Source organism: Ranitomeya variabilis, chromosome 1, assembly GCF_051348905.1.
Source record: "Ranitomeya variabilis isolate aRanVar5 chromosome 1, aRanVar5.hap1, whole genome shotgun sequence".
NCBI lineage: Eukaryota > Metazoa > Chordata > Amphibia > Anura > Dendrobatidae > Ranitomeya > Ranitomeya variabilis.
The window spans coordinates 901,734,483-901,878,661 of record NC_135232.1 but is presented as its reverse complement, the minus strand read 5'-3'; the positions used below and the strand labels follow the sequence as shown (position 1 = coordinate 901,878,661).

The 144,179-nt window shown below is 43.6% G+C and overlaps 1 protein-coding gene across 1 annotated transcript; it reads left to right on the top strand.

The window, feature by feature from the left end:
• Positions 1 to 38,275: 38,275 nt before the first annotated feature.
• Positions 38,276 to 126,225, top strand: CFI (complement factor I). The gene is made up of 13 exons (XM_077278940.1): positions 38,276 to 38,481; positions 68,204 to 68,462; positions 70,223 to 70,385; positions 71,812 to 71,987; positions 78,017 to 78,127; positions 78,244 to 78,351; positions 101,445 to 101,501; positions 103,111 to 103,146; positions 103,934 to 104,037; positions 104,796 to 104,899; positions 105,112 to 105,395; positions 106,961 to 107,062; positions 125,917 to 126,225. The coding sequence occupies exons 1-13, from the start codon at positions 38,422 to 38,424 to the stop codon at positions 126,129 to 126,131; spliced, it is 1,779 nt and encodes a 592-aa protein (XP_077135055.1). The 5' UTR covers positions 38,276 to 38,421; the 3' UTR covers positions 126,132 to 126,225.
• The last annotated feature ends 17,954 nt before the right edge of the window (positions 126,226 to 144,179 follow it).

The following is a 144,179-nucleotide window of genomic DNA, read 5'->3' as shown; positions in this document are numbered from 1 at the left end:
TAGGGATCTCCTTGTTTCACCACCAACTAAACGGCCTCTGGTTGCATCAGTTGCTCTGGCATACCCAGTACTTGCGCCACTTCTCTCTTGGGTGGGAGCGTGAGATCGTCTTCCTGTAGGTTGACACACCGCACCACTACATTACCGTCGTGGACGGTGGCTAATGTCCGAGCAATGAGGAGCCATGAAGGCAGTTGTTCCATTAGGGCTGGCTCTATCTGAACTTCCACACCTTCGAGGGGTGTACAATCTCGTACGGGCAGTGTGAGCACCGTCTGACCAGGCGATAAGACGAGTTTGGCAGCGGCCAGAACGACCACCTTCCCCAAGACTTTTCCTTCTCTCGATGTTTTTTGAGCCTGGGCTACCCGTATCAGTTGTTGGAACACCTTCCTTTGGGGGGTGTGGGGGCTCCATCGATTGAGAAAAGCATCTGGTGATTCACTGACCATGGTCCCAAGTTCCTTCAGCACATTCATCCCTAACGTTACTGTGGGGCCATTGTCAGGGTCTCCGGCGGTCAACACTACTCCTTTCCGGCCCACATCTTTGCTGCAGATGGTAATCTGCATCCAGACCACCCCTGCGACCGGGATGGGCAACTGGTTGGCCACGGTCAACTTGATCAATGGGCCCTATTCAGGCTACATCGTCTCAGAAAAATGACGTCTGAAATAAGTTTCTGGCATGGTGGTCACTTGGGAGCTGGTATCAACTAGATGACGAATGGCCCGTCTATCCATTTCCATTTCGGCCCATATGAGGGGGCTCAAGGAAACTAAACTTGTGGGACTTCCTTCTCTACTTCTTGGTGGCTCAGGCTCCAGGTGGCGTCCCCCAGCCACGGAGCCTACTAATTTAACGGCCGACAGGTCTGTGGCCTACCCCATCTTGCGCATCCTCAGGCATAATGTCCAGTGCCCGCACCTAAAACAAATCGGAGGTCTCGCTCCTCAGTATTGCCCCATTTCTTGACGGGGCTCGGGGCTAGTTCTGCCTCCGGAAGAGTTCGGAAACCTCAAGGGGGGGTTTTCTTAAACCGGACCACTCTTCTCGCATGTCCTGGATTTCTTTCCGGATTTCTCTAACCCAACCTGGTTCAGCTGTGGGCGGAAGAGATACCTCCCCGCTCCGGACCTTCCCTGTCAAGGCTGCCATCCCCTGCTCTTGCTCGTGCTTCCGCCACGATTTCCAGAAAAGACATGCGTGGATTGACCCGCAAGCGCTCCCGCAAAGCCTGTTTAATCAGCGCATCCCTGAGGCCTGACACTAGTTGGTCTCTCAAAATTACATCAGTAGGCCCCACGCCCACATCATCCCGCTTAGTGATCGTGGCGTGGATCTCCTGCAGCACGTTCATGTATTGAGTCACAGACTCCCACTCCCTTTGGAAACGGCCAAACAAGCGCATCCGCAATTCGCTGATATCCGTGGGGTCCCCATGCATCTCTTCCAAGATCTGCAACACCCTGGTGAAAGTGTTCCGTTCGTGTGGGGGCAAGAACATGACAGAACATCAAGCTTCCCTGTCCAGGGCCATCACAGCAATATCTGCCTGCATATTGGGGGTCATGGGGTGCATTCTTAGCATGCCTTTAACCTGCTCGGACCAATCCCATAACAGTGATTTGCTCCCTGTAAGCTTTTGGAGATTGCTGAGCATGGCCCCCAGTGGCAAGCTGGCCCTTGGGACACTCCCGGCCGCTCGGTCTGCCACCTCTGTGTTTGTAGACTACATCCTGCCGACTACGCCAAGTGTAAGCAGGTGTAATGCCCACAGGGTGTGACAAGGTAAAGTGGACTCACTAGACCACTGATGGTGTAGTGGCGGCTGTATACCCGATACTCAAAAGACAGGAGAGTGGATCTCATAAACCAAAAGATATTTATTAACAAAGTAAAAAACAAAAAGGAAAGAGGTGTCATAGGAAAGAACCTCTGGATCACAACACTGTACCACGTAGTGGAGCACCGGGCAAGGTGTACCCCTATACAGGGATTCCCCCGTCACAACACCAGGTGGCCTGAATGCTACGAATCCAGGACCAGAGGACGACCCGTACTGACAAACTAGCAACACAGTAGAATACTTGGGCCTGCTGGTGGAGAGAATCCCAGAAGCTCCATGAAATCCAGCAAGGTTGATCCCACTGGTAGCAGGGTCTGGAGGATTTTGTGAGGAGAAGCAAGACAACTTGGAGTAGGAACCGGAGAGACCAGAGGAGTCCAGAATGGGATTCGCCAGAAGAGGACTCTGTGAAAATAGAGATATAAGTAAAGTGCAGAGCACAGCAGAGCGTGGCCTGAAGCAGAGGCAACAATCCAAAGAATGAACACATTGCCCAGGCACCTGCCTTAAGGGGAGGGTACTTTTTATGCACAGAGCATCATAACACAGACAGCCCTAATAGCGAACAGGTGTCCTGCTCTTTCAAGTATGTGCAGGAAGCGGGGCGCGGCTCCTAAGAGCATTTCCAGGAGACCTGCCAAGAGGATGCAGGTTCTTAGCAGAGAAATATAAGCCAGCTGGGTAAGTAATCCAAAAAAAGAGATATACAACAGCTATAGCGGTTGGATACTAATAAAACTTAGCCTTTAATAAATCGCAATAAAATAGACTAATAATACACAACTACAAAAAAAGGGGAGAAAAAGGACCAGTGATTAATTGTGCCCTAAGCCCAACAGAGAGGGGAAGACTGATAAACATGAATACACAATGTTTAAAAATTAACTGCACTATTAGTCTCAGGGTCATATGACCAACCGTGACTAAAAAAGTAGCAAATGATTCAAGAACAGGGGGGTCTCACTGTACATTCATATACCTCAATGGTTTATTTCTGCGATAATGTGGTGTCCCATAAACATCATTAGGGTCAATAAATCCACATACACACTGTGCAGAAAAATAGAGGATGTAGGCTATTCGTACCTGTTATTATATAGATATTCCTCACAAGATCTCCAATGGACGCTGTCCATTGTCACGGCTTCATTATACTATCTCACCACACGGAGGGTTTCTATCATGGCAGAGCAAATCTTCAGATTCTGGTGACATCCACCCACGGCAGTGGGCTGCATTTGTTGCGCATATTCCATACATCAGTGCTTTGAGGGAGCACTTATTGTGTGTGCTTTTTCGATAAATGTAAGAATAATCTATATACTAACCACAAATGGAACGCTCATGAGTATTTAAATGAGGAAGCAGGTGTTCCCTCACGTATGTGGTTTAGTGTATTATGCGCTGTTGTTTTCTTTGCACATTGAAGCCTTAGTGACGTGCTGCTAATATTCATTGACTGACACTATAACCCGGTGCATTCGAAAAAACCGTTGGTGGTGTTCATGGTTTTCGTAGCAATATCTATATAATAACAGGTACGAATAGCCTACATCCTCTATTTTTCTGCACAGTGTGTATGTGGATTCATTGACCCTAATGATGTTTATGGGACACCACATTATCGCAGAAATAAACCATTGAGGTATATGTATTGTAGCGTGGCTAAAGGGTGTCTAATCGACGGGAGATATGTGTCGCATAGATGGCTTGCCGCTGTGATGTAGCCATAGCTACCTATATGTCTGTCAGGACCTGTGGTGATGTCACAACCACATGCCTGATCATGTGATGGGTTCTGGGTGTGGCTAGACCTATAAAAGAAAGCCTAATACTTAACACAGTGGATATGTGTGGAGCTGCTAGGCTCCTGTGTGTGTTAAAGTTCCAGGTCTGAGCCTGGTGGACTGGACACTTTGTTTTACCTTTTCCTGAACTAAAGGGTATTTGTTTGCTGTTATTTTGCCACATGGTTTATGATGTAATAAACCTATGAACTTTTTAAAGGAACGTGCCTCCTGAAGTGTCAGCCATCGCACCCGAGTGAGTGAAACCCCTACAATTGGTGGAGAATGCGGGCAGCGTTCCCAGCGGAGACGAAAAGTCTGTTATTGAATGTCCTGGGTCAAGTCTGTTGTAAGCCAGCCGGGGAAAATGGAGGAACTGCTGAAACACTTGGTCCAGTTGCAGTCACAGCAGGAGCAACAGCAGCAGGCACAGCAAGAGACCAACAGGCTGTTGCAGTCACAGCAGCAAGAGACCAACAGGCTGTTGATGCAGCAGATACAACAGGGCCAGCAGGAGCAACGGCAGCAGATGCAGCTTCTGGCAACCGCCATCCAGGGCAAGACGAGCGCCCCAACCCCAGGTTTGGCTGATGACACCCACGTCCGGAAGACGGTAAGACGCGCATTACAGAAAATGACTCCCGGGGATGATGTTGAGGCCTTCCTGACGGTGTTTGAGAGGGTCGCTGAGAGGGAAAAACTTCCGCCAGAGCAGTGGGCAGAGGTGTTGGGACCTTACCTGACGGGGGAACCTCAGAAGGCATACTATGATTTGACCTTGCAGGATGCCAAGGAGTATGACAAATTGAAAGCCGAGGTTCTCGCATGTTTGGGGGTGACACTGACTGTTAGGGCACAGCGAGTTCACTCCTGGGCTTATCACCGGGACAAACCGCCTCGCTCCCAAATGTTTGACCTGTTGCACCTGGTCCAGAAATGGCTGCAGCCAGAGTCCTCTACGCCTGCACAGATGGTAGAACGAGTAATGATGGATCGGTTTGTGCATTCCCTCCCGAGGTCCATACAGACTTGGGTGGCCCAGGGTGATCCCCAGAATGCCGACGAACTGATCGGACTGGTCGAGAGATACCAAGGGTTGGAAGGCTCCTCCGGGAGACAACCCATGCCGTACTGGGGGTCCCAGAAAGCTGCTGAGTCCCAAAAAGGGGTGGCGCGACCAAGGTCACAAAGGGCAGGGGAGGTGGTGCCCAAGGTCCCTACGGGTGATATTTGTTGGAGGTGCCACGGGCCAGGACATATAGCTGCCCGTTGTTCCCAGACCACTGAGCAGATGGACTGCAGCATGGGACGCCGTTGTTCATACTATGCGTATCCAGCCTGCAGTGTGAACTCTCCGCCCAACGAGGGACCTCAAGCGTGTCCCGTAAAGGTGAACGGTCGAGCAGTAACGGCACTGTTAGACTCGGGGAGCCTAGTGACCCTGGTGAGGGCCACTTTTCCTCTCCACCTACTCCCGGGAAAGAAGGTCGGAGTGCGGTGCATCCATGGTGATGCAAAGGACTACCCTGTGGCTAGGGTGGACATTGAAACGGCATGTGCCACTGAGTCCCACATAGTCAGCGTCATGCAGGACTTGTTGCACCCTATAATTATTGGCCGGGATTTCTGTTTGTTTTGGGATTTGTGGGGAAAAGGTTCTGAGCTCCCTAGCAAGAGTAGGGAACCAGTGAACCCTGGAAGGGTGTCACCACACCCAGAGACAGACAGGTTTCCTTTTTGTGTGCTGGTTGGGGATGAGGAGGAAGTGTCCCCTGCATCTGACACTATGGAGTTAGAGGTAACCGGTGAAAATTTTGGGACTGCCCAACATAGGGACCCCACTCTGAGGGAAGCCTTTAATAATGTCACAGTTATTGACAGGGTGGTACAGGAGCCGGGGGCAGACACAAGGTTTCCCCATTTTCTGATGAGTGGGGAGTTGTTGTACCGGGTCACGAAAATAAGGGAGGAGTTGGTAGAGCAGTTGGTAGTACCAGGTCCATATAGACGGAAGGTGTTGGACATGGCCCATTCACACATCTTGGGTGGACACCTAGGGGTGGAAAAAATGCAGGAACGGGTTGTGCAGAGATTCTATTGGCCTGGGTGTCACCGAGAAATAGTGAACTATTGCAGGTCCTGCCCTACATGTCAGCTAACTGCTCCCACTCCTCATTTCCGGAACCCCCTTGTGCCACTGCCCATTATTGAGGTACCGTTCGAGAGAATTGCCATGGACTTGGTTGGTCCCTTAGTTAAATCAGCCCGGGGCCATCAGTATATATTAGTCATCCTGGACTATGCCACACGCTATCCTGAGGCAATTCCCTTGAGAAATTCTTCCTCGAAGAGTATAGCCCGCGAGTTGGTCCATGTCTTTTCCCGGACAGGTCTGCCGAAAGAGATCCTGACTGACCAGGGGACACCTTTCATGAGCAAGGTGATGAGGGAGTTATGCAAAGCCCTGAAAATCTCCCAGTTGAGGACCTCGGTGTACCATCCCCAGTCAGATGCTCTTGTTGAGAGATTTAACAAGACACTGAAGAGCATGCTGAGAAAGGCTATAGAGAAAGACGTTAGAGACTGGGATTGTCTTTTACCCTATCTGATGTTTTCCATTCGTGAAGTTCCACAGGCCTCCACAGGGTTCTCACCGTTTGAGCTTCTATATGGCCGACATCCGCGAGGACTCCTGGATGTAGCCAAGGAAACCTGGGAAGCCGAAGCCACGCCCCACAGAAGCGTCATTGAGCATGTGGCCCTGATGCAGCAGAGGATTGCAAAGGTGATGCCTATCGTGAAGGAACACCTCCTCCAGGCACAAGAAGCTCAGGCCAGAATCTACAATCGGTCTGCAAGAGTGAGGCAGTTCAATCCGGGAGACCGAGTTCTTGTGTTAGTTCCGACGGTGGAAAGCAAGTTCTTGGCCAAATGGCAAGGGCCATACGAGGTTGTCGAGAAACTTGGTGAAGTAAATTATAAAATTCACCAACCAGGAAGACGGAAACCATTCCAAGTATACCATGTCAACCTCATCAAGCCGTGGCAAGATAGAGAGCCGACAGTAACTCCATCATTGTTAAGCAACCCAGAAGGTGAGGTTGGAGCGTTTACTATTGCGGAGATGCTATCGAAGACCCAGAAACAACAGTGCCGGGAGTTACTCCAGAAAAACAGGGACCTGTTTTCAGAGTTGCCAGGACACACGAAGGTCATAGCGCATGAGGTCCTAACAGAGCCACATGTGCGGGTGAACGTGAAGCCCTATCGTATTCCTGAGGCTCGACGAGAAGTTATCACCAAGGAAGTGGAGCGTATGTTGAAGCTTGGAGTCATTGAGGAATCCAAGAGTGGTTGGTCGAGCCCAATTGTCCTGGTCCCAAAACCTGATGGAGAGTGGAGGTTTTGCAATGACTATCGGAAGTTGAATGAGGTCTCCAAGTTTGACGCTTATCCCATGCCCCGCGTTGATGAGCTCATCGAAAGGCTTGGACCTGCCAGGTACATAACCACCTTGGATTTGACGAAGGGGTATTGGCAGATCCCCATGGCACAGGAAGCCAAGGAGAAGACGGCGTTTTCTACACCAGATGGATGTTTCCAGTATGTCCGGATGCCGTTTGGCCTACAGGGAGCTCCGGCGACCTTCCAGAGGGCTATGGATAGAATCCTTGCACCCCATAAGGCATACGCTGCTGCGTACCTGGATGATATCGTCATCTTTAGCCCGGATTGGGAGAGTCATCTGGAAAAAGTCCAAGCGGTGTTTGATGCTATAAGAGAGGCCGGTTTTACAATAAACCCGAATAAGTGTGCCTTGGGTAAAGAAGAAGCTAAGTACCTTGGATACTTAGTGGGTCGTGGAGAAATAAAACCCCAAATCAGTAAAGTGGAGGCAATTCAAACATGGCCAAAACCAGTTTCCAAGAAGCAAGTTAAAGCCTTCCTGGGTATCGTGGGATATTACAGGAGGTTCATCCCAAACTTCGCCACGATGGCTGCGCCTCTGACTGACCTGCTAAAAGGGACAAAATCAGTAATGGTTAAGTGGTCCGAAGAAACAGAGTCAGCCTTCCAAGTAATGAAAGAGGCTTTGTGTAAGCAACCCGTTCTGATGGCCCCAAACTTCAAAAAAGAGTTTATTCTCCAGACAGATGCCTCAGATGTCGGGGTGGGAGCAGTCCTTTCCCAAGAGCTACATGGGGAGGAGCATCCTGTCCTCTATCTGAGTAGGAAGTTGTCCTCGTCTGAAAAGAACTACTCAGTCGTTGAGAAGGAGTGCTTTGCCATAAAATGGGCGGTGGACACATTACGGTATTATCTGCTGGGACGTAAATTTAGATTGATATCCGACCATGCCCCACTTAGGTGGATGAGGGAAACGAAGGGTAGAAATGCTAGGGTCACCCATTGGTTCTTAGCCCTGCAGGACTTCTGTTTCCATGTGGAACATAGGGCCGGAAAGCTGCACGGTAATGCTGATGTTGACATGCTCCAAATATGGACCAAACCAGTGGAGAAAGGATGATGACAGAGAATTTTTTAGTGTATATATCTTTTATTTTAGATGGTAAAACCAGAAAACCAAGAAATTATTAAAAAGAATAATATTAAAAGTGTATATGTATTAAACACGGTCACATATCAAAGAATATATATATATAGTTTTTCTTTTATAGTACAATATATCATTACAGTAGGCAGGTCTGAAAGATTTTACATAAATATACTGGATACCCCAATGATAAATATCATTAAAAGTCAAGAAAAGCAAAAAAAGCAAAATAGGTATCACGTGCAATATGCAGTAAAAGAAATATATATGTTTTTTTAAAAAAAAGGGGGTGAAAAACGTGTATAAAAATTATTATTATATGTTATATATATGCATATGTACATATACTAACGTGTTGCATAAAAGAATTCATAAGATTCAGAAAAGTGCAAAGTGTGCCAAAGAGTGCATATAAAATGTGCAAGTGGGCAATAGTATTTGCAAAAAGAGTGCTGCACGCATATATGGTCTTAGTTTACTTACTTATACCGCTGGGGGGAATATTTCCAGGACCGCCTAGTGTTTGATGATGTGCTCCCCGACACGTGTTTCGGACCCAAAGTTCCTTCGTCAGGGGGTATATTGTAGTGTGACCGAGGGGTTTATATATAATACAGCTAATTACCGATATCGGCGTCCATAGCATGTACGGCGCAGGCGCCGCTCAAGCAACCCGGAAGTCCAAGACCCGGCATCACGTGACCGGACGCACATGATAGTACATGGCGTTGCCAAGGACACTGTGATGCCGTGATCCCAACCACAGAGCGCTGGGCGCGCCTGCGCACTACCATCGACCCGACATGGGTAAAAGATGAAAGAGGGGGTGTTTACAATATGCGTTGTCCGCCAGGTATCCAGGGCATGACGCCGTACACCATAGGAACCATGGCAACAAAACGTCAGACTTCAGACAACATGGCGCCGAGTGCGCACGCGCATTATAAATCTGAGTTAGCATACCTACTAATGGAGGGCCATAGGGTACTGAGTGCGCTTGCGTACTACCACCGACCCGACCCAGGTAGAAAGTAAATAAAAATTAAAAAATGAATGAAATAAAAAGAAGAAGTGTGCGTGTGGACTACGTATGCGCTTATCCGAGCGCCAGGCGTCCAGGGCATAACACCATGCCACCATAGAAATGGTGACAAGATGCCGGACCCCAAACGACACGGCGCCGGACGCGCATGCTCACTATAAATGTTATAAAGTGGGGTCACCATACATATTAATAGAGGACAATATCTAGATGCCTAGGAAATAATATAATGTTGCCACAAGACAGCGTAAAACGCGCATGCGCATCATGATATATGGGCTACAATATTTCAAAATATAACACCAACAAATAAATAAACAAATGAATAAACAAGCTTCAATGTCAGAGTCCGCTGCGTATAGAGCGCCATGTAGCATCAAATCCGTCCAGGACATCACACGGCCGCAAAACGAAAGCCCATATGATGTCTATGGACAGACAGACGCCGGGCGCGCACACACAACCAACATGGCATGAGCTATTACACAGGGTACTATATAAATATAGAATTATACAGAAATGTTGAGAGCAAATACATTACTTTAGAAATATAGAATATATAGTATACTATTGATAAAAAATCGTGTATTTGTAAATCACACAGGTATTGAAGTGGAAGTCCATATGAAGGAAAGGTTCGATGTATCCAGATGGAAGTGAACCTGAGGTGAGTATCCACAGAAGTAAGTAATATATTTGCCTGGATTAAAAGAAAAAATAAAATGAATAAAACGTACCTATTTCGGTCTTAAAATATCATAAAATATACATATACACTATTTAAAAGGATAAATATATATATATATATATATATATATATATATATATATATATATATATATATATATATATATATATATATATATATATATATATATATAAATAGTAAAAGGGAACAGCACACTGGTATAACTTATCTCTGGGTGCAGAGCCTCCAGGCAACCCGTCCACTGGTCGTCCACATTCAATATAGATCAAAAAAAGAGGCAGCACTCCATTTTTCAAAAAGGTGCAGGATTTATTCAAATCCACATGTCAGTGCGACGTTTCAGCTCTATTGAGCTTTTCTCAAGCAGTGGATACAGGTTCCTTGGTACTTATATATAGTGTTCTAACAACCTTAATTACAGCCATTCGTGTTCAATTATATTTAAATACTTTAGATAAAGTGCATCTGTGCATTTGTGCGTTTATACATGTAGATATCATCAGCCATTCTTACCGCTGCCGGTGACAGTTGCACATGGAGGACGCCATTGTCTCTGTCGGCGTTCCTAGGTCTCAATTGCGCATGTCTATTATTTTACTAAGCTTGGTTGAACTGCAGAGCAGGTGAACAAACTCGGCGCATGCGCAGTAGCGCTAAATACCGCCATTTTCTTGTAGGCATAATCTCTAGAGCTCCAAGCATACAAGAACCAACGAAAAAAATGTATATGTGCTTCCAAGTCTATTAGAATTATGTAGGTGGACTTAATTAGGGCACCACTTATTATAATACCACAAAACTATTAGGTACCATATTTATTTTATGTTTACCAATGTCACATATGGACTAGGGTTCTTTATGATATATATTAATACCAAATGGACTTAATCCACATCACCCTAATCTTGCAAGTATAGCTTTGTGTAAGCCACATCCTGCAGATCAGATAGCTCTCGGCATGGGCCAGTCGGACCTTAGCGGCCAGACTGCCCATATCCCAAGCTGCTATATAGTGGTGGAGTGTCCTGGCGTATAAATGAATTCTAACACAAAAAACAGGTACCATAGCCTTATTATAGCACATTTTATTAACTTGGCCTCAGTTCAACAAAATATTTATATATATATAGATTCACAGAAAAAAAAATTTTCTTTGACGTAATGTACATGTCCTCCATGTTCAAACTGTCCCCTACCGCAGCAACCCGGCATGGATGACTTCTCATCTACATAAAAGATAAAACAAATAAAGTGCATTAGTATCTATATTAAAAACAAACTAGTAATAACATGGGACCATACAACTACACAACGGATTCAAATGATCGTATGCATCTTAAAATCGACATTAAGACCCCCAGGTTTTAGGGTATTGAGTTCGTATATCCACATAAGTTCTCTCTTTTTAAGCATTGATTCTCTGTCACCCCCTCTTCTCTGTATGGGGACAGTGTCAATAATTTTAAATCGTAGATCTTTTTCTGTATGTTTCTGTTCAGTGAAATGTTTGGGGACCGGGAGATCGGTTCTCTTTTTCCTTATGGTATATCTATGTTGGTTCATTCTAACTTTGAACTCACAGGTTGTTTCCCCAACATACCATAAGTTGCAAGGACATATCAGCACATAGATGACAAACTCTGAACTACAAGTCAGAAAATGCTTAATTTTATAGATTTTATCTGTCATTGGGTGTTTAAATGTAGATCCTTTAAGCATATGATTGCAGTTTATACAATTTAAACAGGGGAAACATCCACCTCTACCAGATCCAGTCAAGGACATTTGAGTACTTCTCCTCATAGGGCCCATATCCGACCTAATGAGCATGTCCTTGATATTCTTGCTTCTTTTATATGAGTATAGCGGAGGCATCTTAAATTCATGGATATTAGGAAGACATTTTCCCAACATTGTCCAGTGTTTTTTAATAATGTTAGCAATTTTGTCACTTTCCTCCGTGTATGTAGAGACAAAAGGAACTCTTTTAGATAATTTTTTCACATTAGACTTTTTATTGATAAGTTGTAATCTGTCCTCTTTCATAACCGTATTTTTTGTCTGCTCCAATAGCCTCTTAGGGTACCCCCTATCCAAAAAATTTTTGATCAATAGATCTATTGTTGGAATGGCTTTATCTTCCTCTCTCACAATTCGTCTGACCCTGAGTAATTGGCTCAAGGGAATGGATTTCTTTATAGGATTTGGGTGGTGGCTGTCATATAATAGTAAATTGTTTCTGTCGGTATTTTTCACAAATAAGGTTGTATCAAGCTGGCCATTTTTTTGTTCAATCAACACATCTAAGAATTGAATTTCAGTTTTAGATTTTACTAAAGTGAACTTAATTGTTTGATCTATTGTGTTGAGAAACGCATGGAACTCATTCAACTCTTTTTCTGTACCTGTCCAAAGGAGGAAGACGTCGTCTATGTATCGCCACCACACCAGCACATGCCGGAAGTGGTGGGACACATAGACAAGGTCCTCCTCCAGGACTTCCATGACCAGGTTCGCATATGAGGGGGCCATATTGGCCCCCATGGCTGTACCTTGTTTTTGAGCGTAAAACGCGTCACCAAAAAGAAAATAGTTATATTTAAGAATTATTTCCAACATTTTGAGGAGAAAAGCCCTACCCTCTATTGTATATTTTATTGGATCCAACATCTTACTCACAGCTCCTAAGCCTCGTACGTGATCAATGGAGGTATATAATGACACTACGTCAAAGGAGGCTAAAAACACCTCCTCCTTTAAATCCAGTGTCTCTAACTTCTTCAGGAAGTCTGTGGTATCTTTGATGTAAGACCTACTATTTTTTGTGATAGGGTTCAGTATTTTATCAAGGAAGATGCCCATTTTGTTAAACAAGGACCCAACCCAGGACACAATGGGTCGCCCCGGAGGGTCGACCAAACTTTTATGTATTTTTGGTGTCATATATAGCACCGGGGTACGTGGGTTCTCCTCCCATAAAAAATTATAGAGATCTTTATCTATTATAGATGCCTGCATGGCTTCTTTCAGGCATTTTTTAATTATTTCCTGAATACTGAATTTTGGGTCCCTATCTAATTTTTCATATACATTTCTGTCATTTAATTGTCTCATGACTTCTTTTATATAGGCTTGTTTGTCCATGACGACAACCGCTCCCCCCTTGTCAGCGGGTTTTATTATAATGTTGTCGTCATGGACAAGCTCCTGTAAGGCTTCAACCTCCTCCCCCCGAATGTTGGGGTGTCTATATTCGTTGGTACATCCAGTTCTCAACAGTTCAATATCTGTTTTTACAGCTTTTTCAAAAGCTTCAATAATGGCAGAATTAGTTGGTGGAATAAATTTACTTTTTTTCTTTAGCTCGACCATTTTTAAATCAAATTCACTTGTTTTACATGACCCGCCATCACTTTTATCATTAAACCATTCTCTCAATTTAATTTGTCTGAAAAAACTTTCTAGTTCAATTTGTAACTCGAACCAATTTACATGGGTACATGGACTAAAATTCAACCCCTTACTAAGTACAGATACTTGTGCATTAGTTAATACCTTGTGGGAAATATTCACCACTAATTCTGTTCTCTCTTTCTGAGGTTCAGAGTCCTTTGTGGCTTGGCTTTTTCTATTTTCTTTTTGCCGCCGATGTTGGCGCTTGCCTCCTCTTCTTTGCCTTCTTCTGGACCTTTGGCTGGATCTAAGGGATACAAACTCAGAGTTCAAGTGACAAGCATTATTAATATTAATCTCATGTCTATTCTGATGACCTCTTTTTCTCCAGGACATTTTAACATTTTCTGTTTGCCAGGAATACACGTGACCCGTCTCATAATCTGCAGTGTCTCTAATCCATTTTTTTCTTTTAGTTTCCTCCAATTCACCACGGAACTTGCTCATATCTTTGTCAACTTTATCCTTAAAAATAGTCCAATCATCCTTGCTCAGAATGTCCTGTAATTTGATTTCCACTTCCCCAATATTTGATTGTAGTTTTTTTACTTCCACTTGTAAATATTCAACATTCAGCAACATGTCTGGAAATTTTTGCACATTTGGACTTTTTGTATTATTTTTTCTTAACATCCTTAAGCCAGTTTTTGGTAACATGGAGGAGCACCCCATGGAACCTGGGACTTTTAATTATACAACGGAAGATGAGCAACGTATACTTAATAATATAGAAGGAGATGCAACTTTTCTAAAAATACCCTCACTAATTGAAACTAAATATAAATATACAAATGATGTGAAGCGACTTATAAGTTCCCAGTTGCACCTGACCACATTGGGACAATACCTTAAGGAACGTAAAATACCAAGGGGACTCAGGTCTAATATTAGACCAAATCTGTTCAGTGGCAACACTGCTTTCTGTAATAGGTTTACAATGATTTCTAACAAATATGCAATGGATGTAATGTTGCTGAATGTTGAATATTTACAAGTGGAAGTAAAAAAACTACAATCAAATATTGGGGAAGTGGAAATCAAATTACAGGACATTCTGAGCAAGGATGATTGGACTATTTTTAAGGATAAAGTTGACAAAGATATGAGCAAGTTCCGTGGTGAATTGGAGGAAACTAAAAGAAAAAAATGGATTAGAGACACTGCAGATTATGAGACGGGTCACGTGTATTCCTGGCAAACAGAAAATGTTAAAATGTCCTGGAGAAAAAGAGGTCATCAGAATAGACATGAGATTAATATTAATAATGCTTGTCACTTGAACTCTGAGTTTGTATCCCTTAGATCCAGCCAAAGGTCCAGAAGAAGGCAAAGAAGAGGAGGCAAGCGCCAACATCGGCGGCAAAAAGAAAATAGAAAAAGCCAAGCCACAAAGGACTCTGAACCTCAGAAAGAGAGACCAGAATTAGTGGTGAATATTTCCCACAAGGTATTAACTAATGCACAAGTATCTGTACTTAGTAAGGGGTTGAATTTTAGTCCATGTACCCATGTAAATTGGTTCGAGTTACAAATTGAACTAGAAAGTTTTTTCAGACAAATTAAATTGAGAGAATGGTTTAATGATAAAAGTGATGGCGGGTCATGTAAAACAAGTGAATTTGATTTAAAAATGGTCGAGCTAAAGAAAAAAAGTAAATTTATTCCACCAACTAATTCTGCCATTATTGAAGCTTTTGAAAAAGCTGTAAAAACAGATATTGAACTGTTGAGAACTGGATGTACCAACGAATATAGACACCCCAACATTCGGGGGGAGGAGGTTGAAGCCTTACAGGAGCTTGTCCATGACGACAACATTATAATAAAACCCGCTGACAAGGGGGGAGCGGTTGTCGTCATGGACAAACAAGCCTATATAAAAGAAGTCATGAGACAATTAAATGACAGAAATGTATATGAAAAATTAGATAGGGACCCAAAATTCAGTATTCAGGAAATAATTAAAAAATGCCTGAAAGAAGCCATGCAGGCATCTATAATAGATCAAGATCTCAATAATTTTTTATGGGAGGAGAACCCACGTACCCCGGTGCTATATATGACACCAAAAATACATAAAAGTTTGGTCGACCCTCCGGGGCGACCCATTGTGTCCTGGGTTGGGTCCTTGTTTAACAAAATGGGCATCTTCCTTGATAAAATACTGAACCCTATCACAAAAAATAGTAGGTCTTACATCAAAGATACCACAGACTTCCTGAAGAAGTTAGAGACACTGGATTTAAAGGAGGAGGTGTTTTTAGCCTCCTTTGACGTAGTGTCATTATATACCTCCATTGATCACGTACGAGGCTTAGGAGCTGTGAGTAAGATGTTGGATCCAATAAAATATACAATAGAGGGTAGGGCTTTTCTCCTCAAAATGTTGGAAATAATTCTTAAATATAACTATTTTCTTTTTGGTGACGCGTTTTACGCTCAAAAACAAGGTACAGCCATGGGGGCCAATATGGCCCCCTCATATGCGAACCTGGTCATGGAAGTCCTGGAGGAGGACCTTGTCTATGTGTCCCACCACTTCCGGCATGTGCTGGTGTGGTGGCGATACATAGACGACGTCTTCCTCCTTTGGACAGGTACAGAAAAAGAGTTGAATGAGTTCCATGCGTTTCTCAACACAATAGATCAAACAATTAAGTTCACTTTAGTAAAATCTAAAACTGAAATTCAATTCTTAGATGTGTTGATTGAACAAAAAAATGGCCAGCTTGATACAACCTTATTTGTGAAAAATACCGACAGAAACAATTTACTATTATATGACAGCCACCACCCAAATCCTATAAAGAAATCCATTCCCTTGAGCCAATTACTCAGGGTCAGACGAATTGTGAGAGAGGAAGATAAAGCCATTCCAACAATAGATCTATTGATCAAAAATTTTTTGGATAGGGGGTACCCTAAGAGGCTATTGGAGCAGACAAAAAATACGGTTATGAAAGAGGACAGATTACAACTTATCAATAAAAAGTCTAATGTGAAAAAATTATCTAAAAGAGTTCCTTTTGTCTCTACATACACGGAGGAAAGTGACAAAATTGCTAACATTATTAAAAAACACTGGACAATGTTGGGAAAATGTCTTCCTAATATCCATGAATTTAAGATGCCTCCGCTATACTCATATAAAAGAAGCAAGAATATCAAGGACATGCTCATTAGGTCGGATATGGGCCCTATGAGGAGAAGTACTCAAATGTCCTTGACTGGATCTGGTAGAGGTGGATGTTTCCCCTGTTTAAATTGTATAAACTGCAATCATATGCTTAAAGGATCTACATTTAAACACCCAATGACAGATAAAATCTATAAAATTAAGCATTTTCTGACTTGTAGTTCAGAGTTTGTCATCTATGTGCTGATATGTCCTTGCAACTTATGGTATGTTGGGGAAACAACCTGTGAGTTCAAAGTTAGAATGAACCAACATAGATATACCATAAGGAAAAAGAGAACCGATCTCCCGGTCCCCAAACATTTCACTGAACAGAAACATACAGAAAAAGATCTACGATTTAAAATTATTGACACTGTCCCCATACAGAGAAGAGGGGGTGACAGAGAATCAATGCTTAAAAAGAGAGAACTTATGTGGATATACGAACTCAATACCCTAAAACCTGGGGGTCTTAATGTCGATTTTAAGATGCATACGATCATTTGAATCCGTTGTGTAGTTGTATGGTCCCATGTTATTACTAGTTTGTTTTTAATATAGATACTAATGCACTTTATTTGTTTTATCTTTTATGTAGATGAGAAGTCATCCATGCCGGGTTGCTGCGGTAGGGGACAGTTTGAACATGGAGGACATGTACATTACGTCAAAGAAAATTTTTTTTTCTGTGAATCTATATATATATAAATATTTTGTTGAACTGAGGCCAAGTTAATAAAATGTGCTATAATAAGGCTATGGTACCTGTTTTTTGTGTTAGAATTCATTTATACGCCAGGACACTCCACCACTATATAGCAGCTTGGGATATGGGCAGTCTGGCCGCTAAGGTCCGACTGGCCCATGCCGAGAGCTATCTGATCTGCAGGATGTGGCTTACACAAAGCTATACTTGCAAGATTAGGGTGATGTGGATTAAGTCCATTTGGTATTAATATATATCATAAAGAACCCTAGTCCATATGTGACATTGGTAAACATAAAATAAATATGGTACCTAATAGTTTTGTGGTATTATAATAAGTGGTGCCCTAATTAAGTCCACCTACATAATTCTAATAGACTTGGAAGCACATATACATTTTTTTCGTTGGTTCTTGTATGCTTGGAGCTCTAGAGATTATGCCTACAAGAAAATGGCGGTATTTAGCGCTACTGCGCATGCGCCGAGTTTGTTCACCTGCTCTGCAGTTCAACCAAGCTTAGTAAAATAATAGACATGCGCAATTGAGACCTAGGAACGCCGACAGAGACAATGGCGTCCTCCATGTGCAACTGTCACCGGCAGCGGTAAGAATGGCTGATGATATCTACATGTATAAACGCACAAATGCACAGATGCACTTTATCTAAAGTATTTAAATATAATTGAACACGAATGGCTGTAATTAAGGTTGTTAGAACACTATATATAAGTACCAAGGAACCTGTATCCACTGCTTGAGAAAAGCTCAATAGAGCTGAAACGTCGCACTGACATGTGGATTTGAATAAATCCTGCACCTTTTTGAAAAATGGAGTGCTGCCTCTTTTTTTGATCTATATATATATATATATATATATATATATATATATATATATATATATATACAATAAAAGAGTCTTTAAAGGTAAAAAAAATTTTTTATATATATATATATATATATACACACATGTTAATATAAAAAGAGTATGCAAAAATAATATACATATGAATATATATATATACACACATATATATTACAAAAACGGAGCAAAACTCAAGTTTTCATTTTGACCATTTGGGGTAACTGTATCTAAAAGCCAGATCCATTTCGTTTCGAGATGTGCAAGAGGTATACTGATTTTTCCCCCCCTCTCATTGGGTTCAATTTTGTCTATCCCAAATACCCTTAGGAGGGAAGCGTCGCAGTTATGATATAGCTTAAAGTGCTTAGGTATAGTTTTCAACACTGTTATGTCCTCAGTCTCCTTTGCTGCCTGTATTCCATGTACATGTTCACGTGTACGAACTTTTAATTGACGGGTTGTCATTCCCACATAAATGAGAGAACAGGGACATATCGCATAATAAACTACGGCACAAGATGTGCATGTGATTGAATGTTTGATCTTATATGTCCTTGTTCCTTTGGCATTTTTGAAAGACTGGGATCTCATAATGTTGGGACAGGCCACACATTTCCCACATGGTTTGCAGCCCATCTGAGGTTTAGTCCTTGTTAAAAAGGTAAGGGGAGATGTTAGGTTACTTATGTAGTGGCTTTTTACAAGAGAGTCACCCAGATTACGTGAACGCCTAAATGTAAATTCTGGGCGATTACCAATATATTTAGACAGTATGGGATCACTTTGGAGGATTGGCCAAGATTTTGACAAATAATGGCGCATTAAATCTACCTGGCCATGGTATTGAGTGATATACCTAATGGGTTGTCTCTCAGATGTTTGTTTCGTAGTATATAATCCCTCATGTCTTGTAGTAAATTTTGCCCGGTTATATGCTTTCTTTACTGATCTACGGCTGTATCCTCGTTCTTTAGGATATCTGCTTGCTTTTCGAAATCCTCATCATTTGAACACAGCCTCCGAAGCCGTAAAAATTGACCAATTGGTATAGAGTTGATCATGGTCCTGGGGTGTGATGACGTCGCATGCAAGAATGAGTTTACCGCTGTTGGTTTTCGGTATAGATCAGTTTAAAAAAAAAAAAAACATATATATTTCTTTTACTGCATATTGCACGTGATACCTATTTTGCTTTTTTTGCTTTTCTTGACTTTTAATGATATTTATCATTGGGGTATCCAGTATATTTATGTAAAATCTTTCAGACCTGCCTACTGTAATGATATATTGTACTATAAAAGAAAAACTATATATATATATATTCTTTGATATGTGCCCGTGTTTAATACATATACACTTTTAATATTATTCTTTTTAATAATTTCTTGGTTTTCTGGTTTTACCATCTAAAATAAAAGATATATACACTAAAAAATTCTCTGTCATCATCCTTTCTCCACTGGTTTGGTCCATATTTGGTGCATGTTAACTTCTGCTTCCCTAGTGGTTTCACTAGATTGTTTTAACACAGGTGACTACCAGGCCTACTCTATCTATACTAACTAATGTGATATCTCTCTATATATTAGCTTATTATAAGTTGACTGGGTCTCTTTCCTGTGTCTATTTTTTGACGGTAATGCTGATGCCCTGTCAAGAATCCCTTGTCTAGTGGGGGAAAGTGCCAAGCCCCACGGCTTTAGGCAGAGGGGGGACGTATGTAGCGTGGCTAAAGGGTGTCTAATCGACGGGAGATATGTGTCGCATAGATGGCTTGCCGCTGTGATGTAGCCATAGCTACCTATATGTCTGTCAGGACCTGTGGTGATGTCACAACCACATGCCTGATCATGTGATGGGTTCTGGGTGTGGCTAGACCTATAAAAGAAAGCCTAAGGGTACCGTCACACAGTACCATTTTAATCGCTACGACGACACGATCCGTGACGTCGCAGCGATCGTATGATTATCGCTCCAGCGTCGTAGACTGCGGTCACACGTTGCAATCACGGCGCTGGAGCGATGCCGAAGTCCCCGGTAACCAGGGTAAACATCGGGTAACTAAGCGCAGGGCCGCGCTTAGTAACCCGATGTTTACCCTGGTTACCAGCGTAAACGTAAAAAAAACAAACAGTACATACTTACATTCCGGTGTCTGTCCCCGGCGTTCTGCTTCTCTCCACTGTGTAAGCGCCATAGCCGGAAAGCACAGCGGTGACGTCAGACGTCACCGCTGTGCTCGCTTTCCGGCCGGCAGGCGCTCACACAGTGCAGAGAAGCTGAGACGCCGGGGACAGACACCGGAATGTGAGTATGTACTGTTTGTTTTTTTTACGTTTACGCTGGTAACCACGGTAAACATCGGGTTACTAAGCGCGGCCCTGCGCTTAGTTACCCGATGTTTACCCTGGTTACAAGCGAACACATCGCTGGATCGTTGTCACACACAACGATCCAGCGATGTCAGCGGGTGATCAAGCGACGAAAGAAAGTTCCAAACGATCTGCTACGACGTACGATTCTCAGCAGGGTCCCTGATCGCTGCTGCGTGTCAGACACTGCGATATCGTAACGATATCGCTAGAACGTCACGAATCGTACCGTCGTAGCGATCAAAATGGTACTGTGTGACAGTACCCTAATACTTAACACAGTGGATATGTGTGGAGCTGCTAGGCTCCTGTGTGTGTTAAAGTTCCAGGTCTGAGCCTGGTGGACTGGACACTTTGTTTTTCCTTTTCCTGAACTAAAGGGTATTTGTTTGCTGTTATTTTGCCACATGGTTTATGATGTAATAAACCTATGAACTTTTTAAAGGAACGTGCCTCCTGAAGTGTCAGCCATCGCACCCGAGTGAGTGAAACCCCTACAGTATGTACAGTGAGACCCCCCTGGTCTTAGCAGAGAAAGAAGCAGCTGATCGTCTGGAGCCTCGGACAGGGTGAGTAAGGCTGTGTGATAGGCGCCGGTCTCCCTGCGCAGCGGAGACCGGACCTGCGGCTGAGGGCATGTCAGTACCCCCCCCCCCCCTTACGCCCCCCCTTCTTCAAACCTGTCAGGAACCTTCTAAGAAGAACTGGGGCATTAATGTTCTCCTCAGGCTCCCAGGATCTCTCTTCAGGACCGTATCACTTCCAGTCAACCAGAAAGAGTGACCTGCCCCCTCTTTTCTTCTTGGCCAGGATGTCCTTCACTTCATAAACATCCTCGGAACTGACAGGAGAAGGAAAATTACCTGGATCCTGGGTGAAGCGGCTGAGAACAACTGGTTTCAGCAGGGATACATGGAAGGAGTTATGGATCCGTAAGGAGGCAGGCAATTTCAAACGATAGCACACATCATTGATTCGGTGGAGTACTTCAAAAGGACCGATGAAACGAGGAGCCAGCTTATAAGAAGGGACTTTAAGTCGGATGTGCCTGGAAGACAGCCATACCTTATCTCCGGGATGGAAAGGTGGAGGATCCAGACGTCTCTTATCCGCATGTTCCTTGGTTCGAACCGATGGCTGCTCCAGCGAGGTCCTCGTCTCAGTCCAGACTTTTGTGAAGTCCTTGGCCAGGGACTCAGCTGCAGGATTGCCAGAAGCAAGAGGCAGTGGAGTTGGGATCTTAGGATGCTGTCCATAAACAATGAAAAATGGGAAGTTAGAGGAGGACTCACCGACATGATTATTGTAGGAAAACTCAGCCCATGGCAGCAGGTCAGCCCAGTCGCTGTGGTGACCATTCACGAAGTGTCGCAGATAGTTGGTGAGGACTTGATTCACTCTCTCCACTTGGCCATTAGATTGTGGGTGATAGGCCGAGGAGAAGTCCAGGGTGACATCCAACAGTTTACAGAGGGACCGCCAGAATCGGGAAATGAATTGTACTCCTCTGTCGGAAACAATGTGGAGTGGAAGTCCGTGAAGCCGAAGGACATGCTGAATGAAGAGCTCTGCAAGTTTAGGAGCGGAAGGAAGACCAGACAGAGGAGTGAAATGTCCCATCTTGGAGAACCGGTCTACAACAACCCAGATTACTGTACAACCGGATGATGCTGGCAGATCTGTGATGAAATCCATGGCAATGTGTTGCCAGGGAGCAGACGGAATCGGGAGAGGGAGGAGGTGACCGGCTGGCAGTTTCATGGGTGTTTTATTATGAGCACAGGAGGGACAGGTTGCAACAAAGTTCAGAACATCTTGGCGCAAGGTGGACCACCAGTATTGACGAGAAATTAGTTGTAATGTCTTCTTTTGACCAGCGTGTCCGGCAAGCTTAGAAGAATGACCCCAGTGTAGAACTCGCTTCTTGTCTCTTTCAGTTACAAGGGTCTTACCGGGAGGGAGCTGCGACAGCCTGACTGGAGCCACCATGATCATCTTGGACGGTTCAATGATATGCTGAAGCTCCTCTTCAAGGTCGTCTGACAAGAAGGACCTGGAAAGCGCATCGGCTTTGATATTCTTCTCTGCAGGACAGAAATGGAGAGAAAAATTGAACCGAGCAAAGAATAATGACCAACGAGCCTAGCGAGGATTGAGTCTTTGAGCAGACTGAAGATAGGACAGTGTTGTGAATTCCGTTCTCGGGCTCCCTCCTGTGGTCATGAGTGGTACTGTGTGAGTTCTGTTCTTGGGCTCCCTCTGGTGGCCTTTAGCGATATGGCTGGTCTGTAGCAGGGCTCAGCTGCCTCATTTCCTGCTAGGCTGGTTCCTATTTAACTCACCTGGACCTTTACTTTTTGCCTGCTGTCGTTGTATTCAGTACTGGTTCTGATTTCTCCTGGACCTCCCTTGTGACCTGTCTCCTCCTGGAGAAGCTAAGTCTTGCTTGTTCATTTTGCTCATTATTTCCTTGAAAATGTTTCTCAGTATATGATGAGTTCAGTCCAGCTTGCTATTATGTGATTTTTTCACTTGCTGGTAGTTCTGGGGTGCAGAGTGCGCCCCTCACATCATGAGTTGGTGTGGGGGTTCTTGTATTCTCTGCATGGATAGTTTTTGATAGCTTTTGTACTGACCGCACAGATCCCTTGCTATCTTCTGTCTATCTAGTGTTTAGCGGGCCTCATTTGCTAAACCTGTTTCATTTCTACGTTTGTATTTTCCCCTTAACTCACCGTTATTATTTGTGGGGGGCTGTCTAAACTTTGGGGTTATTTCTCTGAGGTAAGTGAGGTCTTTGCTTTCTCTCTAGGCGTAGCCAGTTTCTCAGGCTGTGAAGAGGCGTCTAGGTTTTCAGGTAACGCTCCACGGCTGCCTTTAGTGTGTTTGGATAGGATCAGGGTTGCGGTCAGTATAGCTCCCACATCCCCAGAGCTTGTCCTAATATTCTGGTTACCTGTCAGGTCAGTTTTATGATCCTACCACCGGATCATAACAGTACAGCAGGCCAATAAAGTGTTAATGCATCGCAGAAGAGGGATAAGAGAAGTCCTGAGGTCATTTTTTTTTTTCCTCTGCAGTGTGTCTAGCCTCTCTCCTCCCCTTAATCTCTGGGTGGTTCAGAATTCAGCTGCAGATATGGACATTCAGAGTCTGTCTCCTAGTGTGGATCATCTCACTGCAAGGGTACAAGGCATTCAGGATTATGTAGTTCGCAGTCCTATGTCAGAGCCTAAAATACCAATTCCTGAGCTGTTCTCCGGAGATAGATCTAGGTTTTTGAACTTTAAGAATAATGGCAAGTTATTCCTTTCTCTGAGACCTCGTTCCTCTGGTGACTCTGTTCAGCAAGTTAAAATTATTATTTCTTTGTTGTGTGGTGACCCTCAAGATTGGGCATTCTCTCTGGCGCCAGGAGATCCTGCATTGCTAAATGTAGATGCGTTTTTTCTGGCGCTTGGATTGCTTTATGAGGAACCTAATTCAGTAGACCAGGCAGAAAAGATTTTGCTGGCTCTCTCTCAGGGTCAGGATGAAGCAGAGGTTTATTGTCAGAAGTTTAGGAAATGGTCTGTGCTCACTCAATGGAATGAGTGCGCCCTGGCAGCGATCTTCAGAAAGGGTCTTTCTGAAGCCCTTAAGGATGTTATGGTGGGGTTCCCCACGCCTGCGGGTCTGAATGAGTCAATGTCTTTGGCCATTCAGATTGATCGGCGTTTGGGGGAGCGCAAACCTGTGCACCATCTGGCGGTATTTTCTGAGCAGAAACTTGAGTCTATGCAATGTGACAGGATTCTGACCAGAATTGAACGGCAAAATCACAGACGTCAGAATGGGTTGTGCTTTTACTGTGGTGATTCTGCTCATGTTATCTCAGAGTGTTCTAAGCGCACAAAAAGGTTCACTAAGTCTGTCACCATTGGTACTGTACAGCCTAAATTCATATTGTCTGTTACTTTGATTTGCTCTCTATCATCTTACTCAGTTATGGCTTTTGTGGATTCAGGTGCTGCCCTGAATTTGATGGATTTGTCATTTGCCAGGCGCTGTGGTTTTATCTTGGAGCCTTTACAGTTCCCTATTCCACTAAAGGGAATTGATGCTACGCCATTGGCCAAGAATAAACCTCAGTACTGGACTCAAGTGACCATGTGCATGACTCCTGCACATCAGGAGGTGATTCGCTTTCTTGTGCTGCATAATTTGCATGATGTTGTCGTGTTGGGTCTGCCATGGCTGCAGGCTCATAATCCAGTCCTGGATTGGAAAGCAATGTCTGTGTCAAGTTGGGGTTGCCAGGGAATTCATGGCGATGCTCCTTTGGTGTCAATTGCTTCTTCTACTCCTTCTGAAGTCCCTGAATTTTTGTCGGACTACCAGGATCTATTTGATGAGCCCAAATCCAGTGCCCTACCTCCTCATAGGGATTGTGATTGTGCTATAAATTTGATTCCTGGTAGTAAGTTCCCTAAGGGACGACTTTTTAATTTATCTGTACCAGAACATGCCGCTATGCGGAGTTATATAAAGGAGTCTTTGGAGAAGGGGCATATTCGCCCGTCCTCGTCCCCTTTGGGTGCGGGGTTCTTTTTTGTGGCCAAGAAGGATGGTTCTCTGAGACCCTGTATAGATTATCGCCTTCTAAATAAAATGACGGTCAAATTTCAGTACCCTTTGCCACTGTTGTCCGATCTGTTTGCTCGGATTAGGGGGGCCAGTTGGTTCACCAAGATAGATCTTCGGGGAGCGTATAATCTTGTGCGCATAAAGCAGGGCGATGATGGGAAAACAGCATTTAATACGCCCGAAGGCCATTTTGAGTACTTGGTGATGCCTTTTGGGCTTTCTAATGCCCCCTCTGTATTTCAGTCCTTCATGCACAACATCTTCCGAGAGTATCTGGATAGATTTATGATTGTGTACCTGGATGATATTTTGGTCTTTTCTGATGATTGGGAATCTCATGTGAAGCAGGTCAGGATGGTATTTCAGGTCCTGTGTGCCAATGCCTTGTTTGTGAAGGGCTCTAAATGTCTCTTCGGAGTCCAGAAGGTTTCCTTTTTGGGTTTTATTTTTTCTCCTTCTACTATTGAGATGGATCCAGTCAAGGTCCAGGCTATTTATGACTGGACTCAACCTACATCAGTGAAGAGTCTTCAGAAGTTCTTGGGTTTTGCTAATTTTTACCGCCGCTTCATCACTAATTCTTCTAGTGTGGTTAAGCCTTTGACGGATTTGACCAAGAAGGGTTCTGATGTGACGAATTGGTCTCCTGCGGCCGTGGAGGCCTTTCAGGAGCTGAAACGTCGGTTTTCTTCGGCTCCTGTCTTGCGCCAGCCGGATGTCTCTCTTCCCTTCCAGGTCGAGGTTGATGCTTCTGAGATTGGAGCAGGGGCTGTCTTGTCGCAGAAAAGCTCTGATGGCTCTGTGATGAGACCATGTGCTTTCTTTTCAAGAAAGTTTTCGCCTGCTGAGCGGAATTATGATGTAGGTAATCGGGAGTTGTTGGCAATGAAGTGGGCATTTGAGGAGTGGCGACATTGGCTTGAGGGAGCCAAGCATCGTGTGGTGGTCTTGACTGATCACAAGAATTTGACTTATCTCGAGTCTGCCAAACGGTTAAATCCTAGTCAGGCTCGATGGTCGCTGTTTTTCTCCCGTTTTGATTTCGTGGTTTCTTATCTTCCGGGTTCGAAAAACGTAAAGGCTGATGCCCTATCTAGGAGTTTTGTGCCTGACTCCCCGGGGGTTTCTGAACCGGTTGGTATCCTCAGAGAGGGGGTGATTTTGTCTGCCATCTCTCCTGATTTGCGACGGGTGCTGCAGGAATTTCAGACCAATAGACCTGACCGTTGTCCACCGGAGAGACTGTTTGTCCCGGATAGATGGACCAGTAGAGTCATTTCCGAGGTTCATTCTTCGGTGCTGGCGAGTCATCCTGGGATTTTTGGTACCAGGGATTTGGTGGCTAGGTCATTTTGGTGGCCTTCCTTGTCGCGGGATGTGCGTTCCTTTGTGCAGTCCTGTGGGATTTGTGCTCGGGCCAAGCCTTGCTGTTCTCGTGCCAGTGGTTTGCTTTTGCCTTTGCCTGTCCCGAAGAGGCCTTGGACGCATATTTCCATGGATTTTATTTCGGACCTTCCTGTCTCTCAGAGGATGTCTGTCATCTGGGTGGTTTGTGATCGTTTTTCGAAGATGGTCCATTTGGTGCCCCTGCCTAAGCTGCCTTCCTCCTCCGATTTGGTTCCACTGTTTTTTCAGAATGTGGTTCGTTTGCATGGTATTCCGGAGAACATTGTGTCTGACAGAGGATCCCAGTTTGTGTCCAGGTTTTGGCGGTCCTTTTGTGCTAAGATGGGCATTGAATTATCTTTTTCATCGGCCTTCCATCCTCAGACGAATGGCCAAACCGAACGAACTAATCAGACCTTGGAAAATTATCTGAGATGTTTTGTTTCTGCTGATCAGGATGATTGGGTGACTTTTTTGCCATTGGCTGAGTTCGCCCTAATCGGGCTAGTTCTGCTACTTTGGTTTCGCCTTTTTTTTGCAATTCTGGTTTTCATCCTCGTTTTTCCTCAGGTCAGGTTGAGCCTTCTGACTGTCCTGGGGTGGATTCTGTGGTGGATAGGTTGCAGCAGATTTGGAACCACGTGGTGGACAATTTGACGTTGTCACAGGAGAAGGCTCAGCGCTTTGCTAACCGCCGTCGCTGTGTGGGTCCCCAATTTCGTGTGGGGGATTTGGTATGGTTGTCTTCTCGTTACTTTCCTATGAAGGTTTCCTCTCCTAAGTTCAAGCCTCGTTTCATCGGTCCTTATAAGATTTTGGAAATCCTCAACCCTGTGTCATTTCGTTTGGACTTTCCAGCATCGTTTGCCATTCATAATGTGTTCCATAGGTCATTGTTGCGGAGATATGTGGTGCCTGTGGTCCCTTCTGTTGATCCTCCTGCTCCGGTCTTGGTCGAGGGGGAGTTGGAGTATGTGGTGGAGAAGATCTTGGATTCTCGTATTTCGAGACGGAAGCTCCAGTACTTGGTTAAATGGAAGGGCTATGGTCAGGAGGATAATTCCTGGGTTGTTGCCTCCGATGTCCATGCGGCCGATTTGGTTCGTGCCTTTCATTCGGCTCGTCCTGATCGGCCTGGGAGCTCTGGTGAGGGTTCGGTGACCCCTCCTCAAGGGGGGGGTACTGTTGTGAATTCCGTTCTCGGGCTCCCTCCTGTGGTCATGAGTGGTACTGTGTGAGTTCTGTTCTTGGGCTTCCTCTGGTGGCCTTTAGCGATATGGCTGGTCTGTAGCAGGGCTCAGCTGCCTCATTTCCTGCTAGGCTGGTTCCTATTTAACTCTCCTGGACCTTTACTTTTTGCCTGCTGTCGTTGTATTCAGTACTGGTTCTGATTTCTCCTGGACCTCCCTTGTGACCTGTCTCCTCCTGGAGAAGCTAAGTCTTGCTTGTTCATTTTGCTCATTATTTCCTTGAAAACGTTTCTCAGTATATGATGAGTTCAGTCCAGCTTGCTATTATGTGATTTTTTTCGCTTGCTGGTAGTTCTGGGGTGCAGAGTGCGCCCCTCACATCGTGAGTCGGTGTGGGGGTTCTTGTATTCTCTGCGTGGATAGTTTTTGATAGCTTTTGTACTGACAGCACAGATCCTTTGCTATCTTCTGTCTATCTAGTGTTTAGCGGGCCTCATTTGCTAAACCTGTTTCATTTCTACGTTTGTATTTTCCCCTTAACTCACCGTTATTATTTGTGTGGGGCTGTCTAAACTTTGGGGTTATTTCTCTGAGGCAAGTGAGGTCTTTGCTTTCTCTTTAGGGGTAGCCAGTTTCTCAGGCTGTGAAGAGGCGTCTAGGTTTTCAGGTAACGCTCCACGGCTGCCTTTAGTGTGTTTGGATAGGATCAGGGTTGCGGTCAGTATAGCTCCCACATCCCCAGAGCTTGTCCTAATATTCTGGTTACCTGTCAGGTCAGTTTTGTGATCCTACCACCGGATCATAACAGGACAGATACTTATGATCAGTGTAAATGATGACTGGATGAACTGCGCCTTCAAGCAGATATCACCATTCCTCTAAGGCTAGCTTAATTGCCAGTAACTCTCTATCACCAATTGAGTAGTTACATTCACAGGGTGAAAATGCCTTGGAGAAGAAACCACAGGTCACCATCTTACCGGTAGGCAGTTTTTGTGTGAGGACTGCTCCGGCTCCGGATGACGAAGCGTCCACTTCAAGGAAAAACTGTTTGTTGATCATAGGCCGATGAAGAGCTGGTGCGGTTGAGAAGGCTTGTTTGAGGGAGGCGAAAGCTGATTCGGCCTAAGGAGTCCAATCCTTAGGTTTGGCACCTTTACAAGTCAGGGCAGTGAGTGGTCTTACCAGAGAGGAGAATTGGGGAATGAATTGCCGATAGTAGTTGGCGAATCCTAGGAACCGCTGAATGGCCTTGATTCCCTCAGGTTTTGGCCACTTTAACATGGCAGAGACCTTCTCTGGATCCATCTCGAGACCTGTATCTGAAATAATATAGCCAAGAAAGGGTAAAGACATTTGTTCAAACAGACATTTCTCAAACTTTGCGTAGAGACGATTCTCCCTCAATCTTTGAAGAACGAGACGAACATTCCTCCTGTGAGTTGGTAAGTCGGGAGAAAACACCAGGATGTCATCCAGACACACCACCACACAAACATAGAGCAGGTCACGGAATACATCATTGACAAACTCCTGGAAGACGGCGGGTGCATTGCTTAACCCGAAAGGCATGACCAGATATTCGTAGTGACCATCTTGCGTGTTGAATGCGGTTTTCCACTCATCCCCGGATCGTATCCTGACGAGGTTATAAGCCCCACGGAGATCCAACTTGGTGAAAATCCTGGAACCTCGAAGCCGATCAAAGAGCTCAGGAATTAAGGGAAGAGGGTATCTGTTCTTTACCGTTATTAGGTTGAGACCACGGTAGTCGATGCATGGGCGAAGAGACCCATCTTTCTTCTTGACAAAGAAGAACCCAGCTCCAGCTGGGGAGGAGGACTTCTGGATAAACCCTCGAGCCAAATTCTAATTGATGTAATCGGACATGGCTTGAGTAGGAGAAAGAGGGTAGATCCTACCTCGAGGCGGAGTAGATCCAGGGATTAGATCGATGGGGCAATCGTAAGGCCTGTGCGGTGGAAGTGTCTCGGCTTCCCTCTTGTTGAATACATCTGCGAAGGACCAGTAGACAGACGGTAACCCGGGAAAAGCTGCCAGAGGCCGTGGGGTAGAACCAGGCCGTACTGGTTTGAGGCAGTGTTCGTGACAAGACTGACACCATCGAAGGACATCTCCAGACCGCCAATCCAGAACAGGTTCATGGAGGCGCAGCCACGGAAGACCTAGAAGGAATGGTGGAGAAAGATTCGGTAACACATAGAAGGTAATTTTCTCCCTGTGGAGTGCTCCGATTAGAAGCTCCACCTCTTCGATGATACCGATAATGGCATCTTTCAGGGGTCTACCATCTACAGAGGTGATGCGCCAGGACCGCTGCAGTGGAACAATTGGAATCCTGAACCGCCTGGCCACAGCTTGCTGGATGAAATTTCCACCAGATCCAGAGTCCAGATAGGCCGTCTCGGAGAACCGCACCTTCCCGAAGATCACCTGTATGGATATGGTTAGCGGGAGAGAAGAGTCATTCTCACCTAGGGAGGTCTCCTTACCTGTCCTAGGCGGAAGAGTTCTTCTGACCTCTCAGTTCCACTGCATTGACCGGAAGTGGAGCGTCCACCATAACGATATGGATTCCTAGTGGGAATCTCCTCCTGCTGATTCCTCTTCACCTTCATGTGGTCAAGCTCCATGGGCTCATCCTCAAAGACCGGAGCAGGACAAAGCGGAAACCGAGGTTTCGCTGAAGAAGACGCTGGATGAGGAAATTGCTTCTCGAGAAGCCTCTCTCTGGAGTGCTGCTGAAGACGCAGGTCAATCCGAATGGTGAGGGATATGAGATCATCCAGGGTCTTGGGTAGGTCCCTGCCTGCCAATTCATCCTTGACTCTTCCAGACAACCCTCGCCGGAAGACTCCGACCAGGGGCTCATTGGTCCACTGGAGCTCCGAAGCCAAGGTGCGGAAATGGATGGCATACTGACCAACAGAGAGAGAGCCCTGTTGCAAATCAAAGAGAGACTCCATGGCAGATGTGGCACGACCAGGCTCATCAAATATCTTACGGAACATGTCCAAGAATACCTGCAGATCAGACACAATGGGATCATTCCGCTCCATTAGGAGGTTGAACCAAGCTACAGCCTCTCCCTCCAGATGAGAGGCAAGGAAAGCTACCTTGGCCATGTCTGTCTGAAAATGCTGAGGCAAAAAATGAAAATGCAGCAAGCATAGGTTGAGAAATCCTCTGCACAACTTGGGGTCACCATAGTAACGAGGAGGCTTGCAGAGACGAGGAGGACAGGGTCTGATGGTGGGCTCAACCATCGGATGCTGTACCTTAGTTAACCGGTCATCCACAGAGGTCATGTAGCCCAACAAGCGGGTCTGCGTCTCATGTTGGCGATTGAATTCCAGACGGAGCTCTGCTAGCTGGGTCACGTTGGTGGACTCGGCAGCCTGTAGAGTAGATAAGCGGGTATCCAGAGTTTGCATGAAGGCAACTAGCTGATCCTGGCTTTGACAAAGCGCAGCTAGCTCTCTCTGGACTGAGAATCGGGTATCAGCGGAGTCCATGGCCTGGGCAAACTGTAACGCCCACAGGGTGTGACAAGGTAAAGTGGACTCACTAGACCACTGATGGTGCAGTGGCGGCTGTATACCCGATACTCAAAAGACAGGAGAGTGGATCTCATAAACCAAAAGATATTTATTAACAAAGTAAAAAACAAAAAGGAAACAGGTGTCAGAGGGAAAGAACCTCTGGATCACAACACTGTACCACTTATAGAACACAAAAACCCCAATAACATTAAATGCATGTCACAAGAACAGCAAGAGAATCAATTCTGCTCAAAAAATTAGAATTTATAATATAGGAGAGACCATGAGCAATCGAATATATTAAAAGTAGAAAATTTATTAACACAAGTAATATATTTTTTACACACATGAATTACAAAAACAAACAATGCAGGAGAAACATCAGAACGCCACAGTAGCTCCACATCCAGTCATTAATTGCTGAGTGCAAATAGTATGCCATAGAAAAAAGTGCAATGTGCAGCACCAGCATATATAGGCGGCATCACCATCAGCCCCAGGCTACAATATTACCGCAAGTATCAAATTACATGTTCCTGGGGATGTAATGCTCACCAAACACCGAGGTGCAGGAGTCCTGGACCGGGTATCGGTACCCGGTATCGGATGTGGAGCTACTGTGGCTTTCTGATGTTTCTCCTGCATTGTTTGTTTTTGTAATTCATGTGTGTAAAAAATATATTACTTGTGTTAATAAATTTTCTACTTTTAATATATTCGATTGCTCGTGGTCTCTCCTATATTATAAACACTGTACCACGTAGTGGAGCACCGGGCAAGGTGTACCCCTACACAGGGATTCCCCCGTCACTACACCAGGTGGCCTGCAACACAGTAGAATACTTGGGCCTGCTGGTGGAGAGAATCCCAAAAGCTCCATGAAACCCAGCAAGGTTGATCCCACTGGTAGCAGGGTCTGGAGGATTTCGTGAGGAGAAGCAAGACAACTTGGAGTAGGAACCGGAGAGACCAGAGGAGTCCAGAATGGGATTCGCCAGAAGAGGACTCTGTGAAAATAGAGATATAAGTAAAGTGCAGAGCACAGCAGAGCGTGGCCTGAAGCTGAGGCAACAATCCAAAGAATGAACACATTGCCCAGGCACCTCCCTTAAGGGGAGGGTGCTTTTTATGCACAGAGCATCATAACACAGACAGCCCTAATAGCGAACAGGTGTCCTGCTGTTTCAAGTATGTGCAGGAAGTGGGGCGCGGCTCCTAAGAGCATTTCCAGGAGACCTGCCAAGAGGATGCAGGTTCTTAGCAGAGAAAGAAGCTGCTGATCGTCTGGAGCCTCGGACAGGGTGAGTAAGGCTGTGTGATAGGCGCCGGCCTCCCTGCACAGCGGAGACCGGACCTGCGGCTGAGGGCATGACAGCAGGTTGCGAGATGCAGTGACAGACAAGAGGCAGAGCAAGGGTTAACAAACTTAACAATTTACTTAAACAGGGTATTAACTCCTCACAGGGAGATAAATGGTTAAAAAATAGGTAGAAGAAACAACAAGTACGAAACATTAGCAGTCCAGTTATTAAACTTATAGTGTCCTTAATACTCCTCCATTGCAGATGATCCCGCAGGGGTTGTAGCACCGACAGCAGCCGGGATGAGGTACAAAGAGGGGGTCCTTTGAACAATGATCCGTCTTCTGGCGTCAGCGGTCGGTCTCCGGGACCTTCCGCTGAGCCCCTAGTCCATCAACTAGTGCCGCCAGATCAAACCAAGCCGCAGAACTCTCGGGGTGGAATGTGGGTTGTCGTTCAGCAAATTGCAGAGTAGGCCGCAAACAAATGTCCGATACTCGGCCGTCTCTCATCTGTACGTGTGCAGTACTCACAGTTTCTAAGTGTGCGACACCTATCTCCTTCTCGGCCCTGCTGTTCGTGATGGGAGCCGTCAGCCGCTGCCTATCGCAGCGCCAGTGCTCAGTAGGCGGAGCACACTGCTCGCCCTGCTGCACGATGGCTGTTTGCGCCAAACTGCCTGCCGTTGCATGCTTTTTTTTCTTTTATAGTGCCCATCTTACCCAGGTCATGAGGTTGGTCCAGTCCCTCATTCCTTCCCACAGGCAACATGAGAGGCAGCCACAACAGTTCCGGACCCGGCTCGGTGCAGCCCGGTCTTCCTCCTTACACCACCTCCGTGCTTTACAGTAGGAATGGTGTTCCTTTCATCATAGGCCTTATTGTCCTCTCACCAAATGAAACGTTTATGCTTGTGTCCAAAAAGTTCAATTTTAGTGTCATCACTCCAAATTACCTTGTTCCAGAAGTTTTGAAGCTTGTCTCTGTGCTATTTTGTGTATTGTAGGTGAGATACTTTGTAGCATTTGCACAGTAATGGCTTTCTTCTGGCAACTTGACCATGCAGCCCATTTTTCTTCAAGTGCTTCCCTATTATACATCTTGAAACAGCCTCACCACTCGTTTTCAGAGAGTCCAGTAGTTCAGCTGATGGTATTTATGGGTTTTTCTTTGCATCCCGAACAATTTTTCTGGTGGTTGTGGACGACATTTTTGTTGGTCTACCTGACTATGGTTTTGTCTTTACAGATCCCCTGATTTTCCATTTGTTAATCACAGTTTGAACACAGGCTTTATCAATTCCTTGGATTTCTTTTTGTATCCCTTTCCTGTTTTATACAGATTTCCCCTAGATCCGTTGACAATTCTTTTGCTTTCCCCATGACTCACAATCCAAAAACGTCAGTGGCTGGATGAAAGATGCAAGAGTATGTCTGGATCTCAGAAACTCACTCAGCGTTTATGCGCACACACTGATTACAAGCAAACAGGTCACAGGTGAGGATGTTACCTTTAGTAGCCATTCAAACCCATTTGTGTCAACTTCTGTGCATGTTATCAGGCCAAAATCACCAGGGTATGTAAACTTTTGATCAGGGTCATTTGGATGTTTTGGGTTGTCAATACGATTTAAAAAGAGAAAACACAGTAGTTTGACAATAAATGTCTTCACGCAACCACTAACCATGAGTGGAGAAAATGTTTTGGTGTTATCATTCATATTCTCTGAAAAAAGGCCAGGAAAGCAAAAATGCTGCTGAGTTATGTAAACTCAGTTCACCATGGCAACGTTTGGTACCCCGCAATGACATTGCGGGGTCTCTGATCCAAGGGTCAGAGGGGCTGTCTTTCCTTTGCCCAACCGCTCGCTAAATGCTGCGATCGAGTTCAATCGCAGCAGTTAGGAAGTTAAAGTACCAGCAGCGGTGCAGGAACATTCCTGGAACTAAAAGCCGGGTTTCCGCTTTCATGATCAGCTGACACCTGGCGGCGATCGCTGGCGCACAGACCCCTTTGCGTGGGCGATTGCTATGACATACAGTACAGACTAAACGTTTGGACACACCTTCTCATTTAAAGATTTTTCTGTATTTTCATGTATTTTCATGACTATGAAAATTGTACATTCACACTGAAGGCATCAAAACTATGAATTAACACATGTGGAATTATATACAAAAAACTGAAAATATGTCTATATTCTAGGTAGGTATTCTAGGTAGGTCTTCAAAGTAGCCACCTTTTGCTTTAATGACTGCTTTGCACACTCTTGGCATTCTCTTGATGAGCTTCAAGAGGTAGTCACCGGGAATGGTCTTCCAACAATCTTGAAGGAGTTCCCAGAGATGCTTTGCCTTCACTCTGCGGTCCAGCTCACCCCAAACCATCTCGATTGGGTTCAGGTCTGGTGACTGTGGAGGCCATGTCATCTGGCGTAGCACCCCATCACTCTCCTTCTTGGTCAAATAGCCCTTACACAGCCTGGAGGTGTGTTTGGGGTCATTGTCCTGTTGAAAAATAAATGATGGTCCAACTAAACACAAATAGGATGGAATAGCATGCCACTGCAAGATGCTGTGGTAGCCATGCTGGTTCAGTATGCCTTCAATTTTGAATAAATCCTCAACAGTTTCACCAGAAGAGCACCCCCACACTATCACACCTCCTTCATCATGCTTCACGGTGGGAACCAGGCATGTAGAGTCCATCCGTTCATCTTTTCTGTGTCGCACAAAGACACGGTGGTTGGAACCAAAGATCTTAAATTTGGACTCATCAGACCAAAGCACAGATTTCCACTGGTCTAATGTCCATTCCTTGTGTTCTTTAGCCCAAACAAGTCTCTTCTGCTTGTTGCCTGTCCTTAGCAGTGGTTTCCTAACATCTATTTTACCATGAAGGCCGGCTGCACAAAGTCTCCTCTTAACAGTTGTTGTAGAGATGTGTCTGCTGTTAGAACTTTGTGTGGCATTGACCTGGTCTCTAATCTGAGCTGCTGTTAACATGCGATTTCTGAGGCTGGTGACTCGGATAAACTTATCCTCAGAAGCAGAGGTGACTCTTGGTCTTCCTTTCCTGGGGCGGTCCTCATGTGAGCCAGTTTCTTTGTAGCGCTTGATGGTTTTTGCCACTGCACTTGGGGAAACTTTCAAAGTTTGCCCAATTTTTTGGACTGACTGACCTTCATTTCTTATAGTAATGATGGCCACTCGTTTTTCTTTACTTAGCTGCTTTTTTCTTGCCATAATACAAATTTTAACAGTCTATTCAGTAGGACTATCAGCTGTGTATCCACCAGACTTCTGCACAACACAACTGATGGTCCCAACCCCATTTATAAGGCAAGAAATCCCACTTATTAAATCTGACAGGGCACACCTGTGAATTGAAAACCATTCCCGGTGACTACGTCTTGAAGCTCATCAAGAGAATGCCAAGAGTGTGCAAAGCAGTCTTCAAAGCAAAAGGTGGCTACTTTGAAGAACCTAGAATATAAGACATAATTTCAGTTGTTTCACACTTTTTTGTTAAGTATATAATTCCACATGTGTTAATTCATAGTTTTGATGCCTTCAGTGTGAATGTACAATTTTCATAGTCATGAAAATACAGAAAAATCTTTAAATGAGAAGGTGTGTCCAAACTTTTGGTCTGTACTGTACATGTACTGCATCGTTCGGGAAGTCCTTCCCGTTCATGACGTACATGTACTGCTAATGTCAAGAAGGGGTTAATTATTAAAAGATTATTTTTCTTTAAAAAAAATGGTGTGGGCTCTCGCGTAATTTTCTTAACCAGCAAAGGGAAAACCGACAGCTGGGGGCCGATGTTTATAGCCTGGAAAGGGGGTAATACCCATGGAGCTTCCCAGGCTATTAATATCAGTTTACAGATGTATATTTAGCCCTTACTGGCTATTAAAATGTCCCAAAAAAAGGCGTATAATTAATAACCAGCAAAGGCTAGGTAGACAGCTTCGGGCTGATATTAATAGCCTAGGAAGGGGCCATTGATATTGGCCCAACCAGGCTAAAAGCATCAGCTCTCAGCTGCCCCCAAAAAGGCACATCTATAAGTTGTGACAATTCTGGGACCCATCCTTGCTCTTCCCACTTGCCCTGATGCAGAGGCAAGTGGGGTGATAGTTGGGGGGGTTGATGTCAAATTTGTATTGTCAGGTGACATCAAGCCCAGAGGTTAGTAATGGAGTGGAGAAGCGTCTATAAGACGCCCCCATTACTATCCACATAGTCATATTACAGAAAAACACACACACCCAGAATAAAGTCCTTTAATTGACAGAATGACACAGATTCCTTTAATCAATCTTAATTAAACCAAACTTACAGCATCACCTATTCCAGTGAAGCCATTGTCCTCTGTAAGAGAATTAGAATAATAAACAGCAATATTCCTCACCTGTCCGCTGAGAAGATAATAATGCATTTGTCCCACTACGGGACTATCTCTGCTAGATCTAGATGGCAGGCTGCATGGTTGCATGATGCGACCATACAGCCTGCCATCCAGCAGAGACACTGAGCAGCGTCTGTTACCACTGCTCAGTGTCTTGCGGGGAATTCCTATAACCTGTCTGAGGTCACCGTGAGCGTGAGAAAGTTCTCACGCTTGTGATGCCGTCAGAAAGATCTTGGGACCAATGAACTCACTTCACCTAAGTGACGTCATGGCTGTTAGAAATTATCCCCGTTGATTTTCTGTTAATGGTCTCGTAAAGTTAACCTGTCAGCAGGATTCTGCTCAGTAAACTACAGACACTGTCAGGTTGGTGCTGTTATACTGATTAAAATGATACCTGGGTAGATGAAATCCGTCTTGTGGTTGTAGTTTAACTGTATTTGTATTTTTCAGTTAATGAGATTCTCTTGCTTTGGGGCGGCCTGAGGGGGGTCTTTATGTGGTGCTCTGCTTACATACTCATCTGTATGGGCTTATGACAGGCTCCTGACTGCCCCTTTTCTTATATAATGCATATAATAGTGTTGATATTACTGTTGATAATATTCTTGATATGTAATATTGTTGATAATACCTATAATAGTGTGGCTATTGTGAGGCTTAGAAAAAAATTACATCCAGAAAAATAACACCGGCTGCGGCTCCTGCGCAGTAGCATCTATCTCTTACCAATAGATGCTACTGAGCAAGCACTGTCGCCGGCATCATTTTGTTGAAGGAAAAAACATTGGCTGCAGCAAAGTGGTATAAAAACATAGCACAGGGACATCTGGCCTCTCCTACTGCCCCTTCAAGGTGCAGCTCTGGGGGGTTCCTGACAATCAAATCTTAGCCAGATAAAAGGGTCATCGATTGTCATCAGTGAGCTGTAGTTATTCAACTGGTGTTGAAATTCTCTATTCTCTGCTTTAAAGAGACTAGAACTGACTATAAATGCTATGGATTCGCTAACTGTGAATAATTTATTTTTGTATTGGATCATGAGGAAAAAAATACACACAATGCATATTTCTTTGTTATGTGGTTATCACCAGGATACTAAACAATGAGCAGCCACTCCTTGGTGAAATTAAGAAGAAAATAACAGATGAAGAAATACAGTACAATCACTGTCAAAACTTAAATGACTACAATCTTTGTTCACTCCCTTTGTGGACTGGATTATAGCTCTCTGAGTTGCATTGGTGATACTAATCTGTAGGGTTCAGATTCCAGTATTGTGCACATTCATAGTACTACAAATAAACCTCTTACACTTGTTAGATCAGTGGTTAAAGATTAAGCTTTGTAGATTTCTGCCCAAATTCCCTAGAAACTGATGGTTTTGGGAGAAATGACAGTAAGTTTGGAAGAAACATCAGGATGAAGACCTCAAGCTTAACATGGCTTATGTTGAGCCTTCTCTGTGTCTGCATTACAACGGTAGGAAACTACAATGGTAGTTAATTGATCTTTATTCTAATCTCCAGTAAACCCTTGTCCACGTTTAACTGGACCCTAATGATGGAAACTCATTGCAGATAGCTCTGTTGTATTGTCATGCTATGGTTATGCTCTTAATTGATATTGTGTATATACATGCAGAAAATATATACATAATCTACATGTGTAGTAAGCATTTTTGTCCATGTTTAACCTTTTCACCACCTTTTGATCTTCTGTTTTTTGCGCTTTCGTTTTTTGCTCCAATTCTTCTCAGAGCCATAACTTGTTTACTTTATTTTCAATATGGCCATATGAGGATTTATTTTTTTCCAGGATGAGTTGTAATTTTGAATGACACCATTAATTTTTACATAAAGCATATTGGAAAATGGGGAAAAAAAATCCAAATGCGGTAAAATTGCAAAAAAAAGTGCAATTCCACAAATGTTTTTTTATTTTTTTTATTTACCATGTTCACTAAAACTAAAACTGACCTGCCAATATGATTCAAGGGGTCAGTACAAGTACACAGATACCAAACATGTGTAGGTTCTTTTTTATTTAAGTGGTAAAAAAAAAATCTGAAATTTGTAAGAAAAAAAATGTTTGCTTATGTCGCCATTTTCTGATACCCCGTAGAGTCTCCATTTTTCATGATCTTGGGTTGGATGAGGGCTTATTTTTTGCACCCTGAGCTGATGTTTTTATTGATACCATTTTGGGGTAGATACAATGTTTTGATCGCCCCGTTATTGCTTTTCATTGCAATATTGTGGCTGCGAAAAAAACGTAATTCTGGCATTTCTATTTTTTTCGTGTTACGTCGTTTACCAGTCGGATTAGTTTGCTTTATATTTTGATAGATCAGACATTTCTGAACACAGTGATACCAAATATGTGTATTTTCATTGTTTTATTTTCAATGAGGCAAAAGGGGGATGATTTAAACTTTTTTTTTTCTTTTTTAATATATATATTTTTTTTTACTGGTTTCAATAGTCCCCTTAGGAGGCTTGAAGCTACGATCATCCAAATGCCTGTGCTACACAGAGCAGGGCATTAGCCCTACTATGTGTAGCAAAAAATCACAATCTATGAATTCAGGCCACGGATCGGCGTTCATAGAAGAGTCACAATGACAGGCACGAATGTTTTCTGCAGACTCCCGGCTGCATGACAACCCATCCGCGCCTCACGATCATGTGACAGAGGGGCCAATGAGCGGAACTTGTAACACGCTTCCGCCCAGCGTGTGTTAAATACAGCATTTAACTGGTTGACAGCCCCAGGTGGATCTCAGATCCACCCTTGGCTGTTAGGGGTACATGACAACTGATCAGATCAGCTGTCATGTGCGGGGAAAGATGGCTACATCAAACACAGGGACATGACCTTGGACGTGTTTATACCCAGGTAAAAGTGTTCGGAAAAAAAGGGAAATAAAACAAAAGGCTGTGATGATGGAGAAAGAATCATTTGCTTCAAAAGATGGAGGATGAAGGGTTTGTTTTATACCAACAACGCATTTCAATCAGAAAACCGGGAAAAAAAAGTCCAATAACACTGGTCAACGCAATTTTTCTGGCAAAAGGTTTTAAAACATATTTTTAGTCAATTTTGGCTGCTGATTACAAATATGAACTCCGTTTTTGGCTATCACATCAGGATTTCGAGATTTTCAATTTTTGATGAAAATTACTCCTATCTAATGTTTTATCATAAAAACACATGATTTTCGATACTACATTGTATATTTTTAATCAAGGAATAACAAAGATTACGAAGTCTATGTACAGCAAATCAAATATACTTACAGAATTAAACTACAAAATATAAAAACACATACAGTGCCTACAAGTAGTATTCAACCCCCTGCAGATTTAGCAGGTTTAATAAGATGCAAATAAGTTAGAGCCTTCAAACTTCAAACAAGAGCAGGATTTATTAACAGATGCATAAATCTTACAAACCAAAAAGTTTTGTTGCTCAGTTAAATTTTTATAAATTTTAAACATAAAAGTGTGGGTCAATTATTATTCAACCCCTAGGTTTAATATTTTGTGGAATAACCTTTGTTTGCAATTACAGCTAATAATCGTCTTTTATAAGACCTGATCAGGCCGGCACAGGTCTCTGGAGTTATCTTGGCCCACTCCTCCATGCAGATCTTCTACAAGTTATCTAGGTTCTTTGGGTGTCTCATGTGGACTTTAATCTTGAGCTCCTTCCACAAGTTTTCAATTGGGTTAAGGTCAGGAGACTGACTAGGCCACTGCAACACCTTGATTTTTTGCCTCTTGAACCAGGCCTTGGTTTTCTTGGCTGTGTGCTTTGGGTCGTTGTCTTGTTGGAAGATGAAATGACGACCCATCTTAAGATCCTTGATGGAGGAGCGGAGGTTCTTGGCCAAAATCTCCAGGTAGGCCGTGCTATCCATCTTCCCATGGATGCGGACCAGATGGCCAGGCCCCTTGGCTGAGAAACAGCCCCACAGCATGATGCTGCCACCACCATGCTTGACTGTAGGAATGGTATTCTTGGGGTCGTATGCAGTGCCATCCAGTCTCCAAACGTCACGTGTGTGGTTGGCACCAAAGATCTCGATCTTGGTCTCATCAGACCAGAGAACCTTGAACCAGTCAGTCTCAGAGTCCTCCAAGTGATCATGAGCAAACTGTAGACGAGCCTTGACATGACGCTTTGAAAGTAAAGGTACCTTACGGGCTCGTCTGGAACGGAGACCATTGCGGTGGAGTACGTTACTTATGGTATTGACTGAAACCAATGTCCCCACTGCCATGAGATATTCCCGGAGCTCCTTCCTTGTTGTCCTTGGGTTAGTCTTGACTCTTCGGACAAGCCTGGCCTCGGCACGGGAGGAAACTTTCAAAGGCTGTCCAGGCCGTGGAAGGCTAACAGTGGTTCCATAAGCATTCCACTTCCGGATGATGCTCCCAACAGTGGAGACAGGTAGGCCCAACTCCTTGGAAAGGGTTTTGTACCCCTTGCCAGCCTTGTGACCCTCCACGATCTTGTCTCTGATGGTCTTGGAATGCTCCTTTGTCTTTCCCATGTTGACCATGTATGAGTGCTGTTCACAAGTTTGGGGAGGGTCTTAAATAGTCAGAAAAGGCTGGAAAAAGAGATAATTAATCCAAGCATGTGAAGCTCATTGTTCTTTGTGCCTGAACTACTTCTTAATACTTTAGGGGAACCAAACAGAATTCTGGTGGGTTGAGGGGTTGAATAATAAATGACCCTCTGAAACAACTTTTCACAATTTAAAAAAAAAATAAACAAAGAAATAACATTCTTTTTTGCTGCAGTGCATTTCACACTTCCAGGCTGATCTACAGTCCAAATGTCACAATGCCAAGTTAATTCCAAATGTGTAAACCTGCTAAATCTGCAGGGGGTTGAATATTACTTGTAGGCACTGTATATATGGCACACAGATGAATGACAAATGTCAGTTATTTGAACTTTCTTTTCTTGGCTGATCTGTGATGTACAGCTTCTGGGTTGTCTCTCATCAGCTCCAGCAATAGTCAGCCATCATATGCGAGTCCCACCGGCCTTGATACCGTTCTTCCATTGTTTTAATGTCCTGATAAAAACGCTCCCCTTGTTCCTCGCTCACATCCCCAAGGTTCTCTAGAAAAAAGTCCAAATGGCTGTGTAAATAGTGAATCTTGATACTCATTCTACATCCAAGATTTTGCAGACTCATTAGTAGCTCTTCCACAATCTCTTCATAGTTGTCTGCTTTCTTATTCCCTAGAAAATTCTGCACCACATTACAAAATGCATTCCAAGCTCTTTCTTCTGACTCATTCATTGATGTGATAAAATTTGGGTCTCTCACAAGTGTTCTTATTTGAGGTCCATCAAATATTCCAGCTTTTTCTTCTCTTCACTAAGACCAGGAAAAGTTGAACATATATAGTTAAAGCATTCTCCACTGTGATTGAGAGCTTTGATGAACTGCTTCATCAATCCAAGTTTTATGTGTAAGGGAGGAAAGACAATGTTCTTCCTATCCACTAGAGGATCATGGATGTCATTCTTATCGCCAGATGCCAAACTCTGTTGCTGAAGCCATTCAGTTTTCACCCAATGCTCTGCTCTGCTGTAGCTCTACTGTCCCAGTAGCACAGAAAACAAGGGTGTTATCATAACAAATGGGAATTATGCATGTTCAAGGAAAACAAAGATATTCTCACATTTATTGGGAGACTAAATTAAAACTAAATTTACCTTAGTGAACCGTATAAACCAGCACTTTTCATACACTACTTATATTTATCATGGAATTCTTAAAAATGGGCTATATACCTGTAGCACAAAAACGTGATGTGATAGAGAAATTATAAGATCAGATTTGAATTCAGCACCCTCAAATTAGTCTAAAACTGTTCTTAAAGTCCATGCCAGAATTTATTTTTTTTTGTAGACCAGTGTAATTTGCTAAATAATAATATTTATTGAAGATATGAACAATATGGGGTAGAGGGGGAACAAAATACCATAGAAAGGACACTATGCCAGGGGACGACAAAGTTAATTACAAAATAATGTGGTAACACATGAGAATTGTATGAAATATTTGAGCAAATGGCAAATTCATATAGCCGAATAATTATTCACATATATTAATACCACAGCCAAAAATGGAATAATAATGTAACAGGTATATTCATGTGTAGAGGTAGATAGATAAATAAAGTGCTAGTGCAGACCTGCTAATGGCCAAAGCAGCCACTACATAACCAAACAGAGGTGGACACAATTGTGTGCTAGAGACTTATAATGAGTCCCAAATAATGCTGCAACATAATTACCTGTTACTAATGTGAGAGACGTCCCCTGGATGCGCCCAGCCCCGACGTGCGTTTTGGTATCTGCCTTCGTCAGGGGGGACCTGTTACATTATTATTCCATTTTTGGCTGTGGTATTAATATATGTGAATAATTATTCGGATATATAAATTTGCCATTTGATCAAATGTTTCATACAATACTCATGGGTTACCACATTATTTTGTAATTAACTTTGTCGTCCCCTGACATAGTGCCCTTTCTTTGGTATTTTGTTCCCCCTCTACCCCATGTTGTTCATACATTCAATAAATATTATTATTTAGCAAATTATTGGATTTTTTTTCGATTTTTGTTTTTTGCTTTTCTGCTTGTAATTGCCGAGTTGTCTGTTAGATTGTCCATTTGATATACATGGTGGTGATGGTTGAGAAATATTTCCACCCTTTTTAAAAAAAATTCTAAAAAAAAAATTCTGATTTATTTATATGTATACCTTGACTTGAGATTTGTGTCTTTAACGCATTTCAATGCCTGACAGGTCTCTTTAGCAAGTAAAAAAAAACAACAGAATCTCATCTGTCATATTTTCTAACTTAATAATTGTTATAAAAAGAACCTTAATCGTTCATCTTTGTAGCAAATTGTTCTTTCTTCTACACTCTTTTAAAGTTTTTTCCTTTTTTTGAACATCCTGGTGAAATCTGACATAAACATGTCTGCAATTATATGCATGTTCACAGAATTGTAGCATAGCCAGCCAGATGCATCCAAATGATCGAGCAAACAAGTTATTCATATGAAAAGAAATTGAAGCTATTTCCCGATACAAGGTCCAGTTATACGATTTCACAATGTTGCTAAACTGAAAATACATAAGAAAAATTCTAACAAGAAATATCCATCAGTAGCACAAAGTGTAGTGTCAGGTATCGAAATTAGGATCATGAGTCCTGACTAATGGATTTAGGACCAGTGTTAAAATCGCCCCTCTATTTGAATATACACAGTACACATGCCTGCATATTATGTGAACTAGTCTTGTTCACATCCAGCCATGACATAACAGTCCTGCAGAAAGCAATTTTTAACAATCCACTTCATTACTTCATAATTCTTGTTTTTTGATGGTATATACACTACCGTTCAAAAGTTTAGGGTCACTGAAACATTTCCTTATTTTTGAAAGAAAAGCACAGTTTTTCAAATGAAGCTAACATTAAATGATTCAGAAATATACTCTATACATTGGTAATGTGGTAAATTACTATTCTAGCTGCAAACATCTGGTTTGTAATGCAATATCTTCATAGGTGTATAGAGGCCCATTTCCAACAACCATCACTCCAGTGTTCTTATGGTACTTTGTGTTTGCTGACTGTGTAAGAAGGCTAAGGATGGTTAAAATACTCTTGAAAACCCTTGTGCAAGTATGTTAGCACAGCTGAAAACAGTTTGGCTGATTAGAGAACCTATAAACCTGACCTTCCTTTGAGCTAGTTGAGAATCTGGAGCATTACATTTGTTGGTTCCATTAAACTCTCAAAATGGTCAGAAAAAAAGAACTTTCATGTGAAACTCGACAGTCTATTCTTGTTCTTAGAAATGAAGGCTATTCTATGTGAGAAATTGCCAAGATACTGAAGATAAGACAAGACAAGTACATTAGAGTCTGTAGTTTGAGAAATCGACGCCTCACAGGTCCTCAACTGGAAGCTTCATTAAATAGTACATGCATAACAGCAGTGTCAACGGCTACAGTGAAGAGGTGACTCCGGGATGCTGGCCTTCAGGGCAGAGTGGCAAAGAAAAAGCCATATCTGAGACTGGCTAATAAAAGGAAAAGATTAATATGGGCAAAAGAACACAAACATCGGACAGAGGAAGTTTGAAAAAAAGTGTTATGGACAGACAGATCCAAGTTTGAGGTGTGTGGATCACACAGAAGAACATTTGTGAGACGCAGAACAACTGAAAAGATGCTGGAAGAGTGCCTGATGCCATCTGTCAAGCATGGTGGAGGTAATGTGATGGTCTGGGGTTGCTTTGGTGCTGGTAAAGTGAGATATTTGTACAAGGTAAAAGGGATTTTGAATAAGGAAGGCTATCACTCCATTTTGCAACGCCATGCCATAACCTGTGGACAGCGCTTGATTGGAGCCAATTTCATCCTACAACAGGACAAAGCACACCTCCAAATTATGCAAGAACTATTTAGGGAAGAAGCAGGCAGCTGGTATTCTATCTGTAATGGAGTGGCCAGTGCAGTCACCAGATCTCAACCCCATTGAGCTGTTGTGGGAGCAGCTTGATTGTATGGTACGCAAAAAGTGCCCATCAAGCCAAACCAACTTGTGGGAGGGGCTTCTGGAAGCATGGGGTGAAATTTCTCCAGATTACCTCAGCAAATTGACTTCTAGAATGCCAAAGGTCTGCAATGCTGTAATTGCTGCAAAGGGAGCATTCTTTGACGAAAGCAAAGTTTAAAGGAGAAAATTATTATTTAAAATAAAAATCTTTTTTTTCGAACCTTGTCAATGTCTGGACTAGATTTTCAATTCATTTGGCAACTCATTTGATTAATAAAAGTATAATTTTTCATGGAAAACACAAAATTGTCTGGGTGACCCTAAACTTTTGAACGGTAGTGTATGTAACAAGGCGGCCCGGGGAGGTAGTCCCAGCCTAGTCAAATAAGCCACAGTCAGTATACACCCCGGCACCTTGTATAGAAAAGGTCAGGACAAACGTAATCCCAGGCACAGCTGCAGTCCAACAGGGAAATGGTTTAATAACAGGATTGAAGATAGTGCAACATCAACTTCCTGCTCTCTCCCTAACGACGTCCACAATTATACACACAAAAGCCACGGTGACCGAAAGAGTAGGCAGTCCATACGCCGGAATCTGGATGCTTTAAGTGCTTTCGACGGGGCACCTCCGTAGTCTTCGTGCCCATTTCACTGCCCAAAGGTCTGGGACAGCTGTCTTTTCCCCTCCTGGGGTTTGGTCAGCTCCCCACAGGGGAGCACGTCCTGCCATAGGCAAGCCTGCCTCAGCTCCAGCTGAGGAGTAGGAACTTCCTGCTCCTTTTTGGGGCTGTTAACCCAACCCCCTGAGTTAATCCCTTCTGTACCTATCTCTAACATACATGCAATAACCATAGTGAACATTACCAGACATTACAAACACAGCACATACATTACATTACAAGTTAACACAGATCACAGCATAGGAATAAAAGGTTCATACATTAATACACAAGGCATAAGAAATACAGACATTGCTAAATGGGTACACTGTCCAGGTACCATATAAAATGCACGGACCCAGCACACAGGAGAGAGGGAGAGAAGCAATGAGGTTCTTCACCACCTCCTTACATATACACCACATAAAAAAGAACTCCCCTATAGTGTTCTCATCTATTAGCCAGCATGAGGTCAGGTTCAGGCATGGAAGTTCAATTTAGTAACATATAAGTGCTTCTCACAAAATTAGAATATCATCAAAAAGTTAATTTATTTCAGTTCTTCAATACAAAAAGTGAAACTCATATATTATATTTTATTAAAACCCAAAAGTCATTAACTCAGTAAATTGGAATAATTAACAAAAACTCCTGCAAAGGCTTCCTAAGCATTTAAAAAGGTCCCTTAGTCTGTTTCAGTAGGCTCCACAATCATGGGGAAGACTGCCGACTTGACAGATGTCCAGAAGGCAGTCACTGACACACTCCACAAGGAGGGGAAGCCACAAAAGGTCATTGCTAAAGAATCTGGCTGTTCACAGAGTGCTGTATCAAAGCATATTAATGGAAATTTGAGTGGAAGGAAAAAGTGTGGTAGAAAAAGGTGCACAAGCGACTGGGATAACCGCAGCCTTGAAAGGATTGTTAAGAAAAGGCCATTCAAAAAGTTTTGGGGAGATTCGCAAGAGTGGACTGCTGCTAGAGTCATTGCTTTAAGAGCCACCACACACAGACGTATCCAGGACATGGCCTACAAGTGTCACATTCGTTGTGTGAAGTCACTCATGACCAATAGACAATGCCAGAAGCCTCTTACCTGGGCCAAGGAGAAAAAGAACTGGACTGGTGCTCAGTGGCCCAATGTGTTGTTTTCAGATGAAAGTAAATTTTGAATTTCATTTGGAAATCAAGGTCCCAGAGTTTTGGGGAAGAGTGGAGAGGCACACAATCCAAGCTGCTTGAGGTCTACTGTGAAGTTTCCACAATCAGTGATGGTTTGGGGCGCCATGTCATCTGCTGGTGTAGGTCCACTGTGTTATATTAATACCAAAGTCAGCGCAGCCGTCTACCAGAAAACTTTAGAGCACTTCATGCTTCCCTCTGCCGACAAGCTTTTTGAAAATGGAAATTTCATTTTCCAGCAGGATTTGGCACCTGTCCACACTGCCAAAAGTAGCAATACCTGGTTTAAAAACAACAGTATCACTGTGCTTATTTGACCAGCAAACTCGGCTGACCTTAACCCCATTGAGAATCTGTGGGGTATTGTCAAGAGGAAGATGAGAGACACCAGACCCAACAATGCAGACGAGCTGAAGGCTGCTATCAAAGCAACCTGGGCTTCCATAACACCTCAGCAGTGTCACAGGCTGATCGCCTCCATGCTATGCCACATTGATGCAGTAATTGATGCTAAAGGAGCCCCGACCAAGTACTGAGTGCATTTACTGAACATACATTTCAGTAGGCCAACATTTCGGATTTTAAAATAATTTTTCAAGCTGGTGTTATAAAGTATTCTAAGTTACTGAGATAATGACTTTTGGGTTTTCATTGGCGGTAAGCCATAATCATCAACATTAACTGAAATAAACATTTGAAATAGATCACTCTGTTTGTAATGACTCTATGTAATATACGAGTTTCACTTTTTGTATTGAAGAACTGAAATAAATTAACTTTTTGATGATATTCTAATTTAGTGAGAAGCACTTGTATCATGCATTCCCATAATATTCGATTCCCTAAAAAATCTTTAGCAATAACGAGTAAGGTTAAGTTCACAAAACGTTTTGGACTAGGATTTTGAAGCAGATCCACTCCCCTAATACTGCTTAAAATACTATTTAAATATACTTTTCTTATTCATTAAAATAGAAAATCCACTTTGATATTCAAATGACAACATTTTTAGCTTTGTTCTCCTATATAATTTTTAGCACCTGGCCATAGAAAAAAGAAGTGGCATGTCACCTCATTGAAGTGGTTTCCTTGTGTAATCAGCTCCAAAGTTGACACTTCCAAGACAAAAGGCTGCAAAACAAAAAGTGGGAAAAAAGTGATTTAGATCTCTTCAAAACTGCTTCTGAAAATAAAAAAAATAAAAAAATCTAAGGCTAAATTCCCACGATGAGTATTGCACTATTTCTGCAGCTATTAAAGGGAACCTGTCACCCCCAAAATTGAAGGTGAGCTGCGGCCACCGGCATCAGGGGCTTATCTACAGCATTCTGTAATGCTGTAGATAAGCCCCCGATATATCCTGAAAGATGAGAAAAAGAGGTTAGATTATACTCACCCAGGGGCGGTCCCGGTTCTGTTCTGGTCCGATGGGCGTCGCGGTCCGGGGCCTCCCATCTTCTTCCGATGACGTCCTCTCCTTGCCTTTATGCTGAGGCTCCGGCGCAGGTGTACTTTGTCTGCCCTGGTGAGGGCAGAGCAAAGTACTGCAGTGCGCAGGCGCCAAGAAAGGTCAGAGAGACCCAGGGCCTGCGCACTGCAGTACTTTGCTCTGCCCTCAACAGGTCAGACAAAGTACACCTGCACCGGAGCCGCAGCGTGAAGACAAGAAGAGGACGTCATCGTAAGAAGATGGGAGGCCCTGGACCGGACCGCGACGCCCATCGGACCAGAACCGCAGCGGGACCGCCCCTGGGTGAGTATAATCTAACCTCTTTTTCTCATCTTTCAGGTTACATCTGGGGCTTATCTACAGCATTCCAGAATGCTGTAGATAAGCCCCTGATGACGGTGGGCTTAGCTGACCTTCGATTTTGGGAGTGACAGGTTCCCTTTAAGTGAATTATGGTACCGTACTTGCATTTTTTCATTGAGATTTTGAAAGCGTTTTCTTTACTTGCACTTTTATCGTTGATGCTGTGTTTTTTGTCTCTACTTGGTATGCCATGTTTTAAACAAAGCAGCTTTTTTTTATACTTCCTAGTATTTGATTTTGACAAAAATTTTCTGATACACTCATATGCGCACTAAAAAGACATGCGCAAAATGTGCAACATCCAAGGGAAAAATCTGTAAATAAAACTGTGTACCTGCAAGACAAATAGACATGTTGTGGATTTGAAACACACACCACAGGTTAGTTTCCAATCAGTACAAAACAAGCACAGTGGTAATGAGATTTCTGTAAATCCCATCCACGTTGCTGGAACCGTAAGACGTTGCGTTTTTGATACAGCGTAAATTGCAGCAACAGAAACTCATCAAAAGCTCATCATGGGCACCAGGGCCGGCATTAGCACCCAGTGCATCAGGGCAGGTGCCGGGGCCCTGAGCAAGCCAGGGGGCCCACTTGCTGTTGGGGACACTGGCATGCTATGGGGGCACGGTGCCAGTTCCCGGCATTTGCAGTACTTATCTCATACCGTTCCTCTGCTGCGGCAACTTCCCCGTCTTCTGATTGTGCCGTTCAGATCAGAGGGTGCGATGATGTCACTAGTGTGCACCCTCTGCCTGAACAGTTACAGTGCAGAGAGCTGGAAGACGCTGAGGAGTCCGGAGCAGAGCAGTGGCCAGGGAGGAGAGGTATTTCATTTCTTTTAATATATGGGGTCCATCATATAAGGACCATTATATATGGAGCATTATTTATGGCCCATCATACAGTGGATCATCATATATGGGGCGCATTATATGGCACCCATCATACACTGGAGCATCATATATGGGGCCCATTATATATGGGGCATTATATGGGGCCCATCATACAGTGGATCATCATATATGGGGCGCATTATATGGCACCCATCATACACTGGAGCATCATATATGGGGCCCATTATATATGAAGCATCATATGGAACCTATTATATATGGAACACTATATGGGGCCTGGTATATATGGAGCATCATATGGGGCCCATTATATATGGAGCATCATATGAGGCCCATTGTAAATGGAGCATCTTATGGGGCCCATTATGTATGGAGGATTACACGGGGCCCATTCTGTTGGGAGAAATATTAGGGAGCCATCATACACTGGATCATTATATGGAGCCTATCATATACTGTATGGCACATTATATGGAGCCCGTTATATATGGAGCAATATACAGGACTCATACTGTATGGGGCCCATCCTATACTGTATGGAACAATATATGGGGCCCATTATATATGGAGCAATATATGGGGCCCATCATACACTGGCTCCCATTCATTCTGTATGGAGCATTATATGGGGCCCATCATATATTGTATGGAAAATTAAATGGGGCCCATTATGTATGGAGCAATATATGGGGATCATTACACTGTATGGAGCACTACATTGGGCTCATTATACTGTATGGAGCAACGTATAGGGCTCATTATTCTTTATGGAGCATTATATGGGGCCCATTATACTGTATGGAGCAATATATGGGGTTCATTATATTGTATGGAGCAATATATTGGGCCTGTTATATACTGTATGGAGCAATATATGATGTTCATTATTCTGTATTGAGCAATATATGGGGCTAATTATACTATATGGAGCAATACATGTGGCTCATTATACTGTATGAAGCATTATATAGGGCTCATTATTCTGAATGGAGCACTATGTGGTGCCCATAATACTGTATGGAAAACTATATTGTTTCTGAGCTATTGTAGAATTTACAATAGATATCACTCATGTAATGTAAGAAGTAAGTGAAATCTTTTGGCATTGTACTATATCTATATTTCTCTGCTGTATCTGTGCATCATGAATTGTGGTATGTGTTAAAGGTGCCCACTCTTTCGCCCAGGGCCCGCGAAAACCTGCAGCCAGCCCTGGTGGGTACACAGCCTAAAAAGTACAGTTTCCTGAAGTGGATTCCTCTTTAAAAATTGATTTAACCCCTTAAACCCCGGAGGTATTTCATTTTGCCTTTTCGTTTTTTGCTCCCCTTCTTCCCAGAGCCATAACGTTTTTATTTTTGGGTCAAAATGGCCATGTGAGGGCTTGTTTTTTGTTGGACGAGTTGTACTTTTGAATTACATCATTGTTTTTACCATGTCATGTACAAGAAAACGGGAAAAAAATTCCAAGTGCGGTGAAATTGCAATAAAAGTGCAATTCCACAGTTGTTTTTTTTTTCTACCATGTTCACGAAATGCTAAAACTGACCTGCCATCATGACTCTCCAGGTCATCACAAGTTCATAGACACCAAACATGTCTAGGTTCTTTTGTATCTAAGTGGTTACAAAAAAATCCAAAGTTTGTTTTAAAAAAATTGCGCCATTTTCCGATACCCGTAACGTCTCCATTTTTTGTGATCTGAGGTTGGGTGAGGGCCTACTTTTTGCTTGCCTAGCTGGTGTTTTTACACCATGACACCATGTTGGTGCAGATACGATCTTTTTAAGGCCCGTTATTGCATTTTAATGCAATGTTGCAGCGACCAAAAAAAACATAATTCTGTCATTTTGATTTTTTTTCTCGTTACGCCGTTAAGCGATCAGGTGAATTTTTTTTTATTGATAGATCGGGCAATTCTGAACACGGCGATACCAAATATGTGTATTTTTTTTGTTTTTTAATTGTTTTATTTTGAATGGGGCAAAAGGGGGGTGATTTCCGGCGCGCTTCCCGGAAGCACAAGTTAAATACCGCTGTCAGAGATTGACAGCGGCATTTAATAGGCTAACAGTCATGGGTGGATCGCGAATACATCCGCGACTATTGCGGGCACATGTCAGCTGTATAGATCAGCTGACATGTGCCTGGAAAAGTGTGGGCTCAATGCCAGAGCCTGCACCATACAGGGTGAGTCCCGACAAAGGTGTTCTATTACTCCTGATGTCGGAAAGGGGTTCATTTTCCTGCCTCCAAATATCTCTATGTGGACCTAGCCCAACTTTGCTAAAAATCCTACAACAGTGGATCCCATTATTAGACAGTACAATACTGCACTTTTTCACACAAGGGTTTAACCCCTTCCCACTTAACCCTTTAACATCCAGTGACAGTCAGAGTCCGTCATTGGACGCCTCCCATTCAGCGCCGGAGCCCGCACCTTTTCTGGCACATGACAGCTGATTTGATCAGCTGACATGTTCCCTTAACAGCCGCGGGTGGAATTGCTATCTACCCGCAACCGTTAACATGTTAAATGCCGCTGTCAAACTCTGACAGCAGGATTTAACATGCACGCACAGGAAGCGCGTCATTACCTCCTCCCATCGGCGCCCGTGTCACATGACCGCGGGTCGCCGATGGGTTGACATGGCAACCCAGGGTCACCGATGGGTTGGCATGACAACTCGGGGTCAGCAAGAGACCCCTATGGTTGTCATAGCTAGATAGCTATGAGCGCCGACCGCATATCTGCTACATAGAGCAGGGCTGCATCCCTGCTCTATGTAGCACAAGCGATCGGATGATTGCAGCTTCTAGTCTCCCATGGGTACTATTGAAGCAAGTAAAAGTTAAAAACAAAATGTTTTTAAAAATATTTAAAAATTTAAGAAAAAAATTCAAAGTTCAAATCACCCTCCTTTCGCCCCATTCAAAATAAAACAATTAAAAAAACACAAATATACACATATTTGGTATTGCTGAGTTCATAATAGCCCAGTCTATCAATGTATAAAAATAATTAATCCAATCGGCAAGCGACGTAGCGAGAAAAAAACTCGAAACTCCTAGAATTACGTTTTTTTTTAATCAGCTGCAACATTGCAATAAAATGAAATAACGGGTGATCAAAAGATCATATACACACCAAAATAGTATCAATAAAAATGACAGATCGGCGTGCAAAAAATAAGCCCTCACCTGGCCACAGATCTAGAAAAATGGAGACGCTACTGGTCTCGGAATATGGCCACATTTTTTTTTTTTCACAAACTTTGGAATTTTTTTCATCATTTAAATAAAAAAGAACCTAGACATGTTTGGTGTCTATGAACTCGTAATGACCTGGAGAATCATAAGGGCAGGTCAGTTTTAGCATTAAGTGAACATAGGAAAAAAAATCAAAAAAACAATTGTGGAATTGCACTTTTTTTTTGCAATTTTACCGCTTTTGGAATTTTTTTCCCGTTTTCCAGTACAGGATATGGTAAAATCAATGATGCCATCTAAAAGTACAATTTGTTCCCCCCCAAAAAAAGGCCTCATATGGCCATATTGATGGAAAAATATGGTCCTTAAGGGTTAAGGCAAATTTCACCTTACTTACAAAGTCTGATTTTTTGAATCTGACGTGTCACCTTATGTAGTATTAGTTTTGAAATATTTCTCCAGATTTGAAGGATTATGACACTGTTTTTTCATGTCATCTTGTACTTTATGTTTGTGCTAAGTTTAGATCGATTTATGGTTATTTATGAAAATTTTTGAAGATGTAGAAAACTTAGCAATTTTCAAACTGAATTTTTATGCTCTTAAAACAAATGTTCACACCATGCAAAATGGTTAACAATTAACTTTTCCCATATGTCTACTGTACATCAGCATCAATTTTCAAATGTCCCGCTATTTTGTTAGAATGTTAGGATTACAATTTTTAATGGCAAATTTTCATATTTTTATCAACATTTACTTTACTTTAGGAACCACTTACCGTATTTTTCGGACTATAACATTTTGGAGGAAAATAGGGGGTGCGTCTTAGGCCAGTCTCACACGTCCAGATAATTCCGATACCGGAAAAATCGGTACCGGAGTTATCCGTGTCCGTGTGTCCGTGTGCTAACGTGGCACATCAGTGTGGCACACGTGCGGCAGCCGTGTGCCGCCCGTGTGCCGACTGAGGACCACATGGACCGTGTAGGAGACAGCGCTACAGTAAGCGCTGTCCCCAGCGTGTGGTGCTGAAGCCGGAATTAATTCCTTCTCTTCAGCAGCGTTCGCTGGAGAGAAGAAATTAAAAATCAATGTTTTGGGTTTTTTTTTGTGGTTAAAATAAAGTTCCTGGTTACATCCCGCCTCCCATCCCCTGTGCGCCCGCCCTCTTGCATTAAAATACTCACCTGGCTCCCTCGATGCTTCCTCTCAGCGTCGCAGCTTGTCCTGTATGAGCAGTCACGTGGTGCCGCTCATTACAGGGATGAATATGCAGCTCCACCCACAGGGGGTGGGAGGCGTTATGTAACCAGGAACTTTATTTTAACCATAAAAAAATAAAAAAACATTGATTTTTCATCCCTTCTCTCCAGCGAACGCTGCTCGAGTGAAGGAATGAATTCTGGCTTCAGCACCACACGCAGGGAGGACAGCGCTTAACTCTAGCGCTGTCTCCTGCAACGTCCGTGTGGTATTCAGTCGGCACACGGGCAGCACATGGACAGCATCCGTGTGCGGTACGTGTTTACACGGACCCATTGACTTTAATGGGTCCGTGTGATCCGTGCGCTCCCACGAACACTGACATGTCTCCGTGTTTTTCAAACGGACACACGGTCCGTGAAAACACGCTGACATGTGCAGAGACACATTTATTTTAATGTGTCTACGTGAGTCAGTGTCTCCGGTACGTGAGAAAACTGTCACCACTTGTACCGGAGCCACTGACGTGTGAAACAGGCCTTATAGTGCAAGCACAGGCTTACCGGGGGGTTGTGGCAGAGGTGTGGCGATGCTGCGGTGGTGGGCAGTGCAGAGTGCACCTGAGCAGTATCCCTTCTGTCGGTGGCAGAAATGTGGCGATGCTGCGACCCGGTGTCCACGGTGAGCAGAGCCGAGTGCATCACCGGTTTCCCTGTGGCCATCTTCCTGAAGCCATGGGCCGCCGGAGGCTTCAGGAAAATGACCGCCGGAGGCCGCGCTTGCACAGATTGAAATTTCGGCGGCACTCAGCTTCAGGAAAGTGGTTACCGAGATCTCAATCTGCGCACACCTTGGACACCAGGAAGCGTCGTCGTCACATTTCTGCCGCCGACATCCTGAAGAAGGGACCCTGCTCAATGATCCAGCATCACACCCCGGGACTGCAGCATTGCCCCACTTCTGCCGCTGCCGGCTTCCTGAGGAAGAGAATCTGCCTTTTGTGACCCCGCTGTACCACCGCCAGCCCTCAGGTAAGATACCTTAAATTTGGGCAAAAAGACAGACCCCGATCTTATAGAAATCTTTTTTTCTGCTAATTTCCACCCCAATGGAACCTTATGGTCTGGTGCGTCTTATAGTCCGAAAAATACGGTAACGTTTAAAGATTACACATCAGAAAATCACCAAAAAGATCCCTTTTTAAAAACTACACCTCCTCAAAGTATTCAAAACATTATAATCAAAACATTACAATCAAAATGTGATATTTAGCCCAAAATGGGATAAATAAATATGTTAGCTCAGCGCACAATAAATAAGCCATCGCACAGCTCTATCTACGGAAAAAATAAAAACGTTATGGGTCTCAGAAAACGACACACAATATATTTTTTTCTTTCTTACAAATGTCACAAAAAATTACCAATAAACTAATTTAAAAAAAAAAACTGGACAAGTTAGGTATCACCGTAATTGTATTGACCTGGATTATAATGTCGCAAGGTTAGTTTTACCACACAATGAATTTGCAAAAATAAAACCAAAAAAACAATGTCGGAGATGCGTTTTTTTTTCCTGGACTTTCCCTGGACTTTTTTTTTCCCAGTTTCCAGTACATTATGTGACAGGGTCACTGGCACAATGTATGAGGGGAGCTAAGTGTCACTGCACATAATGGCCTCAGTCAGGCTTGGACTGGCCCATAGGGTAACAGAGTAATCCCCCTGTGGGCCCCTGTGCAGGTCTGGGCCCCCAACCCCACTGTATGAGCAGTACTTGGCATAATTCAATTGATTCTGTATAGAAGAAAGCAGAATCTCTTCATTCATTAATCAAACTACCCAGTTTATTATTATAGAGAGATATAGGTACATTTGTGAATGAGGGTAGCGTAATATTTGTATGCAAGTGGGCCCCTAAAGTCAGTGTTACTAGTGGGCCCTTGGCACCCCAATCCGACACTGGCCTCAGTGATGTGAAACCAAGATATTTTCCTCCAGCACACTATGTGTTGAGAGGGTTAAGTTAAAGTTACATGGGCTTGTTTTTGGTGGACATTCATAGAGTAGGTGGGAGGATGTCCACCGTATCTCCACCTGCAAAGTCCTGACAAGACCTGTGATGATGTCACAGTCATGTGATCATTACATGGTCTAGGTTAAATAGCGAGACATGAGAGACAGTCTGTGTGTTGTTTTTGGAGAGGCAAGGCTCCAAACGGTTGCTCCTGGTGGAGCTGAAGACACATAGAGGTCTGAGCAGGCAAACCAGAAAAGCCCTGATTACTTTGCTGAACCCTGCCATGGTTTATGCTGTTCCACAATAAACCAGCAGGTGATTTACCACAAGAAGCATTCCTGTGTCTACCTTCGGAAGCAGCTGAGTATGTCAACCCCTCACAATTGTATGATAAAATGAATGGTATCATTCAAAACTACAACTCATCCTGCACTTAAAGCACTTTTGTGGCCACGTCGACTAACAAGCTATGGTTCTTGCAACATGGTAACAAAAAATTAAAGCACTAAAACAAATAATTCTTAGATCCATAAGGGGTTAAACAACATCCACTAAAGGTACCTTCACACGAAGCGACGCTGCAGCGATAGCGACAACGATGCCGATCGCTGCAGCGTCGCTGTTTGGTCGCTGGAGAGCTGTCACACAGACCGCTCTCCAGCGACCAACGATGCCGAGGTCCCCGGGTAACCAGGGTAAACATCGGGTTGCTAAGCGCAGGGCCGCGCTTAGTAACCCGATGTTTACCCTGGTTACCAGCGTAAAATGTAAAAAAAAAAAACAGTACATACTTACATGCGTCCCCCGGCGTCCGCTTCCTGGACTGTGTGAGCGCCGGCAGTAGCAGGGCACAGCGGTGACGTCACCGCTGTGCTGTGCTTTCACTTTCACTTTGCGGTGCTCAGTCAGTGTGGGAAGCGGACGCCGGGGGACGCATGTAAGTATGTACTGTTTGTTTTTTTTACATTTTACGCTGGTAACCAGGGTAAACATCGGGTTACTAAGCGCGGCCCTGCGCTTAGTAACCCGATGTTTACCCTGGTTACCAGTGTAAAATATCGCTGGTATCGTTGCTTTTGCTGTCAAACACAACGATACACGGCGATCGGACGACCAAATAAAGTTCTGAACTTTATTCAGCGACCAGCGACATCACAGCAGGATCCTGATCGCTGCTGCGTGTCAAACTAAACGATATCGCTAGCCAGGACGCTGCAACATCACGGATCGCTAGCGATATTGTTACAAAGTCGTTTCGTGTGAAGGTACCTTTAGTCCTGTGGAGCACATACCCCAAGTTAATTAGCATCTAGCATCATGGCAATCATGATCGTGTTGGATTTACAAACAGAGCCCAATTTTATTACCATGTAAGAGCATTGGTCATACTGAACCATGTGCAATAAAGAACAGAACATAAATAGCATTTTGCAGCAAATTAAAAGGAAAGCGACAGAATATGTTTCTTATGATCCACTTTGCTACGGTAATAGAAAAGGAGTACAGTCCATCATAAAGGCTTAGATCAGTCCGTCTTTGTCCTGTAAAAAGAAGACAGAAATATTTCAATCACTCTCATTATTTAAATGAACTTTCTGTACATAATGACTGTGCAAACCAAGTACAGGAGCTCGATGCATCATGATGGTCCAAACAACTGCACCGTCCCACCTGCTTGTTTCCCCCCCTCTATCTCCTCCCTTCTCTGAGTTTATGAAGTCAGAGCTGTCAATCAAAAGAGGGGGGCATGGATATAGAGGGAAAACAAGCAATTGGGAAGGTGCATTTTATTGATTGGCCCCACCATGATGAATCAAGCGCCTGTACTTGGGTTGAACAATCATTCTGTGCTCAATAAAAAAAGGGAGTCCAGCACTCCCAAAAATGAATGTAGGAAATTATTAATTATTTGGTCCACTGTGGTGTATAAATATGTTACGAAAACAAAGAAATATCCAGTTCCAAAGATCCAAATATAATAATCAATGGTTTTATTGAATAATCCACTAAAATTTTGAACACGACACAAAGTATACAAAAACCATATCTATAAATACCTTATTTCGGTCAATAACACCTTTTCCAAACATACACCCATAGGACATGACCACATCAATGGCTTGAAGAATGTTGCGCTATGAAAACGTCATCACTGAGAGAAAGGCGTGCTTATATCAGGTGTATGTTTAAAAAAGGTCTCACATATTTATACACCACAGTGGACCATATAATTAAAGAATTTGCCGAATTCTCTTTTTTATTGTGTTTGTACGGAGTTGGATCCCATGCGAGCATCCGGAAACCTTAGTAGTGCCGTATTTCCCTGTTATATTATCTAGTCTAGTGCTTACAGAGTCCCTATTAATATGTGGGGCTGATCAGCTCGGGCATCTACAGTTATTATAGATTTGTATTTTCAGATTTCCCATAATGACCCATAAAAATGCTGGGTAATGACCTAGTGTGTGATGGCAGCTGTGATTTTGTTATATTGCTGTGTCTGTGTACATGGCTTAAAGGACAAGTTGGGTACATAGATTTCAATTTATATGTGAGTTCTTGTATGGTAACACAGTTGCCTCCTTGCCTCCTCAATCATAGTCTTTGCAATCAGTTTTTGGAGTAAGCCTGTAAAATCTATACTATTATTTCAAGTGTTCTTGCACAATGTATTCAATAGTTTGCTTTCTGATGTTTATTCAATAGGCTTGTGTAACATATATATAGCTTCTAGGCCAAAAGCAAATATTTGTATAGTTAAATACACATTTATCAGGAAGAATTGTGAAATATCTTACTGTACTGCCAGCTAAAAATTTCTATTCTTTATAAACCATACTTAAACAACTTCTCCAGAATTAAAATAAACTCAACATGTACTAAAAAATAAAAATAATTAAAATATTTAAATGTTTAAAATAAATAAAATAACTAATCTTGTAAACTCCCCACAACTCCAGAGACACCACTGTTCTAAATGTGTCCTACTGTAATACATGCCATCCATGCTTCATCCATCCATCCATGCTTCAGTTGACCCAGCCTTGTATTTTGCACCTCCCCCCATTGGAGGTCCATTCCCGCCCTGTTTTCTTTATTGCTTTATTTTATTAGTATATTAATAAAGATTATTTCTTTTACTATTCCGCTGGAATCACTTTTGTATCTTCTGGCAGCATATTCACAGAAAAGATGAAGTTTCAGAGAAACTTGAAATATATCTCGCTGAAGGACAGAACAAACTTGAGAGAATGCAAAAAATTCTGCATGCAGATAATGGAACTGAATATACAAGTAATGAGACACAAAGTGTTTTAAGGAAAAATAGAGTTGCGTTTCAGAATGTACCATACAACCCTTAATAAAATGGTGTACCAGAAAGAAGGAACCAGACACTTTGTAAAAGTGGAAGTAGTATGCTATTTGATGCAGATTTGCCAACAACATATTGGGGCGAACCAATCATGACAGCTTGCTATCTTCAAAACAAACTGCCAGGTAAAGCTGCTGAGAAAACTCCATTTGAGCAATAGAACAGCAAGAAGGTTGAACTACAACACATAAGAATATTTAGAAGTAAAGTATTTGTACATATTCCCAAAGAAAAATGCACCAAGTGGGAATCTCATGCAAAAGATGGTATCCTGGTGGACTACAGTGAAACCCAAAAATGATATTGAATCCAACACCCAGAAACAAATGAAAGACACAATAAGCAGATATGTAATAATTGATGAGAATTTTGTGTCGTTCAAGTTTCATGACACCATACCAGTAGTCCAGCTGAAACAACAACCTCAGTCATAATTTCAAAATAACAAGAAAAAGAATGTAAAGGTTTGGTTAGGTTCTTCAACCACTGAAGAAGCAACAGGAAAATCAGGTGAACCTGAAGGCAGGAGACCGTTGAGATCAAACAAGGGTATACCAGCTACGGTAAACATCTACCCTACTTTGTAAAAACACTGCCTGAGTTAGAGCCGCAGTCACAGATGAGATGCACCAATTACCTGTCCATGAAAAGTGGATTAATGCTGCTAATGAGGCAAAGTCCCTTCATCAACTTCAAACTTGGATACTCACCAAACTACAATAAGACAAGAAAGCAATCAAATGTAGATGTATTTTTAAAACTTTGATGGCAATGTTCACAGATTTAAAGCAAGATTAGTCGCAAAAGAATATTCTTAGAAAATGGTGAAAATTACGATGTCATATTTTCTCCAGTTGCTGAGCAGACCACATTCAGGACTCTAATGGCTATAGCTGATGTACAAAAGAAATGTTTATCAGACATCAAAACTGCCTTTTTAAATAGTGTCATTGAAGAGGACTTGTACATGATGCAACCTGAGGGTTGTATCAAAGAGGGTGAAGAAAATCTCGTTTGCAAACTACAAAAATCTCTCTATGGTCTTAAGCAATCGACAGGAGCATAGAAGACCAAAATGAACAAACGCTTATTGGAAGGATTTAAAAGGGGTCAAGCAGATCCGTGTTTATACACAAGATGTACAGATGGAAAGTGGATATATATTCTCTTATATGTGGACGATGTGATTATATTTCATCAAAAAGAAAACAGAATTTGCAAAGCTAAACCAAAGTGCAAAATCAACTCAATCCTGGATCAGTTTAGAATGTCAGAAGCCAAAGGTACATCAACCCCAATGGAACCACCATGACTTAAAGTTGGAAGGAGAAGATGTTATGTTATTATTATGCTTATTATTATTATTTATTATTATAACGCCATTTATTCCATGGCTCTTTACATAGAGAAGGAGATCTTATGAGGATCGGAGATTGCGTGCAGGTAAGTACCGGGGAAGGGGGTCACAGAGGTATGGAGGAGACAGGTTGTGGATGGCTTTGTATGCCATGGTTAGGGTTTTGAACTGGCGTCTCTGGGTAATATTCCACCACCCCAACCACTCCATATACCAGACATCTGCCCTTCCCTAATAACCTCCCTCTCCAACATCACTGAAGGAGAGCTTACTCACCTCCTTTCCAATTCACACCTCACCACCTGTGCACTTGACCACATCCCTTCCCACCTGCTCCCCAACCTCACTAACACGCTCATTCCAGCCCTAACCCATCTCTTCAACCTATCGCTATCTTCTGGTACCTTCCCCTCTGCCTTCAAACATGCCAGCATCACACCCATCCTCAAAAAAACTAACCTTGACCGAACTGCTATGCCCAGCTATTGCCCCATATCACTGCTCCCATTTGCTTCAAAACTCCTTGAGCAGCATGTCCATGCTCAAGTTTCCTCCCACCTCTCATCTAACTCTCTCCTTGACAACCTCCAATCTGGCTTCTGCCCCTACCACTCCACCGAAACTGCCCTGACAAAAATTACTAATGACTTACTCACAGCCAAAGCTAACAGACAGTTCTGCATCCTCCTCCTTTTCGACCTGTCCTCTGCCTTCAACATGGTTGACCTTTGCCTACTGCTACAGATTCTTTCTTCCCTTGGCATCAAACACCTTCCCCTGTCCTGGATTGCCTCATACCTTTCCGACCGCACATTTAGCATTTCCCACTCCCACACTGCCTCCTCATCTCGCCCTCTCTCTGTTGGGAGTCCCTCAAGGCTCTGTCCTAGGGCCCCTTCTTTTTTCCATCTATACCCTTGGCCTAGGACAACTCATAAAGTCCCATGGCTCCCAGTACCACCTGTATGCGAACGACACTCAGATCTACCTCTCTGGCCCAGATGTCACCTCTCTGCTGTCCAGAATCCCGGAGTGTCTATCAGCCATATCCTCCTTCACCTCTCACTTCCTAAAACTCAATGTAGACAAAACCGAACTCATCATCTTTCCCCCATCTCATGTATCCCCCCTACCTGATCTATCTATTATGGTAAATGGCATCACGCTCTCTCCTGCACCTGAAATCTGCTGCCTCGGGGTAATTCTCGACTCAAAAATATTGCCAGAATCTGTCCCTTCCTCAGCCCACAATCTGCTAAAACTCTTGTGCATGCCCTTATTATCTCCCGCCTCGATTACTTCAACACCCTCTTCTGTGGCTTCCCTGCTCTCTTGCACTGCTCCAGTCTGTCCTCAACTCTGTTGCCCGGCTAATCCACCTCTCTCCTCGCTACTCCCCTGCTTCTCCCCTCTGCAAATCCTTCCACTGGATCCCAATTCCCCAACGAATCCAGTTCAAACTACTAACACTGATCTACAAAGTCATCCACAAACCTGTCCCTTCCCTATATCTCTGAACTAATCTCCCAATATCTTCCCTCACGTAATCTTCGATCCTCCCAGGACCTCCTACTCTCTTTCACACTTATTCGTTCCTCACACAACCGCCTCCAAGATTTCTCCTGAATTTCCCCATCCTCTGGAATTCCACGCCTCAACAAGTCCGATTATCCACCACCCTTGGATCCTTCAGACGGAACCTGAAAACCCATCTCTTCAGGAAAGCCTACAACCTGCAGTAACCATTCTGCCGCCTCACTACCACCTGAGCTGCCGTTTCACCACCATCCGAGCTGCCACGTCACACCACCCAAGCTTCCGCCTTGCCACCACCCGAGCTGCTGCGTCACCACCACCAGAGCTGCCGCCTCACCACCACCAGAGCTGTCGCATCCCCGACCTTCTGTCTCTTCCCCATTATCCCATGGAATGTAAGACCGCAAGGACAGGGTCCTCTCCCTTCTGTACCAATCTGTAATTGTAAATTTGTTTACTGTAAATGATATCTATAACTCTGTACGTAACCCCTTTCTCATGTACAGCACCATGGAATTATTGGTCCTATATAAATAAATAATAATAATAATAATGGGGAGCCAGTGAAGGGATTGACAGAGAGGAGAGGTCAGGGAATAGCGGGGGGACGGGTGGATTAGTCGGGCAGCAGAGTTTAGGATAGATTGTTGGGGCGCAAGAGTGTTAGAGGCCACAGAGCAGGAGGTTGCAGTAGTCAAGGTGGGAGATGATGAGGGCATCCACTAGAGTTTTTGCAGATTCTAGGATGAGGAATGTACGTATCCAGGAAACATTTTTGTGTTGAAGTCAGCAGGAAGTGGAAACGGCTTGGATATGTTTGAAAGAGAGATCAGAGTCAAGGATTACCCCGAGGCAGCAAGCTTGTGGGACTGGGGAGAGTGAGTAGCCATTTACTTTAATGGATAGGTCTGTTGGGGGGAGTCAAGTGAGATGGGGAAAGATGATGAATTCTGTTTTGTCCATGTTAACTTTTAGAAATCTAGTGGAGAAGAAGGATGAAATAGCAAACAGACATTGTGGGATTTTGGTTAATAGGGAGGTGATATCTGGTCTAGAGAGGAAGATCTGTGTGTCATCAGCATAGAGGTGATATTGCAAGACGTGAGATTCTATGAGCTGTTCCAGGCTGAAGGTGTAATTGGAGAAGAGCAGGGGCCCTAGGACTGAACCTTATGGGACTCCAACAGATAGGGGGCGAGGTGAGGAGATGGTGTGTGAGTGAAAGACACTGAATGACCGGTCTGTTGGGTATGACGTGATCCAAGATGAGTCAAGTCTCTGATGCCAAGAGATGAGAGGGTCTGTAGTAATAGGGAGTGGTCCACTTTGTGAAAGGCAGAGGACAGGTCCAGGAGGATAGAGTAGTGTCGCGCGGCTTTGGCAATCAGGAGGTAATTAGTGACTTTAGCTAGGGAAAATTCAGTGGAGTGATGCAGTCGGAAACCAAATAGCAAGCGGTCGGAGAGGGAGCAGGAAGAGAGGTGGAAGGACAGTTTGAAATGGACATGTTCCAGTAGTTTTGAGGCATAAGGGAGAAGTGATATGGGACAATAGCTAGATACAGAGGATGGGTCAAGAGAGGGCTTTTTGAGGATGGGTGTGATTGAGGCATGTTTTAAGCATGACGGGAAAATACCAGTTGTTAGTGATAGGTTGAAGAGATGGATTAGGGTTGGGGTGAGGACTGTGATGAGGTTTGGGATGAAGTGGAATGGGATCGGGTCAAGTGCACAGGTGGCGAGATGTGATCTCGAGCGTAGAACGGAAAGTTGGTCGTAGTTAGGAAGAGGGGTTGCAGGCCAAAGCTTTCTCTGATGTTATCAGTCTTCTGAGGCAAAGTCTTCAGCTGAGATGAGTGGAGAGGGAGGAGGTGCTGGGGGATGGAGGAGAGAATTGAAGGTGTTGAATAGCTGTTTAGGGTTGTTAGACAGGGAGGATATGAGAGATGAGATGTAGGTTTGTTTTGCTGTGGCGAGTGTGGCCTTGAAAGTAGTGAGAGACTGTTTGAATGCGATGAAGTGCTTGTTGGGGTGTGATCTTCCATCTCCACTCAGCAACTCTGGTAGCCCGCCTCAGTTCTTTGGTCAGGCTGGTGTGCCAGGGATGTCTATTGATTTTGCAAGCTTTGGTATGTGTGAGAGGGGCGACCGATTCAAGAGCTTCAGCTATTGTGGTGCTATATATAGCAGCAGTGGCATCTGTGTAGGAAACATGTCTGTAAGAGAGAGAAGGGATTCAGAGAGTGAGTGTAGATCAAGGTGTTTAAAATTTCTGCGAGGGTGTGCAAGTTTGTGGGGTGGGGATTGTGTACCTGGAGAGGAGAGGGAAGAGAATGTAAGCAGGTTGCGGTCAGAAAGAGTTAAAGGTGAGTTAGAAAGGTTAGATAGGAAGCAGAGGGTTGTGGATGAAGAAGCAGTTATCTGACAGGAGAAAACCAACTCCTCTGACATGCTTGCTGCTGGGGTAGGGGATGTGGGAAAGTTGGAATCCATCATACAAAAGTGCAGCTAGAGAGGCTGTGTCAGAGGGGGTGAGCCAGGTTTCGATGATAGCGAGGAAGGAAAGTTTGTTAGCAATTAAAAGATCATGGATCATGGATGTATGAAAGTTTGTTGCAGACAGAGAGAGTATTCCATAGAACTCCTGTTAGTGGGACTGGGGAAGTGGGGGCTGAGCAAATGAGTATAAGGTTAGAGAGGTTACTGAAATTTGTGATAGATTGTGGATAGGAGGTAGAAAAGACTGTGAGAATGTGTTAAGTAGGGCCAGGAATTGGAGAGATATCACTGGATATCAGGAGGAGCAAAGAAAGTGAGAGCAGGTGGGAGCAGGAGAGGGCATGAGTGAGCTGTCTGTGTTTGGAGACAGAGCATTGTATGTTGAGGAACAGTTCCGAGGAGGAGGTGAGATAGATGGGGAGGATGGAGGGAGAGATAACCAGAGATTATGGGGGTTAGCAGAAAGTTAAGGATTATAGGGGTGAGAGTGAAAACAAACAGAAACATTGTTTACAGTTACTGTCCAGTTACCTTCAGTTTCCTTCTGGTTCAATTCTGGATTAATTCTTTCATAGCTCCACACACTTCTATGATACATTTATATGATGCACTGGGAAGACTGACTATGTTACCTAGCAATGAGAAATACAGACAGGCAGTGAGGGTGGAGCGCCCCCCACACCGCCGCTGGGCCAAGGGGTACCTGGTACCGGGCCTCTGAGTCTCTGCTCTGGGGTTGTCACGGTGGCTAGACCCGGTCCGTGGCCCTGCCGGTCAGTGGGGGACGTCCGGTGCAATGAGTGATGATAGTGGTGCAGTTGTGGGGTGCAGGTCGCGGTAAATAACGAGGACACCAGGTTGCAGTCTCTTTACCTCTTTACTGAAGATCTCTGAGTCCTCAGTCCGGAATCCGGATCACCAGGCTGCGCAAGTCCGGCCGGTCCAATGGCACCTCCAGAGTTCACTTTGCAGGTGGAAATCTGTGCCTTCCTTCTAGCGCTATGTGTTGTAGTCCTTCCCTGCTGTGCTTACGGAAAGTACCCCACAACTGTTGTGTCTGTTTCTTAAGTTCCCTCACAACTCGATTAGATGATGTTCTGCTAATCCTCCGTCCCTCCCGATGTTCTGGTTAGGACGGCACCCGTATGACGGGTAGGCTCGGAGCTCTTCCGGGACCCTAGAGTCGCCCCTCTCCACAAGTTGCCCCCCAAGACTGCATAGGTGATTTAATGTGAGACAGCCCGCCTGAGACTGACTGTCCTGCCGTAGGTTTGAAGTATTGCTTGAAGCTAGATGTCTATATACTTCCTCGGCGTTCCGGCCACCGGTTACACGCCTCAGTAGGATGTTGCCTCGATCTTACGGCACGACTCCTACTGGTATTCTCCTATTTGCTTCGATCTCGTTTCTCACTCAGCACAATATATCTCTCTTCTATTCCTTTCTTAGGGCACCACCGCTATTCTGTGCAGGCACGGTCCCGTGACGTTCTTTCTTGTAGCCAGGTCTCCATCAGGGTCCCAAACCTGACAGAGGCCCTACCGAATCCTCTCCCGCAACACCCTCTGCCACAAGGTGTTGCCTGGTTCCTATCCAGTCAGCTTTCTCTGTAACTTCCTGCCTGACCCCCAGTTTTACCTGTGTGTGGAGAGTGGCCTAGTAAATAGAACCCTTAGCTCCCCCTGGAGGCCCGGCGGTGAAATGTATTGGTGTCTGTGATACCTGATCAGATGAACTCCTTCAGTGCCATCAGACGTACCATAGCTCCCCTTAGTGGCGGAGCCACAGTACTGCAACGACCAGGACTCTGGGGCGCTGCAAGGGCACTTCTACACATAGCAACAATTTGATTTCTCTGCAGATATGTGGAAAAATCACACCAAAAGGACTGGAATGCAATTAAGAGAGTGATTCAATATTTGAAAGAGACTCAAGAAATAAAATTAATGATATCTGTAACAAGAGATCTACAACTCACAGGCTATGTGGATGCAGACTGGTCTGGTGACTTAAGTGATTGCAAATCAACAAATGGCTAGTTGTTCATGCTTGGAGAAAGTTTAATTTCTTGGCCTAGAAGAAAACAGGTGTCTGTAGCCTTGTCATCTACAGAAGCAGAGTATGTGTCTGCAGCCCAGTGAGTCAAGAGATCATTTGGTTAAACCAATTGTTAGGTGATCTTGGTAAGCCATCAACTCAACTGATGGTGTTTTTTGAAGACAACCAAACTTGCATCCAGTGAGAAGATCAATGCGATAACCAAACACATTGATGTTAAACATCATTACCTGAGTGACTTGATAGAATGCAGCATAATTGAGTTTGTTTATTGCGAGACTGGCCAGATGATAGCTGATGTTTTGACAAAGCACCTTCCAAGAGCCAAGTTTGAAGACTTCAAAACCACTATGGGATTAACAGGATACGTAGTTGTTGAGTGGGGGTGTTGGAATAATGCTTATTATTGTATATATTGCATTAATTGCAATTTATTTACTACTGTTTAATAGTGCATGAGGTTCTGTCTTAAGCTATAGTGTTATATTGCCAATAATAAACTGTTTAAAAAAAAACAGGAAGGTCCTGTTCACTCACTGGGTGTGTAGCTGGGGCACACTTTCACTTTGCAAGCTGACAGACAAAAGATCCTAAGCTATAAACAAAATACCAGTTGTAAGCTATGTTATTTTTGTTCCTGAATAAATATATACACTGTTGAACGGCTGGATAGTACAGAGATTAATCCGCTGCTAACACATCCTTTTCACCTAGGATATCTACATACATAATGCAACTCTCCAATAAACATTTAAAGAAAGAGTTTAAAGACCATAATAAGATAATCTACTGAATTTTAGTTAACATCTTGTCTTTTACAGGGCACCACGTCAGAGAAGAAAGTGAAGACATGTTGGGATGAGAAGTACACTGTTAATTCATGTCATAAAGTGTTTTGTGCTCCCTGGCAGAGATGTGTGGATGGGAGGTGTATTTGTAAAATCGCTTACCAATGTCCTAAAAATAAGACCATAGGGGCTTGCAGTGAAACAAACAAATCATTTCTGACCTACTGTCAGTTGAAGGCTGCTGAATGCAACGACCAAAAATACAGGTTTAACTCCGAATCTCCATGCGCTGGTGAGGGCATTAGAATATCTGCTCTGTACTGTTTATGTTGGCCATGTATTTACAGACATCCGTGATTTTTCTCGTTCGTAAAAATACGGACCATTGTACATCAGTATTTTGGATTCGAATTTCATCAGTGTTTGGTAATTTGTTAGTTTTTACCATCAGTGGTTTTCACTGATTTAAAAAATAAATACATTGAAAAGCTTTTCTTATTCATTAGGGTTAATGTTAATCATGGACAGCACACAGTTTGTACACTGATGGCAATGTGTGCTGTCCGTGATTTACAGACTCATAGCCTTTTTTGGGGTAATTTTAATCCATGACTTAAATAAAAAATGGACATGTCTCCATGATTTTTTGAGGCCACAAGGTCCACAAAAAACACAGACTTGCGAACAGCTCTATAGACTATAATTGGAAGGTGTTCTATTTGTGAAAAACACTGATGGAATAACAGTCAGCAACTCATCTAAAAAAAAAAAAAGTTAGGACAGGGCAATGTCTACAAATGTGTAGCATCCTTTTTTTACAACAGTCTGTAAATGTTTGGTAAGTGAGGAGACCAATTGGTAGTAGTTTTGGAAGAGGAATGTTGTCTTTTGTAGGAGTCTATCTGCTCAATAGTCCTGGGTTGTTTTTGCCAAATTTTTCATTTCATACTGCGTCAAATGTTTTCTTTTAGTGAAAGATCTGAACTGCAGGTGGCTGGGCAATTCTTCACCCAACCTTTACTGTGAAGCTATGCTGTTGTGATGGATGCAATTTGTGGGTTTGCATTGTCCTGCTGAAATATTCAAGGACCTCACTGAAATAGACATTGTCTTGATGGGAGCATATGTTGTTTTAAGACCGCTATATAATGCTCATCATGGTGCCTTTCAAGATGTGCAAAATGCCATAGTCACTAATGCAACCCCATACCATCAGAGATATAGTCTATTGAACCGTCCACTGATAACAAGCTGGATGGCTCCCCTGATCTTCAGTCCACAGGACACAGCATTTTGACTCATTTTGACTCATTTTGATTAATCTGACCACAGAACACTTCCATTTTCCCTCATTTTATATAGACAGCAGCGTTTCTGGACTGTGTTGATATATGGCTACTTCTTTGCATGATAGAGTTTTCATTTTTATTTGTGAGCTGTATGGCAAACTGTTCTTAGATGCAGTTATTCACAGATTGGTGAACCTCTGACCATCTTTACGTCTGAGAGACTCTCCCTCTCTAACATGCTCTTTTTATACACAAATTACTTAGTTGGAATTCGACCCTCCAGCTGTTTTTCATTAGTACCACTTACTCTTCCAGCCTTTTGTTAACTCTGTCCCAATTTTTTTGAGATGTGTTGCTGCCATCAATTGTTATGAGTTTTTTTTTCGAATGAAATGGAAAAGTGTTTGTCAACTTCTGATTTGTGTTCTATGTTCTGATCAAATCATTACAATCTTGTTTTCTTTACATTTTCCACAGTGTCCAAACTTTTTGGGATTGGGATTGTATATAGTATTAAACTGGAACTGCTTTGTGCTTTAGTTCTGTAAACAGCTTTACAGAAACTATGAAAATATAGAGTTAAAATGGCCCAAGAAATAATTAAAAAATATGAAAAATTGTTGAAATGTCAACCATTTGAAAATTAGCATTGCAGCTTAAACATATTAGTATGTGTGTACTAATAATAGTATACAGATTAAAGCTGAATCAAGTGTTTTACATAATAACATACAATATTACATTTATTTTCTTCACGTTCCAGGCAAATTTCAAATATTCTTGAAAAACAGCAATGGAGAGTCAACAACCAAAAATGGTGTTGTAAAAATTAAATTACCTAAACATCATAGTGAATCATTTGTGTGTTCTGAAAAATGGACAATCACAGAATCCAATGTAGCCTGCCGACAACTTGATTTTCCCCAGTAAGTATTGATACAGTTGTCAATGTATGTTTCCTAGCTCAAGAATTGTGTTCTGAAAATAAGCAAATTATGCTGATCAACACTATTATATACTGTATGATTTGGCATAACAGTGTTGGAACTGTGTGCTTTAGTATCCCTGGTGTTTGGAAACTGCAGCACAACTCAATTATCTGCACAGCCCAGTGGCTCAGTGGTTAGCACTACAGCGTTGCAGCGCTGGAGTCCTGGGTTCTAATCCCACCAAGGACAACATCTGCACCTTGTATGTTCTCGCCATGTTTGTGTGGTTTTCCTTCAGGTACTCTGGTTTCCTCCCACATTCTAAAGACATACTGATAGAGAATCTAGATTGTGAACCCCAATGGGGACAGTGCTAATAATGTTTGTAAAGCGCTGCACAATAAGATAGCACTATAAACAAAGCATAATAAATAAATATTACCATATTTTTTGGACTATAAGACGCACTTTTTCTCCAAAAAATTTGGAAGGAAAATGGGGGGGGTGAATGCAGGCTTACCGGGAGGTCGCGGCAGTGGTCTAGCAGCGGAACCGGCGGCAGAGGTGCGGCGATGTCCTTAGGATGCTGGTGGCAGAGGTCTGGCGATGCTGCGGCAGTGGGAGGTGCGGAGTGCACCTGAGCAGGCTCCCTCCTGAAATGTGGCGACGCTGTGGCCCTGTGTCCACAGTGAGCAGAGCGGAGTGCATCACCTGTTTCCTTGTGGCCATCTTCCTGAAGCCGTGGGCAGCTGAAGGCTTCAGGAAAATGGCCACCGGAGGACGCACGTGCGTAGATTGAGATCTCGGCTGCCATTTTCCTGAAGCCTACGGAAGATGGCCGCAGGGAAACCGGTGATGCACTTGGCTCTGCTCACCATGGACACCGGGCCGCGGCATCACCACATTTCTGCTGCCGGCATCTTGAGGAAGGGACCCTGCTCCATGCTCTGCCTCACTGCTGGCACTGGATTCGCAGCATCACACCCCGGGACTGCAGAATTGCCTTACTTCTGCCGCCACTGGCATCCTGAGGAAGGGACCATGCCTTCTGTGACCTCGCTGTACCACCGCCGGCCCTCAGGTAAGATATCTTAAATTCGTACAATAAGACGGACCCCCGTCTTATGAAAATCTTTTTTCTGCTATTTTCCACCCCAAAATTTGGGGTGCGTCTTATGGTCCGATGTGTCTTATAGTCCGAAAAATATGGTACGTAGTGCAGTACTGTATTCCCTGCATAATCAGTTGACAGTAGTTCTGCTGTGAAGGGGAGGGCACAGCGCCATACAAAATCTTTGGCCAAATGGTCATGATTGGTAGGGCATTTTCCAAACGTGGGTGAGGGGGTTCCTGTCCAAACAGCTTTATTGTATTTTCTTCTAGAACATTTCGTTGCACCCTTGGTTTCTTTTTTTTCTTTCAGAGGTGCTACTATTGAAGCATTGAAGTACAATATCTCAAATCATGAAGAAAGCAATCATGAGTGTCTTCAGGTGAAATGTCGGGGATCTGAAAATACTTTGGCTGAATGTAGTATTAAAAAGAGCACAAGTACTAAGACAGAACGAGCTGCTGTTTCATGTTATGACAAGAAAAATGGTGGGTATCATGGACCATATAAAGCACTAGCTGACATCAGAACATTTGTAGATTGTGAACCCTCACGGGCAGGGTCCTCCTTCTGTACCAGTCGTGACATGAATTTATTATGATTATTGTACTTGTTTTTTATTATGTATACCCCTCCTCACATGTAAAGCGCTATGGAATAAATGGTGCTGTAATACTAAATAATCTATATATATATTGTCTAAGGGTCACTTCCGTCTTTCTGTCTATCCTTCTGTCTGTCTGTCTTTCTGTCACAGAAATCCCAAGTCGCTGATTGGTCGTGGCAAAACAGCCACGACCAATCAGCGACGGGCACAGTCTGACGACAAAATGGCCGCTCCTTACTCCCCGCAGTCAGTGCCCGCTCCATACTCCCCACAGTCAGCGCTCACACAGGGTTAATGGCAGCGTTAATGGACCGCGTTATGCCGCGGTGTAACGCACTCCGTTAACGCTGCTATTAACCCTGTGTGATCAACTTTTTACTATTGATACTGCCTATGCAGCATCAATAGTAAAAATGTAATGTTAAAAATAATAATAAAAAAAATAGTTATATACTCACCCTCCGTCGGCCCCTCGGATCCAGAACAGGCCTTTACCGCTGCTCGCGACGCTCTGGTGACCACTCCATGCATTGCGATCACGCGAGATGATGACGTGCGATCTCGCGAGACCGCTACGTCATCATCTCGCGAGACCGCAATGCACTCTTGGGACCGGAGCGCGCGAGGAGCATCGGTAAACGCTTCGCCTGGATCCAGGGGCCAACGGAGGGCAAGTATATAACTATGTTTTATTTTAATTATTTTTTTTAACAGGGATATGGTGCCCACATTGCTATATACTATGTGGGCTGTTCAATATACTACGTGGGCTGTGCAATATAGTACGTGGGCTGTGCAGTATACTACGTGGGCTGTGCAATATACTACGTGGATGCAATATACTACGTGGCTGTGCAATATACTACGTGGCCTGTGCAATATACTACGTGGGCTGTGCAATATACTACGTGGGCTGTGCAATATACTACGTGGCTGTGCTATATACTACATGGGCTGTGCAATATACTACATGGGCTGGGCAATATACTATGTGGGCTGTGGTATATACTACGTGGGCTGGGCAATATACTACGTGGGCTGTGCAATATACTACGTAGGCTGGGCAATATACTACATGGCTGTGCAATATACTACGTGGGCTGGGCAATATACTACGTGGGCTGGGCAATATACTACGTGGCTGTGCAATATACTACGTGGGCTTGGCAATATACTACGTGGGCTGTGCAATACACTACGTGGCTGTGCAATATACTACATGGCTGTGCTATATACTACGTGGCCAGGCGTAGCCCAGCTGCAAATTGGTGCAGGATTTGAACCACGCTTCGCTAATTAGTCGCGCCCGGCCGGCCGAATCCTGTGTATTCAATGTATTATTCTAAAATCTTCATAAATAAACTACATACATATTCCAGAATACCCGATGCGTTAGAATCGGGGCACCATCTAGTAATAATAATAGTAAGCCACTGTTGTAACTGTGATACTGTTAGGAAAAAAAACCATACACTCACAGGAATGTTGTTCATAGTATAGCAACATAGTAAGGACAATTGACGTCTTGAAGTAATGATTTAAAGGGGTGGTCCAGGAATTTTTTTTTTTACTATTTGTCAAAAAACTAGCAGGCAGGTAGTTGCTAACAGAGGCAACTACCTGCCTGTTGTATCCAGCGCTGGCACAGAGCGATCATTGACTGTTTTTGCTCCACATCAACAAAGAAGCTCTTCTTCTCCAGGACTGCTCTATCAATGGAGCATGACTGCCGACATCATGTTGATTGACAGCCGGCTCCCCCAGTTAGGCAGCGGGGAGGCGACTGTCAATCAGCATAACATCCGCAGTTCCGCTCTGTCAACAAAGCAGAGCAGAAAAAAAACACCTTTCTGTTGACGTGATGTTAGTAGAAGCAGCTGATTCGCTGGCAGGAGCGATCTGTGGCCGCTCTGTGCCAGCGAAGAACAGGGCCAAGCACAACAGGCACGTATATTCCCCCTAAGATGAAGTGGTCATAATGCAGAGCTGGAGAGACTGCAATGCATAGTTTTCCACATCCTCATAGTATTTGCTAGCAACAAAAATGCTGTTATTTTTCCCATTTATAGGATACAAAATTACTGATTGCTTTCTAATAGTTGTTTTTTTAACTTAAGCTTTTTAATAGCAAAAGTTTATTAACAATCCTACACATTAAGCCAAAAGGTTAATTTGTTTTTAACTCATTCTACTAAAAGTTTTCTGTGTCAGCTTGGGGCCTTAAAATACGACATAGATTTAAAGTTAAATTAAGCTGAGAAAAAAATATCAATCAATTGATGGTTCAGAAGTTCTTTTAATCTAGAATGAGACAAATGTAGATCTATAACATTCATTATTAACTGATATTAGACGCCCCAGCCTGTTTTCACCTTCCTGACTAAGCTTATTTTTTCAATTCTGACCAGTGTCACTTTGTGTGGGAATAACTCTGGAACACTTCAACATATCCCAATTAGATCTTTTTTTTTTTTTTCACGTACTTCATGTTAGTGGTAAATTTTGGTCGATATTATTTGCGTTTATTTATGAAAATATCAAACATTTGACAAAAAAAAAATAGAAAATGTAGCAATTTTCCAACTTCTAAATTTTATTCCCTTAAACCAGATAGTTATACCACACAACATATAATAAATAACATTTACCACATGTCTACTCCAAATAAGCATAATTTTTTAAACAACTTTTTTTGCTAGGAAGTTAGAAGGGTTAAACGTTTATCAGCAATTTCTCATTTTTCCAACAAAACAATTTGATGTGACTTTGAGGGGCTTATGTGACACAAAATACCAAAAAGTGCCATCATTTTAAAAACTACACCCCTCAAATTGCTCAAAACTACATTCAAAAAGTTTAAATTTTTCCTTTTCACAAGGTTTACAAAAGAAAATGGATTGTAAAGTCTGTGGTGCGATTTCTCCTGAGTACACCGATACTCATTATGTGGTGGAAAACTACTGTTTGGGCACATGGTAAGGCTTGGAAGGGAAGGAGTGCCAATTGAACTCTGGAGCACAATTTTAGCCGGAATAAACTGTGGATGCCATGTCCCCTTCAAGGAAACTACACTTCTTATAGAGTTCATATAGGGGTGTAGTGAGAATTTTTATCCTTAGGCGATTCAAATAATTGTATAACATTGGCTGAATCATTGGAACATTACAGGTTTTTTTCCATTATACTGTTGCTTTGGTCCTCAAATTTTAAATTTTCAAATAGGATAATAGGAGAAAATGTACCAGACAATTTGAGTAGTTCAGAAGAGAAGTAGCTCCATTTTGCTGGAATGGTTTGAAAGTGCCATGAGGTGATAGAACAGCAGAACACCCCATAACTGACCCCATTTTACAAACTACATGTCTTAGTGAATTCATCTAGGGGTGCAGTGATCATATTGAGAAGACAGGTGTATCACACTGCGAGACTCAGGAGGGGCAGAGTGCTATTTGACTCTCGGAGAACAAATTATAGTAGAATAGTTTGAGGACTCAATATACAGAGCCCCTAAGTGATAGAAGAGCAGAATGCCCCCTCAAATTACCCCATTTTGGAAATTATAACCCTCTGGAAATTTATCTATAGGTGTTATGACAATTTTGATTTCATGGGTGTTTTCCAGAAACAAGCAGCAGTGGATTCTGTTAAGTGAAAATTGCAAATCTGCCAGTATAGTGACCAGTACATTGTAGTGCCCATACATTGTAGAACTCATACAGTGTGCCCAGCTTGTGCTTCTGGAGACACGCACCCAGTAAATTCAGTGGACTCTCAATGCTACAATTTGCCAAACATGTGGATGTAAAATGTGGTTTAGGCGCACTGTGAGGCTCGGAAAAGATGGGGGGGGCATTTGGATTTGGTAGCGCAGAATTTGCTGGATTTCTTTTGGGGGTCAAGGAGCCATAGCACTTTTCCAGAGCCTCTGTGCTACCAGTATCGTGGAAGCCCCCTATATTTCCATTGACAGATGACGGACCTGAGTGTGAACTTGCTTTTTTTTGCGGATTGAGTTGAAGCTTTTATTATCTATACTAGGAAGAGGGGAGGTCAGCTCATCGTTATCTGTAGCACCTTGTCCAGTTGCACATCTCCGCACGGAGCCGCCTCGGTTTGGGATGTTTTTCAAACAAGAGAAAAAAGTGAGGATTCTCCAACGTTGATTTCTTAAATAAAACTTCACATGTATTGATTAGCCTTTCATAAAAACAGTAACACCAGCATACCACTGACTGCCTTTCGATGTGTTTCGATGAATACGTCTTAATCATGGTCTACTAGACAGGGAAAATTGTATTCTTTTATAGAAAGCCTCTCACTCGTGCACCTGTATGCTTGGTAATTAGTTTGTGTTGGTCTGAGGAATTAATCCCTTATAGTGCTGAGGAGAGAAACATATTTAAGAAAAAAAATTAAAAGCCAGATGTTGAAGGTGTAAAAAAAAATATACTCGGAAACAAATAGTGGAAAAACAGACTATGATTAATTATATTCTAATATTAAATCCTGCCTTATATTTAGACCCTGTGATGTTCTTGTTTGGAGTTTAAAAATCCAGTAGGATTCTTTATTCAATATTTTCCTTTTTATATCTTTCCCTCTATTTGGTCTCATAACTTTTTCTTCTCCCATAAATCTAAAAGATCTGGTATCCCTTTTGTGTATCTGTGCAAAATGTCTGGAAACAGCTGATATATTCACTGCTGTCAGGCTTTTGTATCCGATAAATGTCTTCTAATTCTTTTTTTGACGTGATCCGTCGTACAGCCTACGTATTGTATCTTACGTTCTGCACATTCAATTAGATAGATAACTCCTACGGTATTGCAATTAATACAATTTTGAATTTAAATTCCTGACCCGTAGTGATAGAAGTAAATGTTGTAGTTTTTTACATTTACATATTGACAGGCTTTTGCAGGGTATATGTCCACATTTGTAAAAGCCTTTACAAGACAACCACGTTTTGTTCTCATTGATGTTATTTTCCCTGGAATAAACTTGGTGCGAGTACCGCACCGAGTGTAGGAACTTTTTTGGCTATGAATCTGACTTCTGCTTCTTTTAGTTCGCCTGCTAGTAAATTATTTTGATTCAAAATGGGGAGGTATTTTTTTTATAATTGTGACTATATCATCATATTTTGGACAATACGTGATTGGTGTCATGTTGTAATTTTTATTTCGATAAATATTTTTTGTTTTTGTCTTTCAACAATTTTTCTCTCTCTATATTATCCACTATGGAATCAGTTCTCCACAAGGAACAGTGAGAATAACCTCTTTGCCTTAGTCTGTTCATAACGATTTTAGATTCTATAATGTAATCTTGTTGTGTTGAACAATTCCTTTTCATTCTTGTTAGTTCTCCAACAAGGATATTATTTATGACATGTGGAGAGTGACATAAGTATGCTTCTAAAATGGAATTACAATCTATGGGCTTTCAATATGGGTTGATATTTATTTATGCTGCCAAGCTATAGTCTGTTAATGTGATATCTAAATAGTTTACCGTATTTTTCGGATTATAAGACGCACTTTTTTCCCCAAAAGGTTTGGGGGAAAATGGGGGTGCGTCTCATAATGTCGATATACCTTACTGGCTGCAGGCTGGGATGAGGGGGTGTTCTGATGTGGTTTGCTGCGGGTGTCCGGTGCTGTGGGGGCTCTGCCGACATCTTGTGAAAGACCAGAGCCCCCGCAGTGACATGGTTTCCTATGCGGTGGACTGGACTCCGGGAAAATGGCTGCCGGCCGGGGGTGGCGCATATGCAAATGGAGATCTCAGCACCAAGATCTCGGGAGATGAGATCTCAGCGCATCATCAGTGGTGAAAATTCTTTTTTTATAAAAAGTCCTGACAATGCATAAAACACTTGCACAAGTAACATCTCTTGTTCTATTGCAGAATGTGACAAAGGTCTGTTCACTTGTGTCAATGGAAAATGCATTAATTTTAATCAAACTTGTAATGGGCAAAATGATTGTGGAGACCTCAGTGATGAACTGTGCTGTTCAGGTAACTATGACAGACTAACCACTGATACAATATATAACGTTTAATTATCAGATCTTTCCTATTGCTAGGGCATACATTGACACTCGTATTATATTCATTTTTATATGTAATTTCAGAATGTAAAAATAGCTTCCACTGTAAAGCAGATGTATGCATCCCAAAGGAAAATAAGTGCAATGGTGAGGTGGATTGTATCAGTGGAGAAGACGAGGACAACTGCGAAGGTAAAATGAACATGTCCGTAGAAAAAAAAAATAAAGGGTTACTTTGAAAATATCTTGTATCTTGTTGTAAGTCTTGTGTTACCAAAAGTGTGGTTTATTCATAACAATGGATACATAAGGGTATGGGTATGTGTCCACGTTCAGGATTGCTTCAGGATTTGGAAAGGAAATCTGCACCTGAGGTCACTGGCAGGTCACCTGCGTTTTTTCTTTCAATGTAAGAACATGCTGCGTTCTTAAAAGACGCGCCGCATGTGCGTTTTCGCGGGTCTGCCGCATGCGTTTTTTACTGAATAGTGGAGACGGGATTTCATTAAATCCCCTCCACTATGCTGTAACATCTGGACGCTGCGTGTTTGACACTGCGGCTCAACGCTGCGTCAAAAACGCAGCGTTTCCTGAATGTGGAAACATACCCTAACACTAAATGAATACAACAGAACATAGAACACCTACATATTATAAATTGAAAGTGAGACATTTTTCAATTAAATTTGAAAACATTAAGGGTATGTGTCCACGTTCAGGATTGCATCAGGATTTGGTCAGGATTTTATGCAGGTAAAATCCTGACCAAATCTGCACCTGAGGTCACTGGCAGGTCACCTGCGTTGTCCTTGCGAAAACTAAGTCTCTGAGCAGTCATAAATACTCGGAGGTCACCCGAGCGTACTCGGGAAAACCCGAGCAACGGGTACACTCGCTCATCACTAATCCTGAGCAGAGAAATGAAAAGCGATAGAAAGATAGAGTGATTTACTAGAGACAGGTCCTGGGATAGGATAACTAGCAGTATGGCCCCGAGTCCAGAAGATGGAGAGGTAACGGGCCAGGACGAAACAGGGAACGTGAGATGAAGAGAGTGCCCTGCGGGGTAATTCAAAGGTGTCAGCAAGTGAAGAAGTAAAGTAACTGCCATAGTGGTAAACTAGTTCCCCTAAGGTAAAGGAGGAAGCGGAACGGCGGGTTAAGGACAGGACTGTATTACTATGCTTGGTTGCGGTGAAGGCAGAGGAATTTGGGGGCAGAAACAAGTAAGCTTGGAAGAGGTACAGAGACTGTGTGTGTGAAGATGCTTCTTGTTGTAAAGGAAATGTTTGTGAAGTTATGCACCTGCTATCTATTGAACATAATTCCCACAAAGTTAATGTTAAGTAAAAGTCTGTTTATTTTTGAGTGGTGGTCTCCCTCACTGAACTTCTACAAGATCCAGGCCTGGCCAGCCGAAGTCGCTGACATCATGTGGCGTAGCGCCCCCATAGATGAAGCCCACACACCCAGCCAGGACCCCCTCTTCTTGTAGCATGCTGGGGCTTGAAAGACGAGTCCCTCACCCACGGCTACCGCCCTGCACCACGTTACAGTTGCGGATATGCTTTTGTAAAATTCTGCGTGGTTTCTGCCTCTCAGCAGAAAACGCAGTTGAAAATCCACACGGTTTTTATGCGGATTTTCATGCAGATTTGTATGCGTTTTTGTAAGCTAAATAAAGATATATTATTTTTTAAAAAAAAGAATTGTGATGTAATTTCCTTTTTCAACCACTTCTTTTTCATTCTCCATTGAAGACCATAATATCATTACATACCATGTTCAAATATAATGTTTACACACACAAAACAAATATAAGTGAATATGTTATAAATATATATATATATATATATATATATATATAATACCAAGCCCAAGGTTTAGTAATGAAGAGGTGTCAGCCAGATACCCGCATTAATAAAACGGTACATAAAGAGTTAAATAAAGACACACACACAAAATCTGCGTGAAATGCAATATTTAGTTTTCAAAAAATTAAAAAAAAAAATTACGTGGGCTCCCGCGGAATTTTCATAACCAGCAGAGGGAATGCCGACGGCTGAGGTTAATATTCTGGCAAGGAGCCAATAGCCTTAAAGATTCCCAGGCTATTAATATCAGCTCACAGCTGTTTGCTTAGCCTTTACTGGCTAGTTTACAGGGGAACCCCAGAAAAAATTGACATGGGGTCCCCCTATAAAATCGAACCAGCAAAGGCTAGGCAGACAGCTGCGGGCTGATATTAATGGCCTGGGAAAGTGCTATGGATATTGGCACCCCCCCAAACTAAAAACATCAGCTCTCAGCCGCCCCAGAAATGGCGCATCTTATAGATGCAACAATTCTGGCACTTAGCCTCGCTCTTCCCACTTGCCCTGTAGCGGTGGCAAGTGGGGTTCATATTTCTAGGGTTGATGTCACTTTTGTATTGTCCGATGACATCAAACCCACGGCTTAGTAATGGAGAGGCGTCAATAAGACACCTATCCATTACTAATCCTATAGTTATATGGTAAATAAAGACACAGCCAGAATAAAGTCCTTTATTTGAAATAATCACACAGACTCCTTTATTGAACCTTAATTTACCATACTTACTGAATGCCTAATCCCCTACTCCCTCGTCTCCTGCAACAAAAATAAAATAATAAACCAACATAATACTCCCTGTCCGACGTAGTCCATTTACCAAGTGTCCCACGATGATCTCACGTGTAGAACAGTCACATCGGGAGATGTGACCGCTCTACCCGGCCTCCACCGATACACTGACAGGAGGTGATCGCTCCCGTAGTGTATCACAGTGCTGCCGTAAGAGTTCACCAGAGTTCATCACCTCCGGTGCTGTCATTAATGGCACTACTGCTGTGTGAGAGCACCAGAGCTGATCAGCTGATACACTGCAGGAGGGATTAGCTCCTGTCAGTGTATCACCGGAGGCCAGGTAGAGCGGCCACATCGGACTTTGGACTGTTCTACACGTGAGATCGTCGTGGGACAATCTGGATTACCTGGACTATGGCGGACAGGGAGTATATGTTGGTTTATTATTTTACATTATTTCTAGGAGACGAGGGCGTCGGGGATTTGGTGTGAGGTGAGTAGAATGGGTTTTTATTTTTATGTGAATATGTATGTAATCTTAGTTTTTTTTAATTCTAACTGTGAGCACAGGCGCCGGCAGATGATACTACTCTCCAATCAGCAGCACCTGCTGCCACTGTTATCAGTGACAGCAGACATAGCCCGATGGAAGCAGTACTCTCATCGGCCCACGCCTGCTTTTTTACCGCAGGCCACCGCTGTGGGTCACAGTCAGCTGTGGGATCATGCGATCATGCTGACATCTGGCAGCATGATCCCGCAGCGCTGTGACCAACAGTACCGGCGGTAGTGTTACCACACACAGCCGCACACACACGCAAACACCCGTACACACACGCAGACACCCACATACAGCGGCACACACGCACAGACATCCGCACACAGGCACAGACACCCGCAGACAGACACGCACATATTTTCCGCTCACACACTCTCCGCCCACACACTCTTCCTCCTTCTGACATCATTTCCTTTCTGCAGCGCTTTTCGCACGCAACTCCACAGCAAATCTGCAAACCTTTTTATACCTGCGGTTTTGCTGTGGATTTGACTGACTCAATGGGTGCAGAAATGCTGCAGATCCGCAAAAAGAATTGACATGCTGTGGAATGTAAAACGCTGCAAATAAGGATGGAAATTTCCGCAGCATGTGCACAACAATTCAGGAATGCCATTGATTAACATTGCTTTAATAATCCATTGAAGATTTATAGCATTTCCGCATGGAAAGAACGCTACAGAAATGCAACAAATCCGCAACGTGTTCATATAGCCTAAGACTCCCGCTGCTCAACAGTTCTGGGACTTCTTTGTTGAATTATACATTTCATAATGCACCAAGTGTTTTCTATAAGTGAAAGGTCTGAACTGCAGGCAAACAGTTCATCACCCAAGCTCTTCTTCTGCAAAGATGGATACAGTATGTGGTTTAGCATTATTTTCCTGAAATATGTAAGGCCTTCTTGCAAAAGACATTGTCTGTATGGGAGCATATGTTTTTCCAAAACCTCTATATAATGCTCACCATTGATAGTGGCTTTCAAGATGTGAAAGCTGCCATGTCACAGACATTAGTCAGGCTTTTGAACTGTGCACTGATAACCAGCTAGCTAATCCCTTCCCTCTTGAGGACACAACATCTGTGGTTTTCATGAAGATTTTGATTCAGACACAGAACAATTTTTTATTTTGCCTTAGCCCATTTTAACTGAACTTTGGCCCAAAGAAGACGACAGCATTTCTGGATTGTTAATATATAGTAACATTGGAGCATAGTTATTAAGGTTGAAGGAAGACTTTAAGTCCATCTAGTTCAACCCATAGCCTAACCTAACATGCCCTATCATGTTGAACCAGAAGAAGGCAAAAAAAAACGTGGTAAACAGTAAGCTCCACATTGGGGAAAAAAATTCCTTCCCGACTCCACATACAACAATCAGACTAGTTCCCTGGATCAATGCCCTATCAAGGAATCTAGTGTATATAACCTGTTACATTATACTTTTCAAGAAAGGCATCCAGTCCCCTCTTAAATTTTAGTAATTAATCACTCATTACAGCATCATACAGCAGAGAGTTCCATAGTCTCACTGCTCTTACAGTAAAGAATCCGTGTCTGTTATTATGCTTAAACCTTCTTTCCTCCAGACGTAGAGGATGCCCCCTTGTCCCCATCTCAGGTCTACCAGTAAAAACATCATTAGAAAGGTCATTGCATTGTACTGTCCCCTCATGTATTTATACATTGTAATAAGATCATCCCTTAGCCTTCGTTTTTCCAAACTAAATAACCCCAAGTGTAATAATTAGCTGTCTTGGTATTGCAGACCCCCCAGTCCTCTAATAACCTTGGTCGCTCTTCTCTGCACCCGCTCTAGTTCAGCTATGTCTTTCTTGTACATCAGAGACCAGAACTGTACACAGTATTCTAAGTGTGATCGAACTAGTGACTTGTATAGAGGTAAAATTATGTTCTCCTCATGAGCATCTATGCCTCTTTTAATACATCCCATTATTTTCATTTCTTTTGCAGCAGCTGCCTGACACTGGCCACTAAATGTGAGTTTGTCATCCACCCATACTCCCAGGTCATTTTCAGTGACAGTTTTGCCCAGAGTTTTACAATTAAGCACATAATTATACTTCTTATTTCTTCTGCCCAAGTGCATGACCTTACACTTGTCCCAATTAAAGCTCATTTGCCATTGATCAGCCCAAGCTTCTAGTTTACATAAATCCTCCTGTAATATTAAATTGTTCTCCCCTGTATTGATTACTCTGCAGAGTTTAGTGTCATCTGCAAAAATTGAAATTCTACTATGTATGCCCCCTACAAGGTCATTAATAAATATGTTAAAAAGAAGAGGGCCCAATACTGACCCCTGTGATACCCCACTGCTAACCGGGACCCAGTCCGAGTGTTAACCATTAATAACCACCCTTTGTTTCCTATCCCTGAGCCAGCTCTTAACCCACTTACACATATTTTCCCCTATTCCCATTGTTCTCATTTTATGTATCAACCTTTTGTGTGGCACCCTATCAAAAGCTTTTGAAAAGTCCATATACACTACATCTACTGGGTTCCCTTGGTCCAGTCCGGAACTTACCTCTTCATAGAAGCTGATCAAATTAGTCTGACATGAACGGTCCCTAGTAAACCCGTGCTGATACTGGGTCATGAGGTTATTCCTCTTCAGATACTCCAGTATAGCATCCCTTAGAATGCCCTCCAGGATTTTACCCACAGTAGAGGTTAAGCTTACTGGCCTATAATTTCCGAGTTCAGTTTTTGTCCCCTTTTTGAATATTGGCACCACATTTGCCATACGCCAGTCCTGTGGTACAGACCCTGTTATTATAGAATCTTTAAAAATTAAAAATAATGGTCTATCAATGACTGTACTTAGTTCCTGCAGTACTCGGGGGTGTATCCCGTCCGGGCCCGGGGTTTTGTCAACTGTAGCGATTTTTAGATGCCGCTGTACTTCCTGCTGTGTTAGGCAGGTGACACTTAATGGGGAATTTTTGTTATCACTGATCATATTGTCTGCCATGGGATTTTCTTGTGTAAATACTGATGAAAAAAAGTCATTTAGCATATTGGCTTTTTCCTCATCCTCATCCACCATTTCACCCAGACTATTTTTAAGGGGGCCAAAGCTTTCATTTTTTAGTTTCTTATTATTTATGTAGTTAAAGAATATTTTGGGATTATTTTTACTTTTTCTGGCAATGAGTCTCTCTGTCTCAATCTTTGCTGCCTTGATTTGCTTTTTGCAGAATTTATTAAATTTTCTGTATTTATTTAATGCCTCATCACTACCTACTTCCTTTAATTCTCTAAATGCTTTCTTTTTGCCACTTATTGTGCCCCTTACAGCTCTATTTAGCCATATTGGTTTCCTCCTATTTCTGGTATGTTTATTCCCATACGGTATATACTGTGCACAGGTCCTATCCAGGATGCTAATAAACGTTTCCCATTTTCTTTGTGTATTTTTATGTCTCAGGATATCGTCCCAGTTAATTGCACCAAGATCATCTCTCATCCGTTGGAAATTTGCCCTCCTGAAGTTTAGTGTCCTTGTAACCCCTCTACTACACATCTAATTAAAGGATACATGAAAACTTATTATTTTTTGATCACTATTACCCAAGTGCCCCCCAACCCTCATAGTTGATATGCGGTCTGGCCTGTTGGTTAACCCCTTCATGACCTTGGGATTTTCCGTTTTTCCGTGTTCGTTTTTCGCTCCCCTCCTTCCCAGAGCCATAACTTTTTGATTTTTCCGTCAATATGGCCATGTGAGGGCTTATTTTTTGCGAAACAAGTTGTACTTTTGAAAGACATCATTGGTTTTAGCATGTCGTGTACTAGAAAACAGGAAAAAAATTCTAAGTGCGGTGAAATTGCAAAAAAAGTGCAATCCCACACTTGTTTTTTGTTTGGCTTTTTTGCTAGGTTCACTAAATGCTAAAACTGACCAGCCATTATGATTCTCCAGGTTATTACGAGTTCATAGACACCTAACATGTCTAGGTTCTCTTTTATCTAAGTGATGAAAAAAAATTCCAAACTTTGCTAAAAAAAAAAAAAATTGCGCCATTTTCCGATACCAATAGCGTCTCCATTTTTCATGATCTGGGGTCAGGTGAGGGCTTATTTTTTGCGTGCCGAGCTGGCGTTATTAATGATACCATTTTGGTGCAGATACGTTCTTTTGATCGCCCGTTATTACATTTTAATGCAATGTCGCAGCGACCAAAAAAAGTAATTCTGGCGTTTGAAATTTTTTTCTCGCTACGCTGTTTAGTGATCAGGTTAATCCTTTTTTTTAATGATAGATCGGGCGATTCTGAACACGGCGATACCAAATATGTGTAGGTTTGATATTTTTTTTTTTATTGATTTATTTTGAATGGGGCGAAAGGGGGGTGATTTAAACTTTTATATTTTTTTTTATTTTTTTCACATTTTTTTGTACTTTTTTTTTTACTTTTGCCATGCTTCAATAGCCTCCACGGGAGGCTAGAAGCTGGCACAACTCATTAGATCGCTGCTATGTAGCTGAACTGCAGGTGTGCTATGAGCACCGACCACAGGGTGGGATCAGTAACCATAAAGGTCTCAAGGACTTCTATGGTTACCATTCTGATGCATCGCTGACCCCCGGATGGCCGGAAGCGCCGGTTAAATGCCACTGTCAGAGTTTGACAGCGGCATTTAACTATTTAATAGCAGCAGGTGAATCGCGATTTCACCCGCCGCTATTGCGGGCACATGGCAGCTGTTCAAAACAGCTGACATGTCCCGGCTTTGATGCGGGCTCACCGCCGAAGCCCTGCATCAAAGCGGGTGATCTGACCTCGGACGTACTATCCCGTCCGAGGTCAGAAAGGGGTTAATATTAGGTCAAAAACCGATTACCTTTGCTGGAACTGCAGGTTTCTGTTCCCCAATCTATTTCAGGGTAGTTGAAGTCCCCCATAATAATGACTTCTCCTTGAGTCGCTGCTTCATCTATTTGCTTTACGAGGATATTCTACTGTATATTGCTTCCATTATTTTTGGAGACTTATTACAAACCCCTATCAATAATGTATTATTTTTTTCCCCCTCCCCTTATCTCTACCCACAGGGACTTTTTCATTAGATTTACCTATTTTATCACGCAGGATGGGTTTTAAGGATGATTTTACATATAAACACACACACACACCCCTCGCTTATTTATACAGTCATTTCTGAACAGACTATAGCCCTGTAAATTCACAGCCCAGTCATGGCTCTCGTCTTCTTTACATGATAGAGCTTTGACTTGCATTTGTAGATTGCACGGCGAACTGTGTTCACAGACTATATCCTTTTTATCACGCAGTGCTGCCTAAGAGCCCATGTATCGTCCAATATTGTGTGTCAGCCTTGTCCCTTGTGCTCAAGGTTTTCTCCAGAATCTCTGAATCCATAGATGATAGGATATTAAAAGTCTTTGCAATTTTTCATCTAGGAACATTTTTCTGAAATTGTCCCACAATTATTAGACGCAGTTCACGAATTGTTGCACCTCTGACCATCTTTGCCTCTTTTTATACAGTCATGTGACTTGGACTTGAAAAATTTATCCTCCAGATGTTTTTGCTTAGCACCACTTGCTTCTCCAGCCTTTTCTGTCACAACCTTTTTGACGTGTTGCTACCATAAATTTTTAAATTTCAAGTTAATTTTTTTTCAAATAAAATGGAAAAAATGTTTAACCTTCAACTTCTCAACTGTGTTCTGTTGACAATAAAACATGGCTATAAGAGATGTTCAAATCATTGCATTCTTGTTTGTTTTTTTTTACTTCTTGCACAGCATCCCAGTTTTTGGGAGTTGCGATTGTGGCTGTAATTCAGACATACCTGTTGGAGTATAGTGACTAGAGATGAGCCACCTCCCTAGTGTTCGGGTTCGGTTCGTCGAACAGGGAGATGTTCGCCGAACTGTTCGACGAACTGTTCAACGAACACCGTCGAACCCCATTGAAACCAATGGCAGGCAAACACAAGCACATACAAACACATGGAAAACACATAGAAAACACCTTAAAAGGTGTCCAAAAGCTGTCAAACTGCTCAGAAGACACAACAAACACATGGAAAAGTCACAACTACACATAGTCATGCGAAAAGAAAAGAAGTGGAGGAGTAAAAGGAGGAGGAGACACAGATATAGGCATGTCATGCCCTTCTAAAGTTAAGAAAGGCTGGAGTAAAAATCTAAACTCACTCTACCAACACCCAGATGTCTTGACAAAAAAAAAAAAAGAAATATCTTTAGGTAGAATGGCGGCGGGTCCATTCAGAACACTTTCCTTAGAAGACGTAGTGGTACCCCCGTTGGGAGTTGTGCCAAAAAATTAACCCAACGCATTCAGACTAATTCACCATTTGTCATATCCAAGGGGCAGGTCAGTAAACGACAACAGCGACGTGGAACCAAGTACAGTACTATGTACTGTACCTCCTTTGACGAGGCAACCAGGTGGGTCAAGAAGTTGGGAAGGGGCACCCTAATGGCCAAAACAGACATTGAGGGGGCGTTCTGGTTACTACCTGTGCCTCTGAATAGTGTCCTCCCATTTGGCTGCTTCTGTGAAGGAGCATACTACATAGATCGCTGCTCACTATTTGAGGCGTTTAGTTGCTTCCTCGAATGTGTCGTCATCGACGACTTCTTATGCCTGGGCCCAAAAGATTCGCCACAGTGTGAAAACACGCGGTAGTCCATCTGTGAGAAGGAGAGAGCTGGAGGGAGAGTGCACCCCAGAGCCGAGGGGTTAGATTGAGAAAGAAGCCGGTGTAGCTTGCTTCATGGGTGGGGTACTCTGCTGAGTAGCAGAAATTGCTACTAGGCCCAAAAGGATTTCCTTGGCCAAATGCCATGAAAAAATAGTAGTTAGGTAAACAGGCGGTGTAGCTTGCTTCATAGGTGGGGTACACTGCTGAGTAGCACAAAATGCTATTAGGTACAAAACGATTTCCTGGGCTAGATCAGTTAAAAATTAGTAATTAGATCAACAGGTGGTGTAGCTTGCTTCATGGGTGGGGTACGCTGCTGAGTTGCACCAAATTCTACTAGGCCCAAAAGGATTTCCAGGGCTAGATGCCGTTACAAAAAAGTAGTTAGGTAAACAGGCGGTGTAGCTTGCTTCATGTGTGAAGTATACTGCTGAGTAGCACCAAATTCTACTAGGCCCCAAAGGATTTCCTGGGCCAGATTCTGTTAAAAATAGTACTTAGGTAAACAGGCGGTGGGTGGCTGGGCTACTCTGCTGACTAGCAGACACTGAAGCTTTGGAGCAGACCTCTGAATCCCAGGCCATAGTATGAGTAAACAACTCTGCAGACGACCCCACCCACCTGGAATTGACGATGGCAACGTCATGTAAAACTCAGCAAGGAGACTAAATCAAAGAGTCTCCATTTTTTCCAAAAATTCGGCCACAGACACCACTTAAGTGGCATCAATTTCGCCAGAGTTTTTTAAAATGGTTGGTGAGGTGATTTTCAAAAATCATCAAGCTTTTAGTCTCCCCAAGATGACACAGGGGTAGAAAAGTCCTTGCGGATACAGGATTTGTTCATCTTGATGAACGTTAGTCTGTCTACATTGTCACTGGACAGCCGCGTGCGCTTATCTGTCAGCACACCACCAGCAGCGCTGAACACACGTTCAGAGAGAACGCTGGCTGCGGGGCACGACAAGATCTCCAAGGTGTGAGTGGCGAGCTCAGGCCATTTTTCAAGATTGGAAGCCCAAAATGAGCAAGGGTCCAGTTCCACAGTCATGGCATCGATGTTAACTTGGAGATACTCTTGTACCATCCTCTCTAGGCGTTGGCTGTGCGTCAGACTTCTTGTCTCCTGTGGCCTTGCAAAGGATGGTCTAAAAAAAATCTTGAAACGATTGGAAAAAATTGCTGTTACCACCAGATACGATGTTACTGTTACGGTTTGAGTGATGACTCGATAGTCCCACGGTTGGCAAGTTAGAACTCAAAGATTCACTACGTGCACCACTGGTGTTTTGTGGAAAAGCAGATGTTAGATTCTGCAACAGTCTCTGCTGATACTCCTGCATGCGTGAATCCCTTTCTATGGCAGGAATGATTTCACCAAATTTGCTTTTGTACCAGGGATCTAAGAGTGTGGCAACCCAGTAGTCGGCATTACTTCAGATTCTGACAATCCGAGGGTCATGTTGCAGGTAGTGCAGCTAGAAGGCACTCATGTGTCTTGCGCATCCAGGAGGACCAAGTCCTTGTTGTCTTGGTGGTGGCGAGGTGAGAATCATGCTTCCATCGTCTGCCCTCTCCCCCCAACCTCGCACAACAGAAATTTGATCAAGGTCTCCCTCATCTGATGAGTCTTCCATGCCCAGCGCCAGTTCGTCCTCCACTTCTTCCTCGCCTCCTGCACCTTCCTCAACAGTTTGGCTGCTACCATGCGCCCTCGGTAATCCCTCTCCCCCAGCCTCCAATGCCAGCCGCCTTGGTGCTGCCAACCTTCTTGACCTTGGAGATATGATCCCTTCCGCATACGACTCATGTTCCTCCTCCTCCTCCTCTTGTTCCACCACCTGACTCCGAACACTGTGTAAGGTGTGCTCCAGCATTTAAATCACCGGAATGGTCATGCTGATAATGGCATCGTCAGCACTAAACATCTTCGTTGCTATTTCAAAACTGTGCAGAAGGGTGCATAGGTCCCTGATCTGAGACCACTCCTGCAGCGTGATTTGCCCCACCTCTTGATCTCGTTGGCCCAGGCTATACGTCATAACGTATTGCACCAGGGCTCGTCGGTGCTGCCACAGTCGCTGCAACATGTGCAGAGTTAAATTCCACCATGTGGGCACATCACATTTCAGCCGGTGAACTGGCAGGCCCAACGACTTCTGTAGAGATGCAAGTCATCGAGCTGCGGGATGCGAATGGCGGAAGTGAGCACACAGCGACTGTGCCCTCTGCAGAAGCCCATCTAGTCCAGGATAGTGGGATAAAAATTGCTGGACAACCAGGTTCAAAACGTGAGCCATACAAGGCACGTGTGTGACATTGCCCCGGCGAAGGGCCGCACCCAGGCTTGCAGCATTGTCGCACACGGCCTTCCCTGGCTGCAGGTTGAGTGGAGACAACCATTGATGGAACTCGGTCTCCAGAGCTGACCACAACTCCTCAGCTGTGTGACTCACATTTCCCAGACATTTCAATGTAAACACTGCCTGATGCCGTTGAGCCCTGGTGACAGCATAGTGAGGAGGTGTGCAGGATTCCTTCTGCGCAGTTACAACGCAGGTGGCATTACCAGACAGACTTTGGGTGCAGGGGGAGGACCGAGAGGAGGTTGAGGAGGCAAAAGCAGTGGAGGAACTTCTAGATACATAGGATCGACGAGCAACTCAAGGGGACGGCAAGACTTGGACAGCAGCCCCTTCTCCTGATGTTGCCGTAGTTACCCAGTGCCCAGTCACCGACATGTAACGCCCCTGTCCATGTCTACTCGTCCAAGTGTCTGTGGTGAAATGCTGCCTGTCACACACAGAGTTTCTCAAGGAAGCGGTGATGTTGTGTGTGACATGTTGGTGTAGCGCAGGCACAGCTTTCTTTGAGAAGTAGTGGCGACTGGGCATCTGGTACTGGGGCACTACGATGGACATAAGGTCTCGAAAATCCTCTGTGTCCACCAGGCGGAAAGGCAGCATTTCTGTAGCCAACAGCTTGCAGATGGAGAAATTCAACCTCTTAGCTTTGTCATGGCTAGGAGGAAATGGTCTTTTAGTTGTCCACATCTGAGGGACTGAGGGCTGGCTGCCGTGCTTAGACGGAGTGGAGTAGGGTGTCCCCGGCAAACTGCTGGTCTGTGAGGAAGGTGCAGGCGGAGATGTTATGTTGCCTTGATCAAAATGTGGTGTCGATGTCGGAGAGCGCTCAACACCAGCAGGTGTTTCCACTTGCAAATGTCCTGATGACCTGCCAATCACACTGGCTGTTGCAGGTAAAGAGGTGGAAGGTCTGCTTCCAAAACCATGTGCGACTGCTGTCCCCACAGTCACAGAGGATGAAGAGGATGCGGATGCACTTGATGGGGCAGACGGTGGTTGACCTGGCCCACTAGGCCGCATAGTAGCACAGTGAGCTTCCCACTGCAACTTATGCCTCATATCCATGTGACGGTTCATGCATGAAGTACTCAAGCTAGTGATTTTTTGGCCTCTACTGAGATTTTGTTGACAAATCTTACAGACAACATGAGTTGGGTCATCCTTTGCGATGTCAAAAAATGCCCAAACTATGCAAGGCTTAGAGCCCGTGCGACCTGAAGAGCCACCACGACTTCTGGTCTGAGGCACAATTGGGGTTGAGGATGCAGTTGTTGACGTGCTTCCAGTACTCCGTCTGTCCAGGAAGGCGCACTGTTACCTCGTCATCAGACTCGTCACTAGCATCCTCCTCCACCTCCTCTGCTGACCTCATGGACTGGCGGACTTGGGGTTGACAGTAAGTGGGGTCTACAACCTCGTCATCATCATCCTGTGTGTTCTCACACCCGTCGTCCTCAGAGCCAACCTCTTCCTGCCCCGACCGAAAAGTCAACTTTTCGTTCCAATCAGGTATCTCAGTCTCATCATCATCTTCCTCATTGTCTCCACCAACAGGAGTTACAGTTTGGGAACGAGGGTCTACATTATGCTCAGAACCTTCTTCATCTGGGCCTGGATCCGACTCACAAAGATTCTGGGCATCAGTGCAGATCATTTCCTCGTCTGGATTCACAAAAGTTCTGGAGCAGACCTCTGATTCCCAGGCTATAGTATGCGTAAACAGCTCTACAGACTCAACCATGTGTGCTACCCCATGCTCAGACGGGCAGCTGGAGACTTGGGAGCTGTGAGGAAGCAAGTGCGATTGGGGTGACAACTCTGAGGACTGGAGTAGTTGTGATGTTGAAGTTGACATGGAGGAGAGCCCACTTGAACGAGCACTTGATATCCGTTCAAGCACCTGCTGTTTTTGTGCCTCATCTGGAATTTTTGGCGATGCTTGTAGCGATGGTCATAAGAAAGGGATCATATCAGATTGTCCACAAAAAGAAGTAGACATCTTACTTTGGCTGGAAGATGGTCTTTCCTCTGCAGATTTTACTGTTGCTTTACCACCTACCCCACGGACACAACCTTTTTTTCCCTTTCCAACACGCCTATTCCCCTTTCCACCAGCAGCAGGCCTTTTGCCACTCATTTTAGTGCTTAATTGGCAACTCTGTATCTGAAGTTGTTGGCACAACAACCGATGGATGAAAACCGAGCAGAACTGAGTGGCCAAACTGTGGTACTAGGCCCAAAACTATCAACTGGATTAGATGCAGTGAAAATAGAGATACACAGGCGGTGTAGCTAGCTTCACAGGCGGGCTACTCTGCTGACGTGCAGACAATGCTACTAAGCCCAAAACCCCAAAACGATTTACTGGGTTAGATGCCGTAAAAATTGAGATACACAGGCGGTGTAGCTAGCTTCACAGGCGGGCTACTCTGCTGACGTGCAGACAATGCTACTAGGCCCAAAACTATCAACTTGATTAGATGCAGTGAAAATAGAGATACACAGGCGGTATAGTTTGTTTCACAGGCGGGCTACTCTGCTGACGTGCAGACACTGCTACTAAGCCCAAAACCCCAAAATGATTTCCTGGGTTAGATGCCGTAAAAATTGAGATACACAGGCAGTGTAGCTAGCTTCACAGGCGGGCTACTCAGATGACTATCAGACAATGCTACTAGCCCAAAAGGATTGGCTGAGCTAGATTACACCAAATGCTGTGACTAACACATGCACAGCACTGGCTCAGACCTGCCTGGCAAACAATGCTATGAACTGCTGTAACCTACCCTGAAAAGGGCTGACATTACAACTAGTCCCAATTCCCTAAACCTATCTCTCAGAAAATTTGCTGGCAAAAAAAGACTCTTTGACTGTATAGCGCCCACAGCAGCAGCAGCGGTGCCGTCTAACACTAAGCTGCAGCAGTGAGGAAATGGTGATGACGGGGCAAATGGCTGGTTCTCATTGGGCAAGGAGTGACATGTGACATACACAGCCAATGACACATGCCCTTGCTTGTCTGCATCACATGCACATTGCTGTGTGTGTGCGCACTGCTGATAGGCTGAGAGACTGCACCGCCCCTCTGTAAATGCGGGAAAGAAAAAAAAATGGAGATCGGCGTTATTTCAGCACAGATCTATCCCCCCCCCCGCCCACTATACACTGAAACAGTCCATTAACAATGATAAACAGTTTAAATGTGCAAATCTAGTTAGGCTTTTCGTGAACGAACAGTTATCAAACAGAAACTCGAACAGCCAAATTTTAAGCAAATTGTTCGGGTTCGTCGAACGACTCGAACACCGCCCAAAAAAGCTCGAATTTGAAATTGGAGAACAGTTCAACTCGAACACCGCTCATCTCTAAGGCCGGCGTCACACTGGCGAGTTTTACGGACGTAAGAGTGCAGAAATTACGTCCGTAAAACTCGCAAAATAAGGCTGGGGTCACACTTGGCGTAAGACAATACGCCACGTATTATACGTCCGTACTACGGCCGTAATACGGAGAAATGTTCCCAAAATATTGATCCGTAGTCAGGGTGTGTCAGCGTATTTTGCGCATGGCATCCTCCGTATGTAATCCGTATGGCATCCGTACTGCGAGATTTTCGCGCAGGCTTGCAAAACCGACATCTAATGGATTTATGTGCTCAAATGTTCATTAAAACATATATACAAGTATATATATATATATATATATATATACACTCACTGGCCACTTTATTAGGTACACCATGCTAGTAACGGGTTGGACCCCTTTTGCCTTCAGAACTGCCTCAATTCTTCGTGGCATAGATTCAACAAGGTGCTGGAAGCATTCCTCAGAGATTTTGGTCCATATTGACATGATGGCATCACACAGTTACCGCAGATTTGTCGGCTGCACATCCCTGATGCGAATCTCCCGTTCCACCACATCCCAAAGATTTCATGTTGTTTACGCCAAATTCTGACCCTACCATCCGAATGTCGCAGCAGAAATCGAGACTCATCAGACCAAGCAACGTTTTTCCAATCTTCTACTGTCCAATTTCGATGAGCTTGTGCAAATTGTAGCCTCAGTTTCCTGTTCTTAGCTGAAAGGAGTGGTACCCGGTGTGGTCTTCTGCTGCTGTAGCCCATCTGCCTCAAAGTTGGACGCACTGTGCGTTCAGAGATGCTCTTAGGCCTACCTTGGTTGTAACGGGTGGCGATTTGAGTCACTGTTGCCTTTCTATCAGCTCGAACCAGTCTGCCCATTCTCCTCTGACCTCTGGCATCAACAAGGCATTTCCGCCCACAGAACTGCCGCTCACTGGATTTTTTTTCTTTTTCGGGCCATTCTCTGTAAACCCTAGAGATGGTTGTGCGTGAAAATCCCAGTAGATCAGCAGTTTCTGAAATACTCAGACCAGCCCTTCTGGCACCAACAACCATGCCACGTTCAAAGGCACTCAAATCACCTTTCTTCCCCATACTGATGCTCGGTTTGAACTGCAGGAGATTGTCTTGACCATGTCTACATGCCTAAATGCACTGAGTTGCCGCCATGTGATTGGCTGATTAGAAATTAAGTGTTAACAAGAAGTTGGACAGGTGTACCTAATAAAGTGGCCAGTGAGTGTATATATATATATATATATATATATATATATATGTCATTGAGACACATATATATATATTCTGTATTTAGATTTCATTCAGCACAATATCTGTGAAAAGTCGGTAATTCAATTGCCGGCTTTTCGTTTCTCCTGCACAAACCCGACAGGATATGAGACATGGTTTACATACAGTAAACCATCTCATATCCCCTTTTTTTTTGCATATTCCACACTACTAATGTTAGTATTGTGTATGTGCAAAATTTCAGCGCTGTAGCTGCTAAAATAAAGGGTTAAATGGCGGAAAAAATTGGCGTGGGCTCCCGCGCAATTTTCTCCGCCAGAGTAGTAAAGCCAGTGACTGAGGGCAGATATTAATAGCCAGGAGAGGGTCCATGGTTATTGGCCCCCCGTGGCTAAAAGCATCTGCCCCCAGCCACCCCAGAAAAGGCACATCTGGAAGATGCGCCTATTCAGGCACTTGGCCACTCTCTTCCCACTCCCGTGTAGCGGTGGGATATGGGGTAATGAAGGGTTAATGCCACCTTGCTATTGTAAGGTGACATTAAGCCAGGTTAATAATGGAGAGGCGTCAATTATGACACCTATCCATTATTAATCCAATTGTATGAAAGGGTTAAAAAACACACACACACATGATTTAAAAGTATTTTAATGAAATAAACACAGCGGTTGTTTTAATAATTTATTGCTCTCTCAATCCATTTGCAGGCCCTCGCTTGGCAAAATAATAAACGCACAATATACATACCTTCTAATGTCCTATCACGTCCAACGAGGTAATCCATCTGAAGGGGTTAACTAATATTACAGGCACGAGCTGCGATAAACCACTCGCTCGTGCCTGTAATCCCCGGGTGCTGAAAGGAAAGCTGGATCTGTACTTACATTGAGTCGCGGTGATGCGCCCCTGCTGGATGTTCTCATGAACTGCAGCCTGGGAACTTTTTCCCACGCTCCAGGTCATATGAGGACATCCACCAGGGGGCGCATCACCGCGACTGAAGGAAATGTAGGTCAATGACCTACATTTCATTCATTCGCCGGGGAATTACAAGCACGAGCACAGCTGCATTATAGCAGAGCTCCTGCCTGTAAAATAATTAACCCCTTCAGATGGATTACTTCGTGGGATGTGACGGTTCAGCTGAGGGTATGTATATTGTGCGTTTATTATTTTTCCAAGCGAGGGCCTGCAAATGGATTGAGAGAGCAATAAATTATTAAAACAACCGCTGTGTTTATTTCATTAAAATAATTTTTAATAATGTGTGTGTGTTTTTTTAACCCTTTCAAACAATTGGATTAATAATGGATAGGTGTCATAATTGACGCCTCTCCATTATTAATCTGGCTTAATGTCACCTTACAATAGCAAGGTGGCATTAACCCTTCATTACCCCATATCCCACCACTACAGGGAGTGGGAAGAGAGTGGCCAAGTGCCAGAATAGGCGCATCTTCCAGATGTGCCTTTTCTGGGGTGGCTGGGGGCAGATGTTTTTAGCCACGGGGGGCCAATAACCATGGACCCTCTCCTGGCTATTAATATCTGCCGTCAGTCACTGGCTTTACCATTCTGGCGGAGAAAATTGCGCGGGAGCCCACGCCAATTTTTTCCGCCATTTAACCCTTTATTTTAGCAGCTACAGCGCTGAAATTTTGCACATACACACTACTAACATTAGTAGTGTGGAATATGCAAAAAAAAAGGGGATATGAGATGGTTTACTGTATGTAAACCATGTCTCATATCCTGTCGGGTTTGTGCAGGAGAAATGAAAAGCCGGCAATTGAATTACCGGCTTTTCACAGATATCGCGCTGAATGAAATCTAAATACAGAATATATATATATGTGTCTCAATGACATATATATATACTGTATATATGTTTTCCCGAACATTTGAGCACATAAATCCATTAGATGTCGGTTTTGCAAGCCTGCGCGAAAATCTCGCAGTACGGATGCCATACGGATTACATACGAAGGATGCCATGCGCAAAATACGCTGACACACCCTGACTACGGAACAATATTTTGGGAACATTTCTCCGTATTACGGCCGTAGTACGGACGTATAATACGTGGCGTATTGTCTTACGCCAAGTGTGACGCCGGCCTAATAGTGACAAAAATTACAGCAGGAAATTACAACTTTTATTATAACACAGGAAAAATCTTCCTTCACTGCAGATCAGAATGATCAAGTGTGTTACAAAACTATTAAAATAGCTTATTCATTTTCACTGTTATATTTAAGAAGTGAAGCATGTCATACCACTAAGTTACTCAACATGACAACACATACTGCTGCCAAATGCAAGTAGTGTATAAGCTATTGTCTTCATCAGGCACATAATATTGGGCCAAATCATACTTACTAACCACAGTGAGCAATAACATGGTTTAACCCCTTAGTGACTGAGTAAATTTTGACCTTAATGACCATTGACACTTAATTTCTATGCCCTAAAATGAGAGCGTTATGTGACACAAAATAATTGAAAAAGTTAGAAGGGTTAAAAGTTGACCAGCGATTTCTCATTTTTCCAACAAAATTTGCAAAACCATTTTCTTTTAGGAACCACATCACATTTGAAGTCACTTTGAGGGGCCTATATGACAGGAAGTACCCATAAGTAACACCATTCTAAAAACTGAACCCCTCGAGGTGCTCAAAACCACATTCAAGAAGTTTATTAACCCTTCAGTTGCTTCACAGGAACTGAAGCATTGTGGAAGGAAAAAATGAACATTTAACTTTTTTCAGAAAAAATTTACTTTAGACCCAAACTTTTTATAATTTCACAAGAGAAAATGGACCCCAAAATTTGTTGTGCAATTTCTCCTGAGTACACTGATACCTCATTTGTGGAAAAATTTACTGTTTGAGTGCTCAGCAGGGCTCGGAATGGAAAGAGTGCCATTTGCCTTTTTGAATGTAAAATTTGCTGGAATAATTAGCGGATGCCATGTCACATTTGGAGAGCCTCTGATGTGCCAAAACAGTGGAAATCCCACAAAAGTTACCCCATTTTGGAAGCCACAACCCTCAAGGATTTTATCCAGGGGTATAGTGAGTATTTTGAACTCACAGGTACGACACAGACTTTGATAACATTAGGTTGTCATATTGAATGTCGTCATTAGTGTTAAGCGTACGTGCTCGCTACGACATTTTGCTTTGGGTGCTTGTGTATACCTCAAATATTGCGGGTGCTCGAGTGATATGCTCGAGTTCCCGCCCTGTATGTTTTCCGGCTGGTATAAGCAAAAAAAAACACGTGAGGATCCGCGATACTCCGTGCATACACGTTGCAAACTCTAGTAGCGAGCAATTGCTATCATCACTAGCCATCATATCATCATTTTTTTATACTTTCCAAAAAAAACCAGTTCTGACTCCAACCCTAACACAACCCAAACCCCAACTGAAAAGAATGGAAAAAAAATGTTTTACTTTATAATTTTTATCTAACTAAAGGGATGCTAAAGGGGGATTTAATTTACTAAAATGTTTTGCTATTGATTAGAGATGAGCGAATATGTTTGGCTCCCTCCTTATTCGGCAAACTATAGCGCTTATCGAATAAGCTGCAGAGGGAACCCGGCTTCCTGGATCGCTCCTGCTGATCAGCTGTCCGGCGCCGCAGGTACATGTGGCGCGGTTGTGTGACAGTCACAACATATGCATGGAGAGCATGTTTGTTGTGCTCTCCATGCATGTGTTGTGACTGTCACACAGCTGCGATACATGCAGCTGCGGCGCCCGGACAGCTGATCAGCAGGAGCGATCCAGTTATCCGTTTTCCCTCTGCAGCTTATTCAGTAAGCGTTATAGCTTGTCGAGTAAGGAGGGAGCTGAACATATTCTCTCATCTCTACTCTTGATCACTGTAATAGGGTCTATCACAGTGATCACAAGGAACAAATATGGAAATATTCCCTATTGTTGCTGGGTACCGGCCGGCAAATCTCAGCGGGCGCACAGTGCATGTGGCCAACATTTTTTTTTCAGGCAGATGACAGGGAGGTCTGGGGGATGTCTTACGTACCGGGGGGTTTTGGGGGACATAATTTCTCTCTCCTCTGACAAGTAAATCATGTCAGAAGAGAGAGAAATCATTGTAACAGCAGGCACAGGTATTTGTTTCGTGATCGATGTTATTTCTTAAACGACGTAGATCACGAAAAAAAAAAAAATGGTGCCCGCTGTTACAATGATTTCTCTCTCTGACCCTGATCATGTTCTCTCGGAGATTTTGTGACTCTGAGGGGCACTACAGCCTTATTTCCTATCGCCATTTTAAAACGGTGATGAAGGAATAAGGCCCTATAACGGGCCATTTTAATGAGAATTGGCGGTCATTAAGGGGTTAAGGTAACAAAGAAAACAAAGCCATTGCAATCATCAGGCTGGCATTTATATTATTGAATGTTTAATTTCTGTGGCCTACATGACACCACTCCACGAGTAACACTAAGGAGCTTAAAGCTTTTTTTGTTGCTGCAACACATCAAAATTAAAGTTCAGAGATTTTTTTTTGTTATTGCTCACTGTGAACAGAGAAATACAGTATGTTCCGGCATTGTATAAGGAGGTTAATAGTAATGTAATGCTTTTCATATACGAGAAAAACAGTCCTTGTTTCATCAGTGATTTTGTCCAGAGTTACATTAAATTTTTACCAGAGAGTTATCGGAGTTTCATCAGTTTGTTTTGCGTGAAAAAAAAAGTTTCTTTACTCTTTCCTATCTAGCAGTTTGGGAAACACTGCAGTCTGAGTGCTTTCCTATTTTTCACAGACCCTTAGACTTGCATTGCCAATTTTGATCGGATACTCCGAACAATATTAGACATGCGCGGACAAGTCTGCAAAAATAATCGGACACATAAACAGCCCCTGACTATACTATGCACAAGCTCTGTGAAAAACACGGATAGAACTTGTATGCGAAAAACGGACATCTGAATGAGCCTTAATGCTATGTTGCATTTTTTTGCTGCTTTTTATTCATATTAAAAGCTGCTTTTTACAGTACCAACAAAAACTAGAAAAGCTAGGAGATTTCAGAAATCTCATGCACACACTGTTTTTTTACTGAATGAATTGGAAAACAACTTTTGTAAATTCTTTCAACGTTTTTGCAACATTATTTCATCTATAGAAAGCAATGAGTAAGTGAAAAAATGCAGTAAAAAAAACGCTGCTACGTGAGCATGGATGTGTTAAAAGGAAACAATGCCCTACATAATAAACATAACAAAACTTTTTCTCCTAAATAATTTGATCAAATTGTCTTTTTGCAAAAATGTTTTATGGTCTCACATACGTCTGGCATTGGTGGCCTAACGCCATCCATCGTTTATGCTTGCAAGGTAGAAGCAAAGCTGAACTTTGGGATCCTGAAAAACGCAGTAAAAATGTAGCAAGGAAAAAAAAGTAAAATCTGCATTTTGGCTGCAGTTTTTTTTTTACTGCTAGGAGATCAGGTTTTGGCTGCAGCAAAAATGCAACATATGAACATTGCCTAATACAGAATATTTCTTCTGCTCTAGAAATATGCAAGACACTCGAAATTCAATTTTTGTAGTATTTTACTTTATAAATAACACCACAATGAAATATACCACTAAGGGCAGAGACAGACTGCCGTATTTCTCGTGCCTCGTACTGGATGTCGGCCCTCCTGACCTGAGCTTGACAGCTGCATATAAATATATCATACTGTCTTGCTCAGGTCAGAAGGGTGCCAGACCAGTCCGTGCAGTGCGATGCGATTCTCGCACGAGAAATACGGCAGTCTGTCTCTGCCCTAAGGCTGAATTCAGACGTCCATGTATCATGATCCAAATGCGGCCAGTCTGTGCATCACGGTTTGCACTCAGTGATACATGGACATCTTAATGAGCTCTAAGGCCTTACACGGTTCATGTACAGACTGGCCATGGGTATCCAACTCAAACTCTACTGCCTCATACATGCCTCTATACCTGGACACCTTAATGAGCTCTAAGGCTGCATCCAGACATCCGTGATCAGGAGAGCCGTGGCCAATCAGTGCATCGCAGTTTGTACTTGGACATGGAAATCTGAATGAGTTCTAAAGCCAAATTCAGATGTCTGTGAAACATGGTCTATGTACGGAGCGTGATGTACAGACTGGGCATGGGTCTCTGATTCAAACTCAACAGCCTCATATATGCCTTTGTGGCTGTCAAGTTCAGAACACTACATCTTTGGCTAGTCCATGCTTCAAGGTCCATACTCGGACCAAGTTTCTTGGAGATCTGAATTAGACCTAAAAATAACTTGATATTGCGATGTGATAACAATACAAAATATGCCTTCAGTGTTCAATGTGACTTTTAACTATGCTTTTCGAAGTAAGTTAATGTCTAATATTCTCCTTTAGATACTTCAAAACGTTCACAAGCGAAATCAGAAAATCCTGTAACCAGTGTTCTTGATGGTAACTATACGTTAAGTTTACAAGATGAAAATGGGTAAATGTGTGCACTCACAGGTTCAGGGAGACAGGAGAGCCATGAGTCACAGGAGGCCCAAGCTTTATTTATTACATATCTTACTTTGCATATTTCTCTTTCCCATACTATGATATGCCATAACATTACATCAATGGGGTTTGAATCCCCATCAGTATTTAATTTTTGAGAACCAGAGAAGGTTGCAATAGTCCGATTTTATTCAGCCATTTTGCTTCTTTGATTTTACACATGTAATGTACTCATTTCAATACAATGGAGAGATGAATGTGAAACAGATATGGTTATTTTTGTAGCATGCACACAGATACATGTGGGTATCTCTTACTACATGTGAATAGAGTTCTGTAAATTCCCACTTCCTAGCATTAATCATACTTCTGTTGCAGAATTTTAGTATGGCTGCCACTCAAAAAATCCACTGCAAATCCACCACACGTGAACATGGCCTACACTGCAAACATACAATTGTTCTACACATAAGGGGTATACGCAGCAGCAGGTACTTCTGCTATCAGACCCCCATAGTATGCTCTCTTTAGAATAAGTTATTTGGAACTAATTGGGTCCCACAGACTTTATGGTGATGTACGTCTTAAAACTTGTCTATATAAAGGAGAGCGTTTTATCTCATTCACAGGAAAGGGAAATCTGCAAAAAAGATTATTCTTAAACTTTAAGGCTCACACTTTGCGGTTTTTGCTGCGGATCCGCAGCGTTTTTGGACGCTGCGGATCCTCAGCAGTTTTCCATGTGGTGTACAGTACAATGTTTACCTATGGAAAACAAAAAACCCTGTGCACATGCTGCGGAAAAACCCGCGCGGAAACGCAGCGGTTTTCATTCCGCAGCATGTCGATTCTTTGTGCGGAATCCGCAGCGGTTTGGCACCTGCTCCATGTCAAAAACCCGCAGGTGTCTAAAACCGCAGTGGAAACCGCACAAAAAAAAGCGATAAATCCGCAGTACTTTTTGCACTGCGGATTTCATCAAATCCGCTGCGGAAAAATCCGCAGCAGAATCCGCAAAGTGTGCACATAGCCTAAGGGAATCGGTCAGAAGGATCTCATACCACATACAATTTATATGTGCATGTAGCTGTTTCAAAGTCGAACAATACGTTCACATGGCCAGTCCGTTTCTCTGAGAAATCAACATTTGAATTGGATGTGCAAATGAGAATGAAAGACATGCTAGATCTGAAGCCTCAGTCACTACAGCTTTGTTCCCCGCCCAGCGTAGCCTCTATCTACTTGAAACGACATCCTCTATGCTGTGTGACTTTAGACTAAGGAGCCATCAGTCAAGCAGGAGGAGGCATAATGCTGAAGTGAGAGAGGCTTCATATATACCATACTCCATATCAGCTCAAACTCTGATTTCTCAGTACTGGAGGGACGGATAGGCCATGTAAAGGTATTGCTGACTTGTCTTTGAAAAAGCTACATGTACATATAAATAGTATGGAATGATATTGTTCTGTACAGTTACTTAGTTTAAAGCAAGCTACATTGTTATTACATTACATTGTTATATTGTGATACCTTATGCACTAAGCAATCTCTTATTATGCAGAGGGAAGCAATGCAGTGCCCTATGACATTGAAGCAGGTAAGCAAACACATAGGATTCTTAGATATTTCAATTTATTAATATATTTTGTGTGTTTAGGAGTAAATTGACTTTCTATTCCATACAAAAAAAGAAAAAAGGGTGGCACTCACTGTTCTTAAAATCTAGACTTTATTAGTACACCGTTAAAACATCTTCAAACAGGCAGGATGAGGACAAGTGGACAAGGATCGGACGACGGCCGTTTTGCGCACCTGCATTCTACGGGTCCTGACCCAGAATGGTGGCCTCCACGTGCTGGATGGTGTGTTCATCAATAGCAGAGTTGATTCGTCCTGGAATTGGAGCTGTGTGCACAGAAGTCTGACCACATTTGAATTGACATTGCCAGTTCTTGACTACATCATATGATGGGGAGTCATCACCATAAACCTCTTTCATCTCATCGAATGTCTCCTTTGGTGTGCAGCCAATTATCAAACCTCACACCACTTCAGAACCTGTAAAATCAAGACCATTATCAGTTCTCAGTTGCAAATTGGCACGCAACCTATAGAGACTTACATCATTACACATGTATCAGCATCCTGTGATAAATAGAAGTGGGTCAGGGAAAATCTTTAATGAACGTCCCTCGTACAATGGTTTCTCTTTAGTCAAATCAACCATTTATTACACTGTGTTTTTGTAATCTGGTGCCGTACCCGGGGAGGATGAGTACTACCTATGTATGTGGTTTACAGGCATGTTGTTTGGGCACTTATCTTCTGTCATGACAGTGGCATGTTTCCTTACAATTGTTAATATTTATCTTTTATCCAAAAAGAGAGAAGACTTATAAAGGATAGTATTCCAAAACTCCATTGTGGGCTTCCTAAACAAGAGCACATAAGAGTGAAAAGAATCATCGGAGGTCATAAAGCAGATAAGGTAAAATGCTTTACATGACACTGCATAACCTACAACAAACACACTTGCATAAGCCCCTAAAGGAAATCTGGCTCAAGTTTTTGCCAACTAAAATGAGAGCAGCATAATGTAGAGACAGAGCCCCTGATTCTAGCAATGTATAACTTACTGGGCTGCTTGGTACAGTTTTGATAGAATCACTATTTTATCCACAGAATATTATCTCTAAAGGACTAGTAAACCTGCTGCTATGTAGTCCTCCATATTCATGAGCTCCGTATAACCCTTTCTCTGGCAGTACCACTATGAATAATTAGTTGGGTGGTGTTCATGCACTACACCATTCCAATTGGGTATTTCAGAGCCTGTTCTCATGATTAGTAGGAGTCCCAGCTGTTGGACTCCCACTGATATGTAACTTATCACTGGTCCTTTGCATAAGTGATAACTTTACATATTGATTATAACCCTTTAAAAATGGTCGTTCATGGATTTTATTTACATGTTTAGCAGTAAAATAACTTGCTACGCCTCATTTTCATGACATTTCCCTATTAGTCAAGGAGCTTTGGAGAACTTCAGAGAATGCTGGGTTTTTGAATGAATAGATGGAAACATTTATTCTGGCTATATCAGCAGCTATGTTTTTTTTTCTGATCTGTAAAGTGTGGATGAGAACCGAATTTATTTATTATCACTCAACATGGTCCTTATCTCTGCAAGCAAGTTACTTAAAACCCAAAACTGATATGTGCCATTGATTTTCTTTTTTATTTCAGAATCAGTTTCCATGGCAAGTGGCCATAAAAGATGGCACAAAGATCAACTGTGGAGGAATTTATATTGGTGGCTGCTGGGTATTGACAGCTGCTCACTGCGTCAGGTACAGGGTGTTCCATACATTTCCCACTGCCATAGTTAAATTATAGAATTATGGCTGCCTGGAGATGAATTTATACATTGAAGCCAATAATAAAAATGATTAGTAAACTCCTAGGAGTGGTGAATGCAGAATTTATTATCCTTTTAGCTCCATAGATGTTTAGTTTTTCTTAATAAATATGTGATTATAAAAGTGATCTTTTATGATTACAGGGCAGACCAGGCCCAAAGATATCGGATAATGGTTGAGCTCCTGGATCGCCTGGCTTATGATGAAGACATTGATTCCTTCCCAGTGAAAAGTGTAAAAGTCCATGAACTCTACAACCCTAACACATATGAAAATGATATTGCTCTGCTGGAGGTTATAAACATATACAATAATCCAGCATGTATGCAAGTTGATAATAACCTTGTAGCTGCTTGTGTGCCTTGGTCACCATATCAATTCATGCCAGGGGAATCTTGCACAGTATCTGGATGGGGACGTGCAGAAGGTAAATGCGTAAAATTAATGGGAACCTCAGATTACTCCTCTGTATTCATTTTAAATCTCTGCTGTAAACTACCTAATTGTAATGCTGCTAATATTAGTTTAGGCTAGGGAAATCCAAATACTGTTTTTTTCCAAACAATTTTATTAACATTTTCAACCAAAACAAGACATAGAGAGAGCAAGGTTAACATAAATGCAATGGCATGAAACATTCATGAAGCATATCCAAATACTTTTGCACTTCAATATGGGCATCACCCAACTCAACTTATATGAAGCTTTAGACCATGTTCACACGGTCAGTATTTTACAACAGTATGTGTAAGCCGAAACCAGGAGTGGTTGATAATACAGAAGTGGTGATGTGTTTCTATTATACCTCTCCTGTGTTCCTGTCCTGGTTTTGGCTTACACATACTAAAGTAAAATACTGACCAAATACAGCTAGTGTGAACATGGCTTTACAGGCAGCACAATCACATGCAGATACCGATCTTATATGAGCTTCACAGGATGTACAGCATGCCTACAAAACTCTACCATATTAATTAATAGGTCATTTTCTGAGTAAATGTTCAGGTGCCTCCTGCAAAGCAAGACTCTGAAGACACAGTTAACAGCAGCTCCCAGCTGTCACTAGACATAGACTAGACATTATGTACAGAAATTAGAATAAGAATTTTACAATCATAAAATAACTCTCTCAGCATGATGTATAGACAGAGATCCTGATTCCAGTGATGTGTCACTTATGGGGCTACTTTCTGTAGATGATGATAGTTTTATGTGCTGGCTGCAGCTCTGATAGCCTCCTGCTGTTAATCAACAGTTTTCTGCCTACACCCTGTATAGGCAGTAAGCTACCAATCAATGGTGGGGTACAAAGATAGCCAGAACTAATCAGTTTGGAGGACTGAATAGCAAGAGCTTATCATTGATTGGACTTTCAGAGGTGTCGCAGATATCAGTGTTTTATCAGAACTACAGAAATGAACCCACACAGTAAGGCCACATTCACATACTCAGTATTTGGTCAGTATTTTACATCAGTATTTGTAAGCCAAAACCAGAAGTGGACCAATCAGATAAAAAGTATAATAGAAACATATGCACCACTTCTGCATTTATCACCTACTCCTGGTTTTGGGATACAAATACTGAGGTAAAATACTGACCAAATACTGCTAGTGTGACGGCAGCCTTACTGTGATGGACTTAAAGTGTTCTAGCATTCTTCAACTACAATAACATTTGCAGATGTCTGTGGCTGCTAGACAGAAGCTCTTAAGCCCCCTCCTCCCTACAGGCATCCCTTGTACCATTTCCAATTAGTAGGCTCGGTGCAATGTCATGCCTACTGTACGTCAGGCCACAACCATCACCTTGTGCCAGGCCTACTAATCAGAAGTGGTGCCAGAGAGGCAAGAGGTGGTTAACAGGGCAGTCATCCTGTAGTCAAGGAATACTGATGTACCCACTGGACCAGAGTGATACAAATTAATTAGTTAATATCTATACTAGAATATTGCTAATTGATGACTTGATTTTCCTTTTTGATTTCCCTAGGATTCAGCAAAGTGTTCCATTTGAAGTGGGGCAACATTCATTTGATGAATAACTGCTCAACTGTTTACGAGGGACGTTTCTTTGACAAAATGGAATGTGCAGGTAAGATTTGAAAGTTGCGCTACTCTTCCGCTTTAAAGGAAATTTGTCACTCCCCAAAACGCGAACTAAACCATTTATATAGGTATGTAGGGGACTTTAAAAATGATACTTATAGTAGATTTTAGTAGTTTAGTTGACATAAATAAACAATATCGTATACCACCTCTGCTTAAACGCTGCATCCACGCTCACATAGTGTCATTGCCTGCTCTCATTGTCAGTTCCTGTCTGCAGTACAGTACTGAGCGCCATTCGCAGACAGGATCCAATGACTAGAGTCAGCAATGACACTGTCAGCGCAGCTGCAGAGTTCAGGCAGGGCTCCAATCAAGATATGGCAGTGCTTGGTAAGCAAATTGAGGGGAACTAAGGCTACATTCCCAAGATGAGCTTTTTGATTAATTTTTAATGTTCATTTCTGCACCCATTATGTAAAATAGGTTTTTCCAAAATACACAGCGTCAAAAACTCATTGTGGTAACGTAGCCTTATGGTTCAGTGGCCATATGAAAGGTGCTCTAAAGCCCCACCATTTGCATACAAAATATTTTTTTTATGCTATGTACACCACTAAAAGCTCTACAATAGGTATGATCTTTATTGGGGCTACTTCCTCTACAAACTTGTATAAGTGGTTTAGTTAGTGATCTGGAAGAGACAGACTCCCATTACATGAAAAAAACATTGTGCTTGTATACCGTATCCCGCTCACACACTTCCTCCACTCCTTATCTTCTTTCATACTGCAGTAGTATTTGTACCAGTGTTTCAGACTAGTTTGCTAATGCCAGAATTCTTAGGGTGCATTCACATTGCATTTTGGCACCCATTCAGTGGCCCCGTTGGGGCTTATGTCAGAACCCCTGGCAAAATGGGATTCGGATGTATGTGGGGCCATAGACTATAATGGTGCCAGCAGAGCAAACATGCACTCTGAGGTGCATCATTTTCGGGCGTATACACCTACTGGAGGCGGACAGTCACTCGCAGTAGGCGTACACGCTCAAAAATGATGCACAGTAGAGAGCACATTAACTCTGTCAGCACCATTATAGTGTACGGCCCTGCTGGCACATACATCCGAATCCTGTTTTGCGGTGGAGTTGGGACATAAGCCTCAACGAGGCCACAGAACGGGTGTGGGAATGCATTGTGAAACCACCCTTAGCTATCCTAATTAGAGATGACACCCATGTGTCCTTTTCATAGGGACCGTGGTTTGATGAACTACGCCGTTAACACTCTGAGGTAGTTGTCCTATACAAACGTGTTTCCCCAAATGTATATTTTGATGATTTTTTTAGAGTTACCACAAGTAAATGTGGTGGGGGAGATTTCAAAGTCACTGTGTCCGTAGCACATATCCCAGAGATTCCACAGATTGTAAACCTGTACGGTCAGGGTCCTCTCCCCTTCTATATCTGTCTGTAACTATAACATAGTACACTGCTCAAAAAAATAAAGGAAACACTTAAACAACAGAAAATAACTCCAAGTAAATCAAACTTCTGTGAAATCAAACTGTCCACTTAGGAAGCAACACTGTTTGACAATCAATTTCACATGCTGTTATGCAAATGGAATAGACAACAGATGGAAATTATTGGCAACTAGCTGAAGAGCCCGGCGTTGCCTGGGCATAGTAAATATCTGTGGTTAGTTATAGCACCTCACTTCTCTTATTTTCCCATCACGCCTCTCATTTTCCCCCTCACATCTCTCATTTTCTCCCTAAGGGTATGTGTCCACGTTCAGGATTGCATCAGGATTTGGTCAGGATTTTCCATCAGTATTTGTAAGCCAAAACCAGGAGTGGGTGATAAATGCTTAAGTGGTGCATATGTTTCTATTATACTTTTCCTCTAATTGTTCCACTCCTGGTTTTGGCTTACAAATACTGATGAAAAATCCTGACCAAATCCTGAACGTGGACACATACCCTTACGCTTCTCATTTTCCCCCTCACTCTTATTTTCCCCCCTCACTCCTCTCATTCCCCCCTAACACTTGCCATTTCGACCCAACATCTGTCATTTTCCGATCACTCCACTATTTTCCCTCACTCCTCTCATTTTGCCCTCACACCTTTTCATTTTCACCTCACACCTCTCATTTTCCCCTCAGTATATACATGTTTGTCATCTCCCTTATATATAGTATACACCTGTATGTCATTTCTTGTATATAGTATATACCTGTATGTCATCTCCCCTGTAAATAGTATATACCTGCTGTATGTCATCTCCTCCTGTATATTGTATATACCTATGTGTCATCTCCTCCTGTATATAGTATATACCTGTATGCCATCTCTTCTGTATATACTATATACCTGTATGTCATCTCCTCCTATATATAGTATATACTTGTATGTCATCTCTTCTGTATATACTATATACCTGTATGTCATCTCCTCCTATATATAGTATACACCTGTATGTCATTTCTTGTATATAGTATATACCTGTATGCCATCTCTTCTGTATATACTATATACCTGTATGTCATCTCCTCCTATATATAGTATATACTTGTATGTCATCTCCTGTATATAGTATATACCTGTAAGTCATCTCCTCCTGTATATAGTATATACCTGCTGTATGTCATTTCTTTTATATAGTATATACCTGTATGTCATCTCCTGTATATAGTATATACGTGTGTCATCTTCTGTATTTAGTATATTTAGTATATTTATTTAGTATATATTTAGTATATATTTAGTATTTAGTATGACCTGTAAGTCATCTCCTCCTGTATATAGTATATACGTGTGTCATCTCCTTCTGTATATAGTATATACCTGTAAGTCATCTCCTCCTGTATATAGTATATATCTGTGTGTCATCTGCTCCTGTTTATAGTATATACCTGTGTGTCATCTCCTGTATATAGTATGTACCTGTATGTCATCTCCTCCTGTATATAGTATATACCTGTGTGTCATCTCCTCCTGTACATAGTATATACCTGTATGTCATCTCCTCCTGTATATAGTATGTACCTGTGTGTCATCTGCTCCTGTATATAGTATATATCTGTGTCATCTCCTCCTGTATATAGTATATACCTGTGTCATCTCCTCCTGTGTATAGTATATATCTGTGTGTCATCTCCTGTATATAGTATGTACCTGTATGTCATCTCCTGTATATAGTATGTACTTGTATGTCATCTCCTCCTGTACATAGTATATACTTGTGTGTCATCTCCTCCTGTATATAGTATATACCTGTGTGTCATCTTCCCTGTATATAGTATATACCTGTGTGTCATCTCCTCCTGTATATAGTAAATATCTGTGTGTCATCTCCCTTGTGTATAGTACATATCTGTGTCATCTCCCCTGTGTATAGTATATATCTGTATGTCATCTCCTCCTGTATTAGACCTCGTTCACACGTTATTTGCTCAGTATTTTTACTTCAGTATTTGTAAGCTAAATTGGCAGCCTGATAAATCCCCAGCCAACAGGAAGCCCACCCCTCTGGCAGTATATATTAGCTCACACATACACATAATAGACAGGTCATGTGACTGACAGCTGCCTTATTTCCTATATGGTACAGTTTTTGCTCTTGTAGTTTGTCTGCTTATTACTCAGATTTTTATTTTTGAAGGATAATACCAGACTTGTGTGTATTTTAGGGCGAGTTTCATGTGTCAAGTTGTGTGTGTTGAGTTGCGTGTGGCGACATGCGTGTTGCAACTTTTTGTGTGTCGAGTTGCATGTGACAGGTTAGTGTAGCAAGTTGTGTGCAGCAAGTTTTGCGCATGGCGAGTTTTGCGCGTGCTGAGTTTTGTGTGGTGCGTTTTGAGTATGCAAGTTTTGTGTGAGGCAACTTTTGCATGTGTTGCAACTTTTGTGCGTGTGGCAATTTTTCTGCGTGTGCAAGTTTTGCGTGTGGTGAGTTTTCCATGAGGTGAGTTTTGCACGTGTGGCGAGTTTTGTGCGAGCCTAGTTTTGCATGTGGCGAGTTTTGCGCGTGGTGAGTTTTGAGCGGCGACTTTTGTGTTTCGACTCTTAAGTGGCGAAGTTGGTGTATGTGTGGTGAAATGTGTGCTGAGGGTGATATATGTGTTCAAGAACGTGGTAGTGGGTGGCACATTTTGTGTGTGTATTCATATCCCCGTGTGTGGTGAGTATCCCATGTCGGGGCCCCACCTTAGCAACTGTACAGTATATACTCTTTGGCGCCATCACTCACTGTTTAAGTCCCCCTTGTTCACATCTGGCAGCTGTCAATTTGCCTCCAACACTTTTCCTTTCACTTTTTCCCCATTATGTAGATAGGGGCAAAATTGTTTGGTGAATTGGAACGCGCGGGGTTAAAATTTTGCCTCACAACATAGCCTATGACGCTCTCAGGGTCCAGATGTGTGACTGTGCAAAATTTTGTGGCTGTAGCTCCGACGGTGCAGATGCCAGTCCCGGACATACACACACACACACATGTTGTGAAATTGGATTTTGGGCTCCCCCGGTGGCCACTGGTGGAATTGAACTGGTGTGCATCATCCCCTCTGTTCACCTGTTTCCATCAGGATGTGGGAGTCGCTATTTAACCTTGCTCCTCTGTCACTTCCATGCCGGTCAACATTGTAATCAGAAGCCGTTCTGTGCATGTTCCTGCTGCTAGACAACTCCCAGCTAAGTTGGACTTTAGTCCTCGTTTGTTTTTGCATTTTGTTCCAGTTCACTGCTGTAGTTTCGTTTCTGTGTCTGGAAAGCTCTTGTGATCTGAAATTGCCACTCTGATGTTATGAGTTAATACTAGAGTCTTAAAGTAATTTCAGGATGGTATTTTGATAGGGTTTTCAGCTGACCATGAAAGTGCCCTTTCTGTCTTCCTGCTATCTAGTAAGCGGACCTCAATTTTGCTAAACCTATTTTCATACTACGTTTGTCATTTCATCTAAAATCACCGCCAATATATGTGGGGGCCTCTGTCTGCCTATCGGGGAAACTTCTCTAGAGGTGAGCCAGGACTATATTTTCCTCTGCCAGGATTAGTTAGTCCTCCGGCCGGCGCTGGGCGTCTAGGGATAAAAAACGTAGGCAACGCTACCCGGCTACTGTTAGTTGTGCGGCAGGTTTAGTTCATGGTCAGTTTAGTTTCCATCCTTCCAAGAACTAGTACTTATGTTTGCTGGGCTATGTTCTCTTGCCATTGAGAACCATAACAGTTTGACCGGCCCAAAAAAGGGTTAAATTAATTGACAGAGAAAGGAGAGAAAAGAGAAGTCTGCTGAAGATTTTTTTTTTTTTTTTTTTCCCCTTCCCTTCAGTTCTGAGTGTGCTTGTAATTGAATCTCTTGCAAGTCTGCCTATATTGCAGCCTTTCTCTCTCTCTCTCTCCTTCTAATCCTGGAATGGCTCTGTGTTCACCTGTTTAAAATGGATATTCAGAGTTTAGCTGCAGGTTTGAATAATCTCACCACGAAAGTTCAAAATGTACAAGATTTTGTTGTTCATGTTCCTATATCTGAACCTAGAATTCCTTTGCCTGAATTTTTCTCGGGGAATAGATCTTGCTTTCAAAATTTCAAAAATAATTGCAAGTTGTTTTTGTCCCTGAAATCTCGCTCTGCTGGAGATCCTGCTCAGCAGGTCAGGATTGTGATTTCCTTGCTCCGGGGCGACCCTCAGGATTGGGCTTTTGCATTGGCTCCAGGGGATCCTGCGTTGCTCAATGTGGATGCGTTTTTTCTGGCCTTGGGGTTGCTTTATGAGGAACCTCAGTTAGAGCTTCAGGCGGAAAAGGCCTTGATGTCCCTATCTCAGGGGCAAGACGAAGCTGAAATATACTGCCAGAAATTCCGTAAATGGGCTGTGCTTACTCAGTGGAATGAGTGTGCCCTGGCGGCGAATTTCAGAGAGGGTCTCTCTGATGCCATTAAGGATGTTATGGTGGGGTTCCCTGTGCCTGCGGGTCTGAATGAGTCCATGACAATGGCTATCCAGATCGATAGGCGTCTGCGGGAGCGCAAACCTGTGCACCATTTGGCGGTGTCTACTGAGAAGACGCCAGAGAATATGCAATGTGATAGAATTCTGTCCAGAAGTGAACGGCAGAATTTAAGACGAAAAAATGGGTTGTGCTTCTATTGCGGTGATTCAACTCATGTTATATCAGCATGCTCTAAGCGTACTAAGAAGCTTGATAAGTCTGTTTCAATTGGCACTTTACAGTCTAAGTTTATTCTATCTGTGACCCTGATTTGTTCTTTATCATCTATTACCGCGGATGCCTATGTCGACTCTGGCGCCGCTTTGAGTCTTATGGATTGGTCCTTTGCCAAACGCTGTGGGTATGATTTGGAGCCTCTTGAAACTCCTATACCCCTGAAGGGGATTGACTCCCCCATTGGCTAGTAATAAACCACAATACTGGACACAAGTAACTATGCGGATTAATCCGGATCATCAGGAGATTATTCGCTTTCTTGTGCTGTATAACCTACATGATGTGTTGGTGCTTGGATTGCCATGGCTGCAATCTCATAACCCAGTCCTTGACTGGAAAGCTATGTCTGTGTTAAGCTGGGGATGTAAGGGGAAGCATGGGGACGTACCTGTGGTTTCCATTTCATCATCTATTCCCTCTGAGATTCCTGAATTCTTGACTGAATATCGTGACGTTTTTGAAGAACCTAAGCTTGGTTCATTACCTCCGCACCGGGAGTGTGATTGTGCCATAGATTTGATTCCGGGTAGTAAATACCCTAAGGGTCGTTTATTTAATCTGTCTGTGCCTGAACATGCTGCTATGCGAGAATATATAAAGGAGTCCTTGGAAAAGGGACATATTCGTCCTTCGTCATCTCCCTTAGGAGCCGGTTTTTTCTTTGTGGCTAAGAAAGATGGCTCTTTGAGACCGTGTATTGATTATCGGCTTTTGAATAAAATCACGGTTAAATATCAATATCCGTTGCCACTGCTGACTGATTTGTTTGCTCGCATAAAGGGGGCCAAGTGGTTCTCTAAGATAGATCTCCGTGGGGCGTATAATTTGGTGCGAATTAAGCAGGGGGATGAGTGGAAGACCGCATTTAATACGCCCGAGGGCCACTTTGAGTATTTGGTGATGCCTTTTGGTCTTTCAAATGCCCCTTCAGTCTTTCAGTCCTTTATGCATGACATTTTCCGTGATTATTTGGATAAATTTATGATTGTGTATCTGGATGATATTTTGATTTTTTCGGATGACTGGGACTCTCATGTCCAGCAGGTCAGGAGGGTTTTTCAGGTTTTGCGGTCTAATTCCTTGTGTGTGAAGGGTTCTAAGTGCGTTTTTGGGGTTCAAAAGATTTCCTTTTTGGGATATATTTTTTCCCCCTCTTCCATCGAGATGGATCCTGTCAAGGTTCAGGCTATTTGTGATTGGACGCAACCCTCTTCTCTTAAGAGTCTTCAGAAATTTTTGGGCTTTGCTAACTTTTATCGTCGATTTATTGCTGGTTTTTCTGATGTTGTTAAACCATTGACTGATTTGACTAAGAAGGGTGCTGATGTTGCTGATTGGTCCCCTGCTGCTGTGGAGGCCTTTCGGGAGCTTAAGCGCTGCTTTTCTTCCGCCCCTGTGTTGCGTCAGCCTGATGTTGCTCTTCCTTTTCAGGTTGAGGTCGACGCTTCTGAAATCGGAGCTGGGGCAGTTTTGTCGCAGAGAAGTTCCGATTGTTCTGTGATGAGACCTTGTGCCTTTTTCTTGCGTAAATTTTCGCCCGCCGAGCGGAATTATGATGTTGGGAATCGGGAGCTTTTGGCCATGAAGTGGGCTTTTGAGGAGTGGCGTCATTGGCTTGAGGGGGCTAGACATCAGGTGGTGGTATTGACTGACCACAAAAATCTAATTTATCTTGAGTCCGCCAGACGCCTGAATCCTAGACAGGCGCGCTGGTCGTTGTTTTTCTCTCGGTTTAATTTTGTGGTGTCCTACCTGCCGGGTTCTAAGAATGTTAAGGCGGATGCCCTTTCTAGGAGTTTTGAGCCTGACTCCCCTGGTAACTCTGAACCTACAGGTATCCTTAAGGATGGAGTGATATTGATTGCCGTTTCTCCAGACCTGCGGCGGGCCTTGCAGGAGTTTCAGGCGGATAGACCTGATCGTTGCCCACCTGGTAGACTGTTTGTTCCTGATGATTGGACCAGTAAAGTCATTTCTGAGGTTCATTCTTCTGCGTTGACAGGTCATCCTGGAATCTTTGGTACCAGGGATTTGGTGGCAAGGTCCTTCTGGTGGCCTTCCCTGTCTCGAGATGTGCGAGGCTTTGTGCAGTCTTGTGACGTTTGTGCTCGGGCCAAGCCTTGTTGTTCTCGGGCTAGTGGATTGTTGTTGCCCTTGCCTATCCCGAAGAGGCCCTGGACGCACATCTCGATGGATTTTATTTCGGATCTTCCTGTTTCTCAGAAGATGTCTGTCATCTGGGTGGTGTGTGACCGTTTCTCTAAGATGGTCCATTTGGTTCCCCTGCCTAAGTTGCCTTCTTCTTCCGAGTTGGTTCCTCTGTTTTTTCAAAATGTGGTCCGTTTGCATGGTATTCCGGAGAATATCGTTTCTGACAGAGGAACCCAATTCGTGTCTAGATTTTGGCGAGCATTCTGTGCTAGGATGGGCATAGATTTGTCTTTCTCGTCTGCTTTCCATCCTCAGACTAATGGCCAGACCGAGCGGACGAATCAGACCTTGGAGACATATTTGAGGTGTTTTGTGTCTGCAGATCAGGATGATTGGGTTGCTTTTTTGCCTTTAGCGGAGTTTGCCCTCAATAATCGGGCCAGCTCTGCCACCTTGGTGTCTCCTTTTTTCTGTAATTCGGGGTTTCATCCTCGATTTTCTTCTGGTCAGGTGGAATCTTCGGATTGTCCTGGAGTGGATGCTGTGGTGGAGAGGTTGCATCAGATTTGGGGGCAGGTAGTGGACAATTTGAAGTTGTCCCAAGAGAAGACTCAGCTTTTTGCCAACCGCCGGCGTCGGGTTGGTCCTCGGCTTTGTGTTGGGGACTTGGTGTGGTTGTCTTCTCGTTTTGTCCCTATGAGGGTTTCTTCTCCTAAGTTTAAGCCTCGGTTCATCGGCCCGTACAAGATATTGGAGATTCTTAACCCTGTGTCCTTCCGTTTGGACCTCCCTGCATCTTTTTCTATTCATAATGTTTTTCATCGGTCATTGTTGCGCAGGTATGAGGTACCGGTTGTGCCTTCCGTTGAGCCTCCTGCTCCGGTGTTGGTTGAGGGCGAGTTGGAGTACGTTGTGGAAAAAATCTTGGACTCCCGTGTTTCCAGACGGAAACTCCAGTATCTGGTCAAATGGAAGGGATACGGTCAGGAGGATAATTCTTGGGTGACTGCCTCTGATGTTCATGCCTCCGATCTGGTCCGTGCCTTTCATAGGGCTCATCCTGATCGCCCTGGTGGTTCTGGTGAGGGTTCGGTGCCCCCTCCTTGAGGGGGGGGTACTGTTGTGAAATTGGATTTTGGGCTCCCCCGGTGGCCACTGGTGGAATTGAACTGGTGTGCATCATCCCCTCTGTTCACCTGTTTCCATCAGGATGTGGGAGTCGCTATTTAACCTTGCTCCTCTGTCACTTCCATGCCGGTCAACATTGTAATCAGAAGCCGTTCTGTGCATGTTCCTGCTGCTAGACAACTCCCAGCTAAGTTGGACTTTAGTCCTCGTTTGTTTTTGCATTTTGTTCCAGTTCACTGCTGTAGTTTCGTTTCTGTGTCTGGAAAGCTCTTGTGATCTGAAATTGCCACTCTGATGTTATGAGTTAATACTAGAGTCTTAAAGTAATTTCAGGATGGTATTTTGATAGGGTTTTCAGCTGACCATGAAAGTGCCCTTTCTGTCTTCCTGCTATCTAGTAAGCGGACCTCAATTTTGCTAAACCTATTTTCATACTACGTTTGTCATTTCATCTAAAATCACCGCCAATATATGTGGGGGCCTCTGTCTGCCTATCGGGGAAACTTCTCTAGAGGTGAGCCAGGACTATATTTTCCTCTGCCAGGATTAGTTAGTCCTCCGGCCGGCGCTGGGCGTCTAGGGATAAAAAACGTAGGCAACGCTACCCGGCTACTGTTAGTTGTGCGGCAGGTTTAGTTCATGGTCAGTTTAGTTTCCATCCTTCCAAGAGCTAGTACTTATGTTTGCTGGGCTATGTTCTCTTGCCATTGAGAACCATAACACACACACATACACACATTCAGCTTTATATATTAGATTATCAAGACACACTCAATAAAGGAGTGGTTCTGCAGGTGGGGACCACAGACCACATCTCAGTACCAATGCTTTCTGGCTGATGTTTTGGTCACTTTTGAATGTTGGTTGTGCTTTCACACACGTGGTAGCATGAGATGGACTCTACAACCCACACAAGTGGCTCAGGTAGTGCAGCTCATCCAGGATGGCACATCAATGCGAGCTGTGGCAAGGTTTGCTGTCTGTCAGCGTAGTGTCCAGACGCTGGAGGTGCTACCAGGAGACAGGTCAGTACACCAGGAGACATGAAGGGGGCCGTAGGAGGGCAACAACCCAGCAGCAGGACCGCTACCTCAGCCTTTGTGCAAGGAGGAACAGGAGGAGCACTGCCAGAGCCCTGCAAAATGACCTCCAGCAGGCCACAAATGTGTATGTGTCTGCACAAATGTTAGAAACCGACTCCATGAGGATGGTCTGAGTGCCCGACGTCCACAGATGGGGGTTGTGCTCACAGCCCAACACCGTGCAGGACACTTGGCATTTGCCACAGAACACCAGGATTGGCAAATTCGCCTCTGGCACCCTGTGCTCTTCACAGATGAAAGCAGGTTCACACTGAGCACACGTGACAGAGTCTGGAGACGCCGTGGAGAGCGATCTGCTGCCTGCAACATCCTTCAGCATGAACAGTTTGGCAGTGGGTCAGTAATGGTGTGGGGTGGCATTTCTTTGGAGCCCTCCATGTGCTCGCAAGAGGTAGCCTGACTGCCATTAGGTACCGAGATGAGATCCTCAAACCCCTTGTGAGACCATATGCTGGTGCGGTTGGCCCTGGGTTCCTCCTAATGCAGGACAATGCCAGACCTCATGTGGCTGGAGTGTGTCAGCAGTTCCTGCAAGATGAAGGCATTGAAGCTATGGACTGGCCCGCCCATTCCCCAGACCTGAATCCGATTGAACACATCTGGGACATTATGTGTCGCACCATCCACCAACATCACGTTGCACCACAGACTGTCCAGGAGTTGGCGGATGCTTTAGTCTAGGTCTGGGAGGAGATCCGCCACCTCATCAGGAGCATGCCCAGGTGTTGTAGGGAGGTCATACAGGCATGTGGAGGCCACACACACTACTGAGCACTTCCACTGAAGTTGGTTCAGCAGCCTGTAACTTCAGTTTCCACTTTGATTTTGAGCATCATTCCAACTCCAGACTCCAGGTTTTATTGTTCTCAACATGTTCTACTATGTAATGAATAGATTTACAACTGGAATATTTAATTCAGTGATATCTAGGATGTGGGATTTTAGTGTTCCCTTTATTTTTTTTGAGCAGTGTATATTGTTTCTTGTACTTGCTTTTCACTTTAGCACATGTACAGCACTCTGGACTTAGTGGTGCTTTAAAATAAATAACATATTTACAAAACTATATGTGACAGAAACCTTGTGAAATGTACACAAAAAAAACTGTGGTACATACCGTTTACCACATTTACTGTATGTATGAGATTCTATTTGCTCCTCCCTCAACAAAGGGCCAGGTTTAGCGGGAAAGGGTGTGGTTTCATTCAGGGGAGGCGTGGCTTTGGTTTTGGAACAATTTTTTGTCACAAAGTAGGAGAATTAAGTGTTATAGAAGTTTCTATAGATGCGCCAAATTTAACATACGGCATGAGTCACTGCAATAACTTTGACACGAATTAAGACCACATTTACACTCTGACAAATTTGTATGCCAGTATTGATTACATTTCTGTTGGGGTAAGATATGCCAATCTCATTACGGGGTGTATGTCTTAGTGAATTTGGCACATATTTCAGTTTCCTCAGAAATCTACTTAGTACAGTTCTGTTGCATTGATGAATTTGTCAACTTCCCTCCTGCTAATCTCCCACATTTCAAAAAGTTGCTAAACTTGACGTAAAAATGCTAAAAGTTAGTGTTTTTGTGCAAACAGGAGCTATGCAAAAAATGTGCAACGTTTCAATTTTGACAGTGTTATGTCAGAATGCTGGCACAACCTGTCTCATGTATTGTCCACTTATACTGTTGATTGAGCAGAGGATTAAATGATTAAAACACAGGTTATACTGAATCTTTTCTCACCAAACTATATATAAATCTGCTCAGCTCCCCCTGCTCTATAACATGATGCTTGCTGATTAGCCTACATTTTCATAGTGAAAGGTTTAAAGCAAACCTGTCAGCAGTTTTGGCCGATACGAGTTATGGCCACCGCCTTTCAGGGCTTATCTAGAGCATTCTATAATGCTGTAGATAAGCCCCCGAACTGACCTACAAGAGAAGAAAAATAACTTTTATTATACTCACCTGCGGAGCGGTCCAGTCCGATGGGTGTCGCAGGTCCTAGTTCGGTGCCTCCCATCTTCTTGCGACGCCACCCTCCTGCTTGATCATGGCTGGCTCACTGGCATCCCGCTTCTGCGCAGGCACACTTATCTGATCTGTTGAGGGCAGAACAAAGTACTGCAGTGCGCTGGTCAGAGAAGCCCAGCGCCTGCGCACTGCGGTACTTTGCTCTCCCCTCAACAGAGCAGATAAGTGCGCCTGCGCAGGAGCACGATGCCGGGGAGCAATGAAGCAAGCAGGAGGCTGGCACCGGATCAGGACCTGCGACACCCATAGGACCAGACCGCCCTGCAGGTGAGTATAATAAAAGTTATTTTTCTTCTCTTGCAGGTCGGATCAGAGGCTTATATACAGCATTATGAATAAGCCCTGAAATGTGATGGCCGTATCTTATATCGGCCAAACCTGGTGACAGGTCCCCTTTAATGCTTTTGGAGCATTTTTCCTTGTTGGACAGGAAATTAAATCAACATCTGCACAGCTAGAGATTTATGCCAAAATTTGTGTCACTTTCTCCTATTTAATAAATCTGGCCTAAAGTAAGTTTCCTTTGGCGACCATACTAATCTAGCAAATAATAAGAAGTTGCAGATTTTACAGATACAGTAAACCCAGACACCCACAACTACACCTGTAGCGCTTATAAGGAAAACATCCAAAAAGTGTATCGCTCTTAGCGGACAGTAGAAGATGGAATGAAAGGTCAACTGGTGTGAGATTTACCATAAAATGATGGCAGTTTTTGTGGTGCCACTTTCCACACACTACATTAGTTGTGTAGATTGGTATACTGCTCTAGTGTATACCCATTGCTGTAACTAAACAATTCATCACCTGGGGAACTACCACCACATGCACACTCCAGATGTTTCATACCATACATAGTGTGAGGCCACACACATACATAGTACTGCTACACTGCACACAACTGTAGTACCGTTATGATACAATACAATACATTTATTACATTCATGTATACTTTTTACTAAAACATAAATATACCGTACATACATTATAAGTGTGTGCAAATAACTCATATACTATAAACACATTGCATACACATTATATACATATACATACATGCTACACTTATCTGCCTTTTCTGCAAAGCTGTCATATCCAACCTGTGGCGATTGATTGTGGCAAGAGGACAGAGCCTGCTTCCTTCCTGACCTACTGTCTACACTCTTTTCTCAGCCAAAAATAGCTGCTGCCTGCTGTAGCACAGCACAGGTTGCCAGCACTTGGGGCAAGGCAAGTATTTTACACCCTCATGCGGTACGTTCCCACGTTCAGGACTTGCTGCGAGTTTGACGCTGTGTATTCATGCAGCGTAAAAAACGTAGCAGCCAGATGTTACAGCATAGTGGATGGGATTTCTAGAAATCCAATGCCCACTGTGTGTCTAGGTGCACATGTGGGTCACCCGCAGACACTGACATACAGCACGTCTTTCCGATCAGCAGCATGTTAACTTGTCTTGCAGAGATGCTAGTCAATATCTATCTGAGAATAACCCTCCGTCAAATTCCACCGCACCCAACAGCACCACAAAAACTGGCTGGTGACTACCTCATGCACCCTTTATCCATCCCCATTCCCTGGGGATGGCTGGACCATCATTGTAAATAAGCCCCTGTATTTTGTGTCTCCCTCACCTCATTGTAGATTGTAAGCTCTTAAGGGCAGGGTCGTCATTATTTTGCTTTCTATATTGTATATTGTACAGGGGCGTAACTACCGCGGTTGCAGCGGTCGCCAGTGCGACCGGGCCCGGCGGGTCAGGTGCCTGGCAGGTCAGAGGCACCCAACACCATGTTGCAGTGCAGGAGATTCCTCCTGCACGGCAACAGTCTGAGGCGTATCTAGGGGGAGGGGGAAGCCGGGGCACGTGAGAGACAGGAAGCAGCTCCAGTCATCACGGTGAGACAGCTTCTCCTGCTCTGCACTCTGCAGCCCCGGGACAGAAGGCGAGAGCAGGGGGGAGGTGCGGGACAGAGCCGCTTTAGTCAGGAGAAGCTGAGGAGCTGCAGCCGGTTTACATCAGCCACCCCTGTACCAGAGAGGAGATTGTGAGTTGTGTATATGAGCTGGTATCTGGTGCGTGTGTGTGTCTGATATCTGTAGTGTGTGTGTGATATCTGTAGTATGTGTGTGTGTGTGTGTGTGTGTGTGATATCTGTATGTGTGTGTGTGTGTGTGTGATATCTGTAGTGTGTGTGATATCTGTAGTATGTGTGTGTGTGTGATATCTGTAGTGTGTGTGTGATATCTGTAGTATCTGTATGTGTGTGTGATATCTGTATGTGTGTGTGTGATATCTGTGTGTGTGTGATATCTGTAGTGTGTGTGTGATATCTGTAGTATCTGTATGTGTGTGTGATATCTGTATGTGTGTGTGTTATCTGTAGTATGTGTGTGTGATATCTGTAGTATGTGTGTGTGATATCTGTATGTGTGTGTGTGATATCTGTAGTATGTGTGTGTGATATCTGTAGTGTGTGTGTGTGATATCTGTAGTATGTGTGTGTGTGTGATATCTGTATGTGTGTGTGTGTGTGTTTGTGATATCTGTAGTGTGTGTGAGATCTGTAGTGTGTGTGTGTGTGTGTGTGTGTGATATCTGTAGTGTGTGTGATATCTGTAGTATCTGTATGTGTGTGTGATATCTGTATGTGTGTGTGATATCTGTAGTATGTGTGTGTGATATCTGTATGTGTGTGTGTGATATCTGTAGTATGTGTGTGTGATATCTGTAGTGTGTGTGTGATATCTGTAGTATGTGTGTGTGATATCTGTAGTGTGTGTGTGTGTGTGATATCTGTAGTGTGTGTGTGTGTGTGATATCTGTAGTACGTGTGTGTGTGTGATATCTGTAGTATGTGTGTGTGTGTGATATCTGTAGTACGTGTGTGTGTGTGATATCTGTAGTGTGTGTGTGTGTGATATCTGTAGTGTGTGTGTGTGTGATATCTGTAGTGTGTGTGTGTGTGTGATATCTGTAGTGTGTGTGTGTGATATCTGTAGTATGTGTGTGTGTGATATCTGTAGTGTGTGTGTGTGTGATATCTGTAGTGTGTGTGTGTGTGTGTGATATCTGTAGTGTGTGTGTGTGATATCTGTAGTATGTGTGTGTGTGATATCTGTAGTGTGTGTGTGTGTGATATCTGTAGTGTGTGTGTGTGTGTGTGATATCTGTAGTGTGTGTGTGTGATATCTGTAGTATGTGTGTGTGTGTGTGATATCTGTAGTGTGTGTGTGATATCTGTAGTGTGTGCGTGTGATATATAGTGTGTGTGATATCTGTAGTATGTGTATGTGTGATATCTGTAGTATGTGTGTGTGTGATATCTGTAGTGTGTGTGTGATATCTGTAGTGTGTGTGTGTGAGACAGGGGCGTAACTACCACGGTCGCAGCGGTCGCCGCTGCAAGCGGCTCTGGCAGGTCAGGGGCCCGTGTGTCCCCTTGAGCCTGTCTCCCTTGTCCCCTTATGCTTGTGTCCCTTGTCCCCGTGTGCCAGTCTCCCTTGCCCATTAGTCCCTGTGTGTCCCCATGTGCCAGTCTCCTTTGCCCATTAGTCCCTGTGTGTCCCCATGTGCCTGTCTCCTTTGTCCCCTTGTGCTTGTGTCAGTCTCCCTTGCCCACTAGTCCCTGTGTGTCAGTCTCCCTTTCCCACTTGTCCCTGTGTGTCCCCTTGGGCTTGTATCCCTTGTCCCCGTGTGTCCCCTTGTGTCAGTCTCCATTGCCCACTAGTGCCCTTTTATCAGTCTCCCTTGCCCACTAGTCCCCGTGTGTCCCCTTGTGTCAGTCTCCCTTGCCCACTAGTCCCTGTGTCCCCTAGTGCCAGTCTCCCTTGTCCACTAGTCCCCGTGTGCCCCTTGTGTCAGTCTCCCTTGCCCACTTGTCCCCGTGTGCCCCTTGTGTAAGGCTCCCTTGCCCACTAGTCCCCTTGTGTCAGTCTCCCTTGTCCCCTTGTATCAGTCTCCCTTGCCCACTAGTCCCCTTGTAACCTTCTCCCATGCCTCCTAGCCCCCTTGTGTCCCCTTGTGCCTGTCTTCCTTGCTCCCTAGCCCCCCTATGTTACCCTTGTGCCTGTCTCCCCTAACCCCCTTGTGCCCTCTCCCCTGCCCCCTCGTCACCATTTGCTCGTGTCTCTCTCACTGCCCCTGTATGGAGGGGCTGCATTATACTATGAGGGGGGCTGCATTGTGTTCTACGGGGGTTACGTTGAATTGTATGGCAGGGCTGCAGGGGGGGGGGGGGAGCCCATTTGGAAGTTCGCACCGGGGCCCATAACTTTGTAGTTACGCCACTGATATTGTATTACCGTACTTTGAATGTTACTTATGACTTGTATATGAACTGCTGAATTGTAAAGCGCTGCGGAATTTGTTGGCGCTATATAAAGATTATTATTATTATTAGTCCTAACCCTAGTTAAGGTTAGAAAATCTACTATATAATTGTCTAAGGGGTACTTCCGTCTGTCCTTCTGTCACCGTTATTCGTTCGCTGATTGGTCTCGGCAGCTGCCTGTCATGGCTGCCGCGACCAATCAGCGACGCGCACAGTCCGGAAAAAAATGGCCGCTCCCTACTCCCCGCACTCACTGCTCGCCGCCCGCATACACCCCTCCGCTCACACAGGGTTAATGCCGGCGGTAACGGACCGCGTTATGCCACGGGTAACGCACTCCGTTACCGCCGCTATTAACCCTGTGTGACCAAGATTTACTATTGACGCAGCCTATGCAGCGTCAATAGTAAAAGGATCTAATGTTAAAAAAAATAAAAAATCATTATATACTCACCTTCCGATGCCTTGCCCGCTCCTCGCCACCCTCCGGTAACCGCTCTGTGCAAGCGGTAGATTCCGGTACCACTTAGCGCATGGCAGAAGGACCTGCCATGACGTCACGGTCATGTGACCGCGGCGTCATCACAGGCCCTGTGCGCCTGCGCGAACAGGACCTGCCGTGACGTCACGGTCATGTGACCGCGGCGTCAGCACACCCAGGGACCAGAAGCTGCAGCCTGTACCGCGGACAGGCCACAGAACTACAAGTATGGTGAGTATGTACACACTACAAGGGGACTTCGGATCGGAAGGTGAGTATGTTTATTTTTTATTTTTTAACCTGTCACGTGGCTGGGCAATCTACTACATGGCTGGGTTATATACTACGTCGCAGGGCAATATACTATGTCACTGGGCAATATACTAAGTGGCTCTGTGCTGTATACTACGTCGCTGGGCCACGTCACTGGCCAATATACTATGTCGCTGGGCCACGTCACTGGGCAATATACTATGTCGCTGGGCCACGTCACTGGGCAATATATTACGTCACTGGGCAATAACTACGTCACTGGACAATATACTACGTGGCTCTGCTGTATACTACGTCACTGGGCAATATACTACGTCACTGGGCAATATATTACGTAACTGTGCAATATACTACGTCACTCAGCAATATACTACGTGGCTCTGTGCAATATACTACGTCACTGGGCAATATACTACGTCACTCAGCAATATACTACGTGGCTCTGTGCAATATACTACGTCACTGGGCAATATACTACGTCACTCAGCAATATACTACGTGGCTCTGTGCAATATACTACGTCACTCAGCAATATACTACGTGGCTCTGTGCAATATACTACGTCACTCAGCAATATACTACGTGGCTCTGTGCAATATACTACATGTCTGACCAATATACTACGTGAGCATACATATACTAGAATACCCGATGCGTTAGAATCGGGCCACCATCTAGTATATGTAAAAACTTGATGACATTGGTAGTTTTTCTTTTACAAGGGACACTTTTTTGTAAGTTTGGGACAGCTTCTCCAACAGGTCTTGGTCTCTCCTCTTATACAATTACAAGTGAAAGAGCACAGTACGGCCTTAGTCATCTCATTTGCTGCCTATGCAGTTCACAGAAGTTTAAATGTGTTTATCATCTGCAGCTGCATTCTGCATAGACAGCAACCAAGATGACAAAGCTCACTTCATCATACTGACATCTATATCACCACGGTCGCTATGTGTGTGACTTCTATACTTTATATAGGAACCTGTGGCACTAGAGTTGTAATGTAAATGATTGCAACTCATACAATTCCCAATTCTGTATAAAAAATCCACTCTAAGATTATCACACACTACATTGAAATGTTTTACGTCTAAAGCTATGAACTCATTCAAATAAAATGAAGCATTATAACATAAAGTGTTTTTTACTTTTCTGTTTCAGGGACTTATGATGGATCAATAGATTCCTGCAAAGGCGACTCAGGAGGACCCCTCATATGTTATGCTGGGAAGGTGGCATATGTATGGGGGATAGTAAGCTGGGGGGAGAACTGTGGTGAACCTGGCTACCCTGGAGTGTACACAAAAGTCGCGCACTACTTTGAATGGATAAGTCGTCATGTTGGAAGACAACTTATTGCAAAACTTGATGTTTGATAACTTCTACAAGATCATCCACAAGTTCTTATGCGTTGAACTCATTATATTGTACACACATTATCAACAGTAATAAAGATATACTCCAAATGTTCCTCAGTGTTTCAATTTTTTAAGTAATTATAATTTCAGACTTTTTTAAGCAACAGGTAGAGGAATTTGTACTGGATTTGGAGCAACACTTATCAATCTACTATCAGATGACAAGATTTAAAGGGAACCTGTAAAGTCCAGAAACGTAGTTTTTATCCTCCTGAAGGCCCCTTGCTTCCTTTCACCATGGCAGTGCAAGTGCGGGGGCAGTGACAGTCGCCGTTCACTATAAAGTGAGCGCAGCTGTACTCACACTCCAGCACTTTCAGGGTATGTGCACACGTCAGGATTTTGTCAGGATTTTGTCAGGATTTTTCATCAGTATTTGTAAGCCAAAACCAGGAGTGGAACAATTAGAGGAAAAGTATAATAGAAACATATGCTCCACTTCTCTGCATTTATCACCCACTCCTGGTTTTGGCTACAAAACCTGATGAAAAATCCTGACAAAATCCTGATGTGTGCACATACCCTAACTGACACCCAGCTCTGCAGCTTGTGCAAGTTTGTGCAAAGGAGGTTATCAATCAATGTGATGGGCAATGATTACAGCCTGCTCATTGTGTAGTAAGTGATGACTGTAATGCTTTCCTGCACTGCACCGATGACTGGAAGCTAGAGACCGCCGGGAGGATATAAGTTAACCCCTTCTCTACCCAGTGATTTTTCCTTTTTGGTTTTTCATTCCCTTTTTGCCAAGAGCCACAACTTTTTGATTTTTCCGTCCACTTAACCATAGGTCATCAGCAGGCCCATTGCTTCATCACAACCCATCAGCACACTGTGATCACTTGACAGGGGCACCGATGGGAGGGATGAATGATGCACTTCCGGCCAGCGCGTGATAAGTCCCGCCGTCAGATTTGACTGGTAAAAAGCCAGGGGCAGAGAACCACTCTTCCTGCTGTTAGAGGCACTAGATGGCTGATCAAGTCAGCCATCAAGTGCGGGGGAAAGATGTGGGCTCGAAGAGCAAGCCCACATCAAAGGCAGTGACACTACCTCTGACGTACATGTACGTCAAAGGTAGTGAAGGGGTTAGTTTTTTATGTCATTATTATATAATATTACGAATATTGACCATTACTAGTTGCCTCATATTGTGAATTATGACCATTAGAGGGACAGTTATATGAAAAAGTTTGGGCACTCCTATTAATCTTAAGCTTAATGTTTTATAAAAATTGTTTTTTTTGCAACAGCTATTTCAGTTTCATATATCTAATAACTGTTGGACACAGTAATGTTTCTGCCTTGAAATGAGGTTTATTGTACTAACAGAAAATGTGCAATCTGCATTCAAACAAAATTTGACAGGTGCATAAGTATGGGAACCCTTATCATTTTCTTGTTTTAAATACTCCTACCTACTTTTTACTCACTTACTAAAGCACTTTTTTTGGTTTTGTAACCTCATTGAGCTTTGAACTTCATAGCCAGGTGTATGCAATCATGAGAAAAGCTATTTAAAATGGCCACTTGCAAGTTGTTCTCCTGTTTGAATCTCCTCTGAAGAGTGGCATCATGGGCTCCTCAAAACAACTGTCAAATGATCTGAAAACAAAGATTATTCAACATAGTTGTTCAGGGGAAGGATACAAAAAGCTGTCTCAGAGATTTAACCTGTCAATTTCCACTGTGAGGAACATAGTAAGGAAATGGAAGAACTCAGGTACAGTTCTTGTTAAGGCAAGAAGTGGCAGGCCAAGAAAAACATCAGAACGGCAGAGAAGAAGAATGGTGAGATCAGTCAAGGACAATCCTCAGACCACCTCCAGAGAGCTGCAGCATCAACTTGCTGCAGATGGTGTCACTGTGCATCGGTCAACTATACAACGCACTTTGCACAAGGAGAAGCTGTATGGGAGAGTGATGCGAAAGAAGCCGTTTCTGCAAGCACGCCACAAACAGAGTCGGCTGAGGTATGCAAAAGCACATTTGGAGAAACCAATTTCTTTTTGGAAGAAGGTCCTGTGGACTGATGAAACCAAGATTGAGTTGTTTGGTCATACAAAAAGGCATTATGCATGGCGGCAAAAAAACACAGCATTCCAAGAAAAACTTGCTACCCACAGTAAAATTTGGTGAAGGTTCCATCATGCTTTGGGGCTGTGTGGCTAATGCCGGCACCGGGAATCTTGTTAAAGTTGAGGGACGCATGGATTCCTCTCAGTATCAGCAGATTCTTGACAATAATGTTCATGATTCAGTGACAAAGTTGAAGTTACGCAGGGGATGGATCTTTCAGCAAGACAATGATCCAAAACACTGCTCCAAATCTACTCAGGCATTCATGCAGAGGAACAAGTACATTGTTCTGGAATGGCCATCTCAGTCCCCAGACCTGAATATCATTGAACATCTGTGGGAGCATTTGAAGAGGGCTCTCCATGCTTGGCAACCATCAAACTTAACTGAACTGGAATTGTTTTGTAAAGAGGAATGGTCAAAAATACCTTCATCCAGGATCCAGGAACTCACTAAAAGCTACAGGAAGCGACTAGAGGCTGTTATTTTTGCAAAAGGAGGATCTACTAAATATTAATGTCACTTTTCTGGTGAGGTGCCCATACTTATGCACCAGTCAAATTTTGTTTGAATGCAGATTGCACATTTTCTGTTAGTACAATAAACCTCATTTCAAGGCAGAAATATTACTGTGTCCAACAGTTGTTAGATATTTGAAACTGAAATAGCTGTTGCAAAAAAAACAATTTTTATAAAACATTAAGCTTAAGATTAATAGGGGTACCCAAACTTTTTCATATAACTGTACTTCACTATAGGTATTCATACACTATGCAGATTTGGGACATACAGTATTCCAATTTACTAATGATGTAAATTTAGTTAATTTAGAGTTGTACCTGTTATTTAACTGCTGTGTATATATATAATTTCACTTAACATTTAATATTCTCCCCCAAGTACCCCTAAAATTTAATAAAGTGCACCAATACTCGAATACACAGTATGATACCCCCCCCCCTCAGCTTCCCTATATAAAGTATTATATTCTCACAGCTTCCTATATAGTTTGATGTCCACACAGCTCCCTATATAAAGTATGGTGTCCCCACAAGTCTATATCTATAGTATGGTGTCCCCACAGCTCCCCATATACTGTATGTGGGCCTACAGCGTGATATTCTCACAGGTGCATATATACAGTATGATGGCTTCCAAAGCCCACTACATAAAATATGATGGCCTACACAGTTCCCTATATACATTACTCCTACGTTCAAATCCCATCAAGGACAACATATATGAGAAGTTTGTATCTTCTCCCTATGGTTGCCTGGGTTTCCTCTGGTTTCATCCCACACGTCAAAGACATACTGATAGGGAATCTATATTGGGAGCCCAAAATAGGGACAGCGATGATGTCTGTAAAGCCCGGTGGAATATGATGGCGTGATATGAGAAATGCATAACAAATAAAATACATATGGGGATGCAGACTGTATGTGGGGGGCTACATATGGAAGTACAAGCTGTATATGTAGGGGACATGGGAGTGAAGGCTATAAGTATATGGGGTGCAGACTGTGTGTGGGGGAAAAGGGAGTGCAAGCTGTATGAGCGGGTTAGATGGGATGTTCGCGGTACATGGGGTGTGGACTATACAGCATTTAGGGGTGCAGGCTGTATGAGCACGGGACATGGGGTGAGGATTGTTTGTGATAGAGCGTCACAAAGGAGAGGAAGGTAAGCACTCCTTAGTGGAACTGAAGATACAAGGAATTTTAGACAGTGAGGGGGAGTGGTATTTAAAGAGGGCACAGTTTGGAGGGAGTACAGTGTGGGTAGGGGTACTGAAGATGGGGATAGTGTTGAGGCTATATTTTATAACGCAGGTACAGTGTGAAGAGCGGACAGTGTATAGCCCATATTTGATAAGGAGGGGTGGCTTGACAGTTATTGTTCATAAGGAAAGACACTGTGGTGGTCATTGTTCATGGGGGAAGAATGGGGTGGCATTATAAAAGATAAGGGGGGACGGTGTGGAGGTAATATTTTATAGGAGAAGAGGGACAGTGCGGGTGTAACTTTTTTGGGCAGAGCGCACAGTGAGGAGTAATTATTTATTTAGGGCACACGACAAAGGCATATTTTTTATTTAGGCAGCATTATAATGACAATTTATTTTTAAGGGCACGGTGTCAGGATGTGCTGCAGAAGACTGGAAAACAAGGACGTCTGTGAGCTACAGTGTTGGGACCAGATGAAGAAGAAAGGGATGAGAAGAACTTCAATCAGAGGAGATGTCACCTATAATGTACCTGGATCTAAGGAGGCATTTACATTGGTCAATCGCAGAGCTTAAGTGACCACTGACCGGTTTTATGAAGCTGATCAGCAGTTGTTTATTAGCCTGCTTAGACACTTTCATGTGCACAAAGTGATCCTTAAGATGATCTCTCTGTGTGCATAGAATAAAAATGTTGTCGGCAGCATGTTTACACAGGATGATCTGCCGAGCACAATGATATTTTAGTAAGCTTAAAGGGAATCTGTCACCACATTTGACCCATCTAAACTATTAATATGGGCATACAGGCTACAAGCTGCTGAGGAAAGTGATACCTTTATGTCTCATATCAGATGCCTTATCGTTAAGAAATCATCTTTTATCCGTTTATATAAATTACCTTTTCCAGCCTCTGTGGAGAACGCTGCCCGGACGATAACGCTGCCTCCGCACTTCATCTCCATGTTTCACACTTCCCATCAGCATCACTCTGTCCCTGTGACTTCAGCTGCTTGAGAGGAAATCTCGCATGTGCGCATTATTGTTCTTTTCTTTCCTCCACAGCAGAGGTGTCAAACTGCATTCCTCGAGGGCCGCAACCAGGTCATGTTTTCAGGTTTTCCTTGTATTGCACAGGTGATAATTTAATCACCTGCACAGAATGATTCCAGCACCTTGTGGAATGCTAAGGAAATCCTGAAAACATGACCTGTTTGCGTCCCTTGAGGAATGCAGTTTGACACCTCTGCTCCACAGTCTTCCGTCCTACTATAGGCTCAGGCATCAAGCATCTTCTGTGCATGTGCTTATCCCGGTACATACGCAGAAGACACTTGATGCATGTAACTATAGAAGGCAGAAGACAGTGGAGGAAAGAAGAGCGCAATAATGTGCACTCGTGAGATTTTCCCTAGAGTGGCCAACGTCACAGTGACAGAGTGATGCTGATGATAGGTGTGAGACATGGAGATAAAGTTCTTGAGGTAGAGTAATCTTCCATTCAACATCCTCCCCATACAGTGGCGTAACTACAAAGTTATGGGCCCCGGTGCGAACTTCCAAATGGGGCCCCCCCCCTACCCCCCCCTACCCCCCATACCCCCCCCACCTTCCCCCGCCTCCGCAACCCCCCCACCTTCCCCCGCCCCGCTTCCCCTAGATACGCCTCGGACTGTTGCAGGAATCTCCTGCACTGCAACATGGTGTTGGGTGCCAGCACAGCCCGCACAGTGGTATATAGAGCACAGCCCGCACAGTGGTATATCCAGCACAGCCCGCACAGTGGTATATAGAGCACAGCCCGCACAGTGGTATATCCAGCACAGCCCGCACAGTGTTATATACAGCAGAGCCCGCACAGTGGTATATAGAGCACAGCCCGCACAGTGGTATATACAGCAGAGCCCGCACAGTGGTATATCCAGCACAGACCGCACAGTGGTATATCCAGCACAGACCGCACAGTGGTATATCCAGCACAGACCGCACAGTGGTATATCCAGCACAGCCCTCACAGTGGTATATCCAGCACAGCCCGCACAGGGGTATATACAGCACAGCCCGCACAGGGGTATATACAGCACAGCCCGCACAGGGGTATATACAGCACAGCCCGCACAGGGGTATATACAGCACAGCCCGCACAGTGGTATATCCAGCACAGCCCGCACAGTGGTATATACAGCAGAGCCCGCACAGTGGTATATACAGCACAGCCCGCAGTGGTATATAGAGCACAGCCCGCACAGTGGTATATAGAGCACAGCCCGCACAGTGGTATATAGAGCACAGCCCGCACAGTGTTATATACAGCAGAGCCCGCACAGTGGTATATACAGCACAGCCCGCACAGTGTTATATACAGCAGAGCCCGCACAGTGGTATATAGAGCACAGCCCGCACAGTGGTATATACAGCAGAGCCCGCACAGTGGTATATACAGCAGAGCCCGCACAGTGGTATATACAGCAGAGCCCGCACAGGGATATATACAGCACAGCCCCCACAGGGGTATATACAGCAGAGCCCGCACAGGGATATATAGAGCACAGCCCACATCTCATCTCATCTCCCCCCCCCCCCCCCCCCGATAATGGCCCCACAGTCCGGTTAAAAAGAAAAAAAAAAAAAACTCTCCTCACCTTTCCTTTTGCCCGCGCTGCTCCTGGCGGCTGCAGTCTGCCCAGGACACTGCAGGTGCGCGATGATATGACGTCATCGCGCACCCGCAGTGTACTGTCAGAGGCAGAGCGGGGAATGATGGGAGAGGAAGCGTCAGATGACGCTCTCTCCTCCCATCATTGCATTGAACTATACCGGTGTCATAGACGCCGGTATAGTTAAATGCGGCGGCGGCGGCGGCACTGGGGGGGGTTCCGGGGGAGGAACAGTGCAGCGGCCCACTACTGGCATCGGCTCTTCTGGCATTTGCCAGAAGTGCCCGATGGCCAGCCTGGCCCTGCTCAGACCTGCCGGCCCGGGGCCCCTGACCTGCGGGGCCCGGTCGCAATGGCGACCGCTGCGACCGCGGTAGTTACGCCCCTGTCCCCATAGCATGGAAGAGGTCATTTACATAAAGTGATAAAAAATGATTTAACAGCAACAAGGCATCTCTCCCTGTTATTTATGAGAAAGACACTGTAAGATATCTTTGGTGGTTACCTATCTCTTAGACAATAAAAGGATCAGCAGTCTGATAGTAGACATGCTAGATCCTTCCCTCACCTGCCAACCATCTGTCATGAGCCCCTTACATAGTAGACTAAGTTCCTAATGTGAGCATTTGGTATATGGGATTTACATAAATCTCATATCCACTCTGAATTTTATTCATTTTCTTTAATAGCGGGCACACGTGATAGCCGCAGCCACCGAATTCCTGGAACGGCTGGGCGACCAAGTGTGCCCACTTTTAGGGAAAATAAATATTTACTGCTCTCCAATCCCATAGTCCCGGGCATGGGAAGCAGTGAATATTCTGACACCTGACATCGACGTGTGGGGGAGCTGCTTACATGCTGAAGTCAGCTGCTGACATCAGAACAGGACGCCGCTGTTACAGGGGCGGTCTTCAGTATTATTATTATTATTATTTATTTATATAGCACCATTAATTCCATGGTGCTGTACATGAGAAAGGGTTACATACAGGGTTATAAATATCGTTTACAGTAATCAAGTTTACAGTGACAGACTGGTACAGAGGAGAGAAGACCCTGTCCTTGCGGACTTACATTCTATGGGTATGAATTATTAATGTCAGGCTTAACTTTCAATAGCCAATATCCGACCAATACCTCATCAGTTTTGTACTGATTCCTTAGCTATACTGTGGGTATGGAATGTTTTCAGACCCATTTAAATTTTTCACTCTTTGTTTCATTGCAAGCCATTTGGTAAATTCAAAAAAATTCACTTTTTTTCACATTAATGTACACTCTGCACCCTATCTTGACTGAAAAAAACAGAAATGTAGAAAATTTTGCAAGTTTAATAAAAAATAAAACTGAAATATCACATGGTCATAACCATTCAGACCCTTTGCTCAGACACTTATATTTAAGTCACAAGCTGTCCATTTCCTTGTGATCCTCCTTGACATGGTTCTACTCCTTCATTGGAGTCCAGCTGTGTTTAATTAAACTGATAGGACTTGATTTTGAAAGGCACACAGCTGTCTATATAAGTCCTCACAGCTCACAGTGCATGTCAGATCAAATGAGCATCATGAGGTCAAAGGAACTGGCCACGGATCTCAGAGACATAATTGTGGCAAGGCACAGATCTGGCCAAGGTTACAACAGAATTTCTGCAGTACTCAAGGTTCCTAAAAGCACAGTGGCCTCCATAATCCTTAAATGGAAGAAGTTTGGGTCCACCAGAAGTCTTCCTAGACCTGGCCATCCAGCCAAACTGAGCAATAGTGGGAGAAGAGCCTAAGTGAGACAGGTAAATAAGAACCCCAAGATCACTGTGGCTAAGCTCCAGATATGCAGTAGGGAGAAAGTTCCACAAAGTCAATTATCACTGCAGCCCTCCACCAGTCGGGCCTTTAAGGCAGAATGGCCCAAAGGAAGCCTCTCCTCAGAGCAAGACATATGAAAGCCTGCATAGTTTGCTAAAAAACACATGAAGGACTCCCAGACTATGAGAAATAACATTCTCTGGTCTGATGAGACGAAGAAAGACCTTTTTGGTTATAATTCTAAGCGGTATGTGTGGAGAAAACCAGGCACTGCTCATCACCTGCCCAATACAATCCGAACAGTGAAACATGGTGGTGGTAGCATCATGTTATGGGGGTGTTTTTCAGCTGCAGGGACAGGACGACAGGTTGTCATTGAAGGAAACATGAATGTGGCCAAGTACAGAGATATCCTGGATGAAAACCTCTTCCAGAGTGCTCTGGACCTCAGACTTGGCAGAAGCTTCACCTTCCAACAAGACAATGACGCCAAGCACACAGCTAAAATAATAAAGGAGCGGCTTCAGAACAACTCTGTGACCATTCTTGACTGGCCCAGCCAGAGCCCTGACCTAAACCCAATTGAGCATCTCTGGAGACATCTGAAAATGGCTCTCCACCAATGTTCACCATCAAACCTGACGGAACTAGATAGGATCTGCAAGGAAGAATGGCAGAGGATCCCCAAATCCAGGTGTGCAGAACGTGTTGCATCATTGCCAAGAAGACTCATGGCTGTACTAGCTCAAAAGGGTGCTTCTACTCAATACTGAGCAATGGATCTGAATACTTATGACCATGTGATATTTTATTTTGTAAGAAATTTGCAAAAATTACTAAATTTCTGTTTTTTTCAGTCAAGATGAGGTGCAAAGTGTACATTAATGTGAAATAAATGAATTTTTTTGAATTTACCAAATGGCTGCAATGAAACAAAGAGTGAAAAATGTAAAGGGGTATGAATACTTTCCATTCCCACTGTGTACTATATGAACAGCAACTAACTTAGACCAAACCGTGTATCAATAAAGGATATTTATTACACACAGGTCTACAGTTAATATACTACTAAATGACCTCACTAACACAATATACAATAATAATAGCATACAATACTAATACAATTAACCCCACAATAATCTAATTATACTTTCCACCCCCTTATCTAAAAACCCCACATACAATAATTATAGTCCACCTGCCTATCACTCACTATCCATACAGAGACAAAACAGTGCAATATTTAGGCCAGTAGCTGACTTGATGGTGAGGCAGATTCTGGGCTGAGAGAGCAGGAGAGGGGCAGGAAAAGGACACAGACGCTGATGGTATGTCTGCGTAGGAGGATGCAGAGGGACAGTGTAGGAGAGGGCACATATGAGGAGATACGGTGGAGAGGGAGCAGCAGCAGAGGGACCAGGGAGCAATGTGGGAGACACAGAGGGCCAGGGGCGTAACTACCGCGGTCGCAGCGGTCGCCATTGCGACCGGGCCCCGCAGGTCAGGGGCCCCGGGCCGGCAGGTCTGAGCAGGGCCAGGCTGGCCATCGGGCACTTCTGGCAAATGCCAGAAGAGCCGATGCCAGTAGTGGGCCGCTGCACTGTTCCTCCCCCGGAACCCCCCCCAGTGCCGCCGCCGCCGCCGCATTTAACTATACCGGCGTCTATGACACCGGTATAGTTCAATGCAATGATGGGAGGAGAGAGCGTCACCTGACGCTTCCTCTCCCATCATTCCCCGCTCTGCCTCTGACAGTACACTGCGGGTGCGCGATGACGTCATATCATCGCGCACCTGCAGTGTCCTGGGCAGACTGCAGCCGCCAGGAGCAGCGCGGGCAAAAGGACAGGTGAGGAGAGTTTTTTTTTTTTTTCTTTTTAACCGGACTGTGGGGCCATTATCGGGGGGGGGGGGGGGGGGGGAGATGAGATGAGATGTGGGCTGTGCTCTATATATCCCTGTGCGGGCTCTGCTGTATATACCCCTGTGGGGGCTGTGCTGTATATATCCCTGTGCGGGCTCTGCTGTATATACCACTGTGCGGGCTCTGCTGTATATACCACTGTGCGGGCTCTGCTGTATATACCACTGTGCGGGCTGTGCTCTATATACCACTGTGCGGGCTCTGCTGTATATAACACTGTGCGGGCTGTGCTGTATATACCACTGTGCGGGCTCTGCTGTATATAACACTGTGCGGGCTGTGCTCTATATACCACTGTGCGGGCTGTGCTCTATATACCACTGTGCGGGCTGTGCTCTATATACCACTGCGGGCTGTGCTGTATATACCACTGTGCGGGCTGTGCTGTATATACCACTGTGCGGGCTGTGCTGTATATACCACTGTGCGGGCTGTGCTGTATATAACACTGTGCGGGCTGTGCTGTATATACCACTGTGTGGACTGTGCTGTATATACCACTGTGCGGGCTCTGCTGTATATACCACTGTGCGGACTCTGCTGTATATAACACTGTGCGGGCTCTGCTGTATATACCACTGTGTGGGCTCTGCTGTATATACCACTGTGCGGGCTGTGCTGGATATACCACTGTGCGGGCTGTGCTGTATATACCCCTGTGCGGGCTGTGCTGTATATACCCCTGTGCGGGCTGTGCTGTATATACCCCTGTGCGGGCTGTGCTGGATATACCCCTGTGCGGGCTGTGCTGGATATACCACTGTGAGGGCTGTGCTGGATATACCACTGTGCGGTCTGTGCTGGATATACCACTGTGCGGGCTCTGCTGCATATACCACTGTGCGGGCTGTGCTCTATATACCACTGTGCGGGCTCTGCTGTATATAACACTGTGCGGGCTGTGCTGGATATACCACTGTGCGGGCTGTGCTCTATATACCACTGTGCGGGCTGTGCTGGCACCCAACACCATGTTGCAGTGCAGGAGATTCCTGCAACAGTCCGAGGCGTATCTAGGGGAAGCGGGGCGGGGGAAGGTGGGGGGGTTGCGGAGGCGGGGGAAGGTGGGGGGGGTATGGGGGGTAGGGGGGGGTAGGGGGGGGGCCCCATTTGGAAGTTCGCACCGGGGCCCATAACTTTGTAGTTACGCCACTGCAGAGGGCTGTGGTTAGTTGGTGGCGGAGGCAGACAAGAGGAGACACATAGCGCTGAGGATTACACGTAGGGATGAAAGGTAGGGGAGACAGAGGCGGTTGTGTACGCTGGAGCAGGAAAGGGCCGGAAATGGGGGAACAGCAGCAGGTCAAGTGGGGTAAGGCAAGGAAGAAAAGAGAGTAAGCGAGCGCTGCCATAAGATATTTAAATCCAGTGATGCGCGCTCCTGTTTGGCCATGCCGTCCGCCCATCTCATGCACATGTGCATCCAGGGCGCAAGTGCCGAAAAGGCAAAATTACATTACCACTGCTGGGTACACGCGTCCCTGTATGCACCCATGTGTACTCTTTTTCCTTAGCAGTCTGTGGCTATCTCCTGACTTGGTAATTAACCATGTCAGCATATAGTCACAGACAACAGATGGACATCTGTCCATCTTTTGATATGCCCAGACTTTACTCGTCCTGAGCATAACTCAACAGTGGGGATATTATTATAATACATACTGTATATGTATATACAGGTGCTTCTCACAAAATTAGAATATCATCAAATAGTTAATTTATTTCAGTTCTTCAATACAACATGTGAAACTCATATTATATAGACTCATTACAAACAGAGTGATCTAATTCAAGTGTTTATTTTGGTTTATGTTGATGATTATGGCTTACAGACAATGAAAACCCAAAAGTCATTATCTCAGTAAATTAGAATAATTAACAAAAAAGACCTGCAAAGGATTCCTAAGCATTTAGAAATGTCCCTTAGTCTGTTTCCATAGACTCCACAATCATGGGGAAGACTGCTGACTTGACAGATGTTCAGAAGGAAGTCATTGACACATTCCACAAGGAGGGTAAGCCACAAAAGGTCATTGCTAAAGAAGCTGGCTGTTCACAGAGTGCTGTATCCAAGCATATTACTGGAAAGTTGAGTGAAAGTAAAAGGTGTGGTAGAAAAAAGTGCACAAGCAACCAAGATAACTGGGCCAAGGAGAAAAAGAACTGGACTATTACTCAGTGGTCCAAGGTGTTGTTTTCAGATGAAAGTAAATTTTGCATCTCATTTGGAAATCAAGGTCCCAGAGTCTGGAGGAAGCGTGGAGAGGCACACAATCCAAGCTGCTTGAGGTCTAGTGTGAAGTTTCCACAATCAGTGATGGTTTAGGGAGCCATGACATCTGCTCGTGTTGGTCCATTGTCTTTTATCAAGACCAAAGTCAGTGCAGCCATCTACCAGGAAATTTTACACTTTATGCTTCCCTCTGCTGACAAGCTTTTTGGAGATGGAAATTTCATTCTCCAGCAGGATTTGACACCCGTCCACACTACCGAAAGTACCAATAACTAGTTTAAAAACAACACCATTATCACTGTGCTTGATTGTCCAGCAAACTCGCCTGCCCTTAACCCCATAGAGAATCTACTGGGTATTGTGAAGAGGAAAATGAGAGACACCAGACACAACAATGTAGACAACCTGAAGACGGCTATCAAAGCAACCTGGGCTTCCATAACACCTCAGCAGTGACACAGGCTGATCGCCTCCGTGTCACGCCGCATTGATGCAGTAATTGATGCAAAAGGAGCTTCAACCAAGTATTGAGTGCATTTACTGAACATACATTTCAGTAGGCCAACATTTTGGATTTTAAAGTCACTTTTCAAGCTGGTGTTATAAAGTATTCCAATTTAATGAGATAATGACTTTTGGGTTTATAGAATTGGACGTATAGGGCACAAAATGTACAGTGGGGCAAAAAAGTATTTAGTCAGTCAGCAATAGTGCAAGTTCCACCACTTAAAAAGATGAGAGGCGTCTGTAATTTACATCATAGGTAGACCTCAACTAAGGGAGTCAAACTGAGAAAAAAAAATACAGAAAATCACATTGTCTGTTTTTTTATCATTTTATTTGCATATTATGGTGGAAAATAAGTATTTGGTCAGAAACAAACAATCAAGATTTCTGGCTCTCACAGACCTGTAACTTCTTCTTTAAGAGTCTCCTCTTTCCTCCACTCATTACCTGTAGTAATGGCGCCTGTTTAAACTTGTTATCAGTATAAAAAGACACCTGTGCACACCCTCAAACAGTCTGACTCCAAACTCCACTATGGTGAAGACCAAAGAGCTGTCAAAGGACACCAGAAACAAAATTGTAGCCCTGCACCAGGCTGGGAAGACTGAATCTGCAATAGCCAACCAGCTTGGAGTGAAGAAATCAACAGTGGGAGCAATAATTAGAAAATGGAAGACATATAAGACCACTGACAATCTCCCTCGATCTGGGGCTCCACGCGAAATCCCACCCCGTGGGGTCAGAATGATCACAAGAACGGTGAGCAAAAATCCCAGAACCACGCGGGGGGGGGGACCTAGTGAATGAACTGCAGAGAGCTGGGACCAATGTAACAAGGCCTACCATAAGTAACACACTACGCCACCATGGACTCAGATCCTGCAGTGCCAGACGTGTCCCACTGCTTAAGCCAGTACATGTCCGGGCCCGTCTGAAGTTTGCTAGAGAGCATTTGGATGATCCAGAGGAGTTTTGGGAGAATGTCCTATGGTCTGATGAAACCAAACTGGAACTGTTTGGTAGAAACACAACTTGTCGTGTTTGGAGGAAAAAGAATACTGAGTTGCATCCATCAAACACCATACCTACTGTAAAGCATGGTGGTGGAAACATCATGCTTTGGGGCTGTTTCTCTGCAAAGGGGCCAGGACGACTGATCCGGGTACATGAAAGAATGAATGGGGCCATGTATCGTGAGATTTTGAGTGCAAACCTCCTTCCATCAGCAAGGGTATTGAAGATGAAACGTGGCTGGGTCTTTCAACATGACAATGATCCAAAGCACACCGCCAGGGCAACGAAGGAGTGGCTTCGTAAGAAGCATTTCAAGGTCCTGGAGTGGCCTAGCCAGTCTCCAGATCTCAACCCTATAGAAAACCTTTGGAGGGAGTTGAAAGTCCGTGTTGCCAAGCGAAAAGCCAAAAACATCACTGCTCTAGAGGAGATCTGCATGGAGGAATGGGCCAACATACCAACAACAGTGTGTGGCAACCTTGTGAAGACTTACAGAAAACGTTTGACCTCTGTCATTGCCAACAAAGGATATATTACAAAGTATTGAGATGAAATTTTGTTTTTGACCAAATACTTATTTTCCACCATAATATGCAAATAAAATGATAAAAAAACAGACAATGTGATTTTCTGTATTTTTTTTTCTCAGTTTGTCTCCCATAGTTGAGGTCTACCTATGATGTAAATTACAGACGCCTCTCATCTTTTTAAGTGGTGGAACTTGCACTATTGCTGACTGACTAAATACTTTTTTGCCCCACTGTATATATATAAATTATCGGACACGTCCCTTTGCAGCCGCGCTGCGAGGGAGCAGAGGGAAAGTAAGTAGAGTCATTTATGGTTTTAATTTGTGCAGCATGATGGGGTCCATATTTACCAGAAAAGGGAGAAGGAAATTATAATAGATTACACCTGCACCCTGGAGACGGACTCCCAGTGCCACCTACTTACTGGGACTGGAAGCGTGCTGGGTTCTGCAGATGCAGAGCGGGAACGACCTGGAACCTCCATAATAACAAATAGGGTTGGTCCTACCTTGAGACATCTTTCTTATCCCGGGCTCTTATATAGGCGACTAGATCCAGTATTTGCCCTTTCATTAGAAGATCTCCTCCCCCTGATGTCCAGGTGTCAGGGCCAGGCTCCGACACCTATCAGCTCGCATTAAAGGTGTTTTTTCACGATGTGTTCCAGCCTGGAACGCAAGAAACTGGAAGCTACTGGAAGTCATAATCCGGGAACGGGGTTTGACGTCACTTCCGGCAACCGCTATAACACGTGCACTCCAGCGTAACACGCTGGAAGGATCCTGGAGACCGGCACTTCTCTCTGCGAGAGGAGGAGGGGGAGGAGATGGGCTGAAGAGCTCAGAGAGGCCTCCAGCCCGAAAAAACCCTCAGACCTTGCCCAAAGGTGCGGACTGGAGGGGAGTCCCGAGTCCCTCATGGAATGGAGACGGGAGCAGCATTCGGGGAGGAGATGTAAGCCTGCTCGGTCCCATGCTTCCCGGCTATCCTTAATTCCCCGGGTGCCTGCCGCCGGCACAGCACACCCTCGGATGACCTCTTCATCCCTGATAGGGACTGGAAACAAAACTGGAAGATGTGGGAGGGGCTATTTGACCTCTTTGTGTTTCCTATCCTTATTAGGAAGGGGTTACATTCTCCGGTGTGCTGTCGTGGGGGGTTATTACTCACTACACCCTTTGATACAGCAAAGGGTGTAGTGAGTAATTTTTGTTTGAAAATTTTTTTTGTTTTTTTCTGTGCTATGTTGTGCATAAATATATGATTCTTCAGAATTTCTTTTAGTCTTTGCCTGATGAAGAGACCTGTGTAGTCTCGAAAGCTTGCAATTTGTTACCATCTTTTCAGTTAGCCATTAAAAGGTATCAACCACTGAGGACTCTCAATTCTAAATATTTTTCTACACCCTTTGATGAAATCCTTTAAAGCTAACCTGTCAGCAGGATATTGCCCAATAAAGTACAGACAGTGTCACGTTGGATCTGTAATACTGATTAAAATGATACCTTGGTTGATTAAATCTGTCTTGTGGTTGTTGTTTAATCTGTATTTGTAGTTTTCAGTTAATTATATGCTCGTTCTCTGGGGCGGTTGTGAGGGGGTTTTTCAGTGGTGCTCTGCTTACATATGCACCTGTATGGGCTTATGACAGATCACTGTGGTACTGATATTTAGGAAAGATAAGAAGGTGGATCCAGGCAACTAACGTCCTGTAAACCTGACAACAGTAGTGTGCAAAATTTTTGAGGGCATCATAAGAGATGACTTGCATAATAATAATAATATAATAGCTGACAACCAGCATGGATTCATGAAAGATAAGTCGTGTCTAACTAACATGTTCAGTTTCTATGAGGAGATAAGTGCAAATCTGGATGTAGGTAATGCAGCTAATGTGATTTGTCTGGACTTTGCAAAGACATTTGATATTGCTCCATGTAACAGCCCTATACTGACGCTACAGAGGCAAGGACTGGGGGAAACTATATGCAGATGGGTAAGGAATTGACTAAATGACAGAAAACAAAGAGTTGTCATAAATGGTACATTCTCTAAATGGGATATAATCAGCATTGGGGTACTGCAGCGATCTGTGCTAGGACCGATTCTTTTTAACCTCTTCATTAATGACCTTGTGGATGAGATTGAGAGTAAAGTGTCAGTCTTTGCTGACGGCACCAAACTATGTAGGATATTAAAATCTGACTGTAAGGAAAACACATGAGAGGAGAGCCGAGGGATACGGATATCACAGTCACAGCTCTCTGGCGCTCCCCCTTACCCTCAGGTCAGTCAGAAAACTGCATCTAGGATAAGCAGTCGCCAAAGAGGCTGCCCTGTCACGTACTGGTTATCGGGGAACTCTGCAGTGAGGGTGGTGTATATATCACCAGTCCCAGGCTGGGGATATATATATATATATATATATATATATATATATATATATATATATATATATATATATTTATATAAACCTCTGGTCCGTCACTGCCAGGATTCCCCCAATAACACCAGAACGGTATGCTGCCACAGCTCCTCGTTAGATATAAGCCCGGTCCGTTAACAAGCTTATATCGGGTCAGAAACCAACCCCAGGTAGCGAATAAGTACTAGCTGGACTCATGGACATGGGAAATCGGGTTTCGAGATAAAAGAGCAGCCCAAAATTAATTGATATTTTCATTGCCGAAAGGCGCACTAGATACTACAAATATATACAGAGTAATATACAGATATTACAGCCAGAAGTACAGATAAAAAGTACGGTACAGGTTGGGATTGCAGTTACAGTGGGGAAAAAAGTATTTAGTCAGCCACCAATTGTGCAAGTTCTCCCACTGAAAAAGATAAGATGAGGTCTGTAATTCACATCATAGGTAGACCACAACTATGAGAGTCAAAATGGGAAAACAAATCCAGAAAATCACCTTGTCTGATTTGGCAAGATTTATTTTGCAAAATATGGTGAAAAATAAGTATTTGGTCACCTAAAAACATGCAAGATTTCTGGCTCTCACAGACCTGTAACTTCTTCTTTAAGAGGTTCCTCTGTCCTCCACTCATTACCTGTAGTAATAGCACCTGTTTGAACTTGTTGTCAGTATAAAATACACCTGTCCACAATCTCAAACAGTCACACTCCAAACTCCACTATGGTGAAGACCAAAGAGCTGTCGAAGGACACAAGAAACAAAATTGTAGCCCTGCACCAGGCTGGGAAGACTGAATCTGCAATAGGCAAGCAGCTTGGTGTGATGAAATAAACTGTGGGAGCAATAATAAGAAAATGGAAGACATATAAGACCACTGATAATCTCCTTCGATCTGAAGCTCCACGCAAGATCTCACCTCATGGGGTCAAAATGATCACAAGAACGGTGAGCAAAAATCCAAGAACCACACGGGGGGACCTAGTGAATAACCTGCATAAGGCTGGGACCCCCATAATATAGGCTACCATCAGTAACACACTATGCCGCCAGGGACTCAGATCCTGCAGTGCCAGATATGTCCGGGCCCATCTGAAGT

Coding starts and splice junctions, on each gene's coding strand:
- CFI (XM_077278940.1), top strand. CDS start 38,422: ATGAAGACCTCAAGCTTAACATGGCTTATGTTGAGCCTTCTCTGTGTC. Junction 71,988..78,016: donor ATGTTATGACAAGAAAAATG/GTGGGTATCATG, acceptor GTTCTATTGCAG/AATGTGACAAAGGTCTGTTC. Junction 104,038..104,795: donor GAGGTCATAAAGCAGATAAG/GTAAAATGCTTT, acceptor TTTTTATTTCAG/AATCAGTTTCCATGGCAAGT.